Genomic DNA, 134,767 nt, shown 5'->3' with positions numbered 1-134,767 from the left:
GGGCGCACCAGGTCGGGTCTGTATGCCCCCGAGGCACGGCCCCGGCCCTGTCTGTCACCGCGGGGGCGGTGCCGCCCCGCCGGCAGGGGGCGGTGCCGCGCGGGGGCGGGCTGAGCCCCCCTGAGGGGGCGGGCGGGGGCTGCGCCGGGACCGCCGCGCTGCGCCGGGAAGGGGCCGGGACGGAGCCTCGGGGGCTTCGGGACCCTCGGTGGTGCGCCCGCGGTGCCCCACAAACGGGCTTGTTCGGTACCCAGACACCCCCGACTGGGAGCGGGCGGAAAGGATCCAGGCTGGACCTGGACAGAAGGGTCCAGGGATCCAGGCTGGACCTGGGCAGAAAGGTTCGGGGGTCCAGGCTGGAGCTGGGTCCTCCCACCCCAGGAGTCCAGTGGTGCCTGACAGCTTTGGTGGGGAAAGCTGCCCCATTTCAGGCGCTGAACCCAAATTCTGCCAGGCAGGAGTGTGGGAAACACCAGGGCCTCTCCAGCAGCCGCCCGCCTGCCCTGTGCTCCTCGGGATGCTCAGCTCCCGTGCTGGCCCTTCTGCAGCTGGATCCACATGTCACACCTGGATTTGGCAGCCTCTTGCCGACCTGTTCCCTCCACACTCAGGAGCCACCCCAGCCCCACCGACTCTCGTTCTTGTCCTGAGCAGGAATAACAGATTGATGCTGTGTTTGGAATTGGCCAAACCCCTTCCAAAGCCAGCAATAGCTAGGTAGAGTCAGCTTTTAGTTTTCCTTATTTCCCTTTTTCGGATGTGGTTCCTGCCAAACCAGGTGCCGTATATAAATATATATGTATAAAAAATCTGTTGCCTTTGAGAGAACCGTATGGAAGCTGTACTTACAACATCAACTTGTGTCAGGAGCTTACAATATGCAGATCTGGGAAGCGGAAACCCTACACATGAGTCAATTGGCAGGCAGATGGGATTTTTCTTACACTTTCTGATTGGAGATGTGCTTTAAAAGTAATAATAAATGGTTTTACAAACAGTTGTGCAGGTGTAAAGAAGGTATGTGCTGCTGCTGGTGCCGGAGGTGCAGCCTCTCTGGGCAGGACTGGGGGACACAGTCAGACCAAAGGACAGAAGGACATGATGAAATCTCCCCAGGAGCAGCAGGATCGGTGCCATCGGTGCCTCCGCCCTAGGCAGCAGGGGGACTGCATCCCTGGCTTATCAGCGTTATTTGTCCTGATGGCAGCAGGGGTGACAGGAACTGGGAATGGCAGCACCAGTGTTTCAGCTCACAGGGCTGTGAGGGTGCAGCAGAATGTGATTTTTTTTGGTAATGAACTGCCCAAGTGGCAGGCAGTGGAAGCCGCACAGGGCTGCACATCACCTGCAGCCACAGCAGCCTGCCTGGATTTATCCCCTTTTCCCAAGCTACAAATCATCACTCCTCGATATCATGCACAGTCATTAGCCCTCACTTGTATATAAAGAGGCAAATTTCATCAAAATGCTGAATTCAATAAAATAAACACCCAGGACTCTCTGAGCACCCTCCCGAATCTTTCGTGGTGTTTTTTTTTAAAGCAGATGTTGTCTGTGTCTGTTCCAGCCTAGGGATTGCAATGCTGCGCTTGTAGTTGGGAAGCTGGAAGCAAAACTGCCTGGAAACTAGTAACAAACCAATGCGAGACTTCCTCCTGCTGTCATTGTTCTCTGGGAGAGAAGGGAGGAACAAACAGGATGAGAGAGGACACTGGTTTGCTCTAATGTGCTTTCCATCTGAGAACACACAGGATTATTTGTGAAAAACATCAGGATTAATACATACATATATAAATATACATATCTATATATATTTCTAGTCCTGCAGACTGACAGATTGCCCCGATCCTCAGCATGAAAGCAAAGTCCCAAGCTAAGCTGTTATTTTATTATGATCTATCCACTGCCTATCAAAATGGGGAAATGTAGAGGACCCTCCTGTTACCACTGACACAAGAATTGCATAAAGCGATAGAGGGAAGTGACAGGAAAATCCCAGAGAGGGCTGCTGTTTCCAGGCTGCCTGGGGAAAGGAGCAGCCTTGGTGGGGAGATGTGTGCCTGCTGACCTCTGGAGATACCAGGACTGCTGCACAGTCTGTACTGGTGGCCAGCCAGGCTGCAGGAAAACCTAGAACTGGACAGTTCTTTTTTGCAGGAATCCTTTTCCATAAAAAGTTAAGTTTCCAATATGTTACTCTTTTATTTATTTGCTTACTGGTATATCTGTGTCTCTCTGTACACTGTTTTTCTGCCAGGAGCATCTAAACAAAACCTTTCAGTTGCAGTCACTGTGACTCAAAACAGAGTAGTCAGTTGAACTGGCTCAAAATATTTTGCTGTGAGTCAGTTCAGCAGGAAATTGTGTTTCCACCTGACAGGTCCCCCTGGTCGTGGTGGCGGGACCCCACTGTGTCACACCGTGGCCCCTCTTCCCACACGGTGCCCTGTGTTCCAGTCGGTGCTGGCACAGCTATAGGTGGGGTGCAGGATGGGCAGGTCACCGACAAGCCAAACAAAGGCATTGAGTTGCTACATCCCCTCCTTCATTAAGCAAGAGCCATGAAGAAGAGCACCGTCCTTCCCAGCTCATCCCCCCCCACCATGTCCCTCATCAGCTCCATACCCGGCATTTCTACTGCCACAGAAACTGGGGGTTTTGTTCGGTGACAAATCATTTTTTCCCCGTTTCGTCTCCATTTGGGAAGTGGGGAAATGTGAAAATAGCATATTTCCTACAGGCCTCGGTCAGCCCAGTGAGCAATGAGCACCTTAATGACCCAAAGCTCTGCTGTCAGCAGTGGAGGGCCAATGTCAGTGACCCTGAGATCACCATTTTTGATTTACTCATTGGAGGGCATCAGCTCATATACAAACTACCTGGGTCACTTGACCTCTGCATGAAACTAAATTTAATTAACTAACAGTTAATTATATCATGAGGGGATGTGTGTAGAATGAGTAAATCTAAGTGACACATAAGCCCTTGTCCGATTAGCAACAGCTTCAGGTGCTTTGGGCTTTGGATCATTATCTAAAATATGATCAAGAAAAGGAAAGAAGCAAACAAGGAAACACATTTGGGCCCTGACACATGATTTATTCCACCAGCACATGTGGATGACTTGCTCATGATAATTCTGTGACCACTTGCCCCAGTTTTTCTGGTTCCCTAAGTCCAGGCAGGTTTACCCCAGTGTTAGGCCACGTAAGACAATACTTGAAGAACTCTGCACAAACTGAGCTGAGGATTCTAAAGAATTAATACTCTATAAAATGCATAATAATTGGGGTTTAGGCTAACATGATAACATGCAGTTGTGTTAAAAGGCACTCAGAAATGACTGGCTACATGTGCCCTAACCTGTATCTATTGATCTTCTCAAATGCACTTTAACTGATTCATTATCACTTACTGATTGCTCGTCCTCCTGCTGATATGGGTTCCTCTCCAGGGAGAGAAATGTTTTTCTATTGCATCCTTGGAGCTGAGCAGGACTACATGAGGGAACCCTGCTCCAAGGATTCTTCCTGTAGCTCTCTAAAAGAAAAAAAAATCCCCCATAAACAGTTCATGGCTCCCTCACTTAAGCATTGTTCGAGTACAAACCCCTGTAATCACTGTGATGGGAGAGTACATGGAAAATCAGCAAGGGCTCTTTGGAAAACCCTTCCTCCACAGATTTATACCCAGGGAACACCAGCGTGCACTTAAATAGCAAAGTCCTGGGGCACCACAGAGAAAGAGATGGTGGATGGTTCACTTCCAGTAGCTTCACTTGTGCACAGCATCCCTCCAAGCTGCTGTTCTTCCCCAAAATATTTGACACCAAAGACCAGCAAAAGGTTTCCTTTATGCCTCTTCCACTGCTCTTGCATTTGCCTTCTCTTGAGTGCTGTCACCGAGGGCCAAGGCCACCAAGGAGACACCAGCCTAGAAGCAACACCCAGCAAGGTGCTGTGCCTTTGCCTGGTTTATGTAGCTCAGATTCACCCCTTGACTTGCCTAAGCTAAAAGAGGCTTCTCTGGGGTAGCAAGGGCCTGCACCCTTTGAAGCACCACTGTATTATTTACCAGAATGTTAAAATTTAAATGTAAAGTTGCAATTTTTAGGTAAAGCAGAGCTGTAACTAATAATGCATGTGCCTCCCCAGCAGATGTGGCAGGCACTGATGTTGATGTCCCATCAGCCTGGCTATAGCATTGAAGGTCTAACATGTCCTTTTAGCAATACGTTTCCGTGTCGCTTTTTGGGAACGCGCCACACTAGTGATGCAGGGCTTGGTTTTGTCAATTAACCTCTTTCCTTTGTGCCGCCTATGCAAAGAAAAAAAAACCATTAAAGGGCAACCCTGCTCTTCAGGAGGGTGTCAAGTCTGTTATAGTCATTTAAAATGTGCCAATCGTGACTGGTTAAAAACCAATCAAAATCCCATTTTTGCACTGCTTGCAGAAAACCTAACGCGGCCTTGCCCCCAGCAAACCACGTCCCCAAAGTCCTGCTGAGGAATACTAATTTTTCCTTTCTTTCCTGATATCTGAAGGATAATATCAGTATGTGTAAGGTCCAGAACGTGTGAGCTGCCAGAATAGGGACATTGCCCAGGACCCAATCCGACGCAGCAGGAAAGTCCTCTGGGAGCCCCTGCCCATAAATACTGGATTTACAGCCCTGTCCATGGGGTAGAGCAGCTGCTCTGTTTGTCAAATGCCTTTTATCAAAATTATTTATCATCCCAATATGTTTTTTATGCGGATCAGTCTGGAGTTGAGCTACCCTAAGCCAACCAGTATTTGTATTCCCTCTTTCTCTTTTCTTTCCTGGCTTGCCTTGCATCCCAAAGGCAGCCCCAGGCCTGGGAAACACCTGACCTGAAGCCACCCCCATCTGACGTGAAGCACAGATCAGCAGAACAAGAGAAACTGGCTCTATCTTTTGTCAAATGCAAATTGCTGAGAGTTAATTAAGACACATTTCAGGAACAGTGAGGTGGGTTTCTTTTAAATTATAATCTATCCTGAGGTGTGGGCAGGGTTTGACATCTCTCCTCGGGAAAGGGGTTACAGAACTGGAACTGAGCACTGCAGTTGGCAAAGGTCCTGACAACAAAGGTCCCACAGAGCTGCAGTGGCAGCCAAGCACACAAGGTGCTCAGAGACGAGTGAGGTTGGAGGCTATCCAGGTCCAAAACCTCCTTGGCATATATTTTTTTTCCAGATTTTCATTTATTTTTGATGATCAATGTTGTCACCATGGCTTGTGAGTTGTGTTGTTCTGCAAAGAAGGCGGGGCCACAAAGGCACGATGCTTCTGCCTTGTTGGAAGCATGTTGAAGACTTGTCATTTCCCCCTGCAAAAGGCAAAAGTCTTTTATACACACACACAAAACAAAAAGAATAAAAGAAAGGTTAAACCACAGAGCAGACTTTACAAGTCTGATATTTCAGGCTTCCCACTCATCATCAATGCCCAAAGCAGAAGTGAATCAGAAAACAACTGGAGGTACTTAAAGCAACTTAAAGTAATCGTCTGAGTAGTGCTTAAAGTGTGAGTGTTTGAGTAGGAAGATGGGGTTTGAGCCAACTGCTGTTGCCTTTCTGGGGAGGCTTCGCTCAGAGGTGTTTACTTCCTCATGCCTTCATGGAGATGTGGCAGTCTATGAAAGCACTCCTCCTGGAATTAGATGAAGGGGGTGTTCTAGGTCCTGTCATAACAAGGAAAAGCTTAAAAAAAGCTCACCCAAATGTTCGCCCAAGGTAAGATACGCTGCTTGCTTAGGAAACGTATGGAGAATATCAAGGCATGGGCATTCTGACTTGCTGAAAGAGAAAATCATCACCAGAGCACCCAAAAATATCACTTCACCATCTCAAAAAGGAGCCAGAGCCACTTGAGTCTGGATTTATGTATGGAAAGTCTTCTGCAGCAGTGATGTGGATGGAAGCTGGCTTCAGGCCCAGGAGGTCCTGGAGAGTTTACATACTCAGATTTATACATCCTTACCCATGGGAGGCAAACCCATGATGAAGAGACAAGGGTTCTCCTAGCTGTGCAGCATCCCATTAGTCAGCAGAGCCCTGGGAATGAAGAGACATCCAGGATGGGAAAAGCATGGTCAACATTTGGTTCAGCACGAGGATATAGAGACCGAAAGAAAATGGGTATATTAAAACAAGCTGATGATCTTAGTGTTAACATGTGATTTCTGAGAAACTACCAAAACACCCGACAGGAAACTGGGTGGTTTTGAAAATATCTGTTGAAGGCGTTCTGCATGTTCAGTGGAGTGACTCCATCTTCAGTTGAGAGAGCAGAAAAGAGTGGGCTGATCCTTGGAGCAGGGGGAAACCCTGCCCACATCTGAGCCTGCAGTTTGGGCTCTCACAAGTAGGTTACTACAAGGGAGCCATCAGCTGGGAACTAAATAGGGCACTCAGGAGAACCTTGGGAAGAAACTTAACATCAACCCCAAACAACAAAGACATGACCGAGACCCAGTTCCCCTGTGCACCAGTGCTGAGTGGGAGGGATGAACTGGAAAATTTCCTTTGAAATTCTGTCCCCTACAGGCTCAAAGCAGGCAGAGTATTAGAGAGACTTTAAAAAGTGTCGTTATATATTTAATTAATTCAGAAATTTGTGGTCTGAGTTTGTGGCTGCTGGCACAGGCAGTACTGCAGCCTGCACTGAGTTTGCTGAGAGCTTTGACCTCCCCAAGGGTTACAACATCAGACCCTTGAAAGCACGTGATGATGAGTGGAAAGAGACACACCACAGACGACAGCAATTGGAGAGTCACTTTTTGGCCATCACTCCTGACACTGTCAAAGCAGTGCTCCAGCCATGCCCAGTGCAGGGCTCTGGAGAGCTGAGACATCAGCTCTACAAATATCAAACACTGTGTCTGTCCATGCACCACACTGTTCATGGTCCTTATCTAACCCAACCTCTGCCATGGAGCCAACTGGAAGGCCTGGGGCAGTGGCAAAGGCAAGGGATGCCAAGGGGGCTGTAAAAATAAGCCAGTGGCTCGGTCCACCTCCAAGTCCTACTTGAGCAAAGCAAACTGCACTGTTGTCCTCTTCACCATGTTCTTGGGAAGAGGGGATAAAGCCACTCCATACCACAGTCATCTCATCAAAGTGCACAGAGGGAAGGTGCCAACAGCCCCATGAGAAAACTCTCCGCAAAATTTCTCTGAGTTATTTAGTCGTTAAAGGATTTCAGTGCTTTACACATCTCAAGAAGCAAGTTAGCCATAGCCTAACAGAAAATCCACCATCCTCCATACAAGCAGGTGGTGGGTTTAGCCCTTTGTGAGCTCTCAGAAGCACCAAATGACAAGTACAGCAAAGTCTGAGTTTTGCATTTGCAGTAGCTGACACAGGCTGTTCACTGAAAGAGAATTAGCCTTTTTCTCTGCAAAACTGAGCATTAAGAGCTAGTCCACCTGCTAGTAAATGGCAATTAGGCTGCTAAAAGCCCAGGTTGCTTTTGAAAAATAGGAGTTGATCTCCTTAAATATGCAGGCCCTCTTTCAGTCTGTTATTATTTTTTTTCCTCTCTTTTCTGTCTCTAACATGAGCTACTCTAAGAGCTGAGGTGCAGCTTGCCTGAGATTACCCATTAAAATAATGAAAAAACCTGTAAGACAACTGTGAGACAACAATTTCTTCCAGGCACGCAAAACAGCCATGTTTGCCCTTACCAGAACTGCCTGTGTTTTGTTTCAGGTCCTGGCTTTGCAGATTAAGCAATTGGGGAACATAACAAGCACATCAGTCTAATACCGGGTTCAGATTAAGCACAGCAAAACCACCAAGGCAGCAGCCGTTTAGTCAGAAAGAAAGAAGCATACAGGGTCAAAGTGACATCACCTCACATGGCATTGGGAAATGTCCCTTCAGCTTTATCACAAGATGCTGGGCACCTGCTGAACACACCCAGGTGGGGAGATGTGCCGCACCAGAAAAAAAACACAAAAAAGTCTGTGTATCAGTAAATCCCCTGCTAAATTCTCTTTGCAGAGGTTAGTATGAACATAAGTTATGCTGAACAAAAGGAGGGTGCGCAAGCCTGCTCTGAAAGGATGGGTCTTCCAAATGGCATGTGTGGGTGTTTCTGTGGAGACATGTTGCTTGATTTTTGTCCCAGCTCTCACAATATTCGGCGCTTTTGAAGATCCTGGAACCACACGTCCACATGTGACTTTTAGTCCTTAATTTAAAAATAAATAAACAAACAACTGAAAGTTGTAGCCTCAGGAAAGTAATAGAATATGATCCTTGAGAGGGTTAAAGAAACTACGGGTAAGTTCAGGTGACCTGAGGATGAAGGCGATGCGATTGGTGAGGTCCCAGGTCGAAGGGATCATCCATCCTGTGTGAGGAGGGCTCTCCAGCACCTCAGCTCCATTCCAGCCTTGCTGTAGCCTTGCCAGAAGTAAAATATTGGAAATGTGGGTGACAGCTTAGATTACACATCGTTAGAAACAGCCAGGATAATCTGCCTCCAGCTCCCTAAAAGGAAATCTTTAGCTAACAAATATGCTCCAGCCTTTTGAGCTGGCAGATAACGATGGAACAGTGGATAAAACATAGCTGGATACCAGGGAAGGGGTGGACGTGGTGCCGTGGGGGGGGTGTGATTCACCAGGCCAGGGTGAGCAGTGCAGGCCAGAAGAGCTGCTCCTGGAGTGGCTTGGCCAGGAAGAGGAAGAGGAAGGTGGGGGTTAGGTTTTGTTGGGTGTTGCAATGTGCCACGCTGCAGCCCCGGCACCGTGGTCGTGCCAGCTCCCTGCTCTCAGGGACTGTCAGCACAGATGGATGGGCTTCATGCTCCTCACCAGGGGGTTCATCATGTCCATGTGTCATCTCCATGTTCCTCCCATGACACTACAGCACATGGGTTTACTAGACAGATCCAAGAGTGGGTCAAAGAAAAACGTCAGTTTACTTGTTTATAGAAAAACCCTGCCCATCTCAAGGGCGAGCAGCATCTCCATGTTTCCAGTTGGCTCTGTCCTATACATAAAGCTGTGAGATTTCCAGGGCAGGAAAATGCTGGAGTGTCAGGTCCCTTGGCATCACAGGATGCTGGGAAGGTGCCCCATGGTGCTGCAAAGGAAATGCATCACGGTGCTGCTGCCACTGCCATCACCACCAGTAACACAGGATACTGGTCTGGGTCTGCTGTGAAGACAGGAACACTGTGGACATGGACAACTTGATTTTGTTCCTGCTGAGAAAGTCTCTGTTTGGAACAGTGTGTCTCAGTTCATGGAGGCTTATCCTGCTGAGACACTGAATAAATTCTGCATTAAATCTTTCTAGTATGGTAAAAATAATAATAATAATGAAATGGCAAGACACAGAAAGCCTACACACAGTGGGAACCAAATTTGGAATGATTTAGGTGGTTCAGGCTTTTTTTTAGGGCAATAAGCAGCTAGTGCAGCTCACCACATGCTCACACAACCCAAGAGCTTGAAGTCAGCGTGGAGGTTTGAATGAATGATTCATTATTCCACACACGCTCCGGCTCCTCTGCCACTCCAGCCTGTACCCAGCTGGATCTCAGGAGAAATTCCTAGAGTGTGTAATTGTGTATAATGTGATCATCCTGCAGCAGGAAATAGGTTTGTAAGCATTCTTAGCCAGTACAATCGATGTCGTACAGATATGGTCTGCAAGGAAACAAAGTGGAGATACATATTGCAGCGAGTCATTGGAGAGCCAATGCAGCCTTCTGGGAAGGACATTTTAGGCAGGGAAATGTGTTTAAGCTCAAACAGTCACGGTACACACAGTATTTCATTTTAAAATGTGTCAGTGTGACCGTGCTCAGAGGGAAGGAGGAGACACTGACCTGCCATGCCCCAGCAGCGAGGCCAGATGTGAGGGGCACCCCTTTGAGAGAGGAAGGACCACCCTCTCACAGGACCCCACAATTGAGGAGGGTGCCCAGGGGTTACATGCTGTGACTGCAGCTTCCCGCAGCACAGCTGTGGCTGTAGGGTCCTGCAGGCACAGCGGGACCCAGCACAGTGGGGTCAGGGCTCGCAGGCACCCAGCAAAGTGGGCACCCCCTTTCTGGGGGTGCGCAGGCTGAGCCCGCAGCACCCTCTAGAGGAACGCGGCCACCCAGCCCTCGATTTCAGGGAGGATTTGGATCCACGGGAAAGCATCTTTCCAGCAATGCTCTCTCACGTGGATTTAACCTATTGCTGTGCACCAGCTTATCTTGGAGATGCACCACTCGTGAACCCTGTGAGTCTCTGATGAGTGGCATCAGGCCTCCAGCTTGTCCCTCCAGCTGGAGGGCGTGGAGATGGGCACTGCTGCAGGCAAGGGCTGTGATGGAGAGGGTGAGGTGGATCAGAGGCTCCCCACCAAACCAGGAAGAAGCACCCAGGGAAAAGTCCTCTGAGCTCCTGCCTTGCAGGGCTCCAGGTCCCCACTGTGTCCCCAGCTGCAGCCGACATCGTCAGGATGCCAGGTTTAACACAAACTGGAAGTGGAGCTCTAGCAGGTGTGGAGATGGACATTTCACTCATAACATCTGGCCCCCAGAAGGCTGTAGGCTGCAGCTCAGTTTAGCTTAGGATCCCTCAGCCATGGGCACTGCATCCCTACACCCACCTTGCCAGAGCAGTTGTGTCAAGTCAAGAAGAGTTTGGTGGATTGTTACCTAAGAGTGATCTATCAGTGAAATCCCACTGTAGTGTGATCCCTACAGGGATCCTACAAGGAAAAACAACTTAAATTCCCATGCGTGATTAAATGCCCTGGTTACATCTGCATTACTCTTTCCAGTCAGGATGTGGTGGCCAACACACAGTCCTAAAAGATATGTGGGGTTCATCTGGTACTCACTGTGTAGGAGACGTGAGACACCCAAGGACAAACATCCTTCGACTGCTCTGCTTGTGGCTACAGCTGTATTTATTTCTGGAGTTTCCTAGTTCCACGTCTCATGCTGGCCAAATGGGGCTTTTCTGTATGAAGAAAACCATTAACTCTGCCTCAAATTAATTCTGTATACAGTACCTAGTTCATATTTCTGCAGTTACAGTGCTTTGTATTTTATTTCATAAACCATGTATCAATTTCTAGGAGAAGCATGTCTGAAATGTGAAATCCTAAAAGGTAAAAAAACCCCAAAACCAAAAGTCTCAAACCCATGTTTCAAGTCAAAATTAAAAAATGCTGGGCAAGCAGTCTGAGTCCTCTCCTGAAGGATCCATTTTCCTTGGATGTACAACATGCAGGTTCCAGCCTGCGAGTCTGCTGGGCTTGGCTGGGGTCCCTTAATGTGCATTTGGCTGGTAAAGAATGAAATAAGGAAGGCAACCCAGGGAAGAGAGTAGAAATACTTTTCTGCCTGTTTTGTGAGATAAACTGGAGGAATCAGACAAATGCCTAAGCCAGGACACCAGGAGCAGGATGGAGCTACAAGATGGGATAGAGGGATGGAGCACCTCACCCATGAGAAAGAGCTGAGAGAACTGGAATTGTTCAGCCTGGAGAGAGGGCGGCTTTGGGGTGACCTAATTGCGGCCTTCCAGTACCTGAAAGGAGCCTGAGGAAAGATGGAGAGAGACTATTTATAAGAGTATGTAGCGACAGGACAAGGAGGGATGGCTTCACACTGACAGAGAGCAGGTTTAGATTAGATATCAGGAAAAAATCCTTTACTCTGAGGGTGGTGAGGTCCAGGAATAGGGTGCCCAGAGAAGCTGTGGCTGCCCCATACCTGGAAGTGCTCAAGACCACGTTGGATGGGGCTTAGAGCAACCTGGGCTAGTGAAAGGTTCCATAGCAGGGGATGGAATGAGACCTTTAAGGTCCCTTCCAACCCAACCAATCTGTGATTCTCAGATTGGTGTCTCGCTGGGTGACAGCCCAGCCTGACTGTCCCCTCTCTCCCAGGTGGTCCCAGCTCTCCCACCCCAGGAAGGACCTGAAGTGAGAGAGCAGCTGTCTGTCTGGAGACACTGGAGCATCCATGTGACACACTTGGTTTTAAGCTGTGCCTTTATCAGGAATGTAAGGGAGTGCACACTGACCTGACCAAAATAAGAGAGGCTGCAGACCACGGTGGTGGGATTGCACCTGCCTGGACAGTGTGATGCTCCCAGGTGTGCAACCACCACACAGCTTGGCCCTGGTGGATCCTCCAGCTGGAGAGGTGGGTCCAGCTCTTACCTGAACTTCCCTTGTGCCCACAGCACCTTCAGCATCCCTCAGCTTCCCGATGGGTGACCTCCAGCTCACTTGCCCTGGCAGGACTCCAGTGAAACACCCAACCCTTGGCCCAGGGCAGGTTTCCTAGTCAGGATATTCCATAAGGACAGGCCATCCACAGGGCACTGCAGAGCTCCTGAGCAGCACGCAGGGAGCACCCAGCTGCCACTGGGCACCAGAATCTCCAGGTAATAGTCACCTGTGGAGCCACTTCAACACTATCTCCCTGTTCCCCTTCCCTTTGTCCTCAAGTGGGAACTCATGGGATGTTTAATTACCAAGATCAGGCTGAATATGGAGAGATTCCTCATCTCTGAATCTGGGGATAAACAGTGTCCTTTGCAGAATAATTTCTTTTTTAACAACTCCCCCTCCCCCTTTCTCCAAATTAATTTCCATCCCAGCCACGAGCCTCCGTAGAAAATCTTGCCATAATCATTTTGAGCTAAATATTCTGACTAATCAATCAAAGCAGTGGAACCAATTTTGAAGCTGTCACTTTTAATTTTTCCAATAAAAGAAAAATCGAGCATTTCACTCACAGTGCTGTTGTGATTCAGGCTCTTCAAAACTTCGCTCTACCGCATCAGCGCTTTGGAGAAGTACTTGAAAATGTGAAGAACCGGCACAATTGCAGAGAAACTAAAATAAATTGATTTTTAGCAGTGAGAAGAAACCTGTTTCTTCGTGTACCTTTAGACCTGGCTCACAAAACCTTTTCTTTCTTTCTTTCTTCCATGCTTTCCTCCTCTACACAAAAATAACTACAGGCTATTAGTGATTTCATACACACAAAGGGCTGGCACTCATTAAAAAGTCGACGTGTTATTGAGAGCTTGGTGCATAAATGCTAATGAAGGGCCAGAAAGTAGATGTGCTGGGTGCTGGGGTGGAGGAGAGGATTCCTCCTGCCACCAGCACTGGATGCCTGTGGATACATCAGCGATGCAGGAGCTGACCTGTGGGATGAGGCAGGAATGGCCTAGGTGCAAAAGTGGCTGGAGAAATCCATCCTGGAAAGCACAGGTTGTTAAATGCACTGGCAAGGGCACTTTGTGCTTGGGGTATGCGTGGGCTGCGTTCCTGCTCAGCGAGGAGCCATCAAATTAGAGGCTTTGCAAGTTGTTCAGCAAGTGAGCTCTCTGGCTGTGGGAAAGTCAAGGGGAGTTTTGCCATCGCGTTCCTGCCTCCCTGCAGTTGGTGCCAGCCACAGCCACAAGCTGGTGTTCACTTCTGCCTTTATGGATGGATGGGGATGAAGTCCTGCCCTGTGAAAGCACTGTGTCCCTGTGTGTAGGAGAGGGAAGACAGCAAAAACAGCAACAGTGCCCTCAAGTTGAGCCCCTACTTGAATCCAAAACAGAGCACTGCACCAGCTACTAAAAATGAACTCTATCCCAGCCCAAACCAGGACAATTACATAGAAGAGGGAAAGGAGCCTTCCTACAAAGTGATACCTGAACTCTCTAGATTCAGGACCACTTCCAGTTTCACATTAATTTTACACCAAGATAAGCTCACACTGTGATCCCACAGCTCTCCTGCACTGCTCACACAGAAACCAAGTTGGAAGACAGAGTCAGCAACACCACCAGCCTCTGTTGTGGCCGCCCTGTGTGAGCCCATTGCCCACCCTGGTGCCAGCACCCCTGCACCCAGCAGTGCCTGTCAGGTCCCACATCGCTCCCACTCGTCACTATCTCCACTTCAAGAGATGTGAGCAGGATGCAGGAGGCACAAAATCAGCGGGGAGATGCCAGAGTGGCAGCCCAAGCCGACGGTGTCACTCAGCCTGATGCCTCCTACCGACCCCCTGCCTGACCCTCTGGCTCTGTTGTCTTGGTTTATTGTGTTTATTGAGGGCACAGATTGGGTTTGGAAGTTCTGAAGATGCGGAGAGCCCTCTGGCATCTGAGGAAGGAGATGAAACCTAAGAAACGGAGAAGTTAATATGTTTTCAGTTCACAAGAGAGCTTGGAAATGCCACTGATGCTTTATTAATCTCTTCTGCCCCTGGAGGACAACAGGCAGCTGCTTCTTCCTCTGTCTCTGTTGAATTTCCTTCACTGGCAGTTAAAAGAGACAGTGGCAAGTTAATTCTATTTTGGAGACAGAGCATTTTTGTCTGTGCCTTTCATAATGCTCTTGGATTATTAAAACTCCTTTAAAACAGGATTTTTTAATCTATTTAAGAAGTTCAATTTTCTTTCTATGCTGCTTCACCCCAGCAATTTCTCTCTCCCAGGAAAACCCAAAATACTCAAGTCTAGCCATTTTTATTGCAATTCTAGGCCTTTTCCCATCACATCTCAGCTGCTGGGGCAGCACTGCCGATGCACAGCAAGGGGAGAACTCAGCCCAAAGCAGGATGAGGCCACAGCCCTCAAAACAGGCAGAAACAACACCAAAGCCAAACGTTCCAACATGATGTTCAGTTGTATTTTCAGTCCATTAATACACATTCATTTACCAGATACAAATGGAGTGGAAAGGAAAGCGATCATTAGCAGGAACAAGGATACAAAACTCAATTCCAGCAGCCTTCACAGAAGGGATATTCAGTGTCACAGCGGCACTGTCGGAAGGGAGGGACGCACGGAGACCTGCGCTCACACCCCAAGTGGAAGCTCTCCTTGTGTGGATTAATGTAGCTAGAGACATGATTTAAAAAAACCCCAAACAACAACATTCCAAAACTGACTTTGACACTTTTTGTCATTTCCCTAGTGTCAGGACTAGGGAAAGATGGAATTATTTACACGGAGGAGATTTTATGGAAAGACACTGGAAGGTTAAAAATAGAATAATCACAAATACTGGAAAATACAACAAGAAAGCAGGCAGGGAAAGGAAAATAGGAAAAAAAAGTGACACCCCAAGAGGATCATTGCATTCAGCGGTCGATGTGCAGTTGGTGGGGCTGTTCCACTTTGTTACACTTAGATTTACAGGCTGGCCTTGATTCACTGCCATGACGTTATGCTCCTGGTTTAAACTGGGATTCTGCAAAGCTCCTAGTTTCAGCAGGATCTTAGCAATGCAGAGGAGACTGCTTGTTTGAAACCATCTGCAGTACAAGTGCCACAAACTGTGACAGTGTGTTCACATCTCGTGGGGCACCCAAGAGATGCCAACCTCTGCCCATATCCTGGTCTGGAGACCACTGGCTTTCTTCCCCTTGGCCACCACAGCATCCTACCATGAAAGGCTCTGCTGCTGGTGGACAGGTGTCAGCTTAGACCAGCATGGATTTGGGTCTCTACATTCTGCAGGAGAGGGAAATGGCATTATCCTACAGGACTATTCAGACTTACATATCAGTGTCTCCACAAATGCAGCTCTGTGCCCAGACAAACCCCCTGACTGTCCTTGCTACAAGTGCACAAGGCTCTTTACGCTGAAATAACAACAGCAAACCACATCTGGGTTTGATTGTACAGGGATGTTCCCTTGGAAGGAATACATATACTGTAAATTGTTCATGGCAGGGTCCCAGGTAGGCAACACCTGCACTGAGGTCCTCCCAGGGAGAGCACCAGGACTGCAAAATCATGTCATGAAACCTGATCAAAAGAAAGGAAAAGGGGAGCATTGGGGGTTTAATCCAGCAAAGTTCACACCAAGTCAGGGGACAAACTGAGACCAATAAACCAAAAACTGAGCCCAGCACCTTGCAACTGCCATGGAGCACTGGAGTGGTTCTCCTACAAATTATTTTTTAGTACAGTTCTTCCATATGATGACATTTTATCCCTCATTTTTTAAACCATGCATTAACTTCACAGTGAAACATTTATCCAGTCCAACATCTATACAACAAAACATGTATTTTAAAATATCAGACCATTAAAAAAATAAGGAAAGGAGTGTGAGTTCTCAAAGTGGCACATGTTAAAGAATAAATTAAAGGGAAAAGAAGTGTTCTACTTGGGCTGAACTACAAAATAAAGTCTGAGCCTGGGAGAAGTTCTCATTTCCTATAGTTCTAACAAATAAATGCCACAAGAAACAGCTGATGTTTCTGGGGTTGCCAGTGCTGGAATCCACAGCACTTGTTACAGCACTGGGTATCTGTGGGTGACCCTCTCTGGTTTGAAGGTGTTGAGCCCACGCTGGTATGACGGACTAAAGTAGTGATTGTTCAGGTGCAGAAATCAACTCTCTCAAGGTGTTCAACCTCACAGGCTTCTTAATGTAAGAAACAAACCTGTAGCTGACAGGACCCACGGAGCCAGCTCCGGACAGCACAGCCCGTGGTGTGAATGAGTGGGGCCTCCACCGGGAATTGCTCCAGCCCCATCGTCTGTTTGGGGTGAGCAATCCATGGGGGATTTGGTGGCCCCATGAGCCCCTAGGGATGTTGTGCTCTCTGCTCCATGCTGAGGCTGCTGTGCACACCCTGCTTGCATTTGAATGTTACTAAATTCCCAGTATCAGGAATTTAGCACCAACACAGGGAAGGAATGCTCAGCATGGCGCCTCTGTTCCTAAAAAGCGAAGCCTCCTCCCAGACAGAGAGCCAATGTCAGGCTGTCTGCTACCTCAGTAATGAAAGACCTTCTTAATTAGCACCTTTCCATACAGAATCAGTCAATTAAATCTCCCTCCATGGCTCTGCTGTGTCACTGGGGACCAGCAGCCATCACATGGTGGGCTGAGTGTTGCAGAACCTGGGTGGTTTTTCCCATCAGCAGCCTGGAAGAGGGGGGAACTTAACACCCCTGGAGTTAGGAAGCCCCAGTAATTAGCTACCTACCACTTTAAAAGACAATGTAAGGATAATTTAACAATTACAAAAGCCTTTGCTAATATGAGGACGGGTACAATAAGAGCACTTGGAAGATGACAGGAGTCTTACACTTCAAGGTTCAGTGTACGGGTGGCAGGGTTGAACGCTTCCTTCTCTACTCTGAACACAGATCTGTATGACTGACAGGGACTCTCTGACAGGCTGTAATTGTTTGAAGTCAGCAGCTTTGTTCAAACTAAAACACCTAAAAACATCAGGAGAGAAAAGCTCCGAACCTGATGTGAAATAAGAAGACACCTTTGATCTTTCTTGATCGCAAATGGTCAGGGCACATATTGCTCTGGCTCTCCAGGGGGTGAACCCAGGTCAGTATTTTTAAGAGAAAAAAAATCAAGGGAACATACTTCTGTGCTTACAGCATGCCAGGTAAAAGCATCAACCCCCCCGGACTCCAGTTCATCACATAAAATGCTGCACATGCACTTCTAACAGGTGAACCAGACCACAGATGCACCAGCGAAAAAGGAGTATAACAGGCAACTGCATCTACAAAACACAAGCATAAAACAGTGGAAACTGAAGGAAGGGGCTGCCCTGGAAGAACATCTGGGGTTGTTCCTTACTCGGGTGTTGCAGCAGGTAGAGAATTAGCTGGTGCTTCTTTCCAGGTCTGAATACAGGAGGGAATCAGCTAAAATGTGATGCCAGCTATGTTTTGGGGATAGGTAGGTGACTGTTGGGATTCTTTTCCAGTTAAAAGTAGGTGAAACTGTTGGAAGAGCCAGAAAAGGAAAAAATAAACTTGCCTGTGAACTAAAACATGGCTTCACCTGGCCTTCTGTCTAAGGAGTGTTGGGCACAGGTATAATCCAGCTAGGGAAGGGATCCCTGGATGCAGGGGCAGCAGAGGAGCTCAGCCTCACAATCCTCCAGATCCAAGTCTCCTCAGGCGTTTCTCATGTTCTCTCAGCATTTGACACAGCACTGCTGACTGCCAGGAACACCTCTAGTTGGAGCTGGACATGAAATCGGGAGACACGGCTCATTGTAGGATGGGGGACAGAGATAAGGGCCAGGATGGTGCCCACCACACGAGGTCCAAACCCAGGAACAGTAGTGTTTTTCCCAGGGATGCTGTATTGAACAGCTGTTGTGCTGCACACGGAGGTGCAAAAGAGCTTTGGAAACCATTTTATAGAAATGGAAAACAGGACTGGGCATGAGGAGTTTTACCTCTGCTCGGGAAGACGCGTCCTGCGTGACTGAGTTCAAGATTGTGGCTGGTCTAATAACAAAGCAGAGCAGAGACAAGGCTTTGCCAACTGCTCCCCTTCCCCCCTGCATTCACCCCATCTACAAAACCACGTCGGCTCAGTTTGAGCATGGTGTCAGCTTAATGGCCTTTCTTTTCTTTTAAACAGAGAGGAAAGGGATGGAAATGAAAATCTACCATAAACTGCCAGAAAAATACATGAACGGAGGGCCCCAAGTGCAGAGCTTTGTTTGTCCCACACCAGCTTTCGAGTTTCTGTCCCATTACACACAGTGCCTTGCTTTCCTGTGGCGCCAGAGACCTCAGGATTGAGCTGGAACCTTGATCCTCTCCTCGGGAAAACTACCACGCACAGTGGGACCAAACTGACGTGCTGTGTGTCTGCAAAGGCCAGCAAATTCCACTGATTTCCAGCCCCTCTGGCTCCGTCGAGACTGCCCTTTGCCAAGCCTGAGGGCTGCTGATTGCTCCAGCTGCGATAGGAAAAGGGGTTTTTTCTCCCAAAGGGAAGAAGAGACCGAAATGCTGATTCTGATACAAGATTGTTAGTCCGTTTCCACTTAAGAAGGGAAACACCTACACTTGGAAAGCTGTAGGACAGCCCAAGGCAGCAGCAAGTGGCACTTCCCAACAGCACCAGGGCTGCACAACATGTTCCGACAGTGTGTGAAAGGGGTGAGATGGGGGGACTCCAGTGAGCCACGGTGCAGACACCCAAAAGCCTTAAAAGCACACACAGCCCACGACTCCTGCGCATCCACAGCACGATCACAGTACGTTTGCAACCACAGGATACAGCTGGCAGTGGTAACAACATCGATTGGGATTGAGTTCCTGTCCTAGGAAGTGGCCTGTGTCCTTTAGATGCTCAGAACGTGCCTGAAGAAGTAACTCCTTCAGAGGTTAAACTTCTCATTTGCCATCGTCTCCAAGTCCTTCTGCTCCTCTCCTTTGCTAGTGTCGATTTGCTTCGTGTTCCTCCACCAAAATCCCTAAGAAAGGCACGTTAACTTGGTGGAGATGTTTTTCGCAATAAAAAGCTTCCCGAAATCCCATATTGTTCATCAGCTCTCCTGAGAACAAGACTTTAAAAGGAAAAGCAGTCTGCATCTTCTTAAGTCCAAACCTCCATGGGTACCATGGACTCCTTTGTTCCGACGGAGGGAAGCAAGTACTCTTCCTCCAGAAAACGAAAGGGGAATTGTACTAAAAACCCACGAATCTTTTTTAATTCTTCTGCTGCTTTTGCAGGATCATCATTTGCTAATTTGGGCTTGCTGATGAAATCACGCAGTTGGGTTAAATTATTCACCTGGTCACTGGGAAGGCATCGAAACACCTGATCAAAACAGAAAGGAAGAATGGCCTGTTAGTGCGGGGGAAATGCCGCAGTGCAGTGTTCCTGAGAAACACCAAAACATCCAGTACAAATTCCCCAGAATGGGAGTGACTTAACAGCCCAAAGAACGGGGAGGGAAGAGGTGTGTGCCTATCCATGATACCACTAGAGCAAGCAGAGGAGAAGTTCCAAGACTTTTTGTGATCATTGCAAAAGCTCATTAAAAGACAGAAGTAAAATTTGCTCCTGCCCCGGTTACATTGTGGCTGACTACTCAGTAATAAGTATTGATACAAACAGAAGGAGAAATCAGATCTCCTGCCTTCATGGGTGCCATCACAGGTGCCATCACATTCTGAGGATGCACAAACTCCAGTTTCTTGTTCACAGCTCTTGAATCCAACTTTACACATTCCCTCAAAGCGTCTCTGAAGGTCCAACCCCAGGAGCTGGACCTGCTTGCCCTTGCCCTCCCTGTGCTGCTTTTCCCATTGGCATCTGCTGCCTCCATGTGGGATGGAGAGAGGGGAGAGGCACTGTGTTCCTCACCTTATCAAAGATGGTGGCATTGCGAGCTGCTGTGGAAATCCACACCTCCTTGAAGAATTTGTCACATACGGGATCCTGGTGTTCCGGATTGAGATCGGAGCCGCCAAGGACAACCCTGAGAAGACAAGGGGATGGATGCTCAGGGAGGCTGAAACTCTGGGCACTCCCCCTCTTGAGAAATGCCAGGAGATTAGAAGTTTCCTTGGGACCTGCCAAACCCTCCCAGCACCCTCCCACTCCCATCCCCTGTGACAATCTGCCAACTGAAACGCTGCTCCATTTTCTCCCTTTTTTTCTGTGCAGTAACTGTCCAGATGGGAAATAGGGTGGGGGGGAAAAAAAGGAAAAAGAAAAAGGTCTTAGAGAAAAAATGGCAGTGTTGTGGGCCAGATGGCTGCTCCCAGTGAAAAAACTTCCATTAGAAAGTGACATTGCCACCCAAGATTGAGAGAGTGTGAAAACGGGATGTGGAGGGGAAATACCACTTGTTTATGAGCTCTGCTAGAGAAATCCTGGAGAAAAAACGATCTGTGATGCCAAGCTGCCGAGCTGAGGACAGGAGGCCAGTGAAAGAGCACCAAAACTGGGCTAAATCCAGGCCAGGCAGTGCTAAAATTGTGGGTTTGAAAGGCTGGGGACACATGTAACCCTGAGCAAGCCCTGCCTGCACCCCCACTCCCTGCAGCGCTGGGCCAGCCCCACGCATCCCACCTGAAGCAGCGCAGCCGCAGGGACTGGGCAAACTTCCCAGCGCTGTATTCCTCCCCGTCCATCACGGAGGGGACGGTCTCCGTGTCCTGCACGATGATGGCCATCTCGCTGTCCCGCTTCCCCAGCATGCTGCGGTCGTTGATGTTGGCAGAGCCTGGGCAGGGGGAAGAGGGAGCACAGGCAATGCCCCACTGCTGCACGAGAGCTCCCACACACCCTCCATCACCACCCGCCACCCCCGGGGCCCTCCACATCCCTCAGCTCCATGGGGACCATCCATCACTAGGGAAAACCCCAACCCCAACTTCCTTCTGGATACACAAACCCTGAGTGACGGGATTTGGTGGAGAGGGGAAAAAAACCAAACCACTAATTTTTGCAGGATTCAACAGCTCCAGGCTGGGAAGAAGGTTAAATCACAGTCATGCCCAGGCCAACATTTTCAAAAGTTTACTCTCTCTGTAACTTCCCAGATGCTTCTGCTGAAGGAGCCACAGCTTTAAATGTCTTAACTGCATTTGGTTTGGATGCCAAGTTACCTGAGACAGGATGGGGTCTGTGGGTAAATCACAGAATCCCAGAATGGTTTGGGATGGAAGGTACCTTAAAGACCATCTCATTCCAACCCCGTTTCCATGGGCAGGAACACCTTCCACTACACTAGGTTGCTGTGGAAGGCTGTGCCTTCCAGGGGGATTCTGCTCAAAACCAGCTAAGTCTTTGTCCCCCAAAGAGGTTTCTCTGTCCCACACAGCCAGCAGAAGGCAGGGGGTGGGGAAAAGATCTCCAGACAGAGCTGTAAGAGACCCTCATGGCAGCAGTTAGCCATCAAGCCTTCCCAGGGACTGGATTAACTCCAAGGGAGCTAACACCTCCAGAGGAAAAACAAGCTAAGCCCCTCTCCTTCTTTTCACCTCCTGCACAGTAGCCCCAAGAGCATCTAATTTCTGTGCACTCTCTTATGTGAAAAAGGGATGACACTGGCTCCCTATCCCCTCACCACCCAGATGGATGCAAATGCTGTGTAAAAATCCATCCTCAGGCTTATAGGTACAGAAAATAGAAATTCAGAGCTGTCCCAGGCCCCCAGACCTCCCCAGTTGGAACAACACTGCTCCTGTTTTAATATCAAACCGCCTCTGAGCTGTTGTGCACACTGGAGATGGGATCCGGCCCCTAAGAGGGTGCCAGAGCAGCAAACCTCACCACGGGTCATCTGAGACCACAGGCTGGATCACTGCTTTGAAGTGGGGGAGTATTTTGAGTCTTGCAAAATCTGGTATTAAATTATTTGTTGGCAAAGTTTTTGTTGCTGATATAACAGCTCAAAAAGGGCTTCTTTAAAGAAACAGGCTGAAATTCTGCTTTTCTGCTGCAGTGTGGAACTCTGAGCCTGAACACTCTCGTCTTTGCTTCATGTTCTCATAATAAATATGGTAAGGGAAACGGATGAAATAATATCTATTACTCCTTATAGCATATTGCCCCATTCTTAGGAAATAGAGCTGATACATGACACATGTTGTCCAAACCTTCCAAATTTTACGGCACATTCTGTTCTTTCAGGAACAGATGACAAGTCTCACAAATCTTCCTGCTCGAGCAGAGTTTGATACAAGACAGATGGACAATATTCCCTGCACTGGGATTCTCTTCACGGTTACACACAGATTTTAAACCATTTTAGAAAAACAAATTAAATGACAGCCCTCCGAATCCCTTCCTCCCTCGTGATGAATTTATGAGGTTGGTTTTTGCGTTTGGTTTTTTTTTTTTAAACAGAAAAATATTTCTCAGCAAAGAAACGACAACATAGAAAAGCCCATGGAACCACAGCCTGCACTGCGCATGGGGATGGGAAGGGATTGATCCAGGTACAACCCAGCGGTCCAAATCCCTCCTGCAAGCTCCTGCTCACCGATTATAACCGTGTTGTCATCAGCAATGAGCAGTTTGCTGTGCACATAGATGAGCTCCGTGACTAGTTTTCCTTCCAGCTCTGCATATGTTCGAAGTCCACAGAATGATATGTAGTTTATCCACTTATCTCCAACTGAAAATTAAAAGACAACAAAACCGATGGGATGAGGGAGGTGGAAGAGAGAAGGAAAAGACCCTCTTTACATGAAGACCCACATAAGTAACAGTTCACTTTTGACTTAAATAATAAACAAACAGATAATGGAAATAAGTTCCTTTAAAAATAGACTTCAAAAGCTGCCTGTGGGCTCTCAGTGCTGCTCTGATCTGCTGCCTGCTCAGAGACTTCCACTTCAGCGAGAATGACCCCAATCTCCCTGGCAGAGCACACAAGGGTCTGAACATCTTAAAATAACTGGACTCTGCCACTGTTTTTCTGCAGATCCGCAGAAAGGAGGCCAGAAGCAGGTGTTTTGTCCATGTACAGTATGAAAAATGTGTCCTACTTGTGTGCAGTTCAGATTTTACACCAAGACCTAGAACGAATGAGGCATTATGCACGCTCCTAGAGTTTGTGATACGTGGGTTTTCATGGTACTCTGATTCCCAACAGAGCAAATTCCAGCAGGCATCCTCGTGGCAAGGAAGAAACTCAGCGTCCTGCTTAGGCAGGTTTTTCCTCTAAGTGTTTCACAACTGCCAGAAGCAAACCCTGGGTGGGATTCACGGGGGATGCTGAGGGCTCATCGCTCCCAGAAGCGTGACCCCTCTCAGGACATTTCCAAACAACACAATCCCGAGCAGCTGCAACTGTGCCGTGCTCCTCCCTGGGGTGCTCCCCTCCTCCGGATCAGGGCTGCATCCAGGCGTGAAGTCTGACAAGTGGCCATGGCTCACATGACCCACCAGACCCCGCCATGGGATGAGGTTCAGAAGGAGGTGGCTCACAGCCCCACGAGTCCAGAGCACGTGTTGTATTACGTGTTACAGCAGTAACAAGACTAAACAACACAGAGGAGAGGAATAAAGCTCTTACCACCCTCTGCCTTCAGCTGAGCCAGGATTGAGTTTTCTCCTCGGCACATGGTCCTGGAAAGAAGGTAGGCAGCCATCAGCACCACTGCGACTCGAGGCAGCAGCACATGCTGGAGCAGAGCCCAGCAAGGTAAATCACAAACACAGATGCCTCTCAAATACCCCGTGCAAGCAGGAGAAACAGGGTGCTTCCAGAGCACATATTTTTCCCAAATAACTGTTAATATATCCAGGACTGCTCATTTCCTAACAGAGCTCGTACCAACCCAGCATAGAAGCTGGGGAGCATTTTTGCAACGATGGTAAACGTGTGACAAACAGAGCTGCTACCCTGTGTGCCACTGGATGTGTCTCTGTGTTCAGAATGTGAAATCATGTTAAGAAAGAATATCAACACGTGCAGAATGCTGGGTCAGGGAGTTTGTGGGATTACAGATGGGCTGGAAAAGCCACAGCTGGCATCTCACTGAGAAACAACCAACCCATGGGCAATTTCTCAAGACTCAATGGTTGTCCTTGCAGAAAAAAGCTTAAGCAGAAGGGTCTGGTTAGGGGGACATTTCCCCCTTCTGGTTAGGGGGACATGCTGCTTCCTCCCTGCCCCACTCATCCTTCTGGAGGTGCTGCAGGACACCTGCAGATCAGGGAGATTTCACTCTGGGGGGAGCAGCAGTCTCCACAGGCTGACTGTGCCCTGGCCATACCATAACACAGCAGCTTTCCAGTAAAAACATTTTGCTTTGGGCCATTTTGCCTTCCTCTACAGCCTGTTCCCAGCACAAGGGCTACCTGGCACTGCTATTTTTCAGTCCTTGCCATAAAATCAGCTGGGTTGCAAGTGCCCCCCCCAAACACCCATCCCAGAGCAGGGGAATCACACTGGGAAAGATGCCACTTGCTTCATGGGGCAGAGCCAGGCCAAGTATTGGCCAAAAAGACAGATTTGGAGACAAATCCTGGTCAGCAAGTCCTGGCTGGATCAGCTAAATGGAAAATAATCATAGAATCATAGAATGATTTGGGTTGGAAGGGACCTTAAAGGTCATCTCGTTCCAACTCCCCTGCCATAGGTTGCCCAAAGACCCATCCAACTTGGCCACGCTGATGGCAGGTGGGTCTTGAGGACCCCCCACAGCAGGGGGAGGTGTCCAGGGAGGTCTCCAAAGCCCTGCAGTACCTGTAGTTGAAGTGCATGATGGCCTGCAGTGCGTTCCCCCCGCCAGTCGAAATGTCTCCTTCAAACCCGGGCAGCAGCGGGATCACCACGTACACTCGGAAACGCTTGTTTTCCCTGAAACGATAGTTTGGGGGAGTAACAGCCTGAAAATGTTGCAATAGCCTGGAAATGTTACAGCTTCATACAAGGTGAAATCCCCTTGGTTTCACTTCCCCTGTGCTGACCGACTTGGTTTCCACCCAAGGCTACCGCACAAATTTTAAGGGAGCAAAGTGTCAAGTGGATTTCCAGTTTCAGGTCTTCATCACCCACCATCAGTACTTCCATGAGTGCTCCTTCAGGAGGAGAAGGAATACTTTACTCTCAGCAGACAACAAAAGAAGCTAAAGGAAAAGAACCGCATTTTCATGGATGTTCAAGGGAAGGCTAAGTATTTTACAGATTGTGTCTGCCACTACAGAAGTTTGTTTGAGAACCCCAATAGCCCAGTCCTAATGATACTGGTGCAGACTGGAGCACACAACTGCCTGGCAGGGCACAGTGAAGGTCACAGAGCTATCACAGGCAGAAATCTAACCTGACATTCCACTGCCTCCTGGTTTTCAGAAACATAACACACAAAAGGTGGAAAAAACTCAAGGCACAAGCAAAACATTGATCATTCGTGGAAGGCAAGTATGTCACTGATAATCAAATGCCACAAAAACTCAGTTCCAGAGTTCCCCAAACTAATCCATACCCTAATCGTGATCCCATTTGGAATAAAAGCTACAACCACGGCACTGCTTGGGGCTTTTCTCAAAGTTTACCCCTGGGTTTTCTCCACTGACTAAAGCCAGATGCATCTGCTCTGCCAGCACTTCCCAGGCGCCCCTGGATGCTGTCAATCCCCTGTCCTGCACCCAGAAGGAGGAGGAGGAGGAGGATGCTCCATGGAAAGGTGCTGCCACTAGATGGCAAACACAGTTTAGGCAGCACAAAATCACTTCGGGAGCAGCAGTCTGAGGATAAGCTAGTCTGAAGTGTTTGTTAGAGGTATTCCTTCCCAGAGCAAGCCGTGCCTGTGAATTTAAGGGTGTGGCAAATGCGGGGTCCCATCTGAGCTGTGAGGGAGAGAGTGAGGATCTGTGTGTCTTTAATTTCAACCAACCCTTCCTCCTATCTGTGCTGTGCACTGCAGACTGGCTTTAGTTTGCCAGCAGAGCTCAGAAACAGTTAGTGAGGACTTACCCATACACAAGAGACTGTGAAACCAAGTCTGTTTATATCATGAAAGAGATCTACCAACAAAAGCATTCCCCAAAAAGCAACTGTTTTATCTAAGGCCAGTGTTTATGAAACTGGTTAGAGAGCCACCCATGAAAAAAAGAGGAAACCAAGAAAAGAACATTATTAATTAATAACATCAGTAAAAAATATTTAGTCTAGAAGAGTGAGAAGTTTACAGGCTTCACTAGAGACTTTAATTTACAATTAAACATCTGTGTGTCACCTACACTGTTTTCCTGGGGTAGTTTGGAACATGAGCATTATGATCCAAACCATTTAGGTCTGAATTTACTTTTAATCTTAGGCAATGCCAAGCACTCTGGAGTGTGAAGAAGTTGAACCTTATATTCAGTGAGGAATCACCAACATTAAGCTGGCATAAAATTGGAGTACTGGCATAAAATTGGAGTAATACAGAAGTGAGCATCACATCTGGAAATGGGTCACCAAAGAATCTGTGTTAGACTTTTTAGTATCCGGACAGAATGACACCCGTTACATAAACTTTATATAACAGGAAAATCTTAACAGATTACTCGGAGAATTATGCTGCTACCTCAGCAGCATTTCTAATAGCAGGCAACTGATGCAAGGGACCTGTGGTAATCAGTCCCCTAAGGCAGGAAAGGCAATCCAGAGTGGCTTCCCAGGGGAATGCTGATCAGCACAGAGATCATTGAATCCTAGAATGGTTTGGGTGGAAGGGACCTTAAAGCTCATCTAGTCTCAACTCCCCTGCCATGGCCAGGGACACATTCTCTGGGCAACCTCACCACTCTCACAGTATAGAATTTCTTCCCAATAACCAATCTAACCCTGCCCTTTTTCACTTAAAGCCGTTCCCCCTTGTCCTACCACACACATCCTTGTCCAAAGTCCCTCTCCAGCTCTCCTGTAGCCCCTTTAGGCACTGGAAGGTGCTCTAAGATGCCATGTCCAGCTGCTTGAGAGCCTTGAGGTTGCAATGCAAACACCAGCAACACCATTTTCAGCACCACTCCTCATTTACCCTGGGTGAGAAAATCCATCCCATCTTTTCATCCTTAGCTAATTTCAATTAATTTGAGCTATGAATTGCAGCTCACATAGATCACAGGAAACTCCACCCAGTTGTTAATGGCACAGCAGACAACACACAGGCCCTCCCAGTTTGAATAGTGCTCCTCTTTCCATAGTGCCTCCAAACAAAGCCTGGCTCGTAGGAGTTCCAGTGACCTTGCAGATACCTCCCACACCCCAGTGGCTGACTCTATCAGGTTGGGTGCCTTTACCCAAGTAAGAAATTTCCAAGCTCAAGTGCCAAAAAAAGCAAAATTTCTGTGACCCTGGAGAGAGCACATCTGGGAAAGCAGCCCCTTCAAAGCTCTGGACAACTACAATATGGAAAAAATAATTAGTCCAAGAAATATCTTCCTTTGTGCATGGTGAAAAAGCACATGAGAGATGAAGAAATTTATAAAGTTTTCTGTATATCAGCCCAGCAAGATCAGGATACAGTTTTAGACCACGAAATATATGTCTCTAAAAGAGAGACTCCAGGGGAGCAACCTTAAGCAGGGCTGCCTAGGATCAAAGTGAAGACAAGCTACTACTTGTGGCATTAATGTTATCACGGGTTTAGGTGTGCTGAAGCAAAAAGAGTGCCTAAAACGTGGCTGGATTTGATCCATCCAGGAACAAATGATGGTGCCCTTGCAATGTCTGGAGGTTGTGAACACCCTCCAGCATGTACCAGAAAGAGTTATTCAAACAATAGCTGAACCCTGCAGTCAAATCCTCAAAATGTCTTTGCTTCCCCCATTTGAAGCCAATCCTCTCTACAGATGATTTAAATAAACCACAAATCCCAGTTCACCCTTCCCACCCATTCACTTGCCTGACCACCCAGTTGAAGGCAGGTTGGCTACAGAGCAAAGGTGTCACTGAACCAGAGCTTAAAGGACTTGACTTAAAACAAGTTCCATAGTTAAAAATACATTTGCATCAGGCTAAGCCCAGAAAACCACTTTTTGGCTGCAAAGAAACCACTAAGGAGTCTCACTGCTGTGAACACAAGCAGATGTTCGACTGCATCAGTTCTGCATTGGCTCAGCTATTGTACAGCTGTGTCCATTAAGGTGTTATTTTGCACCACACCATGGAAATGCATCTGGAAGACTTCCACTGCCTTGTTAAGAACAGGTTACCTGTGAGCTTTAAGAATCCTCTGAGCAATTGCATCGCCGATCTTGTTCCAGACAACTTTGTCATCAGCACAGCTAATAAAAAACTGGTTCTGCAGGAAAAGCAAGCAAAGCTACTGTCAGATGCTGCCAACAACCAACCAAAAATACTTGCATGCTTTGTTTCAGACCAAGAGCAACTAAAGATAGCTGGGTTTGTGTGCTATTGGAGTGGAGGCTTTTTTTAATTATGATTAAATGATATGTGTGTCTGTGCTTGTTTAAGGAATGAATTGGTCCTTATTAATCACACTCCTTAGAAAGTTCATGTAAAGAGCAACCTAAAAAGAGGCTAAAAAAAAAAATAAATAAAAGAAGAGAATAAGCATCTCCATTCAGCCAGCACTGAGTGTCACTCTGACACAAGAGATTCCTGCAGCTGAAGGCTGAATGGATGAAGAGCAGCCCTGTGAGTGGGAAGTTTGAGCATGCACAGGGGACACTGCAAAGCCTCAGAGGGGACAGGAAGACTATTGCACAGGCCATGAAAGTTGCTGGCAATTTTGCAAATAGCCTTATAAAGGAGAGGTCTATTTTTTCCAGACATATGGTCAGAAGGCTGTCAGGGTGAAACCCATCAGTTTGGCCTGAAGACCACTGAAGTTGATGGAGCTCTCTGAATTCATAAAAAATTAAGACCAAACCTCAAGAAGTAGAATGACCCTCCTGATGGAGGCAAGCCATGCCCAGAGGATCAGGACCCTCCTGCTTTCCCCCACTGCCACTCACTTCTATGTAGATGTAGTGCTTGCTGTTCTCTATCACGCTGATGTAGGCTTTGTGGATGGACTCCTCGTGGTATTTGATGCCAGCTGACCAGTCAGCAGCAGAGCGGATCACCTGGAGAGCAAGAGAATAACACCTTCAGCTCAGCCCACCCAGAGCACCACCACAGCACAGCAGCTGAATTATTTGAGAGGCAACGCTCTTCCCTGGCAGTGTTCACCCGTCAGGATTTCACTAAATAAGGTAATACATGCAATATTCGTGCTGCATTTGTAATCAGGAGAAAGAACATTCAAAAATGGTATTAATGCTTAATGTTTTGATTAAAGACATCAGTGCCCTGTTCTGTTGCTGTGTTCCTGCCCTCTCCCACCTGAGCACGTCCAGATGCAACAGAAGTAGCACAATGGAATTTTGTTCTTGCTTAAGGGCTTCTGATAAACTGCTTTTAAAACAACCTGAATTTCCAAGCTTTAGGTGTGCACATCCCATCAGTGACCTCCTGCCCAGCACTCCAAAGCTGGCCTTCAGCTGGGTCAGTGTGTTTTTCCCACAAACAGCCTGTACACAATCGTACACTCAGTCTGATAACACAGGCCGTGTATCTTTGTCCTCAGCACTCCAGATCATTTGTTTCTTCTGCTAAATTCTTGCACAAGCCAACCCATTTGTGATTGTATGACTTTTAAAATTTACAGTTCAGCTGCCCACGTTCATTTATTAGTTTTTACTGGAAATCCACTTTTAAAGTAGATCCTGCAAGATGCCCTGGGCATGTTCTGCCCCTCCCTCCTGCAGTTTTTGTGCAAGAGAGCCAAACCAATATAAGAAACAACCTTTGTTCGTGCTCTATGCCAGGCTGAGCAAGCCCCTCAGTGACCAGCATCCTATTCCCCCCAGCCAGATATGCTGTGGCACCTCCTCCTCCTGAACTTTGAGTCAAGAGGAAGCCACACTATGCCCCAAGTGACTTCTTCCTAGATGGAAATGTAGATTTTAATTAAGTGTTGGCAGAGTACGTGCTTGGGGGAAACAATTACTCATGATTAGCCTCTGTCTTTAAACATTGTCAAGACAAAACCATCGAAACAATAGCCTTAAAAATATCTCAATACAGCCATTATGCCAACACTCGGGGCCAGTCCCAGACAGGACAAGATCCAAGTGCTGAGGATCTGTGAAATGTGTGTGTCAGAACATGCAAAATCCTGATCTCTTGGGATCAACCACATGTGGGGATCAACCACTTCTTTCCTTGGAAATCCCTCCCATGGATTTCTTCTAATTCTCCATGTCCAGCTTCTGCCTTGCTCCATGTTACTCCTCCTGTTCCCCCAACATCCCTGATACCCTGTCCCTGAGCTCTGCTGGCCCTGGCATGGCTGACGACTCTCAAGGGCTAATTAATTACCAATAAGAAGCAGCAGGTAAGGGTTTGACCCTTTGGTCCAGGTGCTGCTTTCCTGAACCAAATCAATCCTCTTGTCTCCGGAGCACCTCTGGAAGTGTCACTGATGGGCGCTGCTGTTAAGGAGCACACGACTCCTGAGCTAATTCCTTCACCTGGACAGAAGGAGTTTTCTCCCACAGGTCACTGAAAAACAGACCCTGCAACTCTCCTATTGGGCTGCTCTCTTGGCCAACAGGAGGGAGCACTCCTTTCCAGCACCATGGCTTCCCAGCGCATCATCCACCTACCCTTCCCTGCCTTCCTCTTCACTCCTCCACACCCCTGGCTGCCTGCTGTTACAGAGCCATCATCCCTCTGCCTCATCCCAAAACAATGTCATGGCTCATTCCAAAAAGCTGGCACAGCATCACTCAAAAAGCTTATGTCAGGTGCAACCTCAAATCCATGCGTGGAGGGAAGAAGAGGTGTCAGAAGGTGCTGGCTGGGACAGCAGAATGGCTGTAAAGTGTTCCAGCTTGGACCTCAAAGCTATTTTTAATAATTTTAAAAGGTCTGCAGACACAGGGGCAGGTGAGGAGGTGGCAGGACAAGGCCACCAATGGCAGCATTGCATGGGTGCAGCATGCATCCCAAGGAACCAAAGCTGTGGCACTCACAGACACATACACACACCTGGAAGTTTCTTAAACAGGTCTTCCCATATCACTGATGTTCCATCTCACACTTCTGGGCATCTCCCCTTCCCTGTCAAGGTATTTAAAGTGAGCTGGTTCAAACCCAACCTATCTCCTAGGGAGAAAAGGCCTCACACTACCCAGCAGAGCACCTCCCATTCAGAGCTGGCATCTTTATCCTCCTGCCTCTCCTCTCCCCTCCCTCAAGCCTCTCAATAGCTTGTCATCCCTTTAACTTCTCTAACCGATACAGGGATAATAAATGTGATGTTTGCTGAGGGCTAGTGCATAAACCCCAAACAATCTGAGCTCTCACACAGACTTCAAAGAGGTAAGGGCATTAGCTGCTGCCAGAGCATTAAATTTTCATTGCATTTCCATCAGGAATGGGATGTTGCCTCACCACGTCACATCTTTTGCAACGCTGGCTTTGGCAGATAACTGCAAACTCTGGAGTGGAAATAGAGAGATGGAAAAAAACCTGGCACTGCCTCTGGCAAATGGCTATTTGACTCCTGCAATAATCAATGTACTCTTGCAAAAAGCACGTTGCTGTTGCTAGCAAAGCCCAGAAGTTCAAATTAAAAAAGATGAGAGACCATTCCCAACTCCTTTTCTTCCTTCCCAGACTGTACCTCCACAGCCTTTCCCACGCACGCTGCATTCATCCTCCCTGCCCAGGGGAAAGTCCTTGTCAGTGCTGCTCCTGCTATCCCCACCCTCCAAATATCCTGCTCCTCTCCTCTGACAAAGGAGAGCAAAACCAGATGGTACAATGAGGTTGGAATCTGTTGCTGACAGGTCAGTGGTTCAGGCTTGCAGCAACGTTGCAATCCCCATGGATCTTTTGTGTTCTCCCTTCCTCTGATCTGCCCACAATTGAAGACAGATTTGCAAACAAGGCTCAGAAACAAGAAACCCAGCAGCCAGGCTTTCCTCAATCACCCCACAGCCAAGGACAGTCCTGGGACGATGGATTTTACCTTAGGGCAGTAACTTCTGCCTATAAAGTCCCTATAAAGCATCAAAATGAGGATAATATGAATCTGGTTGTTGGCCAGTCACAGGATTCAATATCAAGAATAGGAACAATATTGCTCTAGTTTTTCTGGATTAAAAAGCTGGTGAAAGATTTTAGGCTATCTGCTTCTTTCTGCACTGGACTGTACCAGTGAAAGGAGATGTGAGCACCTACAACCCTCAGCCATGAAACTAATAAAGGACAGGCAAGAGGTTGATATTCCCATGACTGGAGGAAAGAAGCCACACGAGGGTGCCCTGATGCACACCCTGGAAGCTCCAGAAGAAGGCAACCAGGAAGGGGAGTTCAGATCCAGGCTGCAGGTGTCCTGTCTCCCCACCTACTGCATCAGCCAAATCTGACACCTCCATCTGGAGGAGAGCCTGAGCCACTCATGGACCCACAGCGCAACTTCAGGGATGTTCAGGGCACTTGTGTCATCTGGGGACTGGTGGAAACCAGGCCAGTGTGGGCATTATGGAGCAGACAGTCAAAATTTCTGTATGTGCATGCAAATCCCTGCCTCTGAGCTCAAGGAGGTCACCCAGAAACCATAACCCAGCTGCAAGCAGCCTGGGGACCTGCAGCCAGGCAGGGCAGATAAACCCCCCTCACTGCTTCCACAGGGCTTGGTGTTCCAAGTGCTCTTCCCCACCAGTTTTCCCTCATACCAGGAAGGCTGGTACATAGCAGGACAACATGTTTTCACCCTAATATCATCTAGTTTTATTTATCTGGCTACATGCAGGGCTGGGCTACTCTGACAGATCTCTAAAAGCTGCAATTTGACATAAATTAGCAATGAGCAAGGTAGTTTCAAAGGAATAATTTACAAGACAAACCTGCTCCTTTTTTGCTGTTTATGGCATCGCTGAGAACAGCCCCTCATTTCCTGGATGTATCAGTTATTTGCAATGCCCCAGAAATGTGGTGGCCAGGCTAGTTTTCCAACAGCTCTCCCATCACTCAGCACCGGTGTCTGGGGCATTCCACAGTCACCATTTGAGCTCCATCCTCCTCTCCCATGGGCTGATGCCCTGAGCCAGCAGCTCTGCAGTATGGACTGAAGGGAAGTTGAATCTTTGTTGTTCTCAGTCTAATTTCTACTTTGGGAACTGCTTCCAGTTCTGTAATCAGTAGAGCTTAACTTTTTGCTACAGCAAATCCCATGATTTAAAAGTTGCAGCTCATCTTGTGGTTAGAATGTGCTCAGGGGACACAAGCCCCATCACTTCCATGAGAACAAGATTTCCCAAGAAGCTGGTGTCACAAACACAGCCAGGGAGGCATTTACAGCCACAAGGAAGCACACTGATTCCTGAAGGAGGCTATTTCCCAACAAGCTGCAAGCATTGCTTTGGATGTAAAACACCCCAGACCCATGAAACAAGATCCCTGCGCTGGCCATCCCTCACACCATGCAGGGAGGAGCAGACAATGCCCTGGCAACTCACAAACCCAGAAAAAAGCATCTTATTTCACTAAGCTTTCCCAAATGTTGCTGTTTTCTGGGCAGACCTCTCCTTACGAAGAGCAAAAGCATGCATTTTTCCTGGTTTTGGTCTAACTGCTCTTACTTCATACATCTTTTATCCACACAATGGTTTTGCTGCTTCAGCATAACTATTTTGACTTTGTACTCTTCAACAAGTTCATATTTCTGCTGGGTAGCAGGAGTATTTAATACATGCACTCAATAGAGATAACTGGGTTTTAAATAGAGGTATCTTGGCAATTCTGACTGTGAGGATGATTGTCACAAACGAGACTGTGGGCTGACTGTGTGGAACTGCACAGGACCCACAGGGCTGCCTGGCTGCCTAATAAAATGCAGATGAAGTTCAAGGCAGAAAACAACAGCCCCAAGACTCCACTTAATGTTGGGCTCTTGCTGACCACTGCCCATCTCAGTAAGACCTCAGGGTCTGGTATACTGCTCTAAGATCTGAGATAAATACTCAGTGACTCAGTAACCTCAACCCATCAGGCCTTCACAAATCATAAAAAACAAATGTTAGGTGCTAGACGAAGAGCAGCAGAAAACAAACCAGAAAACCACACAACTACACAAAGTCATGGTGTTCCCACAACCTGAGTACTGCGTCCAGCTTAGTCCTCTTACCTCAAAGGTGGAGGTATAAATTAATGCTTCTCTACTGAAGGAGTTGCATTATTTTATTGTAATTGAGGATCTGAGCACCTAATCTGTGAGTTAAATTAAATAAGAGTTTTGCATTTTATAATTCAAGTTTTGCAGAGGGTCTGTCAGGAATCAACACCTCCTTCCAGGATGATGCAGAACAAGCTCTCATAAGAGTGTATGAGCAGGAGACCATCAACACCCACCTGGACTGTGGCAGGAACAGCATCAGGCACCTGATACTTCAACTCATTAGCAGTTTGCTGAGATTTTGGCAACAGGAATGGGTAGGACAGGGATCGATATTTGGGCTTCATAATCTGCGCAGGGGAAAAAACAGATAAAAAAATCCTTGAAGAGATTGCAACTTATCACAATAACATGAAGAAATAAAATGCATGCCTACAGAGGCTATGTGGATGATGCAGGGCTGTGTTTATCTCCCTGCCCCCAGCAGTGATGCCCACATCCCACCTTGGTGAAGTTCCAGCGCTGGATGAAGTGCCGGGCGATGTCACGAGCAGCTTTGCCGTGCACCGCGGAGGAGATGTCGTGCCAGGGCATCCTTGGGGTGGTGTATCTGTCAATGAAGTCTACAGGAAAGGAAAGCACATTTCAACTTCCTCAGACAAAGGACAGGAATGTGGAAAATCACAGCATCCCCTTCCTCTAACTAAACTTTCTGGGACACAGCACCGAGAGCCAGGCAGGTGACTTATGCAGTCACCTGCATCCACGTGCATGGATCATAACTTCATCACTGGCCCTAGAACCTCTCAAAGTCAGTTTTGCTGCTTCTTCCTGGCAGCCAAACAAAACCAGCCTCATTACCTCTGGCTTAAAAGCACGAAAAATATGGTTTGAGACTGAAAAGATATGAAAGAGAGTTTGGGAGAATGCCAAGTAAAAAGACTTCCAGGGTGCAAAGGCACTTACCAGCAAAAGGCTTGTCGAGTTGAACCCAGTCTTTAAAGACAAAGTTGCAATAGTCTTTTCCATGCCAGAACCTGGTTTCCCCAAGCAGTTCACCAACACCTGTCTTCAGGCTGCGGATGGATCCTTTATCTGTCCCGGGCAAACAAAAAAACAAAGACATGCTCCAAAGTCACGGTCGGTGAGAGACTCACCACCACAGAACAGCACTGGTGGGACCTGCCAGTCCCAGGCAGCTGAAGCTGATTTCTCCCTAGTATTCCTGTTGCTTTCAATGGATGCATATTAATATTTTTTCTTCCCTACTTTAATATTTGTTGTACAACCAGCACAGGTTATATATATAAGAGTCTGTTACAGAAACAAAAAGCAGATGCTGAATTCTTTATACGCTGGACAAAAAAAATCACCCTATAATCATTTGTCTTTCTCCAGTCTTATGACACCTAGATATTCCCATCTGGTGGAATCCACATCATTCATATCATCTACTGAATATATTTTAAAATACTAATGAACTAATTCCACCTTCTCTGCTAGAGGGTTTATTACTTTGCCTCTCTAGCAGGGTGTATCTTCTCTAACAGAACTAGTCTTTATTAACTAGAATGAGATGTTCGTGTTCCCTCATTAAGTATTGTGGGTTTTCTCTGTTTTATTTTGCTTTTTCCAAATAAAAATGTCATTTTTTCATACAAGTTTACATGTTGAACAAATGGATCCCAGGTTCTAAAATTCACCATGATTAAAAATGGTCTAAAATATTGTAGATAGGGATACTCCCTCCTAACAGGATCCCTTTTATAAAGGACATATTTTTGTGAAGGGAACTCTTTTTCCTCACTCTTTTAAAACCCAAAAATGTTGGCCTAGACCATAAAAAGTTAACTGGTATTATCTCCTGACCCTGAGAGCAGCCTTCACCTACAGTACCAAATACCAAATGCCAGGAGCACGTTAACCTGACCACATCACCAGGCAACCATAAAACAAACAAACCATAGAACCCCTTAGCACAAAAAAACCCCCACCTTTCAACACTCAACAAAATGTACACTGGCAGCAGCACAAGACTGGGTTACACAAAGCAAGCCCTGCCAGCGCTGCTGTGACCCCACCGAGCCGAGCCGAGCCGAGCCATGCCAAAAATGCCATGCAGCAGGTATGCACCACAGCTGCCCTGGGGAGCTTGAGCTTCTAGTGAGAGTCCAGGTGGAGCTGGGGAATTGCTGACTCAACATGCTCGAGTGGGACTGGGTGGGACACACCAACACACACTCCATGTGCCGAGCTCCAATGACTGTACAGTGACTCATGAGTGAGCACGAGTGACCACAGGGGAGACTGCACATCACTGCCATGAAGCAATGGAAACCCCTGGTTACCTGCCACTACTCTGTAACCAATATTTCATAATTGGCAATAAATGCCAGAGAGCAAGGCATTTGAAAGAGGAAGATATTGAAGAACTGCTCCTCACTCTGTACCAGAACTCAGGCATCTGGGTGAGGTACCACATTGGAACAGGGCCTTCCAACACCCGTCCGGAGATGGGAACAGCTCAGTGCTCACAACCATCCAGCTCCCATCTCAGTTGAGTGTGCTTTCCTTGATTTTAGTTAGGGGCAAAAGAAGGAATCCAAGTCTTTGTCAGAACATAGGTCTGACAGCAGCCACTCTGCTGTTTCCTCTCTCTGTTTGCGTGTCTTCCTGCATCAGGCTTACTTTTAGAATATCCAATGCAGAAGTTCCCAGTTCCAGTAACAAGCCCTTTCCTTTGCAGAATGAGAGCTGCTGAAATCATCACATACCAGAGCTATTTCCTCAACTGTTCCCTGCTGCTATTACTGCAAATTTTTTGTTTGTTTATTTGTTTGGGGTTTTGTTTGGATTTGGGTTTGTTGTTGTTTTGGTTTGGGTTTTTTGATTATTACTTATTTATGCTGCAGTATTTGTAGTTTCTGGAGAAGGCTCTTCTGCCAGGGTGCCCGCAGAGGAGGGATAAGGATGCTGGGAGAACAACAAGCAGCAAAGGCTGATCCTGGCACCCAACCTAACTCTCACCATAGTTATAATGCAAAACCATCAGCAGCTAAAGCCTGGAGGGATCCGCACCTCTGCCCTCCTCCACTTACCCTCCCGAGGCTCAGCGAGCCCCTGTTTGGATTCACTGTGGTGATGGAACATTTTCAGGTGGGGCCTTAAACTCTGGATTATATTCGGTTGACTTCTAGTGGGGCTAGGGAAACCTGCAGAAAGTCAAGATGCTCTATTCACAGTAAAAACACACGTCCACCTCTGCTACCCTGGTGCCTGCTCCTGTCAGAGGACACCTGGCAAGGCAGGAGCTCAAACGAGACATCACTTGGCTGGAACTACAAGTGACCAACAAGCAAAAGACCAAATTCAAGACTCAGCTGGTTTTAAACCAAACAGATGTAATGAAGTACAAAGCCATGGCTGTGTCCTGAGCTGGTTGCAGCCAACGCTCCAGCAAGTCTTCCTCCAGCCAGAGGCAGGAGTAAGATCTGCAGGGAGGGATGGGAATTCCAGTAAATTCCCACTGTGAGCAACATACAGCTTCAGGAGCTGAGGACTTTTTCAGGAAGGACTCCATGCTGGAAAAAATGTCAAGCTGATCCTTGTAATTTTAGCATTGAAGCCATTTTTAATTGGAGAATTAAAAGCTGCATTTCAGTATTCAACTGTTGAATAGTCTCTCCTCTCTAGTAAGTAAGTAAATTGGGAATATTACCATTTAAATGAACTGATTTAAACCTAGGTTAACACTAGCCTATGAAAGGGGATAACCCCACTGAGAAACTGTTTAGCTTGCAACAATAAACGCAAGCTGAAAAATTAAAGATTCAATTTTCTCTTGCAGAAACAAACACTTTCCAACAATATAAACATTAAGAATCATGTATCATGTCATCTGATGGCTCATGACAATTGCTAAATAAAAAATCCACGTAAAACCTTTCCTGTGTATTTTGCAGTGACACAAATTTCTATACGTAGCCAATATTCTGATGGTTTAGAAACTCATCAACTTTCCTTCCTTAGGAAGAACACATTACCCTAGAAATCATGTGAATGTGCACATACACCCACCCACCCACCTCCACACACGCTTTATATACATTGTTTAGTGGAAGATCACATCATCACTTACTTGAGTCACTGTCGATGCTGCTGACGCTGTCAGCATGGTGCATGCCGTGTTTGTGGAGATGCTTGTAAATACTGAACCTTGAAAACTTTCTGGATTTTCCTACTCCTTTCATTTTTGACATGTCTGGGGCATCATCAGTGTTTCTCTCGAACAAGTGGCTTTCTGGGGACAGAGTTTGAGACTGCAGTGGGACACGTTCAGACAACTCCGCTGCAGACTTAAGAGACAGAAGACATGGCTGTAGGTGATGTTCAGACAGGTTGCCCTTTAACTACAGATTCCTGTGCTTATCAATGCTCAGAAACAACCACAAGACAAATTTTGCTCTGTGACAGACACACCTTGGTGGCAGGTTTTTTGGGGAGAGCCTGTACTGAGGAGGCACTCAACAGGAAAACCCGGTAATTCTAGCAGCATTTGATTCCATAAATTTACTCTGAATTATTACTCCCCTTCAAATTCTCTTCAACCTAAACCTCTCAGATTTTTAGAGACGTGGTTGCATACAGACCTTGCATACAGACCCAGGTTATCAGAAAGCTCAGCAAACAAAGCAGCTGCTGAGGGCGCGAGTATTGAGAATTTCATAGCACTCTGTGACTGCTTACTGTGCATTTCTAGCTAAGTTTTATTAAGAAAAGAAATGCTGCCCAGAGAGGTTGTAGATACCCCATATCCCTGGAAGTGTTCAAAGCCAGGGTGGATGGGGCTTCAAGCAACCTGGTTTAGTGGAAGGTGTCCCTGCCCATGGGAGGGGGTTGACTCTACATGATCTTTAAGGTCCCTTCCAACCAAAAACATTCTAAGATTCTAAGAACACAGACTTCAAATTGTGAATGCTGCTCCAAGCTGCAGCGGGGAATCCAGCTGTCTCTCTCGGTGCCCTAACAAGGGCTGGTCAGCATCCAGCCCTGGAGAGTCATTCAGTGCTCAGACACTCCCTCCTTCTCACCGCTGTTTGTCTCTGAACCTCCTGAACCCAACCCTGTGCTCAGGAGGGGACACAGCCTGTTCAGCCCCGCTGCACACCTACTGCACAGGTGTTGACCATGGTCACTTACTGCCAGGTTGGCCGTCGACACCGACTTCACGGCCGTCATTCGCTTCACGCTGCCCACGTCGGTCAGACGGTGCTCGTCGTCGTCCCACCGGCCATACGCCAGGTCAATGCCGCCCACGAACGCCACCGACTGGTCCACGATGACCAGCTTCTCGTGGTGGGCCCAGAGGTACACAGAGGAGGACACGTGGTCTGGGTGTCTCATCACCTGCGGAGAAAACCAGCACTTCAAGCTCAGCATCGCTGACGCATTTAAATCCCTCCTGGACAGAGCTGTCCAGCCTTTTTTTTTGGCTGCTCGGGGTGACAGGGGAACACTGGAGTTGTTAATGGGTGCATTCACACAGACTGCTTGATTACTGAAGCTACTCAATTCCCCACTAGCTGGGTCAGCCATACTGGCAGGCAGGTGCTTCCCCACAACACAGGTCTTCCCGAGCAGAAATGGTTACTGATGTTGGGATAGGTCACACCTATGACAACAGTTTCATAAGAGGACCATAGTCAAGGAAACTTTCAACAAACTATGCTTTCAGTAGAGCTGTAATAGCTAAGCTTTCAAACACAGAGCCTGCTCTAAAAGAAAACAACATATTGGTGATCTGAGTCACTTCTTTGGTTGTTGCCACCACACAAGTGAAATGAGAAGTTGGCTGGGTTTTTTTCCCCCATTTAAAATCGGCAAGTTGTTTGCCACTTTTTTATGAGATTCTTTTTGACATGTGTTTATGGCACAGAAATTCCTGTATCTGAGCATACAGCGTATAGTTTTATTTTTTTATGTTAGAGCCACTGGACCAACTTCCTGGAAAAAAAGCTATAGAATTTCCACCTGGCTGCTCCCAAAACCTGTAACACAGCTAGAGTGTATCTTCCAGTTAGACCTTCCGGTCTTGCTGCGAAGATGATGGTGAACAGATGCTTCCCCTCACTGTGACAACTGATCAAGTGACAATAAATGAATTATTCTAGCATAACATATATCTTATTGTTCTTTAAGATGTATATGTCTCTAATTTTAAGAGATTGGATCTAGCCTTATCCACTGGTTTGACTGCCACAGCTCATTTTCTGCTTGGTGCCAAAACAGCAGCGTAACAGCACAGGACAGTGCAATGCTGTTCATCTGTGATGGAAACATTAACATATCCAGTGTTGACTCTCATCATTCACGTTTGAAGAGAAATGCTGAAATGAGGCAACATTCTCAAAGTGTAATTTTCCATCTGATGTAACCCCATTAACTTGTCACATGAAATATGCTTCTTGTGAATTAGACAAATAGTTGCTTTGGCAAATATAAACTAAGCAATTTTATGTTCCACTAAAATCTATAGAAATGAAGTTGCAGTCACTACACGGGCATGTCTTCTCAGACTATTCCCACTGTAATGGTGGGAAACACTCTTCCAGCTCACATCCAAATACACTGGGGTCAGCACTAGCCATCAAGAACAGGTAAATGCAAATGTCCTCCTTACAGCAGTGTGCACTTACCTTGATGTTTGGATGGAGGCGCATGAGCGTCCGCTTGCTGTATTCACTGTTGATCCCTAGGGCAAGCTCCACCTCTTTGTACAGCATAACAAAAATTCTCACTCCTTGTTGCTGTCAGAAATAAAAAGGAACACATGCTACATAGGCACGTCAAATGGATACGAGGCGAGGAAAAGCTAAGAGGCAGCAAGGACGATGGAAATGCAGACTGATGTTACCTGCTCTTGACTATGCCCTTTCAGACCCACCATGGTGACCCCACAGCCTGGAAGGACCTGCACTGCTCGGGAAAGCTCTTCAGCTCCCCGAGGAGGGTTCGGTTTGTGTGTGAAGAGCTGAGCTGTGCCAAAGCCCACCAACAGGTCATTCCTACAGTAGCTACTTTTACACACCCTTTGAGGTGATTTTGCAAACATGATTCACTCCATGTATAATCATGCTGCACACCTGCACTGAAGTTCAGTGTTCTGCTGCCTCGTGTTGCCCTGAGGTTTGCCCACAGTTAACTGTCTCTGCAGGACTACAAGACTCATGTGGTCATATGGACATCCCTCACCTAAAGGGGATGCTGCCAACTCAAAACCAGCAAAGAAGTTCTTTCTGCTGGTAGAGGTAAACAAGCTCCTGGAATACAATGAGCAGTGCTAAAAAGATGGTGCTTTTTGTGACCAGCATGGTATCTGTGGGAGGGTTTCTAAACACACTTGTTAAAGTAACTTCAAATGTGCCAAGTACGCCCCAAACCTTGGAATATACTGGTTACACACTGGGACACCTTCACTTGCCATAAATCAGCATGGATTAAAAATTCGCACTGGAGTTTGACAGCATAAACTTGGGACCTAAACATTCCATAGCCTTTTAAGTTCCCAGTCCCATAAAGCAGCTACTGAGAGCTTAGGCAGTCCCTAAACTGTGGATGATATTCTGCTACCCACTGCACCCAGGGAAGTCCCAGTCAGCACTGAGCACACAGAAAGGACAGCCTTACCCCAACACCTTAACACCTGCATGCTGACTGCCCTGTGGAGTCAAGGAAATACCACAAGTGACAGAACAAGCATTTCCAGGAATTGACCTTAAAACACTCCTCACTCTCACAAGGTATTTATGTCCATAGGAAAATGCATGACAAAGGCAAATTCTTCCATTGATTGAACATATTCTGTGGCCAGGTTTCATTCGCCAGAAAATAAGACTACTTCCAAGTCAACAACAGTCAGACACAAAGAACTCTTACTTTTGTAGGTATGTGGAGGGGTGACGACTGTGATGACAGTTTGCAAAGGGAAGGAGTCAAAGACTATTTCAGCATGTCACAGAATTATAGAATGGTTTGGGTTGGAAGGGAACTTAAAGACCATCTTGTTCCCACTGCCTAGATCAAGTTGTTTAAGTCCCATTCAGCCTGGCCTTTAACACTTCCAGGGATGGGGCAGCCACAACTTCTCTGGACAATCTGTGCCAGGGTTTCATCACCCTCACAGTGAAGAATTTCTTAATAATACCTAATCTAAACCTGTCCTCTTTTAGTTTAAAGTCATTCAAAGTTAAAGTCCATGTCCATATGGACTCCTGCCCTTCTACTACAGCAAAAGTTCAAGAGATTTCCCGGCCATGCTTTACCTTCTGACTCACTGATCACATGGGAAAAACTCCTTTGAGCACCGGTGTTATTATCAGTTGAGTTACAGCCCACACTCATAAACACACCACAAAGTTCTCAGCCTTTCCCTTACTTCTAAATTACATATATCACATGGAGAGCACGAGACAGCAACAGGTCTTTGACCTCACCAGGAACTGGGCAGTCATAATGCAAGGCTGAAGTGACCCAAACTTGGGGCAATCATAGGATCAGAGAATCATAGAATGACCTGGGTTGGAAAGGACCTTAAAGATCGCTTAGTTCCAATCCCCTGCCACGTACAGGGACACCTTCCACTAAGACCAGGTTGCTCCAAGCCCTGTCCAACCTAGCCTTGAACACTTCCAAGGATGGGACATCCACAGTTTCTCTGGGCAACCTGTGCCCACACTCTTTCAGCCTGAAGCCACTGAAGTTTGAAGGATCTACCCTTCTGCCCCCAAGCTCTTCCAAAACCCAAATGGGAGGTGTAAATCAAAACACGTAGTTTTCCGAGGCCATCTGATATGAGGCTTGGCCAACTTTAACTCTCATCCCTACCAAACTAAACAGTGCAAACGCTGCAGTCCCAGTATGACCCTGTAACTGGGTGGGTGCACAGGGCTCTCTGCAGGGTGAGGGTTGCAGCTGGAGCTCACTTACTGCCTTCCTCTTGAGGATGCAGTCCAGCCGCCAGCGATTTCCTTCCACAACCGGTCGTTTCATGAAGATTTCTGGGCTCAGCCTAAGAAGATAAATGAGTGGAAAAAACATAGCATATGCAGCCTGCAAACAAAGCACTGGCCTAAATAATCAACTTGGGAAGCAAAGAAATCAAAGTTTAAATAAAGTGGATGTGAAGGCTCATGTCCCAGAGTGATGCATTCTCCAATATACTGCTCTTTGTTCTTTAATAACAGAGCATTACAGAAGGCAGGGGACGTGTCCAGCACATTCATCTTAGTATTTAACAACCCACGAGACCAAGTGTAACAGTGATGTGTAAATAGGGAAATTTGGACTCTATCTATGAAAGAAAGATGCAACAAAAGAAAACCCCAAGGTAGATTTGAAAGAAATGTGCAGACATAAAAAATAAATAAGAGTGGGATTTCAGTTCGCCTCATACTTGGGCTATCTGAGCAGCACAGATTTGTACTGAATTTTCCTTGCTGCCTAAAGACAAAGCAATCGGATCTCTCAACAGGACATTTTATTGATTGATAGCTTTAAGGATTACAAGAAATAATTAAGCAATCTCATCTAACTCCTGCAGAGCAAGGTGACAGAATTTCATTCCTTTACTTTTGTATCAAGCATGGGAACTTCTGCTTAAACAAAGCATATTGCTACATCCTAAAAACATGCTTCTGACAACAGCATTTTTATCGTATACTCTAAGTTTCAGATAAGTTTTGGAATTCCATGGTACATTAAAAATTGTCTGAATAAAACACTAAGAAAGAGACAACGGGTCTGAAATGGGATGGTTTTGAATTGCCACCTGATGTTGCATATGGGGATCCGGGAGCATTGGGCTTAATTGTGGTCATGGTAGGAAACAGATTTATCCCAGTAAATGCGAACATCATATGTAGCTTACTTATAATAATTTCCACCTAAGAACTAATTCTCCCAGTTCTTAGAGGCAGTGGATAAGTAGCAACAAGAAGTTTATTTTACAGATGGAGAAAGATAAGCACAGAGGTGCTTATGCCCAAGGTGAAGGGGACATCTGAGTCATGTCTTGGGATCCTCCCATCCCCATGGTCCAGGCTGGCTCAGGCAGATTAACCTCCAAAAAGACAAGACATGGGCAGTCACAACCAGTACCCAGCCAAGAAACTCTGCCAGAGGCTGTGAGAACACCCTGTCCTGCCTCAAACAGGAACCAGAGCACTGCCTAAACACATTGAATCACTGGTTAAGTAGTGGGCAGAGCCAGGTCCTTCGGCAGCCACACAGCTCAGAAAGGGCAACAAAACTCCCCTCACCCATTATCTTGATCATTTAAGAGCAGACCAAAATCACAGCCCCACAGGATGCTCTCATTGCTGGCATGAGGCTTCCCAACACAGCGAGGAGCTGAAAGGAGGATCCCATGGCAAGAGCACTGTTGGAGGTGTTTGAGCATCCCTGTTCCCTCGTACACCGAAAGCCACATGCGCCCCTCGGGTCTGCAGCGATTTACGCTCCCGACGAGCACCTCACAGGGCAACATTTGCAATTCAGGTGGTGCCTCCACGCAATTTCAGGCATTTCCATGGAAGGAGACAACCAAGCTGTTGATGTGAAGCATGCGCTTTTGCTGCCAGCCCTCCTGAAAAGGCCTTTGAATGCAACACAAGGAGAGGTTTGGGTGTGCTGCCAAACCATCTGGCCGCACGGCTCGCTGCCATACTGTAGGGCCCCCGAACAGTGCTGCATTGTCGGCAACGCCCCGAGACAGACAGCTGGTCAACACCCAAGTATGCAAGTACGAACCACCAATCTGTGATGAAAATCTCCTCCTTAGCAGCTTCCATGGCATTGGCGACGTCCTCAAAGTACCACTTCGCATTTACATACCTGCAAAAGCAAACGCAGCGTGAAGGTTTGCGTTTCCCCCCCCTTCATTAATCAAAGTACACGGCTGAAGAGAGATGGGGTTCTGTGTCAGTGCTGTTTACATTCTCTTCTCAAAAGCAAACACAAACCTAATATCAAGAATCAGGATGACACGCAGGGAGAATTCATTGCTGCTATTAGTAGCTTGGTGAAACAGCACAATAAGAGGTTATTAAGTGCCACTTGGCACTTCTGCCAACCACACTCAATATTCCTGGATTTTGCTCGAGGTTCAAGACAGGTTTGTCACTCAGGAAAGGATGGTGGAGTGGTGTTTTCTCTGATTTACAGACACTACTCGGTCAGCAATTGCTGCAAGGCAGAAACTGCAGCAAAAGCACCATACGAATTTGCTTCCAGCTAGAATCCAACTTTTGAGGTGCTTCTGGGCATGCCTTAGTGCAATCAGGTTGCACTGCAGACAGAAGGATTACTCACAGGACTGCTGTGTGCATAACGCCCAGTCACCCTCTGACTATACCCAAATTTGCATTTGTTGATTCTCTTTTATTCCCTTTATCCTTACAATGACAAATACCCAACGTGTTCAAATTCCAGCGAAACTTAACGTTACGAAATGCTATTAGCTGTGACGCGAACAGCAGCAAAGCGCTCCCGTCACCAGCCCTGCTATTTCCTTCCTGGTGGAGAAAACCTCGTTTTTTCACAACTTCTCTAATTATCATCAGTCCCCACAGCTACCAAAGGCCGCCGGCTCTGCCCGTCAGAGCTGGGGTGATGCCAGCAGGTGACAGCACCCACAGCACCGAGTGTCCCACGGCCTCGCCGCGCTCCTCACCACTTGGCCAGCGTGTTCTCCTGCACGGCCGCGTACGAGCCGAAGCGATGCTCCGTGAGGAAGTCCTTGCCGTGCTTCCGAATGAACTCATCTATGCCCTGCCTCCACCACTGGGCATGTCTGTAGCTGTTACACTTCAAAATCAGCGACCTGTAAAACAGAGGACGCGCAGGGCAGGATGCTGGAGCCACTTTTGCTTAATTGGGCTGCTCCTCGCCGTCTATCCGTGTTGGTAAATGCATATGCATCAGTCATGTTTTACTTAACCAAAAAGTATGGGCTTTGCTTTGCTGTTTTGCTTGCAAAAGAATACACAGCACTGAGCTGTTCCGAGTGACTAACAGTAATGCACTGCCAAGCATAAAATACCCAGATTTAAATTAATAGCATCAGCTTTGGAGCTGGAGCCAGCTAATGTTGTATTTTTTGAGACACGAATTTACACTGTGCGCTAACATAAAAATATTTAATATCTCTTTATCCCAACTGGCATGGCTTTTGGGTAATACTTCATTGAGATGCAGAAGGAAACATCCCTGCTTGCAGCATAAAAGGAACACAGCACCTAGAAAATTACCTAAGCAGTTGCTGCCAAACCAGGCTGTGCAACTCAACAGTGCACCGTGCCCTCAGGCCCCAGCAATAACCGCAGGGACGGACAAACAGCAGCTGAGGCTCCAAACGCCTCATTAAGATATCGGAAATGATCAGCATTACGGGCCAAATCCCCACAGGTCTGAGCACACCAGCAGCAGCAGCCCAGCCCCAGCCCTGCAGGAAGCGGAGCTGCACCATCAGCCCAGCCCCTTGTTAATCCCTCCTGCAGAGGAATATCGATTCCTCCTCAAGAAAGCAAAAGCAGACTAAGAGGGGCTAAACAAAGCCTGTTTTCTTACCTAGAGAGATTGTCAATCTGCAACCCATATTTAGTTTCTGTTTCTTTCTGGCCTATCTTGATGTTGAATTCCTTATCGACCAGCAGGACAAAGGAAATGGCCCCCGAGTCGGGCTTCATGTACAGCAGGAACGAGTCCTTCACCACCAGCCACCTGTACGGGCACAGCAACCACGTCACCTGGATTTCACACCCATGCCAGTTGTCAAAACATAAGTCATAAAGAAAGCTAATAATAAAAGGGGAAAGTGTTTCCATCAAAACAAGGCCAAATCATTTATCAAGGAAAGGAAAACACTCCCTAAATAAACATACCCCTAACTAAATGGTAAAATTTCTTCTCAGGGGCTAGACCAGGGATGATTTTCTTGAGCAGAAAAGTGTCTATTTTATGAACTTGTGTAATGAGTTTGAATTCAATGTAAGACTTTTAGAGTTATTTACACGACTCCTTTTTACAGAGTCTCTGAAAATACAGGTTTGCTTGTTTAACAAAACCCATGAGAAACTCCCTGTTTATAAACCTCCCAGCACCAGGCAAGGTGCAACAAGGATGTCCCCATCCCAGATTTTAATTCAGTTTGCATTCTGTACAGGAGTTATTTGACATTTCTAACAATAACTTTGATGCTAGGATCACTTTCACTCCTATCAAAATATATGAACGAGGCATTTTGGAAAGCTTTCATTGCCAAGCAACAGGCACCCCGTTAGAAACACAAGAGGAGAGATGACCGGCAGGTTTTACATAAATACTGTAGCCTGAAGGCAACTCTGGAAAAAACACATTTTTTACTGTGAATGGCATTTCTAATTTTTTCTCCCCCTGTGGCGTAGCTGGGGTAACCAGCCCCCTCTGTCCCACACAGGTCTCCATCACCAGCCCTTCGCCTCATTCTTCTGCACACTCAGAAATACACAAAGCAACACGAAACACTGCAAAAATCTGTTCATTCTTGTATCTTTAGTAACAGCCTCAAGCTCATCTACTTCCAGATCCCATAATTTTTTCTTTCTTTCAGGGCTCTGAGAGTTACCCGGCATCACCTCTCATTTGGTGGCAAAATACCTGCCCTCCCTATCTGGCCCATAGTTCTACTCTTAAGCACCCCACAGAGTACATTTCCAAGCACTCCCCTTTCTGTTTTTCCCAGGTAGCTCTACAAGCCCAAGAAGTCCTACCCGTGCCCTTTCACAGCATCACCCCACTGTCCACCTCCATGTCCTAAAATCCTTCATTTAAATAACCCTCTCTGGGGAATATTACTGTTATTTGCTTCGTTATTGATGCATAAGCTGTCAGTCCCCATGGGCCATGATGGGAATTTGGTGCCCCTCTTGTGATACTGTGTACACAATCCCACTCAAACACTTCTCCCACCCCATTTTTAGGCTCTAAAGGAAAATGAAGATCCATTGGAGCTGGATGTGCTACTGTCCCCCCTAAAGCCTGAGCTCTGCATAACACAGAGATGAGTTAACTAAGGAGTATCAAGAGGAAAAGGATTTTTTTCTCTATAAAAGAGAAAAAGAATTGGTGACAATTTAGTGATTTGACCTGAAGGAAAGTCACACCTTTATCTCCTTATGCACTCACTATCGACATCTGTAAAATTACATTAAGAAATGCTGGAAAGACTATGAAGAAATAGGACCATTTGTTCACAAGAATGCAGAGAGGTTTTGTTGGAAAAGAGAATTATTGAAGATAAAACTAATGACAGCCCATGGGTGATGCTAAAATCCAAAGGTAGGTAATGCTTGGGGAAGGTCTATTGACCAAGAAACTGTTGCTGTAAGGCAGGTATGGGCTATTTGGATTTTCAAAAGAGAAGACTTGCAGGGGAAGGCCATGCTCCAGGAAATGCTCCCTATATTTTTTGGGTAGTTGGTAACACACATATTCCCCCAAAGCACACATCTCCCCATGCTGTGGCCCCAGGCAATACCAAGACCTAACACAGAAGGTAAAGGGATGGGGACAATAAATTTTGTCTGTCTGCAGCAGGAAGGGACATGGGAACAGCATGGCTTGTGAAAACTCCCATGGAAACACTGGGATTTAACTACCTGCAGTAATAAGGAAGAGGGAACATATTTAATGCCAAGGTTAATTGCACCAAACAGCTCCTTACTACTGCAGGTCACGTCTGATTTAATGCTGCTCTGCACTGGTCCAGAGAGTGTTTCAATTAATTGATTTTCATTTTGTAAATTGAGGAAGGAAAGCTCAGAAAACAAAGCTGGAATATGCCCAGGGCAGTGGCACCAGCCACATCCCCTTCAGAAGGCATGGAGCCACCGGTGCTCCCACAGCAGGGAAAGCTGGGAACAGATTGGGGGGTTATTGCCATTTCTTCCAGCTTGAGGCTGTAAGAAATCCCACTTTTCCTCTGGAGTAACATGACCCTTCTGTGAACTCCAAAGCAGAAGAGTATGAGGGGGGAACACCCTGCAGACCCTTTCAGCCCGAAAATCTGTGGCTTTTATAAAAAAGCGAGAATCTCCCTCATGGATTTTGTTGCAGAAAAAGACAAATGAGCATTTCTGTGTGCCCGAGGAGCACGTGGCAGCCCCACCTTCCCCACCCCAGCAGTACCTTTTGGACCAGCGGTAGCACATCCTCCCCTGGCCGCAGCAGTTCAGGCCAGGGATGCGGTGGCCCCCGGAGCGTTTCATGATGAATCCTTCTCTGTGAGGACAGAAACAGGGTCAGGGTGGGTGACACGGCTCACCTGGAGGTGCAGGGGGGGCTTTTGGGTGGAGGGTGCTTGCTGAACTCCCCCCTGCCTCTGTGCCCAGGGATGGCTCCTGCCACCTCCAGCTGCACCCAAGCAGCCTCTGTGCCATGACCGGAAAGCTGGACAAAGGGCAAAAATAATACCCTCCAGAAGGAAATAAAGGAGATTTAAGAAATGCAGGGTGCTTGTTTATGGCACAGGAAGCAGAAAAACAAGGGGCTCAACAGGCTGCAGGGAGGGAAGGGGAGAAACCCTGTAAGCCAGCCCATGTCTCGCAAAGCAGCCTGCTCTCAAAACTATTTCCCCAAATTGTACCATTTCTGTCTGAACAGTAATAAATTTTTCTATCTGGATGACAAAATATTCTCCAGTCAGTTACTGGTGAGAAAGGAAAGCTACTAATGTGAACAGTGTTTATTTATAAAGCCATGCTCTTAGTGAATCATAACTCACAAAGACACAGCTCACAACTCACATGCCCTTTGGTCCCAGGTCGTGGATGAATGACAGCTGGCTTACTCCAACAAACTCCATCTGGGAAAGAGAAAGAGATTCCCCCATCCTTCAAACTGAAATCCACAAAATACTTTGCTTCGTTGAAGTGACTTGTCATAAAGACAGAACCTACAAGATCCTGAGCAGAAGTTACCCACCACTGCCTAAGCATCTTCAAGAAGACCAAGAAAAGTAGTGTGGTTGGGTTTTCAGTTTGTTTATTTTGGATGTGCTTTGGAGAACACACTTCAGGCAACCAGGACAATCAAGCTCAAATGTATTATAGGGACCTACTCGTATTCTCCCTTCTGGATCACTGGCTGAACTCAGGACTCAAGTCTGACACTGTTTTGGGGGTCTATGTGACATTGGCTGGCTGCCTGAATCCTCTCCTCCCTCCAGTGATCATCATAGAAAGACTGGAAAGAGAATGAGGACATGTCCCCAGGTCTGGGAGCACCCTATTCCCTTTGATTCTCCTGCCCTATGGACACACACCACACGGGGGTTCAGCCCCTCAGCCCATAAGCATCCTCCAAGACCACCCAGCCAGTTGCTCCCACTCAGTGCTGCACACACACCACTGCCCATCTGGCCCCAGGAGCCAAAAATCCACAGGAAAGCCACGTTGGGTCAGGAGGAGAGCAAGATCAAATCCCAAATACAAGCAACCTGCCTCCTCGTGGCTCCTCCTGCTTCAGCAGGAATGGCAGAGGAACATAACAATGAGCAAAGCCAGTGAGAAAGCACAGCATGATTACATTCACCTCTAAAAATAGGACACTGGGCCATTTCGACTGAGCAGGCTTTTCTTGGCACAGCAGGACATTCCTGGCAGTCTGCTGGTTATTAGCCCTGGGCCCCATTAGCAGGAACAAACACCTGCCCCGGGTGTCCTGTGCAGGACAGGGCTTGGGCAGGAGCAGCCTTGCGTGGCAGAAGCTTGTCTGCACCCAGGAACTTTTAATTTATTATCACATAAAGTTGTCCAAGTGCAGAGTGGTGCTCAGGGTAGGGTGAGGGCAGGTGCCACTGTCCCTTTAGCCAGGCAATAAAGCCAGAGGGAACCCTCTAACCACAGTAGGACAGAAGATCCTTCCACTTCCTCATGCTCTGCTGCTCCTGGGACCTTCCCAAATTTCTCATATCAATAAGGCCGTGGAGAAGAACAAAAGACACTATTACTTTCCTCTGAGTATCTCAAGGATACATAAAGAAACATCTATTCTGTAGAGGCAAATTTAATGCCCTGATTTTGGGGTCATTTCAGTCTGTTTTCAGAACGTGGTTAGAACAAGTTATTCCATGCTTTTACCAACCATCTTGCTATCTCTGCTCTACCTACATGTTCTGGAAAAGTACCAGGTCTGACCTATGAACGTTTCAGCTGTTTCTGCAGTGACGCTCAGAGCAAGGTGGAAAGCACCTGAAAACCAAGTGTACTCTACAAGGTCTTATCAGAGGTCCCAAGTGAAGTCTCAGGCCACTTCTTTGCCTGGATCCCATCTTAACTACTTCAGAAAATGGCTGGCATTCCCCACCAGACAAATCAGAAACCCAGACATCTCTCACAGTGGGCACACGCACAAAAAAAGCAAATGAATGTCAAAAACCCTTTGAAAACGCTGGCTGGGACCAGAAAACTGGCAGCAATTTGAGGAGCGCTGCATGCAGAGAAATAAAAGAAGCAAAAAGGAAAACCAGGAGGAAAAATTACTTGCAGAAACAGAACTACCACCACATAAAAAAGAAAGAAAGATCGTCTGGCAGCGCAGCAACCTCCTCTGCAGCCAAGGAGTCTTTGGAACAGCAATGACGGTTACAGGAGCCCATCCAACACATTGATCAAGCGTTGGTTTGTAAAATAAACCCTTAAATAAATTCCTCCAGTTAGAAGGAAAATTCCTCAGTGCAGTGCGAAATATCTGATGGAATGATTTATTGTTATTATTATTGCTGCATTAGCTATTTTTACTGTTACAGAGCCTTTCAGCCGAGGTGCTCGTCATTCACAGAGGGACTGAGAGAGGCAGGCAGAGCAGCCAGGCACTTTCATCTCCGTCACACTGGAATTCCTGTGCTGCCCAGCTGCCTCCCTGGGGAGCTGGAATCCCACTCTGGTTTCAGAGCGATCCGCAGCAGGATGTTTTAAGTATGAGATAAAGGCCCGGAGAACGCAGCTTCAATGACATTGTTGTAGCAATAAAAAGCAAAATAAGAAAAGCAGACAGGAGTGATCAGCTGCAGAAGGACAGGATATGGAAGGCGGAGAACCAGCTGCAAGGTGCACGAGCCATAGGTTCAAACCATCCCGTTCTGCCAGCAATGTTGAGCATCCACCATTTATGTGAGTAAAAATTTCATGGAGCATCTGCATTTCAGAAAGAATTCAGCAGCTCCACACTGCGTTTTCATTTCAACTCTTGTTCTTGATTTAGTGGGTTAAAAAAGTGGTTTGATTAGCACTGATGGCTAACAACAAAATGGAATTACATGCTCTTCAGAATAATATTGTTCAGCAAAATTTCTTACACAAAAAAAATTGCTCATACAAAACCCAAATTTAAAAAGAAAACTGGAATGTGCTGTATTTCAAGGGTTTTTTTACAAACCAGCGCTTGATCACTGTATTTCAAATGTGCTGTATTTCAATTATCGTATATAACTAAAAATAACTAAATATATAATAAATAACTAAAAACCTAAATAACTAATAATAACTATTTATTTAGAAGTAAATAACTAAAAATACTAGCAGGTTGGGTAGGGACCTTTGCAGAGGTCTGCAGATCCAAGTGCAGCATCAGAGGTAAACCAGCAGCCACTCACATATCTGAGCTGATCTTACATTGAACTGCTTTCACTTTAGATGAGGTTTTTACTCTCACTGACTAAAGTTCATGCAAAACATTACACACAAACACACACACTCCAGTTCAATCAAATCTTATTCTTCATTTTGCTTAGGCATCTTTTAATTAAGGGAGCTCACACAAAAAATAATGCAAAGGTCCAACTGATAAAATTTTTATGTGGAACTCAATTAAGCCCTAACATTTTGGGGCTATATTCCTCCAATTTCCAATTTCCAGAAAAAGAGTGTGGACAATTAACAGACTGAGATTCCCACAACATTCATTTTAATGGTGATTGTCTTGAAGCACTTCAGCCCAGAGGTACTATAAAAATGTTTTGGAAAGGACGAGAAGGCATGAGATTTAATCATAAATCATATAACAAAAAGAAAATAAAAATATAAAAAGCTGGGGGATGTACAAGCTCTACAATGCCATGTGGTCACTGTGGACCTGATCCCCAATCCACTGGAGAGTCCAGGTCTGCAAAACCGCTACAAGCTTCAACTTGCAGGCTTGACTGTCCCAGTGCATGGCACATCCTCCAGACAGTGTATAAAGCTATTTGCTCTCACTGGGAAATAACAAATTAACCACAAATGCAAAATAAAAGAAGTAAAAAAGTGAATTCATTAAATTGTGCAGCTCAGATGTGAAAAACATATCCTTGTAGACACAATTGAGCCAAGCAAGCCCTTCACATGGACTAAGGGCTACAATCCCTTAGGGCAGGACACAGTTTGCCTTTGCAACTCCATGTTTCACTTTACAAAGAGTTCAGGATTTAAAAAAAAAACACCTCAGTGCATAGATTTGCTGAAAGGAACACACAGGAGTCAAAATGTGCTCCAAGATTAAGACAGTTACAGCATTTGTCAGCGTCCAGGCAAAAGACTTCTCAACCACAGGAAGAGCAAAGCCCTCATCTTGTTCTCAGGAGGACAAATACAGTTCTGGGAAAAGCGCCAGAAATCTTCACTTTAGTCTCTATAGAGTAAGAGAGTGGTGGGGGTTGTTTTGGTGGTTAAAGGAAGCACTTTTCTCCCTGTGCTTTCTTCCAGCATCGCCTGCAGGACCCGCACTGCCACCCTGAGCAGCAGAGTCCTCACTGAATGCTTTGCTGCAGCCAAATCCAGTGGGAGCCAACAATAAACTGAGAATTTATGTGCAAAGTGACATCTGGGGCCGGGGGCCGGGGACAGAAGGGTGATTCAGCGCAGGAGGGGAGCACCCCACAGCTGCCTGGGCAAGGCAGGACCGCTCGTCTCCTCGCCCGGCCCCCACCGCGGCTGCACGGCTCAAACCACAGCCCGGCCAAAGGATCACCCACGTTCTCACAGGAGCAGAAATGCTCCCAAGTATTTGAAAAAAGCAACGCCTGCCTAAAAGTGACAAGATGGATCCACACTGTAAAATAACTCTCCCCCGCTCTGCATATGCTGCTGATCAAAATTGCCAAGTTATCCCAACCTTGCTTTAAGAACAAAAGATGACTCTTTTCCACATGCAAACTAATACAGCTCTTGGCTGCATTGGAATCAAGTTCCACTGCCTGTCTCCAGAAGAAGCATTCTAATGAATACAGTTGCCTCAGACTAGTCTGAAGGTTTCTGGCCAACCCCAATGAGCACTTTGGTCCATATAACAAGCAGTGCTTAACACACAGCTCTGCAACAGAGCACAAATAGTTTTTGGGCATGACATCCATCTATGAGCTGCCCAACATCTCTACACAACTGATATCCTGCAAAAGAGAAGAGTATCTACCAAACAACAACAACAAAAGTGGAAGAGAAGAACTGGCTGCTACAGAAACCCTAAGTTCAGTCTATATTTCTGGCTTGTTTGAAAACCAAGTGCTCCCAGTTATCACCCTTGGCTCAAAAATGTCACTAAGCTCGGCAGCTACTCAGAGCATGCATCAGGTTTTGCTGATAATACAAAAGATGGAATATCAGTCATTATGCAGCCAAAAAAGGGGAAATAAATTACCATCCCTGGGAGATGTTACAGCTGCAACTGACAGGTGAGGAACACTGAAGAAACATCTGAGGATGGACTTCAAAAGAAATATTTTTACTTAAAATAGGCCTGAAGCTGGATTTGACATCCCTCTTCATTTGAAAAAGAGGGTTGACTTGGGGAAATAAGCCAACTACCATCTCCCTTTGGAACTGCCAAAATACCTGGGGAGGTGAAGGGGTATCATAAAAACAAACTCAGCATCACTGATGTACAGTGAAAGGGCAGAGAATAGAAACCTGATACAAAACTGCACTCAGGACCACACACAAAGCCCAAACTGAAGGAGCAATTACAAATGTGGTTTGGATTCCAACTGTTTAAGTACTTAAAACTTGAACTTATCGTCTTAAACACTGCAGAATTAAACAGAAATCATTATACATGTACAACCAGCTGCCTGGACTGGACTTCCTTGAGGAGATTATCCCTGTGTTATACCAGCAACATCCAAGACTGAGTCATTCACTCTCCTCCTTTGGTTTTCATCATATGACATCATGTTGGAGAAATCAGCTAAGCCAAAATGCTCACAAAACAGCTGTAAAATGTTTCATCCATAAGCTGCATGTCTTCTTCCAATGAGTTCAGCATTTGTAAAGTGAATATTCTTTAGGTAAGCAAACTAATTTCTACTTACTGTTCCATGGTAGTTCTTGTACATCGGCATTTTCAGGATATTTGACAAGTAGTCCTCCAGTTGTTTCTACAATTAAAATATTGACACTAGATAAGATGTGGAGGGTTTTCTTGAAAATTCCTGCAATCCCACTGTCCAGCATTAGGAAGCAACCAAGAAATCAGACACACTTTTCATAAATACATTATTATGTTGTCATGGGATATTACAGCTCAGCACCATAAACAGTTTGGTCACAGGTTGTTTACTGTTCACATATCTGTGTTTATTCTTACCATCAGCAAACCTGTTCCTTGGCAGTGTCACTTTGAAGGTCAACTTTCTTGACTGAGCCCAAGTTTCAGAACAATTGTCAATGCAAAATCAGTCCCCACTGTTTCTGACCCATGTGAATTAGCTTTGTGAGAAAACACTGCCCGAGAGGCAACTGAGAGAGCCTGTTTAACCAAAACATCAGGTTCATGGGGTGAGGAGCATCATGATGATGCTGCCCTGTCCCAAAAGCCATGGAGAGGGTAGTGATTGGGCCTGTCCTCCCCAGCCAGGAGGGGAGAAGAGAAGAAACCATTATGGGAGAATTAATCTCTTCCTATCCTCATGGTAAATGGGCAAAGAAGAAATCAGACTGTCACAGCACAGGAAACTGGACAGAGTCCTACAGGACACAATACAAACCAAAAAGAAACAAATGTCATCAGGACCTTTATCCTTCTCAGCACTGACATCACAGCACTGAGCTCCCCAGCTGGGCAGCAAGGGGGTACATCCCCCTGGTGAGAGCAGGGGGATTCCCACAAGGAAACCAAGGTGAGTTCAGAAAAAAGGATCTAGAACACATTTTTATTCCTCTTTTAAACCAGCATCTCTCTCCTGAAACTTCCCGCGCACCAGTGGAGCCGTGCACAGCAGGGAGGGTTATCTGCACGTCACAGCCATGAGACACAATCTTTTGGGACGTGAAGCTCCAGTGGCAGAAAGCCCAGGGAAGGAGGGAGCAGCAGAAAGAGAACGATAAGCACAGGCTGAACAAACATGGGTTTTTACAGCCTTTTTTTTTTTCCCTTGCAAACAGCAAAGCTGCAGTGAGGAGGTAGGAAGACATCCACCCTCTCCACGGAAGGGCCCATCTGTTAACATCTGATGAAGTTACACAGAACACGTGTGCCTCGGCTAAAATTACCCACGACAGCACAGAGAGCCTGGCTGTCAGCTCCTCTTTCAGAGGGGGACAGGACTGAAATCTCTCAGATTTTGATGGCCTCGGGGTTGCCTCCATCACGCAACTTGACTCTGCGAACTGCCTCTTCTATCTTTAAATCAGAGCAAGTGGGAGGAGGGGAACCACCACTCCCAGCATCCTGGTTGTCCTCAACTGCACAGGAAAAAACTTTGCCCGTATGAACCCCGAGAGAAGCATCCTCATCACTGCGCAGGGGAGAACGTGGCGTTAAAGCCGGGCTTGTCAAAGTGTAAGTTTGCCAAACAAAATACTTTAATGGCAATAAACAAAGGGTTTGATAGCATGTGGCTTTGCAAGCAACCTGCCTGGCACCTCTGCACCTCAGAAGCCCTCCCAGGGAAGCACCCCCTTGGCCCCCAGGCTGAGCTGGGCACTCACCCTCCTGCTGGAGAAGTGCTCCTCCCGCACCGTGCTCTCCGCGGTGTGCGGCAGACTCGGCATCTGCCTCTGTTCTCCCCTTTTGATGGATTGTCTTCTCACTGTGTGGCTGGAAGGAAAAACAAACCCCAGCATCAAGTCTCAGTGCTGCAAGTGTGTGTGTGTGTGCGCCTCGATATGTAACCCCCCATCTGCAATGCTTTTATTTTTCCTATCCAAACTCTTAAAAACTGAGATGGGTGGGCAGGACGGCAAAAAACGAACAAAAAAAAAAGCCAGTGTGGATTCATTCAAGAAGCCAGGGTGCTCCAACTGGCTCACAAAAGCACAGCACAGAAATATCAGTTTCATTTTTTTGAGGGCCACCTCTTTTTTGCCCTCAAATAGAGAGCTTACACTTTATTTTTAGGGCATTAAGTTCCTCCAGCACTTAACCACTCATAATTTCACCTTTATTATCATATCCCAATGTTTCTCCACATCAGGAGGCTCTTGCTGACCTAGAGCACTTTTCTTCCTACTTATTTTCTCTTTTCCTTTGTTTCTAGCCACCCTGAGCACCAAGGCCAACCTGGGCAGGGCTGACCACCCATGCCAGGGACCTCCATATCTTCAACATCCAGCCCACACTGTCAGAAAGCCAGAGCTCACCAGCAATTGCCATTAGCTTTAGCATAACCAATCCCCAAGTTCAAGGCAAATTCAGCTCAAAAGCTGGTGATCCGGGAGACAACGTTTTCTGTGTCAGCAGAGACATGTTTGCATCACTTAGATTATAGCTACTAAACACACAGATTAAATATTTTCATTATAGCTACTAAATATTTATAGAGACTGAATTCTTCTGCCCTCTCCTCCTTACAGCAAAGGAAGTGGGACCAGTGAAATCAAACAGATACGTTACTAAAAGATCCCGTCCTCCCAGAGCCCACCTTGTCCTCAGGGATCCACACTCACCTCCTGGTAGGGATAGGGATGCGCACGAAGGCTTTGTATCTCAGCAGCTCCCTGTGAAACTCCTGGAAGTGCTTGAACTTCCTTTTCACCTGCCAGGTGAACTCTCCATGGGTCAGCTCGATGGTGTAAACATTGGGGCTTGGTACCTGAAGAGGAGAACATCACTACAAGGGATGAAGCTCTGAAACAAGTAATTTTCCTGCAGCTGCTCATCTGAAGAGCCTTTATGCAATTTTACTTAAGGATCATTCTGTCTCATGATTTCTTGTTCTGCTTTATTAGATTTTATACAGACAGGTAACCTCTCTTAAGTGTTTCCTGAGGCACAGGCATTCCTCCTTCCTCAGCCCATGAACAAGCACGCGCCAAAATCAACCCACGAGCAGCACTGTAACACAGTTCTAACGAAAGGAAACGAAATTTCTGGAGGTTCTGACCTTCTTAGTGGAAGTGAAGCGTTCAACTTCCAACACACGCACTCGGACAGGACATCCCGTGAGGTACGTCTGCGCGCCCGGCTCCTTGAACCCATGGGTGTGATAGATGGCAGAGAAGGGAATGCACGCTGCAAGGACCACAAACCCTGTTAGCTCAACAGCCTCGTAGTGATCCACGAGGGCATGAAAGCCAGCAGACAGCTGCAATGCTTTAACACAGGGGCATTTACACAGCAGCATTAATTCCACTAAAATATGCCAGGTTTTATTTAAGAGAGCTCGAAGGCAAGCTTTCGCAGAAGGGGCTTGACTTGAAAAGCTCAAGTTTTAAGAGCCTCCTGGTTCTAAACTGGGGTCAGTGGCTGGGCTTGGGAAAACCCCTGAGGCTGCACCCCATCTGTCAACAGATGATTAAACCCAGGCATGACACAGGGTGAGAAGGTGCGGGTGTCAACTCACCGGTGCCTTTCGGGTCATTTAGCACCTCTGAGTCGACCTCCTCCCCCTCCACGTGGAGCTCCCTGGTGTCCAGGCTCTCGATGATGTTGCTCATGTCTGCAGCGATCTTCTTCAGCGTCGATGTGGCTGCATGGCTTTGGGCTCTCAGTGACATCTCTGGGGCCCACGCTCTGGAGCCGCGGGGCGCTGGGGAGAGAAAGGGGCAGGGCTGTCATCACCCCCTCTGCAACGCAGAGCAGGGCTCAGGGAAACCACTGGCAGCACAGGGCCTTCTCATCCCTCCAGCCCCTTACCCACATTCATCCCAACTATCCTCATCCTGATGCAAACAGCCAGCGCTGCAGCCACAGCAAACCACTGCCCAGAGCAGTGAAAAAGGACAGGCAGCTTCAGGCTGCAAGAGAAAATTTTCCCCCCATGCCAGTGACCACAGGACTCATACACTCTAGTTGCATTTTTAAAAGCAAAATAAATAATATTTCACTTTTCAGCTAAAAACACCTGCAGGGGGTTGATTGTTGTTTAGGATTACCTTCATGGATTGATTACAAAAGGGAAGCAAGGAAGTTTCTGCATCAGCTCGCCTGATCATCTCAACAAGCTCTGCAATAATGACCATACACCAGAAAAAGCACAAACTATATCAATTCCTGGCCAAATCCCAGACTTAATTCACAGGGCACTGTGTTTCCCAGGTCAGGTTGCAAGGAAGAACAGCTCACTCAGAAAATCAGTAGGTGTTTTTGTTACACGTTCTTCCTTTGATTGAACTAGTGATACAAACTCCAGGCATTATTAAGATTTCCTCTATTTCTCTGCACCTTAACAATTGCCTGTGGTATCTGCGTGTCTTGTGCTCTCCCACGGCTCCCTCCTCTCAGCAGGCTCAGACGTTACAGCTGTAAATGTTCCTCCCCAGGGAGCAGACAAGGGCTGGGGGCATCCTGATGCCCACAGAAGGCCTGGGAGCAACAAGGTGGACACTCCAGCTCATCCTTGTGTCACCCCTCCAACAGCACAGGTGGCTGCAGGACCAGCCCACAGTCCCTTAGTGATGGGGACATGGGCAGGGGGAAGGCTGCTGCCTGCTCAGGGTGCTCAGGCAGTGGCACTTGGAGGTGTTTAGGCACTGATGACTACAGCACTTCCCACCTTTACTCCCACCCAGCCATGCCAGGAGCCTGAGTCAGGACAAAAATGGGGAAGGAAGAAGAAAAAAAAATAAGGAAACAAAAATAAATCGATATGTGACGCATGTCCACTTGGACTGGCACAAGCCTTTGGCACCTGTGTGTATTTGCAAACCCTCCTCTTCCTCCTCCTCCTCCAGGCTCTGCAACTCACTGTGGGGCTGAGGAACTGGCTGCTGGTCCTTGCACGCAGCCAAGCTCCAGCTCTTGGGCATCTCCATGATAAATAAGTCCCTTCAATCTTTGCCCTGCTCTGCAATAAATGTCACAGCTCCACAGCTTCACTAAAAAAATATGGACGGGACAAACTGGCAACATTTTACAGCAGTCAATACAAGGATGCCCATTTATACTGGTGGAAGCTCTTACATTGTGTGAAAGAATGATTTTTAAAAGAAGTGTGACATTTCTGATGTCAAATTCTGCAAAGAACACTGTGCCATTATTGTTGAGTGAGCTCCATAGCAAGAGCTGGGTATGCCGTAACTTGGAAATAATTTAACATTTTAATAAATCATGTGTTTAGCTGCTTTTGAAAGGACATTCTTTATTATTGTTTCCTCTTGAAACAAGTACATTATTTTATTACTACAGAAGGCTGATATCATGTAAGCCCAAAAACACGTTAAAAGCAGTTGCCTTCAGGAAAAAAAAAAAAATCCATTTGCACGCAGACTTGAATCAAGAAAAAATGGGTCAATCTCTTCTTTTATACCAAAGTAAATGCAGAACCAACAGCTTCATCTTGGCAGTGAGGGCTCTGAGGGCCTTGGTGGCTCTGTCACCTTCCACCAGTGGCAGGGAATGCCACCACAGCACAGAGGCTTTAGGACCAGACTGGGTGATTGTTGGGCCCCCAGGTCACTTCAAGAGATGCACCTGAATAACTCAAACATAAACCCACACACGTACACTCCTGGGTTCCTCCTTCCCCCCTGGTACACTGAACTGTGGGAAAATGTCCTGGGTTTGGCTGGGACAGAGTTAGTTTTCTTCTCATTAGCTGGTACAGTGCTGTGTTTTGGGTTTAGGGTGAGAAAAAGGTCGATAACACACTGATGTTTTAGTTGTTGCTGAGTCCTCCTTCCCCTAAGCCGTGACTTCCCAGTTTCCCAATCTGCCAGTGGTAAGGTGCACAAGAAGCTGGGGGTCAGAAAGGTCAGGACAGCTGACCTGAACAGTCCAAAGGGATATTCCACTCCACAGAACATCGTGCCCAGTATATAAACTGGGTTGGCTGGAAAGGGCTGATTGCTATTGGGGAACAGGCTGGGCATCTGTCAGCAGGTGGTGAGCAATTATTGGATTGTGCATCACTTGTTTCCCCTCGGGTGTTATTCCTTTCTCTCTCTCTCTCTCTCATTACAATTATTATTATTATTATTATTATTATTAATAGTAGTAGCATAATATTTTATTTTGTTTCAATTATCAAACTGTTCTCACCTCAACTGCTGTTATCCACTTCCCTACCCAGCCCACACAGCTTCCCCACAGCAGGAACCTGGCACTCACACTGCCCCACACCTCCCTCACTGTCACTCCATGGAAAGCCAGTTCTCCCTGTCGGAAGCTTTACACTTTTCCTATTCTAACAACACACTGCAGGGGAACTGAATTATTCAGAGAGCATAAGGTACATTTTCATTTTCCTCTAGCAGTGAAGTCATTCAACCTGATATAGACTGGCTTTGGATGCTTGATTTTCTCCCTGGAAAGCAGGCATACACAAATATCATTCCCAAGGGAGGCCACAGAGGTTATATTTCCCAAATAACCCTGGGGGTGGCAGAGGGGAGCCCAGAGCCCCACTCTGCACTGACAGATACAATAAAATCCTATTTCCCACTCAGCATTTCAGGCAAAGAGGTTTTTCTGACCATTTCTAGATGGAAATAAAGCAGCATCTTGCTTTGTATTTCTTCTGTCTGTATTCATGTTTAGAAACAAAACACAGTTTGTTTTTTTCTTAGTCTGAAGAAGCTTTTGCTTCATGGAAACTTAATGCCCTTTCCAAAAGAAGTTTTCCACAGTCCAAGAGAACACAAGCCCAAACACACTCTGTACGTGCCAAGCCAGCAATTACACTTGAAGGAAAGCAGCAGACAAATACCACATCAGGAGGGTTGGAGGAAGAGCACACGGAGAGGAGCCAACAGGGAGAGGATGCACATCCTCCCTCCTCCTCCTCCCCTCCCTGCCGTGCCAGGTACAGCTGGGCTCCTCGTCACATTAATTGACGCAGCCAGTTAATGGATAAACAATTAACCAGTGTATGCAGTGATTATTTGCCAGGGACCACAGCAGGGCTGCATAACTCAGGGGGTTTTTTTTGATTTTTTTTTTTTGAAGCTGAAGCTGTTTTCACAGCTGGCACAGGCAAGTCCTGGGATAATGCAGGGTCCAAACTCAGATGGGCCTGAGTCAGTCCCAGCAGCAAGATTCCCCCCACAGAGATTAGAGCAAGATTTTGGGGTTGAGAGGGAAAGCGTGACATGTCCAGCAGCCCCATGAACTTGGGCAGAGGCCAAGCTCCCCATCACAGTCAGCTGCTGCAGAGCCAGAGGGCACAGGACAAACCCAGCCCTGGGCAGGGAGGACAGCACTGGGGTCAGCTGGAAAGACAGGACACAACACATCCCTCTGAAAGCTTCTGCAAATTGCTTTATACGGCTCTGCTCTGTAAGAGCAATTTAACCTCTTGGCCAGAGTTTCCATGTGGACACTGCCTGCATTCCCACGGCCAAGCTGAGGAATGCTCCCGGCTTAATCTGCAACAGGCTGGGTGCAAACAGGCACCACACAAGGATATCCAGGATTTAACCACAAACCAGATAGGATACATCAAGAAGGCCCTGTCCTTCCAGTGCCACTCACTGCTCACACTAGTGATGGACCAGAGAACGGAATTATAAACCTGCTGATAACTGTCAGCTTTGGAGGCTGCAATTACGTGCAGGTCAGAGAGAACTCAAGCAGCAGGAGAGTGGAAATAATAAGATAAATTCATGAGAAACAAGTGCTGCATTTTAGTATTCATCTGTTGCCATTCAGGATAGAAAATAAGCAGCGTTTGTTTAAGGAAAAAAAACTAAACAACCAAAACCAAAGAAAAAGACTAGGGTTTGACTGACTCAAGAACCAGCAATCCGAACAAAAGCAAAACCTGTGCCAAGATGCACAAACAGGGATATTCCTTGCATGCCAAAAAGGAAGATACGGTGCAGAAGAGTCAGATCTAAAGCATTTGACCTGTGAGAACAGTGTCAGTACTGAGAGCAGGAAGAGAAACGTGACACAGTCTGCAAGCCTACAGAAGGCTGCTGTGAGCAAGGGTGGACAAGGGAGAAGTGCTCTGAATTAGAATCACAGAATCATTGGGTTTGGGTTGGAAAGGACCTTAAAGACCATCCAGTTCCATGGGCAGGGACACCTTCCACTAGACCAGGTTGCTCCAAGCCCTGTCCAACCTGGCCTTGAACACTTCCAGGGAACAGCTTCTCTGGGCAACCTGTGCCAGGGCCTCATCACTTTCACAGGGAAGAATTTCTTCCTAATATCTAATTTAAATCTACTCTCTTTCTGATTAATTTCTGGCTTAAAGCAGAGACCAGGGAGAAAACTCTGTCTACTGGCAAAGGCACGGGATTGCCTGAGGAGGGGTTTGCAAGACTCCCAGGGCTGGAGGAGGCAGGGGCAGGGGAGAGGGAACAGTTGCACCAGCTCCCTTTCGAGACCCTCAGATACCACAAATCCAAACCTGCTGGCCTGGGCAGCCAGGAGCTGGCACAGCAACCTTCATTTGAACAGAGGGAAGGTGCTGCTCCAGGTTTATCCAGCTTGAAATCTGCCTGGGCAAAAGCAGCAACAAGGAAAAACCAATCAATAAAGTCAGCAGTAAAGGAAAACTTCGGAAAGAATTAACAGACAAGGAAGAAGGGAGATGGTAAGACACTGAAAGAGGCAAAAAAACCCCACAAGCACTGCTGACACCGCCTTTGTTCAGCCTAGTTCTCAGATTAATTTTTTCTTCTTTCAAGCACCACTTCAGCTCTCTGCCTCCTGTCGCCAGGCTGTCCCCACAGCACAGGGGCCCCCCAAGCCTCTTGAACTAGTAAAATATATACACTGGAAATAGCGACTGCACCAACAATCAGCCAAGATTTCAACTACAGGGGCAGTGACTATTAAAGTAAAAATTAACTACATTAATCCCTGAGCCCTTGTGAATACATTGCAAACCTGTAGCTCAATCCTGCAACTTTGCAAGCTTGGTATCTACTTCTGCTATTTGCCATTTTGGTTATGCTTTAACCCCAAGTTATTACTTCAGGGATCATATGACAATCTCAGCTAAAGAAAATGCTTTTCTACTTGTTGCACAGGACAACAAAAGCACAGCTTTAAAGGCATGGAAAATATGTATTTTCTGCCTTTGAGTTAAGTAAATATTCATGAACAGTTCTGTGTTTTGAAGTTATTCACGTCCTGATGTGAAAATGTATGCAGCTGGTAATAGCACAGATTACCTAAAATTTGGTCAGCCTAAATTTAATCTGTATCGTGGCAGATCTGCAACAAGCTCAGATAAACCCTGTTCCTTAATGAGGTTCTGATGCTGATGAGCACCACGAAGAGCTATGAAACCCAGAAAGCCTTCATTTGAAAAACAGGGGAGGAGAGAAGAGAAAGTACATCCAGGAAAAACAGACATTTCCTGCTGATGCCTCACAGGGTTTGATGCTCAACATCAACTCCCATCCTTATGGTGAGAAACACTTTAATCCCTGAAAATTACCCTCATTCCAGTTCTCATGACATCTCTCTCAGTACAGTGACCTTTTGGCAAGGGCTGTGACAAGTGACCTCTGTTCCCATAGTTGGTTTTGTCCCGCAGGCAGCAGCGCCCGTGGTGGGACATACACAAACCTCCCGGGCTGCATGGACAGAATCAGACAGGCTCAGCCTAAAACTGGGCAATGAGATGATGCTATTAAAAAGAAAAAAGAAAAAAAAAAAAAAACAACAGTCAAAACAAAGCCCAAAGAATTTGAGCCATGAATTCTCTCTCTCCTGCTGCTGCTGCCAGGAGCCTGGGTGCCATACAGGCACTGACAGCCCAGATGAGATGCCAAGGAAATCCCATGCATGATGCCCTCAACAGCTATTTGCTCTGTCTAGTGGTGATGAATTTTTTCCATGTAAATATTTCCTAATTTATCCCCTTTGAAACCTAAAATTAGCTTTGGACCACTCCTACATGAAGAAATACCCTCAGTTGACAAGGTGAGGTGTTATTTGCATCCCCCAGGAGAAAATGGGGTTGTCAGCACCTCAGATTTATACCCTGGCACACCTTCCTTCCACAGCCCTGGGCAGGGGTCAGCCCTACCCAAACCCAGAGAAGACCCAGGCTCAGGTCCCAGCCAGCACCTTCAAAGGGGGTCCTGATTTTTCAGACCAGGAAAACCCAGTCCCCAGGACAAAGCAAGACAAACACGCACTGATTTTATTTTTCCCCCACTACTTAATCAAAATCTCAGGGCTCCTATGTTACATTTCCTAAGTATGAAATTAAAGACAGAGGGGTTGAAAAATGCTCAGCAATGCCTTAACCCTGTTCTTCAGTTCAGTACATGGAAACTATTCAGCCAGAGGAGCAAGCAGCCAGCACGGCACACGCAGACGCCTCCTGAAAATCTGCCCTTCTGGATGCTCACACTGCAGGGACAGTGCAAGAGGATTAGGGTTTGTTTTTTAAAACACACAAAACAACCCTTGAAAAAGAACCAAAGCATTGCTCCCGCCCTGGAGCTGGGGAACTGAAATACAAATCCAAATCAACAATAAACACTATGTTCAAACACCATCCTGACCTAATTTTCTTATCTTTAGCCCAATCCCGATAAAAACCCAAAGTATTTCAAAACACTGTCTCCAAAACAATCATTCCCACAAAGTGCCTACATTTAATAGTAATACCTCTAAAAGCAGAAACCAATTAGTGCTTCCTGCAGCACAGTTCCCTGGTTCTGCATTATTGATTTCCACAGTCCTTGCCACGTGAGGCTTACTGCCAAGCCACCAGCCTGCCCAGAGGAAAAGCAAAGTCATGGGAATCCACATGGCCTGTTTGCAACCAGGGTCGACATGCTTCAAGACTGGAATTTCCTGGAAATAACAGGTTAATCGTTGGAAGTCCCTGCTGCATTATTCATACTGAGCAGAGCTCCTTATCCCTCTGTATAGGGCTCTGCAGCATTCATCCCACAGTGCTCTTGCTAGAGAAAAGGGAACAGAAAAACCAGGCAGGTCAAGGGAAATGATGAGGAAAGGCACCGGTCAGCGCTGTCACCGTGTGGTGACTAAGTCATGGCTGCATCAGAAAACCCCCCTGTGCTGCCTTTTTCCCCACACCCAGGCCCAGCCTCAGCATCAGGGGCCTCCCAAGGACTCATTTTATTTGTTTTACCAAACAGCAAAGGCAAAACATAAACATCCTTGGGTGAGCAGTGGCTGCTGATCTCATGGTGATGCACTGGTTGCTCTGGCTCCTGCTCCCCCAGCACAGGGCTCCTGCTTCCCCTGCCCAGCAGCACCCCAGGAGTACAGTCCCTGCTCCCTGGGGTGCCACGGGAAGTGCAGCCTCCCCAGGAAGCTGATCATTAGCTATTTATTGGTAATTAATGCTGGCCCTTCACATACTAATTCGTCACCATGTTTTGGATTCCTCAGGCGAGGACAAGAGGTTTTAAGCACAGTGCTTGCAACTCGGGCTGTGCATCCTCCTCCAGGGATCACCATGAGCCCTGCACTGCCTGATGTGGTCATGGCACACACCCTGCACCCCTAAACTCAGGAGTACTGTGCATAACACCCTTGAAGCCAGACCAGGGGATGCCCAGAGCCTCTGGCACCCGGTTACCTACTCCAGAGACCCACTAGCACCGTAGTTACAGGCAGGCAAAGGGAACCAGGTGACAGCACCTTGGGTGTCAACTCCACCTCAGCATCCCCAAACCATGCAATGGAGATGTGACAGGAGTGGCCAAGGGAGTCCTGGGATGAGGCAAAAGAGGGGCTGGAAAAAGTATCTGCTGCAAAGAGCACAAACAGCAGCAAGGCCAAAGGATGCAGCACTTCAGGGTGCTGACAGACATGCAGAGCTTGGCAAGAGGCAGAGACTACAAAAGCTTTATATAAAATCCTAAAAGCGAGTAGCTTGCCAGAGTGACAGTGTAATGCACAGGACTGTTGGAGTGGCCATCTATCTTCACAATCATCAGGGATGACAAGGAGCACCGCAGCGCTCCCGGGATGGTGCACATTGCTGCCGCTCTTAAGAGCAGCACATCATATAAATATAGGACACATTTTCATGACCTAAACATATAGATGCCTACAGGGCTGATGTCCTGTACATCACTCAAAGCTATTCTGGTATCTCCCAGTGCCACGTCTGCTCCAGTAACCGGCACCTGCCAAGCCACATTTCCGCAAGGAATTCTGGCGGCTCAGAGACAAGAGGGCACGCTGGAAGGCAGCCCAGCACCTCCATCCCACAGCAGGGTTAGGTGGCAGCTGATAAATGCAAACATAGAGCTTCACATAACTCCTTCCAGCCAAGCTAATCCCAGGGACAGCACTGCAGCCTGTGCTCGGAAGGGATTCAGCGACTGGAACAGGATCTCAGCCATTGCTCCCCAGTCCTGCACGGGCACTCACTCCTGGCATCAGCTCTAGATGATGACAGAGTGCAGGTATGCATCAGGATGTCACCATCCCTGCCCCTGCTGCAACCTGCTGCTTATTGAACAGATCTCACTAAGTGGGAACATGACTTTTCTCTCTCCTCCTGCTTTTTCCATGTGAAAGCACATGGAAGTGCTTTTTGTTGACCCTTTCTGTCACTTGCTCAAAGAAGTAAGAAATTTCTGTGGGTATCACAGCAACAAGGAGCAGCAGATTGAGACCATGTATTTTTACTAATAGTTAATTGCTTTAATAAAAAGCCATTTCCGTTGTCATGACTTTTGGGGGTTTTTTTTGGTCTAAATGGAACTCTTCAAATAATTTCCACCGGGGACAAAAAACCAGTTGGCATGAACACAAGGCCATGATGGAGCAGGAAGGCAACCCTTCTAGTTAGTCCTACTAAGCAGCACACTACTGGTGTAGCTCCCACCACAGTGCAGGACTCAAGTGTTCCCATGCGAGCAGCAGCCAAGTCCAACTCCCTCCTGTGCCTGCAGGGTCCAAGGCACAGGCTCATCTCCCAGGGCACCATTCACTTCAAGGATGCAGGGTCACTACCACCACGGTCTTACTGATGCTTTTGTCCCTCTCAGAGGCAGCCCCAAGCACAGGGTGCAGGGCTGGGACCCACATGCAGCGCCGGTGGCTGCTGCACATTTGCAGCGCTGGGTCCACGCCGGTGTCTGTGTGGTGCCATCCCACACCGACACTTCCTGGCAGTGGGAATCGATCCTGCTCATGCTGAACATTAACCACTGCCAAGCTGTTTGCTCACTGTGCACACAGCATGCCAGGGGGGTACTTTGGTAAATGCAAACCACTGGATGAACTCAGGTTCACGGGTGTGAGAGGAGCTGCAGCGCCTCGGGGACACCGTGTAGCTCTGGCCGTCCCAGCAAGGGTATGTCCCACCTCCTCAGCCAGCACCCCACTGCCTCCCCATCCCAAATGGGACCCTGCACCACCCTGAGAGCACTCTCACACTGTCCCCATCCAGGGACAAGCTGGAACCACTGGTGCAAAGCCCTACAAGACAATGCAGCCACTCTCATCACCCCAAAACACACTCAGTACTCTTGCCTGCAAACCTGGAGTCAGCACCTTTCCAAACTGAAGTTCCCTATGGATTTTTATTTTTTTTTTTTTTAGCAATGCTTTTAAAGGCATTTGATGCGTTCTGGCTAATAAACTCCACAAGAATCTGATCTCTCCATCCTCCTTTGACTCCCATTCTCCAGTCTACCCCTAAAGCTGCAGCGCTCGGGGGCCGCAGCTCCCACCATCAAGCTGGGACACCTAGCACCATGTGCCTGTTGTACAGTCAGGCATCGTGCCCAAAGAGCCAGCAGCAACACGTGCCAGAGGTAACAGGCAGGTGCATGCCTGATCCTGATCCACATTTCCAACAGCAGCTGCTTTTCCTCACCCACAGCCAGCAGCAAGCACCGACATGGGCAAACATCAGCCCTCAGCCTCCCTTTCACACCCAGAAATCTCCTGCCAGTTCATGAACAACTTCATCTGTGGATCTAGGATAACATTAAGACCTCCCAGGAACTGCATTTTCCTTCTCCCTGGCCAGCTAAAACAAATATTTGAGAACTTCTACTTTACAAGAAGAAAACAGTTGGCTTGGGGAAGTCTCAGAGGTAATTGTAAGAGAAGCTGTGAGCAGAGCACAGAGGGCAAAGACAATGTTGTCCCTGAGACTTCAGAGGGCAAACCAACCTCTCCCAAGGAGACCCTCCATGGGCTCCCCATATGACCCTCCACGGGCTCCCCATATGACCCTCCACAGAATCACAACAGAACTCAGGCCACAGGGTACTGGAGTTACTGAAAAGTTAATTTTTCTATACCTTGAAGTGTTTGATCCATCATGAAAATTAAGTATTAGCAAACTATTACATAAGTTGGGTTATGATTTCTCATATAACTCTGGAATGATGGCTGAGGTTTCAGACCAGTACCTGTCAAACTGAGCTCAAATCCAGACAAATTCAATGAAAAATTGCTCATTATGAAGAAGAAACTTGCAGAAACAGACCAGATTCCTTCTGTTTCTTTCCTAAATACAATTCAGTACCTGCAAATTTATGCAAAATAGCTCATTTACACACATTGACAATACTGACAGCTTGTTTAGAACAAAACAGATGCCTCAGGAAAAAAAATTTTAACCCCTTTCCCAGAGGGGGAAAACAATGCCTCAACCAAGCCGGCACAGAAGGCCACTGAGGGTAGGCAGGGAAAGATGATGCTCATCTCTGAGCTCAAATCAAACCTCAGCTGCCTCCTCATCCCCCTCCCTTACCCTCATACCCAGAGCTCCAGCCCTTTACAAGCAATGCGGGTGCCTGGTCAAGGCAGAGACACCCTGCAGCTCTTTCTCCTTTTGTGAAAACTCCCCTACAGTACTTTTCCCACACATTCCTAGTGGAAATCAGAGCATCAAGATTAAGACTTACAAGCTTAACCCTCCAGACCTCAGCACACAACGAGCCAAAAATGAAAGACAATTTTTCCCTCAACTGCCATGACCTTCTGGAGCAGTGCTGCTCAGAAAGGTGCTGCAGAGGGTTTGTCACGTGTACAAAAAAAGCTGTTTGGCAGAAAGAAAATGCAATAGAGGGGGGAAAAAAAAAAACAAACAGGCTCAGACAGCAGCTCCCATCTCGCCAGTTCTTTCTCCCAGTAAACAAAATGGCTCAGTTGCCATAACTGCTGCCAAAACTCTGCAGGATCAGGTCTAATCACAGAAATTTCAAAGCCACTGTGAGTCATCTACTATTCTTTCTAAGTAAGACAGCGCTGGGTGGGACACTCAGAGAAAAAAAAGTCAATTTGCAGGAAACCTCACTCATGGAAAAATATACTTCAGAACATCTCATGGGGACTACATAAATAGCAAAGAGGGAAGGAGAAACTAAAGCACTTCTTTCTGAAAAGACTATGATGCACTGCCTTGCTCTCCAAATTGTTTCAGCAGCCCTTGAGCTGTGACAGAGAGAGGACAGTTGAGCTTCCTGGGAGACCTCAGCACCCACGAGTGCTTCTCACTGCACCCAAGAGAACCCCAAGCAAGGCAGATTTGTGTTCTTCATGTGAAGTCAACTGTATCATGTAATGGCATCTTACTTGAAATGAAAGGGAAAAATGCAAGCACAAAACCTCCAACTGTTTCACCTCTTGTGTGCCACATTCAAAGTTGGTTGGGAGTGAGAACACCTATTTTTTTAAATAAAAAAAAAACCAACAGAGAGGTTGTCTTTAGTCAGGTGGTGGGTTACAAGGTCCTGCCACGGCCACAAGACCCCAGGTTGCAACTAATTACTCTTGTAGGTTTGTTTTTCCCCTGGGGATTCCTGGAGGCTGAAAGCAGGACTCAGCCAGCGGATGGTGAGAGAAGCCTGTGCTGCGAGGTGCATCTGACCCGAGAGCAATGCAGCCAGCAGCCTGTGTTCATGAGAGGGTGTGTTCTGGGTGGGGCAAACACAGACGGGGGAGGAAGAAGAAGAAATTACTATTTCTGATTGAAAAAAATCTTTCCAGATCTCCAGATGGTAAAATGGGAGAAGTTTCTAGGAAGCGGCACAGAGGTGAGTCAGTGCCAGTGGCACAGAAGAGCCCCAGGACACACCTGATGGGAGAAGAGTCGAGAAGCAAGATCTTGCACAGCAAGACAACCAGAAACTGCAAGTGGCTGTGAATCAGCCACTTGCACAGGCTGGGACAGAGGCTGTCAGAGCGGTGCTCTGTGGGACATTGTCTGCCTGGCACTGCCTTTTGTCTCTGCGCACTGGAATGCTTGTCCCAGAGAAGAGTGGTCCCTCTGTGCTCAGACCACCTTCTCTGGCCCTGGGGACGGAGCTGTAAACAGCCCACAGAGCTACTGGGATCCTGCTGCTGGCCCTGGGAGAGCCAGGGAAGCATCAGGTGTTTATTGGCAGATTTATCTTATTTCACCCAGAGAAAGAGCCCTGCACATAGGAAAACTCACTGCACCAGCAGAAAGAAAAATCTGAGACAGGAATCAGGCCCACTCACAGTCTGACCTGAAAAATGCAATCGAGGAAACACAATTTAATTCTTCTTTCACCAACAGAGGTGTAAGCCAGGAAAATAAATCTCAATTACATGACTATTCTGAATATTTGCTGCTGTCAGTATAGCGTGCACAGGACTCCACACCCAGAGTGAAAGTCTCCTTCTGTTGAGTATATCTGCAATAGCAACGAGGTTTTTCATCTTCAGCCCTGCAACTCCTTTCTCAGAGGCTTTCCACAGGTGGGCAATGGAGGGCTGCTCTTTCTCTTCTGCAAAATATCCACCCCATCGCTTTTCACACTGCCTTTTATTACAGCCTTTCTTCCTGAAGAGTCAGTTCCTTAAGGCAAAAGATCATTTCTTATTTTATCTATGCCTCCTCTGCCAGAAAAAAGGGGATAGAGCAGGAAGGGGCAATGTCATTACACTGAGGTAACTAATGCAAACTGGCTACTTTGCTGTCAAATCCTACTGGAGGTGTAGCACCATTTTATTTGCTGGAGCTCAACATGCACCCCGTCCTCAGGGAGCAAAGGGGAAAGATTAAGGAAAACAGTTGCAGAAACACAACCAACCAAAGAGTACAAAGGTACGAACACCACACGCGGCCAGCGCCGGCTTCGGTGTGGACTTGGCACAGGTGGGCAGACACGTGCCAAGGCAACACTGCCGGGTTCATTCCCAGCCAGCCCCACTCTCACACACATTTTCTTGGCATCCAGCCGAGCACAGCAGCCTGATAAAACTATCTCAAGGCGATTACCCCAATATTAGAAACCTGCATCCCATTTTGGCAATGACCCCTCAGCACATGCTGTGCTGTCACCCTGCCTGCCAAGTTGACACACCACCACACCCACTGCCAGAGCGGTGGCAGGTCCTCTGGCAGTTGCTCCATTGCCCTCCCTGATCCCTTTTCAGCGAGACTTCCCTGACCTGTGTCTATTTAGGCTCGCACAAGCCACAACTGTTTTAAAATTGTAAGTTCCTATTCTCTGAGGCAAAACTCGTCTCCCTGCTGGGGTGAGTGGCTTCCTCTCTGCCGGGGGGATGCCTGGCACCATCCCAGCTCCTTTTGGGGCCCCAGCTCTCCAGCGTGGGAGCAGCAGCCACCAGACGGCTTCTCCCCCTCTCCCCACACCAGCAGATGGGTGCCGGGGGCCGGGCGCTGTCTGACAGACACGAGCCCCCGCTCCCACTTTGTTATGTAAACCCCCAGGTTTCGGTGTTTATCTGCTTCAAGGATCCAGAAAGCACTAAATGCCATCGCAGCGTGTGGGCACGAGGAGCGAGGGATGTGCGAAGCGCTCAGGGCAGCGGCGATGGCACGCGACGCCGACCCCAGCGACGCCTCCCACTGTTATTGCGTGGAAACAGAGAAGACTCTGAATTCCAAGGACAAAAATATATATATAAGATAAATTTAATGATCTGCAAATCCACATTTTACTCCTGCTTGTTCCCCCCCACTGGCACAGGAGCCAGGGTAATGGCACGTGTTCCCTGCACAAGGTCCATGACAGCCTCACACCACCCTGAACACCCTGTGCCAAGCAGGTGAGGGAGCAACATGGCAAATATTTTGTAAAGAAAACCAGGCAAACAGAGCTCTTTTTCACCAGTCCCTCCACCACCCACTACTTTCCAGGGTGTCTGCACATGCAGAGCTGGTATGTACATCCAGCAGGTGATCATGAGTCCACGAAACCCAGTGGCACAGGAGGGGCACCTGGCTAAATAACTGTTAAAAACTTATTTATATATGTAAACAAACAAACAAATAATATGTAGGTAACTCCATTCAGCCTCCTTGCTGGGAGGTTTCCAGGGTACAAGGCATGTGAGAGCAAGCTAAAAACACATCATCAATTAATTGTCAGCCAGACAATGGGAGGAAAAGGCAGGAAGGGTTCGCTCTCACCCTCCTCCTTCCTCACGCTCAGACAAGACCAAGTGCCTTATTTACATAAGACACTCCAGCAACTCAACACCAAGAAGAAAATCAAATTGCTTCCTTAGCTGTTATAGACCAATTTAGGGCCACTGGACAATGCTCATTCTCACTCAAGCTTTATTATTATTATTTTTAAAATCACTTGCTGCAAAATAGCTGTGAAATTAAGGAACCACCTGTTTGCAGCAAAGGCACCAGAAAGGAGCTGCTCCTCACAGAGTGCAATGGCTTCCTGCAGCACTCCAGCAATTTCAGAGACTGAGTTTCGCCTTTGGTGTGTTTATTGGGCAGAGAGATACAAGATAAAACTAGAAACCTGTATGAACATAAATAACTGATATCTTCCTTAGTGTATCATTTCAAGGGAATAACACTTGCAGTAACACCATCAGTTAAGTACACTCCCCTGACATTTCTTTCCCTGAAGGTTTGACAACTTGCTTTAAATCAATTTCCAGAGAAGGAATAACTGTAAAAACCCAAGTTCAACTGGCTGAACTTGTGGTCGGATGCATAGTTTATCTTGTAAGAGATTTCTCAAATCACTGCTGAAGATCAGACCCACTCCTGTAAAACATGGGATCTTTCCTTCACTGCAGACACACCTGAAGTCTAAAGAGCACTTCATAAATTACAGGAATAACAATGACACGAGCCTTTACACTTTGTTACTTCTAAGAGTAATAAAATTCCTAGGTGAGACACAAGCTTTCAGCCCGCTTTACGAAAGAATGATTTCACCAGCAAAGATCACCTACCTAGCCCTTATAATTTCATTTATACACATCTAAAACAGCATCTTCAGCAGATTAAAGCAGCAGCAATTCTGATATCAGCAAACTCTTCCTAAGCTGTGAGAGCTCAGGAGACACCTGCCAGCAAGAGCATTTTTTTGTGGCAGGAGTTCAAGCCTCTCAAAATAAAAGGAGCATCATGGCCTGCAGGAGAATTCAGGTTATTAAGTCTTTTCCAGTAAGACCAGAGCTTCAACATTAATTTTCAATAATCCTGGAAAGGATGATGTTATATATTGGGACAAAACTAAATGTGCAAATGAGTATTTAAGTGAGAACCTTCAATCTTATCTACTTAGGAAAGTTAAATCTTGACAAAAACAAATGGATATACCTCTCAATAAACTTTCATTTAATCAGTTGAAGCACAGCTTACAGGAATCTCTGTAAATTTTAACGGGTCTTTGCAGAGGGATCTGGGTTTTTCTCCTCAGACCTCGACCCTCTCCCTGAGGGAGCTCTGACCAAGACTGGGACTGAGGACACGGGCTTAGCCCCCACCCAGCCAGCTAAACCCTGCTCCAAGATGGGCAATGGAGACACCGTGGGAAGTCACCTGTGTGCTGCACTCTCAGCCCTGGGGGAGACCAGACACACTTTCCCACTGCAAAAAACCAGATTTGACAGATTTGGTGGTATCTCACAGCAGAAGGATGGAAGGAAAGGCCCCTTTCAGCCACAAGTGCAGGGCAGTTGCACAAGCGTGGCTGGTGGCTACCATCCCATCCCAGTGACCATCCCTGAGCAGGGATCAGGAATCCCAGCATCCCTGGGGAGTGCTCAGCATCACACAGTAGCACCAACCCTGAAGGAAGGGGCTTTCTGCATATTCACAGAAAATACAGCGCAGACTGATGACAAGCTGCAAAGGAAGGGTAGGCCACGGCCACGGGATTAAACTTGGAACTTCCCAACTTCTGGCAAAGCTGGGCAGAATTTGCCCACGAGACCCAAGCCACAGAGCTAACACTCTTAAGAAGAGGTGGTTGGAAATTAAGTTCCCTGGTTACCTGCAAGCCTTTGGTATGAGCTCACACTACCAAATGCCAGAGAAGGCACGGGAGGGAAAACACAAATTCTTGAGTAATTTTAAAGGCACTCAAGAGTTCCCACCCCTCGAGCTGCAAACACGGGCAGCTTGAAACACAATGCTGTAGGAAAACAGAGAGCTTTTGTCCCAGCAGCCATGGGCACACCAGCCTGACCATGACATCCACTACTTACAGTGTCAAACCAGCAGAGCTTCATCCACCCAGTTCAACTGTCACTGCCTGTCCCCAAACAGCCACGTAACGCTGCTGGCTGGAGAGGCATCGTGCAGATTTACTTAAAGGAGGGATGTGGGGATCACGCAGACCTGGGCACACAATGTGCATTGTCCCGCTGTGTGCGGGAGAAACACTTTCCAAAGCCAACGGAGCTGCCCCAGCTTGAACCACAGTCCAGGTCGGACACGAGGCACTTCGGGCTTGAAGATTTCCAGAGAGCATCATGCCAAATAAAGAGCAACAGCAACAGGCAGAAAAGGTTTTCACTGCGAGAAACCCAGCCGGCAGCTCGGCAGATCGGGTTGTGTCAGCGCGTTGGGAAACTCTCAAGGTTTTCCCCTGTCCAAAAACTGCGGGTGTACAAAGGACGTGGCAGGGACACGACTTCACCGGCACTGGGGACACACCAGCCTCTCTGCAGTTCACCCCAAAAGGGAAGCTGCTCTCGCTGAGTTCCCCAACCCAGACTCACACGCTGACCCCAGGGCAGGACTCACATCCCACCCAAACCCACCCATTCCGCGGCACGGAAAACGAGCAAAAACGAGTTACGTCCGACAGGCTGACAAACACCTCCCAGCGGCAAAGTTGGCCGCAGCAAAGAGCCCGGGCAGGGACTTAAGTTGAAAACAGGCGCCCCGAGCCGAAGCAGCCGCGCTCCTCCCGGGCCGGGCGCCCACCCCGCGAACCGCCCGCACCCACCTGCGGCCCCCGCGGCCGCGGGTGCCCCATGGTGCCCTCAGAGCCAGACGGGTCCCGTCCCTCTCCCGGGGCAGCGGCGGCCGGAGAAGCCGCTCGGAGGAGCCGGAGGAGCCTCCCCGCAGCCGGCACCGCCCGCTCGGTCCCGCCCCGCCGCCCGGCCCCGCCTTATGGGCACCGCGCCCCGCCCGCGGGGAGAGCCCGGGACGCGGCGGAGCGCAGGGAAGGGAGTTCTGCCCCTTCCCAGCCTGGGCGTGCTCGGCCGGGGCGAAATCATAACGATCGAGAGAGGGAAAACTCGGGTTTTTTATTCCAACTTCGCGCAAGGACTCAGAGGTTCCTCCACGCTCCAGGTGCCGCTTCCACAGGGAGCACAGTTCTGCCCTTCGTGCTGTCCTCGCAGTGACTCCAGCAGGGAGAGGACAGTTCCCCGTCGCCACCGAGGAAATACGTTTGGCCAGGGAGACCAAACGTATTTAATTAAAAAGTCTGTGCAAATTAACAATTTTTAATCGCACATGCAATGCTATTTTTAGCGTAAGACAACCCATTAATTACAGTCCCGTACTGTTTGCATCCGATCCGTCCTCCTCTGCACATGCTGCATTTTCCATGTTACTTCCCATACATCCTTTCTAATATGCAAAGAAGCAGATTTCTCAGCGAGAGAGAGAGAAAATTTTTGTGCTTACAGAAGCATTGAACTGACAAGGGGAGAAACAAAACCCCTGGTATGTTATGGCTATAACCCAGCCATGTGTGCTGGTGAAACGCCCAAAACCTGTCTGCAGCACTGCAGCTCCCGCCGCCACAGGAATATCTTGGTGATTTCTTCCAGGGAAAAAAACCTCAGCGTTCCCACTTCCATCTCTGCAGCAAGACATCAATATGTTGTTAGGTTATTTTTCTTCCTTAAAGGATTTTAAATTTTATTTTTTTAAATCATGAGGGATTAAACCACGGTCCTCAAATCTCCGTGAGATAAATAACCCAACTTTGGTTATTGCTGATGCAGAGACAGCCTCTAACCCCTGCTCTGGCAGTGCAATATTGAAGCATCTCCATGTTCTCCACCAGAACGGTACCTGCCTTGTTCATGGGCACACCTGCAGCACGTTGGCTCAGCTTGTATATACTGGGTTTACTATGACTTGTCTTACTAACAACTTAATAAAACCAGTGTGAATTATGTGCTTCACATTTAAAATCAAATTTGGAAATCTAAGGTAGGTTCCCGATAGCATTGCAACACAGCTTCCTTCAGCTCACGTTGTTGGGCTCAAACACTGTCACACTCAGCACTTGCAGAGAGCTGTGAGTCAAGGTGGCTCAGCAGTGCCAGCTGCATTGAGCAAGAAAAAAGACAGCACAGGCATTTGTAACACTCAGTGTCAGGAGAGAACAAAGCATCAAAGAAAACCAGGGTGGAACTCTGCAGCAAAGAATAGGGGTGATGGGAAGTACAGAAAGTCACCCTATATCACTGCCATTTCCACCCCAAAGAGCAGGCAGAGCCATGCTCAAGAAGGGCAGGTTACCCTACACTGCAGAGAGGTTTCATGCTAAACATATGGAATAGAAATCAGTGGAGAGATGGCACAGGGAGCAGTGTCCTTCAGGACACCCACCTGCCCAGGATGCCCCATCTCTGCCGTCCTCTCCAGACACGCCTCTGCTCACCCCACAGCTTCCTCGGGCAGGAGGCCAGCAGGCTGCAGGGGACCTCTGCCATCTCACATCTCTGAACACCTCTCTGCAAGTGTTGATGCACACAGGGACACCTCAGACACAGAGAAAAACAACTCTGCAGACAAACTCCTACCCTCCCATCCAGAGCTCATTTCAATGCTCATCACCTATGCGACTGGCTGATTTCTGGCAAAGCTTTCCAGATCCATAAACCTTAGCTCACTTAATGCGTATTTAATCTCTCTGCTGCTAGGTTCGTGTTGGCAGCCACTGTGAGCAGGGCTAGATCAGTAGCAGAGGAGAGCAGACACTCTGATGTTGATGAGCATTTTGGCCTCCACACAGCACAATCCCCCTCTCCCCTGCACCACAACAGATCAGGTTCTCCGCCCACAGTTATCATCTCTTCCAGTAGAAACACCACTGTGCCCATGTCCATTAGTGATTTTCTACATTTCCCATAACATTCCCTGTCCCTGAGGCATTCATAAAGTGGATACTTGGCACATACCTTCAAAAATATCTTGTACTCCGAAGAAGCAGAGAATTATCTCTTGTGGGTTTCTTTGGTTCCCTGTTCCCACCTGCTTTTCGATCTTCAGGAACTTCCACACATCCCCCAGAGGACACTTAGCGTTGTCACAGAGGGTGTGAAGTTTTCTTATTTAATGTGAGGTGCTGGTGCAAAGAGTGCACTGAGTGACAGTCACACAGGGGTCGAGGTCACTGCAATCTGTAAAACGAAGGGGCTAATATTAGGAATCTTTTTTTAATTACTATTTAGTTTTACTTAATTCATATTTTTTCTTTTGGAGTACTAAGAGCCCATGCTGCTGCACACCAAACCCAATTTGCCAACTGAAAGATAATACAGAAATAGAAAAAGGTGTTTTTTTTTTTTAAATAAGGACATTGTCCTCAATCTTGGTCACCACTTGGTGTCACAAACAGGGAGAAAGGGGAGGAGCAGAGGGACAGAGGCTGCTGGACACTAGAGAAATGCTCTCTCAGCAGACAGGAGAGAGCATGTGGGAGCAAAAAGAAGACATCAAGTCCTCCAAGCCTCTCAAAACTTTTTCTCACACCCAGAAAAGCATTCTCCCCTTCCCCTGTGGCAAAGGGCAGTTTTGCCCAAGGGTTGGAGCACAGGAGGGCCCTCAGCAAAGACACAGCATTGCTGGCACGTTGAACACAGGTGTCATCTAAAAACAGGGTTTTACCCGTAGAGGTTTTTCTCACCAATTTGCTTTTCCTTTGTTAAATGAGCCCAGCTCCTCCAGTACAAACCCCAGCCCTGTGTTATTCACAGTGTTACAAATAACAGGCTATTCCCCAGCCTGGTGCTGCTGAAGTGATGACACCATTCACAGCAACTGACACATCCCTGGTCAGGTGAAATATCAAAGATGTCAAAACCAAAAAAAAACAACCATCAAATGCTTGAGTGGAGCACTTTTCTGCCTGTCTTTCATATGTGCAGACATCAAAAGGACCTTTTTCCTCCTTGTATTTCCCCTTTAGCCACACAGATGGTCCCTGGCCCCAAGCGTGGGTTGTGTTGGTGCCTCTGCAAAGCCATGGGGTCCAGAGGGCAACTACAGGGATAACTGGGGAGTAGTTCTTCCCTCAGTTGGGTCCCATTTGGGAAGGAGCCTGCAGAGCCCCAGAGGAGGGAGGAATCAGCTTCATCACCCACAGAGAGATGAGGGCTGGCTTTGGCGCCGTGTAAAGCCTGACTCCAGCATGGGACACCACTGTGCCTCCTGCTCCTGCACCATGTCCTCAACCTCTGCTGACACCATCCTGACTGTAGAGCAAAGGGTTGTCTGCCCCACAGCACAGTGACTCTGCAGCTCTTTAGGACAGCAGGGCTGTTATACCGTGGATAGCAGAGCATCACCTCACTAGGGACTGGAAATGTGTTGCTGTAGCCATTTCAGAGCAGTGCAACGAGAAAGGGAGTTGAACATGCTCCAACGAGGGCCACCAGGGAGGGGGCAGAACAGTGCTCAGCTCTGACTGCCAATGCCACCACAGCACCCACAGCTGGCGATGGAACCACATGGATGTATACACCAGGCATCCCAGGAAAACCCCACAGGTCCACACTGGGGCAGCCACAGGTGACACTGGCAAGGATGGAGCAGCCCACGGGCCAGCTGGCATTAAGCCACATACGTGCACAAAAAAAAAAAAAGTGATTTTTATTGTTTTGTCCCATGAGACCTGCATTCCAAATGGAAATGAGGGGGGATGGTTTGCAGAAACCACGTTGTCAAGTACCTTTTTTATTCCTCCCGCCTTCAAGGACCACAATTGTCCTCCTAACTTTGAAGGAAGAGGCAGGGGAGGAAGTTTCGATGAAAGGCACTTCAACATGACGCCTGACTTGGCCATGGGGCCTCCTAGGAGTTGTAGTCAGACCTTTTCCCACCCAAATCGCTTTTTCTGGCACAGCTCCACAGCACTGTAATGACCCCCATGGCACAGCAGCAAGCCCCCCTCTGCATAGCCAGGGGACAAGCAGGACCCCTGGACTTTAGCTGCTACATGATAACCCAGGGGCTGCTCAGGATCCAGACCTTATCAGATCTGGCCAGAATATTTCAGTTTTCTTTCACACCCTTCCCCTCTCACAGAATTCCCATGGAAACAAAAACAAAGCTCTTGCTGTTTGGGTTTGGTTGGGCTTTTTTAACTTCTCTCGAGGGGGTGTGGATGAAATTGGTAAATGAAAAGCTAAAAAAAAATAACATCTAATGGGTGCGGAATAATACATGAGATACCACTTCTAGCTCGATTTTCCCTGCAGCGGTTCATCTCCCATCTATGTCACCCCTTCAGAGCCTCAGGGGACAGAAATGGACCTCAGAGCTAAAATAATACAGTATTTCTTGCATCACAAACTTGTTTTTGGGCAGGAAATGCCCAAATCCAAGCTGTCCCACCCTTTTCCTCATTGGTGCATCGTTCTGCAGATACCTGGATGCCACCGTGTGGCAGCTGCCCCGTGCAGCGGTGGAGGGACAAGGATAGGGACAGGGAAAGGCAAGGCTTTAAGGAGAAAAAAAGGGGGAAAAGATAAAATAAAAAGGTGGGGTTTTTTGCAGCAATTCACAAAATTTAAAGGAATGCCAAGCACGTCAGTGCATGAAGCACAGGATCTGGAGGAAGGAGAGAGTGCAAACCATCTCCTTATGGTGTTAAGCTAAGACACACACTGTCTTTCTATTTAAAGCCCTGCAGTAACATGAATGCCAGGTTTGAGAGAGCTCAACAAGTCCATCTGAAAACAATTTACGTGGTCCTCTCTACCACAGGGTCTGGGCAACTAAGAGCTTTTAATGCCTTGCTATTCCCACACGGCAGGACACAACCCACCTTTTCTTGTTGGAAAACTGCAGCCCAGATCTGGAAAGGTGTTTAGTTAACCAGTGGGCTAGAGACCAGTGGGACCTCCCTGGGGTCCAAAACAGCTTTGGGATGGGGACACTGGCTGTAGGGTGCTCGGTGCTGCTGCCCCCCCTCCCCTTTCCCTCCAGCTGGGAAATGATGCTGGGTGGAACCCTGATGATGAGGGTTGTCCTACCAACACTGGATACCCAGGCATGTCCTGCAAACCAAACCATCTGGGCAAGGCCAAACCATCCCTCCTCCTCTACCAGCACCCCCAAACTGTCTTGTGGCAGGAGGGCGCAAGAAGAAAGCAAGACACAACTCAGGGTCACAGTCTCGGGTGTGGCTCAGCTTTCCCTCATCTACCTCCAGGGTATGCTTCATTCTTCCATTGTCTACGTTTTGGAATGCCTTATTTCCCCATCAAGTACCTCTGGGGTATGCCTCAGTTTCCCCTCATCTACCTCAACAGCACTGTTTCTCATTTATTCCAAGGTGCAGCTCATTAAATGGTGAATTACACATTTTATCATTTGTCCATAACAGGTTGTCAAGTCGCTGCGTTATTATTAGCAATGGGAAAGGAACCAAGTAAATTATTCCCAAAGTATGTAATGAGCACTTGAGCAAGAGTTAAGTAACGAGCGCTTCTTTAGCGAGGAATCCAAACGAGACACACTCCACCCATTTTGTTAACAGACAAAAGCTTATATAAGCTGGATGTTACATAAAATCCTAAAATAGGGAGATGGAGCACTCCCCCATCTTTGGGTGATAGCATGACTGCAGCCCACGGATACCTGAGCTGACACTGAACCAGCTCCGAGGTAACAGGCCTGGAGCTGGCAGGAGGCAGCAGCACAGGCAGGGGTGTCCTGGGTGTGCTGAGACCAGCCCTGAGCAGAGCTCAGGCTGCGAGTCTGGATTTGCCCTCACGCTCCTCCGGAAACATCCTGTACAGTAACACACTCCAAGCAGCTTCATCGTGGCTGTGATGATCAAAGAACGTATTTCCATGTGGCAGGTCAGGCTGAACACCATCCAATCCCAGGGTGTCATCCCAAGGGAATTATAACCGGTGCTTAGGAAGGAGTAAGCAAGTGGGGCATGGTTATGGGGAGACTTCTCTGTGACTCTCCCAGTCTCCAGGGATTTGTGAGCAAAGGACTTTCCAAGCCAGAAGTTCTGTCTCTGTAGTTTCACATCTCCTGGCAGCTGATTCTTCCAATAAACTGACTGGTCAGTTTTCAAGTTCATGTGAACTTTCAACTTCCACAATATCACACAAAAAACCCCACCACAATTTACCATAATTTATCTGCAGAGGAAAGGGAATCCATGTCTTGCAACATCAACTATTAAAGCTAAAAAAAGCAGGCTGGTGGGGGTAGAACCTCTTATTCAGGTCTTTTGTGCCTGAAAGCCTGTCTGTCTGTAGATAAATTGTCTATCTCCATAAAGAAATACTTTTTCTCCCTAGACAACTTGCATTCCATCTTAAAATGCACAATTCCAACACTCAGACAGTAGATTCAGCTGACAGCAATGGTTGCTTCCTAGACACAAGGTTAAAAAAAACCCCACACACCTCAGAGAAGAGGATTTGCAATTCTCGTCACAACCAGGACACCAAATCCTCCTTCAAATGCAGGTATCAGATGTATGAGAAGTCAGGGATACTTCTCTGGCTGGGGGGGAGAAAAGGGGGAAGAAAGATCTTTAGACACAGGATTGCTGGTCAGGCAGAGCAAAACGTGTCAGGAGTTACTCTGTGGACTACAAGGGAGCTATTCATTGCTGTAATCAGTTTGCTCTGCGGTACTTGCAGAAACATGCCAAGGCTTTCTGTGATCCTGCCCAACTGACTTAGTGTTTGTGATTTTCCTAACCTTTGCTCTAAATTAATGGGAGCCGTGCAGAGAGAATTTTGATGCAAGTCCCCTGCTTCTACTGCATCCTCCCTGCCTGCATCCCACAGGCTTCCTGGGGCTTTGTTTTAAGGGAGAGACAGACAGAAGGCAGGCAGGAGGAGAAAATGAAGAAATGAAATGCAAGCTGTCTGGCCCACACAATTAAAAAGAAAAGAATCAGAATAGCCTGGCTTTGGTTTCTGTCATGTAATTTTTCTTACTTCAGAATTAAATCCAGATGACATAGATAAGACATGGGTGACCCCTAGTGCCCTTTCCAGCTGCAGCTTCCACTGTTATTCCCTGTATTGATATCAGAGCACAAGCAGAGGGAAGAAGCAGCACCTTTCAGATTTGTTCTTCATTCACAAAGCCTCACTCTCTCTCCCCTTTCAGAAACAGGATCTCATTTCCTTTCCCTACTCAAACTCTATCACTGCGAGGCATTCGCTGCAGCATCCCTTTGTCACTGTTGTCTGGGAACAAAATTAAACACATTTACTTGTATAAGAACTCATTATATTCCACTCTTTATCATAGTACATTTATATTTATTATGCTTACAGAAAAGAAAGAAGAGCCTATTTTGCCAACTCCAGGCTCATCAATAGCTAAGAACAGCCATTCAAACTCCTCAGAAGAGACCTTTGTCTTGTATAAAATGTATTTTGCAGCACCAAGGCGTTGAAAGGAGCAAGTCTTTCCTGTGACAGCCATCAGCATGCACCACTTTTTTTGTCTTCTAGCAATGTCAAAACTCTCTGTTCCTGTGACTCAGCCTGCACCAGACATACCCTGCTCGCTGTGCTGGGGAATGCTCGTCAGGGGCTTTTCCTGGTGCTCTTGTGGGGGAACAGCACCTCTTTCACAAAAATCTTGAGACACCTCCTCTCAGATTACTTTGGGATGCAGGATTTTCCTTGAGGAAATAAATGATCTCAGCACAAGCCTGAAAGATTTTTAGCTTCCTGTAATGGGGGGGCTTTGGGCATCTCCCCTTTTGCACAGGTTTCCTGCCCTGCTGGGGTCAGGTGCCCACCAGCACCCCTTGTGTGTGGTACCACCCCAGCACAGGGTTCTGGGGGACGGGGCTGTGCTTCTCATCAGTTGACATCTCAGAATTTCATATATTTAATAGGATCTTGCCAGGCAAAGAAGCCACCTGCTGACAGTCTCCACGGTGACATTTCTATTCTCAAGAGAGCAGCCAACACCCCTGTGCGGCCTCACACCCTGCCACAAACTTGTCTGATGCCTCTTCAGCTCTGTATTTCTTCTCTGCCTGTTGCAGGGAGGTCTTAGCACTGGCAGCCAGAACTCCTGCACCCCTCCTGCTGCATCACACAGGCTTCACCACAGCTCCTCTGCAGAGCCCTGGTCCCCAGAGCTGGCACCCTCACTGCTTGAGCCCTGAGAATAGTTTGGCACTTACAAAACCAAAAGTAACTCTCAGCTCAGCACTGGGGAGCCCCTCCTGGAGCTACGGTTAAACACCCAAGCTCTGCATAGGGCATGATGTGTGGCTTTCACCCCACACACAGCCCAAGCTCACTCCATCACCCTCACTCCCTGGCAGATACTCTCGGTGCCACCCCAGCTCGTGGCACTATCACCACCCAGCTGGCACCTCCTTCCCCTTTTGCCACCTGCCAGCTCATTTTTTCATCAGAAACAACTTCCAGGTCTTGACCGGCACCTTTTCACTTTCATACAGACTCCAAGCTCACTGGTCCCCAGAGTTCTCTGGGCAACCTGTGCCAGGGCCTCACCACCCTCACAGGGAAGAATTTCTTCCTCACATCCAATCTGAACCCACCCTCTGTCAATTTAAAGCCATTTTCCTCCTTGTCCTGTCACTCCAACCCCTTGTCCCAAGTCCCTCTCCAGCTCTCTTGGAGCCCCTTTAGGCACTGGAATGGGCTCTAAGGTCTCCCTGAAGCCTTCTCTTCTCCAGGCTGAACACCTCCAGCTCTCCCAGCCTGTCTCCAGCCCCTGATTATCAAGGACATAATACTGCTCTATTTATGTGTCTATTCTCTGAATCATTTTGCCCTGGTCTTACATCTCTAGGTTCACATGTTCACTTCTTTAAATGAAAAGCACCAGTTTCCGAATTGAAGTTCCTCCTAATGTTTTATTTTTAAAGTAGGTTTCAAGGAGGGTAGGAAGTGTGCCAGTTATTGCATAATTTTGGTTTTATCTGGTATAAATCTCACTTGCTTTTCTTGTACAGTGTTGGGATATCCTGTTCTTCCCAGCATGACACCAATTCTGCCTTGCTCTCGTGTCTCTGGATCCAGCGCCGCTCCAACCATCCCACTTTATTTCTTTTTCCCCTCTGTTTTAGTTAAGGATATGCAAAAACCTTATTGTCAGAGCCACTGTTTGCTTTGTTCACAATGTTCCATGTTCTTCCTCCTGAGTTTATTTACCTTGTTTGCTTCGGGAAACACAATTTTTTTCTCTATTGCTGTTCTGACTGTATATGACCCCATATAGAGGAGACACTGTAAAATCTCTCTCTATAGCACACATATCTTTCTATAGGTGCATTTTTCTCTCTATTGTTGTTTTTGCTTGTTGCAAGCTCTGTGTATTCCAGTTATATTCTGCATCTAAAAGAACTTTGTCATGGTTACATGTGCCTATAACTACTGGGAATATTAGTTTTTAATATTTTTATTTAAACTCTGGCTTCATTCACTCACTCTATTAAAATGCTCAAAATTAGCTCATCACTTTGATTTTTGATTATGACATGAATCAGCTTTTTTGCATGCTTTTGCAATATGCCACTTTTCAGGTTCCTCAGATCCTTGTCCATACTGTTGGAAAGTTACTCTGTGAAGTGAAAATGCTTTCTTGAATGTCAACGTCACCTGAATGTCAGAATCTGAACCAGGCAATGCTGGATTTGACACAAATCTAGCCACTGAATCAGTCCTTCATCAGGTGAAGTAGAATCATCATCATTAATAATACTTTCAATAAAGACTGGAGGTTTTTTCCTTCTAAAGGCTACACTTGTTCAAGGAAACTATAAATCCATGGTTTGCCTGACACTGCAGGTCAGGCCAGATGATCAGAATAGCCTGTTCTGATATTCATACTGAAAAACTTACAAATATCTAGACAAACTGCAACTGCAACTTGTGGAGAGATGGTCAGACAAGATAAAGAAGATGCGGCTTCTGATCTTAAATGCCCTGAATTCACTTCAGTCCTGCTGAGACACCCGCTTCTTCCCCAGAAATCAGTAATGCAGTTGCTTTTACTTGTTTTCCTTTTTATCTGAGCTATCTTATAACTTTTAAAACCTTCCTGTTCAAAATTTAGTTAGAAAACTGGCCTAATGCATCTTATACCACTTCGCTTGATCCTCCTGCTGATGGAGAGCCAGTGTTTTACCCTGATTATTGTTGCATTAGTGTCTCCCCAGCTCCTGACTCCTGTAAATCAGAAGATGACTCCTTTGGAGGAGTTTGGAGAGCTGGAGGCAGCTCTCAGACCTTGCTCCTTCACACGCTCAGCAGTGAGTGCTTCAGCTGAAGTCCCTGTGCTGGGGCCATGGAGTTGAGCAGCCAGGATGGCTCTGTCCCCTCCGGCCACCACCCTGACTCCCACAACACTGCACACACCATCTCGCTGGGAACCCAGGGGTAGGGAGGCTGGAGGAAAGAGGATCTTTGAGTTGTGGCCCACTGGTTGGATCTCAACAGGAAAAAATAGGGTTGTATGAGTAATGAACGTTTTGAGACACCATGAGCTGGAACCCCCCCCAGACACTCTGTGGCACTGCACAAAACAGGAAGCAGAACACAGGCTGGGGCAGATCCTACCCCTCCCAACACAAGGCACACGAGAAAGGTTTTATTTTTCCTTCAGAAAATCCACCAGGAAGCATAAAGTTAGTCTCAAAAATGGAATTTTACTCTTTAACCAGCACATATGCAAAAAGGCTCTGTGCTACCTTCCCAGAGTGTAGACCAAACTAAAAGCTGCCATCAGTCCCAGTTCCCCAGCTCGATCCCAGTTTGCTCAATCCCTCCACTAAAACCACTAGCATAATTCTCTATTCCTATTTTTTCCCCCCAACTTCCAGTCATTTTGCACAGTTCAGGTAAAACATGTGAAACCAGGCTTTGCCATAGGGTAAAAACTGAAAAAGGAAGGACAAGTGAAAAATAAAATCCACAAAACAATTAAAGAGAGACCAAACCTGAAGTACAAAACCCCAGCAGAGTCCAGTCAATTGTCTCTGTTTATACTCACCAGCACAGGAGCTGCACAGCCCTCAGAAGAGCACGGCTGGGGGTATATTCCCACCTTCTTTTAATTCTATCCATAAATCTGGGAAGAGCAGAGTATTACAAATCTCAGCATGCTCAGCAGATAAAAATATCCAAGTGTACAGCATGGGATGAGTCGCCTTCACCTGGAAGTTGTGAAGGCAGTAACTGGACACAAGTGTTTATCCGAGGCTGGGATCAGCAGGACGGTGTTTACCAGCGTGTGCACAATGCCCATTTGCCCATCTAAGACATCAGGTACTCCTGAAACAGAGGAAAATGTTAAAGGAAAAAAGCACTGAAAATTTTTGCATTTCATCCCGTTTTTACAATCCCTTAGCTGGCCTTTGGTGTTCCACTATTAGAGTTCTGAAAATGATTAACAAAAACATAAAGAACACTAACAGACAGAGCAGCCAGCAGCACGCAGCCTCAGAAGTGCCAGTCTTTATTAAACCTTCAAATGAGAGTGGCCCTGAAGTGCCAAATTCCTGTTTTACCCTCTGTCACACTTACTGAGGGAACGTAAACCTGACCCAGAACCGGTTCTTCAGCAATTTAATTGTAAGTATCACGTACAGCAGCTGGTAACACACACCCAGAGATGGGCCACTTAGGTTTTACTTTATTTTTTTCGCTGTCTTTAGTTTTTAACTTTCTGCCAGTCCATAATGGATACCTGGTTACCCAACTATCTCAGCAAAGTCAGAGGAAGGTCGTTGCTGGGAGTTTTCTGGCTCTCCCACATGTAGCTGGATGACATGAATGAGAAGAGTTTGGTTGGCATCTGCTCCACAGCTCTTGGTTTCCAGCTGAGGACATCGGAGGTTTCTGTGCTCGTAAAAGGGCTGGCATTTATTTGGGGTCCCAGCACCTTTCCTGGCATCTCTCCAGACAGGTCCTTATGCAAATGACCAGCATTTACTTGGAATTTGCATTAATGTGTAACTGAAAAGCTGCTTCAGAGGACACCTGTTTCCAAATCTTTGGGTTCTCCCCATAACCAAACATCTCCAGGATGGTTTTCGGGAGTGGAGGCTGTAGCTGGGTGTAATTCAGAGCTGCACCTCCGTGTTTAGTATTGACTTAATTAACCAAGGACTGCCTTGAGCAAACTGCCCATCCCAGATCCAAACACCCTTATCTCCTGGCAGCGAAGCTCCTCCTGCATTTAAAGTAAAACTATGCTTTGGAGTCAGGAGTGGAGTTAAGCTGATGAGGCAGAGGATGCCTTCACATCACTTTCTCCTGCTGTTTGTGAAATTCCCAAAATTAAACCTCAGGACAACAAGTACCCCACCAATCCAGCCCTGGCAAACTCCTGCTCCAACCAGCTGGCACTTACCTGGATCTGAAATGAAGTCCCCAGGAATGATGTGACAGGCTGTCCTTGGGACCCAGTCAGCGGCGTGAAATCCCAGCGCTGCGCCGTGGATGCAGCAGTTCTGGAGCCCTTCAGAGAGGACCTCTGAGGCAGCACCTGGGAGGCAGATACCCCAAAAGTGGGTGAAGAGATAAATGGGTGAAGTTACACCAGCAGCAGCGCAGGATCGCCCGGCACAGCTCCAGCTCTGAGTTGCTTCCTCCTTCCGTCACTTTAGAGTCACATGGAAGGACCCAATAGCCAGTTGTTCATGGCCTTTTTTTTTTCTTCTTTTTTAATAAGTAGTTCAATATTTAAGGTAGGAAGAAGTGACTTCTTAGAGCAGTGGGAAAAAAAATTCTTGCATCTAACCTTATTACATGGAAAGGAAAAATCTGCAGTTTTCAGAAAACCAGGCTAAACTAGGGCTCTGGCCAGCCACTCTTCATTGTTTTTAACTGATCTGTGTTACGAGGGTATCCACATTGCTTTAAAAGTGGGTGAATAGAGGCAGGGAAGTCAGAGGCTGCACAATGAAGGCAGAGGAGAAGGTGCTCCAGGATTGCAAGTGCTGGCTCAGAACACCATACAGCGTGCTCGTCCGGTATGAAACCACTGGGCTATTTCAAATTTGCTAAAATATCTTGACAGGGTGGTTCTGCTTTTCTTCTTCTGCCTCTGGTGCCTGTCTGGTCCCAGGGGAGCCATGTGCTCATGCACACAGCATCATGCTCCCATAGGGACACAGCTGGGCCCAGGAGGCTTTCTAAGAACTAAGTGGGGAGGGAGCACACTCCTTCCCCACAGTCACCAAGCACTATAGTTGTGGCATATTCAGGTGTCCAAATACTGGCATATTTAGGTGTCCAAATCCAAATTTTTGTGCACACAGGTGGCAAGTGGGGATATTTCTTATAAACTCTTCAGAAGTACTTCAATCAAGGTTTTTGCAAGGTCATCTCATTTTTACTCTGAATCACTTTTCTTTTCCATCTTCTAGTTCCTGACACTGCTGCTTTTGTCAGGCTGAACCCACAGAGCAAAGCTCTCCTGAAGCTCCATTAAGGATGAAAAGGGATGCGGAGAATTTCCTGGGAGAGACCCAAGTGAAAAAACCTCCAGAATAGTGCAGAAAAAAAAAACATGCAAGGGTCAGGTTTATCGTATTTAGGCTATTTATTTACATTAGTGATAGCAGTTGTTTGAAGGTCAGTATTTATTTCAACAAACTACTGTTATCAGTGAGCAGCTGAGTCATCCTGCCTTGTGCACAGGGGGAAGAGCGTGCTACTTGTGAAACACCAGCCTGACTTTTTCCCGTTTCCACCCCAAGTCCCACTGCATTTTCAAAGCACTGAACACATGATGCTGCTCATTACCCAACTCCTTTGGCTTGCTGGGAACCCAGCCTAACCTCTCTGCACTGCAAACACCAGCCTCACACCTTTAAGCTGCCGATGACATACTCTGCTGATTGCTGGGAGGCTCCTCGTGACTCCAGACAAAGTCATGAGTTTTCAGTGGTTTGAGAGGCCGACTTTAGAAGGATGTTGTAAAAGGAACACCTTTGCATTCTGATTGCAAAAAAACAAGGATCCCTTCAGGAGATTACGGCTCCTTCCCCCCCTCAAACAGATTTGCAGCACCACTATTAATGACCAAGTCACTTTACTGACTGAGACAGCCCTCGCACAGCGATAGTCTGGGCAAAAGCTGGTTTTAATTAGGAGCACCAAGACTCGTTAAGTGACCAAGTATGGTACTGAGTCACGTCACATGAAACAGCACGGAGATTGCTTAGGGCCATTGAGTTCAGTCCTGCCTTTAAAAATCTTTCCTAAGACTGTTCCCCTGGGAGGAGGAAGCCAGCGGGGCATTTGGCATCACCATTCAAGCAGGAGCCACAAACGTGTCTGATCAGAGGCTACAGAGGAGGATTTCGTGGACTCTTTAAGCAGACAGGCTGAAATATTGCTTCGGTGGAGACACACGGCTGGGAAGGGCATTTCTAACATTCTCACGCAGTCCCTAAAACACTTAATTTAACACCAGCCAGCCCTTTAAACACCCTTGAGATGCTGTAATTATGTGAAAGTTGAAGCAGTGCCTTCAGGCACTGACCTTAGATGCTCTCCCCCTGACTCTGCACAGAGCTGTGACCGGAGCTGTGCTCAGACAGATGCGGAGTGGCAGCAGCAGGACCTGCCTTGTCCCCAAAGTGCTCCCCTCCTGCCCAGACACCCGTGCTGGACAGTTTGCTCCAGGGAAGCTTGTCCCTTCCACACTTACAGCGGGAGGAAGCCTTTTGAAAGAGGCAACAGACCCAGCGAGCCTCCGTTCCTGGTTGGGGGGGGAGAGATAAGATGCCTTCTGGGAATTGTAGTCCCAGGAAACACGAATTTGCAGCCTTCCTCAAAAGGTGAGCCAGGAAAGCTGGCAGCCTGAGACTGTTTCCATAGCTCCAGTGCAAGGGAAAATGTGTTGAAATGAAGGGAAATATTTACAGGCAACTCTGCTTGGAAATCAGCAAGCTCCAGTAGGAAAACTTGAACGCGTTTAGGAGAGTTAGACACCAAGGAAGAAACTCTTTCTTTCTTTATGGGAATTGGAAAAGGGTGGTATTTCTTGGAGTCTGCAGTCCAAGGGAAACTATCCTTGGGGTTCCCTAGGAGGTTTGAAGGCTCCTTGAGGAGAGAGTGTTGGCTGGCCAGAGAGCCAGGCACAGCTAAGCCCTCGTGGCTTAACGGGGATGAAAATACTGTGCCAGAGCTGAAGAAATGGAGATGGAGGGTTTGCACCTCAATCTCCACCAGCCTGGCAGAGCAGAAGAGCTCCTCTGCCCGCTGCCTTTGCCTGGGGATGAGGTGTTGGGGCAAGACAAGCTGCAGAGCAGAAAACAGAAACTACAGATACGGCTGAAAGAACTTGTTGGTACGAATGAAGAATTACTGACAGAAAGTGTGCAGCGGTTGTTTGTGGTTTCCATAAGTCACCACAGTGTTTTTACACTGAAAGAGGCAGAGGAAGTGTTTCTAAGGACTGTGAAGAACTGAACCCAGCACAGGCATCAGGCTGGTAAGTCAGAGAGCGGATGCTGTATTTGCCCACAGCTTCAAATACTATTATTGGGAAAGTCATTTATATTCCTATTCTGGAAAAGACTATTATGTCCTTATTTGTGAGAAGAAATGCTATCCTCTGGCTATGCAAAATTCAGTACAGCAAGTTCTGTGGAAAGTCTGATTGCATTATCTGAAAGTCCTGGAGCCCACTGGGAGAGTCACCACCTTCCATCCCCCTGCTCAAACCCACCTGCACAGTCACCAGCCCTGCACAGCCTCACCCTTGGGGCCAGGCCTGGCCTTGGCTCTCTGTTACAGAGGTCCCAGCAGCCCAGGCCCTTGCTGGAAAATCATATTTATGTACAAGCAACTCAGCTGTCCAAGTCTTGGTTTCGTTGCTGACGTTGCCTCCCATGTGGCTGGTGCAGCACGTCCTCTGCAGCCTCTCAGTGCTGGGTTGAAGGGCTTGGAAGGGAAACTGCCAGTTCTTACCCTGCTCTGCTGGTTTGGGGAACAGCATCAATGGGAGCGCTGCACTCACCAACTGAACACTAAATAACTGGAAATAATAACCAGTGAAGACATTTATGAGCTGAGTGGGGCCCTAGGACAATAAGGGATGGTTGATGGCAGTTCATTCATTACCATCTGCACATACTGGCAGTAAAGCTGACACCAGCAGTCAGAACCACAGCCTTACAAAGACCTCTTAACATTATTTTCCACTTTTACAAATTTAATTAGCTCTTTTCCCCCTCAAGCAGCAAAATACAAAAGTATTTTTTTTCCAGGTAATATAGCAATTTTCTAGTTAAAGAAGTGGACAGAACATAAAGCAGAAAAAAGCTAAATTAAAACTGTTATTCCCATTTTCTACATGGACATTTTGGCAATAGCTTGTTCTCTGAAAAGAACAGTCTTTATGTTCAGTGCCATAAGTCATGGGCTTCCAAAGCAGAATGCTGAATGATGGATTCTCAAAAGATGGAATTTAATCTGATTTCCCACGTCTTTCTCTGGATCTACTAGGCTGGCGTAAGTTTAGATGGTAACAGTCATATTTTCTGTTTCTTGAATAAGCTGTGGTGATCTCTGGTTCTCCCTCCCCACAACTGGCAGTTTCACAGGGCTCTTGCTGTTTTGGGAAGGGGACATTTTGTGTTGCAGGGGAGCACTGAACAGAACTGTGGGGAAAGGATCAGAGTAAGATAACACCACCTCATAGCCCAGCAGCACCCCCAGATTGAACCATCCCTTTTCTTTCTCCAAAAATCGGAGCTGACCTGAGCACCCTGGTCCAGCTGCTGGTGAAATGATGACTTTGGGATGGTTGTAGCCAACCTCAGGGTGTTCCCAGATAACAAACCATGCTGAGGCACAGATATTAGTGTGCTGCTGGAGCTCCCTGTTCAAGGTCTAGATTGGGCCATCAGATCATGTTGGTGTGTGTTGATCCCTGCAGGAATATAATCTTTGTGCCGCTAATGCAGCCTCAGAGTCTGGTTTCCAGAACAACCTGGTAACGGAGCTATTCTTTTTGTTAATTATACTGTCCAAATAGAACCTTATGGACCTGAGTTTCTGCTGCTAGGAAGAGAAAGTTAATTATACCAGCATACAAATGACAAGATTGAGTAAAGATTCAGATATTGTACCAGCAGTTCACATGACACATTCCCACCACGTAGTTTTCTTGGGATCCTGCATTTCCCAACACTGTGATGTCTGACCCCATTTGTGGTGAATAAAGTGATATTAACTGACCAGTTATTCAGTATATCATCTTGGGGGTAGCATTAATACCTTTCCCATTCAGTGGTGTAATATTTTATGTGTAAAATGCACCTGAGGCCGTATTTCTGAGCCTTAGTAAATCCTTACTAGGATTTGAGAAAACCAGCATTTGAGGAGAAGGTGCCTCCTGCACCGAGCTGATGGTGGAAAGAGGCTGATGGTGAATCACCCTCTGATCCTTGAGCTTGAATTACCTCCTCTCCAAACGAGCTCTTCACTGCCATGTCCAGAAGGTGCTGAACAAGAGTTGTCACCCAAGAGAGATGCTCCTCAGGTGAGCTGGTGGCTCTGTGCAGCTCTGCTGCAGGGGGTCTAAGGTGCAAGAAGACAGACAGGGATGTTAAGGTTGCCCTTCGGAGTACATCACTTACTTCTTCATCCTACAGCTTGGACTGAGGCTTGTCTTTCACAGCAACACCTCATCTGGGTTTAAGGCCTCCAGGAGATAATGGTTCCATCATCTTTGTTCGGAAACCACTCTCCCTAATTACCCTTTCATAGAATGCTAGAATGTTTTGGGTTGGGAGGGACCTCAAAGATAATCTAGTTCCAACCTTTCACCCAGGATAGTAATCTTTCACAGACGAATATTTCTATTTCAGCTTTGCCTGTGGGAATATGTTATGACTTTCCCAGTAATACAGCAATGCATTTCTGCCATCAGATATCTTTTTCACATGTAGGGGCCTGGAAACCCTACTCATACCTGCTATCCCGGTCCAGTTGCAATTGGGAATGAGTAGTTCCTGTATGGCATGCACAGTTCATTGCATGGAATTCAAGGCGGGGGGGAATGTTTAAACTGAAAGCATGGCAATGTCCCATTGGATCCCTGGATGCAAGATAGGACAAGGGGGAACAGTTTTAAACTGAAAGAGAAGACATATAGATTAGATGTTAGGAAAAGATTCTTTACTGTGAGGGTGGTGAGGCCCTGGCACAGGTTGCCCAGAGAAGCTGTGGCTGCCCCATCCCTGGAAGTGTCCAAGGCCAGGTTAGACGGGGCTTGGAGCAACCTGGGCTAGTGGAAGGTGTCCCTGCCCATGGCAGGAGTGGTTGGAAATAGATGATCTTTAAGATCCCTTCCAACCCAAACCATTCCATGATAATCAGAGCAAGCAGGACCAAGCAGTGGGACACCCACCAGCAGCTCACCCCATGCTGCATCACCTCCATCCTGAGGAAGCCCCAGGTTTGCATTCCAGCAGCGCAGGGATGGAGAACACATGGGCACATTTGCCTTACACGATAAAAGAATAACCAAAAGGCTCCAGCTCTGTCTTTTTTTGATGCAAAGGCAGCCAGAGAACTGCCCTCTCCCACGAGCCTGGTGCTCAGCCTATGAGATAATACAGACTGGCCTTTTCTTTGCAGCTGTATTGTTTTAGTGCTTGGAAAATAGCAGCAGGCTGAGCAATGAGTCATCTGTCACTAGATGGGGTTAAAGTAATTTCCGTTTTCTGTTGCCATGGGGAAATCAACGTCCTAAGATTTGTCCTTTCTCCCACTCAAACACGTGGGAGTAAAAAGCCTGAAACCCAGCAGTACTAAACATTTTTTTTTTTTTTTTTTTTTTTGGTCCCCTTATAAACAAACTTCCCTCCGTGGCCTTGCAGCTGTCAGTCTGTTCCCGGAATCGTCCAGTTTAACAATGTCATTCCCCTTGGATTGCAAAAAATCCAGAAGCAGAGTTTAAGTAAATATTTGGCATTCATATAGGAGTTGCTTCATGTTATTACTTGTAAGAGTCTCTTTTGCTTGTAAAGTTTTACATGTACATTTGAGAGGGTTATAAACTCGCTATTATACAAATAAAACTGAAGCTTCAAAGGAAAAGTAAATTAAAGTAGCAGCTCCCCCAGCCATATAGTGTCAGGATATAGTGTCTAACAGAAACAGGAAAGAGGAAATTGCAGTAAATACCTTTTAAAAGCCTCACTAATGTATAGCTTATATGAGTAGCAGCACAGCAACATCTAGTGTTGATCAGGAATATAGCTGGAAGTTATCACATGCTTCGTTAACGGCGTTTTGATGGAATCAGGCATTTCCTGGACCACCACAACCACAGCCTCAGCTCCTTCTCCCCCGTGTTCCATAACGTGTCAGTCCTTCATGCTCCGTGTCACTGCTTGTGTTAGCATTGCAGAAGTGCAGTCATCTGGGAATGCTCCCAGCCTGCCTGGATCCTGTGGAGAATTACTGGAGTTCTATTTAAGCATCAGGTCAATAGATCTACAGATTTAAATGCAATTCAGTGGCCAAAACTTATAGCATCTGAACTGAAATTAAGGAAGTGATATTTTCCTGAGAGCTGATCCCATTACCAGCTGTATCATAAACCCCAGGACTGGTTAAACACTGCTGTCAAACTGGCTCAAAGTTATTCTTTTCCCTAGAAATCAGCGTGCAAGTGTAAGGTTGCCACGCTAAGTGGTATGTCAGAGTAGGCCCTGTTTTCAGGCTCCTGTATTTCCACAAAAATGCAGGGATTACTGTATTATGCACAGTAATATAGACCATCTTTGGAAAAATTGATTGGGTGCATATTTAATCTCTCACCATATCCCACGTAGACACTTCTTTTCATTTAAAAGACTTGAGGCTCACAGTTAAGTTCTTGCTGCTTAGCTCCTCTCTAGGTATGGATTAACATTATGGATTAAGATTCATTTAGTTTTGATTACTTAAATTTAACTAAACTAATCAAGTTTATCTTAACATTAGTTTAGTTCTTTTAGTCTAGGTTTAAGTATTTTTAATGGCTTTTTTAAACTTCTACAGTTTAGGTTTTTTTCATATAAGCAAATCCTTATATCAGGGCTCACTATGGACTATTTAGATAAAATAATTTGTCTCCTTAGATTACAGCTCCTATTGCATGGGGTTTGCTTCATCTTCAGTAAAATAATGTCCTTTGGGTTTTCTCAAACAAAACAAAATTAATGACTGGCTGCTTTCCAAGTCCAGCTGTCTTGCAATACCCCGTGAACAGATTTTTTGCCACATTTAAGTTTATTACATGATCTAATTAGCATGACTGTGTAGGTGCGTGGAATGCACTGGGGGAGAGGAAAAATACAAGTGTACAAAATGCTTTTATATAGTTTGCTATGGGAACGTGCTTATTGCAGAGACCTGGATCACTCTCTGGATTCTTTTCAGTAGGATTTTGAGAGCGAGCAGAGAGGCAAGGAAAAAGAAAGGACATTCAAGTCTATCGCAGAAAAAAAAGGGCCAAGAGTGGAAAAGTCTGACTACCATCTGATTTTTGTGGCTTAGAAATACAATCGCAAATTTAAAAGGTATTAATTCTATACTCTCATTTGCTGCTTTTGTCTCCAGACAAAACAATTCAGTAAAATTCAATGCCTGACTGGAAATGAGGACTGCAAGCTTGTCAGCTACGCTGCGAGGCTCATTCAACATCAGAATGAAATACAGCTTCTAATTAATAGCAAGAAAATACAGATTGTTAACCACTCTGGCCATGAGAAAGGCATCAGGGTGTCTATTGGAAGCACACAGCCAGACCAGGGATCAGAGCTCTGCCTCATGTTATTAAGACATTCACACTACCCTAACCAAGTTAAATGGAGGCTCAGTAACATGAAGCGACCAGGCTCTTTCTTCCTCCTGCATGCATGAAATGACATTTTAAAGTGACGTGTGATCTTTCAGAGCTGTAAAGGGGTCAGGCACCAGGCACATCTGGCACGTTGATCCTCTCATTCAGGAGCATGAAGTCATCCTCCAAGCTGCATTCCTGAGTGAAGAATGTGTAATTTTCCATGTGTCACTTTACTGACTTGCACTTTGAACGGAGATTGATATTAATTCCATTGAAGATCGGGCTTATTTAAGAAAATTGCAAGCCTTGCTAATTGTGTTTTAATTAAACTAGAAATAAAATAGTGTTTGGTAAAGAGAGCTGATGTTTTTTGAATAAACACTCTCCACGCAGCCCGCTGTGCTATGCCATAAATCAGCTCAGTGCTGGATCCCACCCGACAGGGTGAATTGGGTATTAGAGAGTCTTCAGAGGTGTTAGTTTAATGGTAAAATTACTGCTTGTTAAATTTGCCACTCTGCTTTCCCTGCCCTGTAGAGGTGATGTTGTCATCACGGCATCCCGAGGAGCCACCGCCCTTCAAGCTGACTTACCCTGAAGAACAACTGTCCCCTTTGAGTCTTCTTTAGGAGGATCAGGATGTGCCCTGGGGTGGTACCCAGTGCCACCCTGGCTGGTGGCAGCATCCAGCTGGGGGAGGATGGGTCTGAAATCAGTTTGATGATTATGAGCAGTGTAATCTGGGATTGCAGATGATAAAGTACACAATTGCTTGGCTCTTGCAATCAAAATATTTGCTGTGGCAGGTAGAAGAAACAGGGCTCCAGCGATGGGGGGTGCTCAGCCCTAATCTCTGTAAAATCAAAGGCCTGTCCCTCATCGTGCCCAGGAACAGACCCTCGGAGTGACTTCCCACCTCCCAGTGACTCCCAAAGCTCTCAGAGCCCTTATCTTTCATGTTTGGGGCAAGCAAACACATCAACAGCATGAAGTGTATGATTCACTTGATTTCAAACTGCTGGCTAGAGCCTATTCCCTCTAAATCCCTTGTTACACACCTGGTACACCAACAGTAACTGTCCCTGGGGAGAAGGTCCCGCACGGGACGACGTGTCCATGTCCTGCAGAGGCTGGATTCACACTGGCTGGGATGAGCAGGTCAGGGTTGGAAACAACCACCCCAGCTGCTGTCAGCAAGCCCTGGCTCTCTCTATGCCGGGAAGAGGCCTGTCCTCTTGGGAAGGAATAATTCAGAAATCACAGGATGGGCTTTCTGTAGCTGAAAGGGAAGGGCAGTGAGTTTGGAAAAAAAAATCATATTCCTAGGGGTGAAGAAGTCTTATTTACCACAGTGTAATACCTTCTGTTTCTGTAGGAACATCTGAAGACAAACAGAATAGTGGTTGTGGTGCCAGGTAAACAGCTCTCCATGCCATGGCTACAGTCTCTAAGGAGCTGCTGTTTATTATGAGCCATTTCTGCCTTGGCTTTAGTGACAAACCCTCCTTGCAAATCCAGCAGGGAGAGGCTCACAATGAAGGGAAGAGCTTGTATGGAGTTGCCAGAGGGATACTGATTACCTTTGGGATTATAAGATTTTTTTTTCCCCGGAATTTTTGCCTCCCTCCCCTGTTTTTTTCTTATAAGCCCTGGTCCTTTGGATGGAGTTTTTGTCTCACTGGTCCCATTTGGAATGGAGCTTTGTTAAGCAAAACAAAAGTGTTATCAAAGGAAAGATGTTAGTGATCCTACAGAGACATGAAAAAGTCAACTATATCTGAATTATTTATTTCCTAGTTCATGTGAACTATCTTTAAACAGATAAATGCTCAGAATAACATGAAACTAAAGCGAGAGGCTCCCTGGAGGTTCTTAATAATATTTAAATTTGCAGTAAACACTGGTGTATTGATTATTATCATGGCCTTCTGATTTTTAATTTCCCTTCACAGAGAAGCCTCAAACTTTCTCTTTCTGAGCCTAATTTGGATTGTTAAAGGAGTGTAAATTAAGTGTATAAATGTAAATTAGGGTCCCCAGGGTTGTGTTGGTGTAATTGTGATAATTTTTTAGCACTTTTCTTTGGTTCATTTCCTAAGTTTTTTGCATGTGCAAAGAGATGTTTTAAGTCATGCAATGAGGCAGGCACAACAAGCTTTACACAGTAAAAGCTCAGGTAGGCACATGGTGTGAAATCCTCATCCTCCTCATTGAGAGCACGATACATGCCTGGTGCCTCCTCATAGAAACTGACTGCCCAACATAAAAGCTCGTGAGGTTTTTTTTGGGATGAGGTCCCATAGCTGCAAGGTTTTGGAGGTGCTGGTGGCCCTGTGGCAGCAGGTGAAACACTGAGGAAGCAGAGTCAAAGCAGGGGTTGGAGGAAGGGTGCATTTCCTCCCCCCTCACCCTAATGGTTGGACAAAGGTATCTCCAGGGGAATCCTACCCTTGGTTTTCCAGTGGAAGTGGTATTTTTCTTGTGATTGAGATGCAATGACCTAGCCATGGGGTTTTATACCCATGTATTCCCACCACATAGCTGGCAAACCCTGACACAGTTGTTTTTTAACTTTTAATCCAAAAGGAGGAAGAAACAGTTTTTCACAGCACTGTCATTTCTGTTGTCCTTATAGCAAGGAGTTGACTGCAGCACTTTATGGCTTCCCTACCCTTCCATCAACCTTGGGATGTTTATTTTTCTTCAAACGTAGCTGTTTGCAGCACGCTAAGGAGAACTGAAGATCTTTTAACGCTGCTATTTGTTTACTGAAGACATCAAAGCCTTTTTCCATGAGCCCTCTTTGAGTCAGTACACTCTGTAAACAGCCGTGCAACACCAAGGTGTGTTTTGTGCCTCACAAAATAAAACCACAGAGCACTGAAGATACAGGTATTTTTCTTATCTAGGGGTTCTAAATTTAGCTGTGCTTCCTCCTTCATTCCTCAGCTTCTCAAACTGTTTGTTCCTAACCCAGAGCCCTGCAGTTCCAGCAGACCTTCCTGCTGCCTTCCAGTTGGGTGGAGGAGCACAACTGCCAACGTGGACAGTGGCTGGGAGAGCAGCTAATCTAAAACAAATATTTTGTAACATCACCTATGAGCAGATGCATTTCCCTGTTTCACTTTGATGACCATGATGCTAACAGGAAGCAGCACTCAATTTTTTGTGTTAGGTCCTTTCAGCTTTCAGTTCAGACCCAGACTGTGGGTGCTGGGAAACAGTGGAGGAAATGACAGATGTTGGCAGCAAATTAAATAAACGTATCTGCCGAAAATAATGTCCTAAGAAATACCAGGGCGTCCTTTTTATGGATTTCCTAGATATGTTGAGGCTATTTTAAGGCAAATTGAACTCCCACTCCTTGCAGTGTAAACAGGATTATCCCTTCTCTGGAACATATGGCAGCCTAAACGTCATTATTTGTGCATCACTGGTATTTCCAGTCATGCTTCAAGTATTGTCTTGCCCCAAACCTGCATTTCACCACTCAGAGCCCAGTGTCAGTCTTCAGGGAGTGTTGAGCATTGACAGCACATCACAGGAGGCATCTCCACAGAGGACAACCTAAAGCCTGTCCATGGAGAAGGACCTGCTGGAGTGGTGCCAACAGATCAGCTCCCTCAGGTCAGCTGTGGTGTGGACAACAGGGAAGAAGAGGGGCAATGAAGGAGGAGGATGGGACAAGAACTGACCCATGTGGGGTTTTATTGCACAGTGAAGCAACTCACCCCACGATGCGTTGGCTGAAGCTCACGGAGCAGGCAAACATCCAAGGCTTTCCAGGAATCGGGAACAGTGATGTGCAAGGTCAGTGCAGGTAAGGCAGATCTGCGTGGGCAAAGTACAGGCCATGAGAAATGCTGACTGCAGTGGTTGGGAAGGGCTGGTGTGCTGAGGGCATTTTCAGCAACATTCAATTTACTTTCATTCACAACATTCATACAACTTGCTGTAGTTCACCCTGTCACAGCAGGGGAAGAGAAGCTGCACGACCTGATGCTCATGGCAGCTTTGGGGACCTGGTGCAAGGAGGAGACCCACGAGGGAGGGGCTGGGTGGCAGAGGATGTGCTGTTCAGCAGCGTTTAACCCTGAAAACACCAAAAGGAGGTGCAAGAGGCAAGCAGTACAAACCTTTCTCCTTCCACCAGCTTTAAACCAGGTGAGCAGCGCTGGTACAACAGAGTGTAGCCAAAGAGGCTGAAAGTGTGTGTGGGACAACAGTTTTGGCCAATTCCCTTGGCTTTGGGTGCTGTGGAGCTCAGGTGTAGCATATGGCTTAGCAAGGCAGGGCTCAGCCTCCAAGAGATGGGGGGGAACAGGAGTAAATGTTCCCCAATCCCAGGGTCCCCAGGGAGCTGGGAACAGGGACAAGGCCCCCTCAGGGACATCAGCAGGCTGCCCCTCCAGTCTCAGCACTCAGGTGTCTCCTGCAGAGCTCTTCCAGAGTGTTGCCTTAAGAAATAAAAACAAAATGGCAGATCCTTAAAATAAAAACACAAAGAGTTTTAAGCATATCCAACTTTGGGATAGAGCATAAAATTTCTTGCCAGAAAATTTAAAACAAACTGGAAACTGATCATCTACTCATTTAAACGATGTGCCTGGAGCTAAACCAGCAAGGCTGAATAATCTCTGCACTGCTTTCATCCTCCTTCAACTTTTCCTTTGTTCCATCAGCCACATGTGTTAAGTGTAAATTGAAGGGCTCTTCCCTGGAAAAGCAGATTGTGAAAAGGGCTTGGCCATCACCTTATAATTTGGCTTCAGTGTTACAATTACTCTTACTAGCACTCTTGTTTTGTTGTATTATTTATCCTGGCTAGAACCCTCTAGGATCCCCTGAAGGCTTTTTTTTTTTTTTCTGGTGGATTTAGCCAACATCCACTCATGAATCCAGATGTTTCTGCTTTTATCCACAGGAATTTAATGGTATGGATATGCCAAGATCATAACTTGAGGCTCAGCCTCAGGACAAATATTTTTCAAATTCCCTAAATAAAAAATGGAAAGTGCCACAAAAAACCTGGGTCTTACTGCATTTTAGCATGCCAGAATGGAAATCAAACCACAGGACACTGTTGCTTAAGGCGGCGGAGCTGTGTTGATACAGTGTCCTACGTTGCACCAGAAATCACAGCCCAGATTGTGCTATTTTGTGTTCTCAGACACAGATTTTGCCTTTAGCACAAGTTCAGCTCTTCTTTCCATTCACCACCCTGAAGCCAGGAGCACAGATACATGTGGGTCCAAGATGCTTACACTGGGAAAAAAGATTCCAGCCTGCAAGGCAGAATTAGTGCTGGCATATTCAAATGAATGAACATGTGCCTCTGTGTGTCACAGATAACGCCCCCCCAGGCAAAACTGGTTCCTAAATAAGGGCAGAGATGAAACATACCCTGCCCTGATGGGGACCTGACTGAATAACACAAGGTCTGCTGTGCCTTTGGCAGCACTTGGGAAGGATAACCAACCCCAAACTCATTCCTTGTCCAGAGTGATAAAAGCAGCACGAAGCAGATGTTAAAACAACCTTAAAATTCTGCACTGCCTGGAGTTTTCTTCAGGCACTCCCATTTGTGGCATCCTGAATTTCTTCCCTGCTCCCCATTTGTCAGCATGAGAATCCCAGTGAAAGCTGGTGTGCTGTGGTGGTCAGTGCCAGTGTGGTGGTGTGCACGGTGTCCTGTTGGGGATGGCCACGTCTCTACAAGTGCCCTGAGGTACTCCAGTGTCAGGACACTCAGGAGCATGGAATAGGAAATGAAGGAGATGCACAGAACACTTTTCAGTGGCCTTTTGGCAACCAACACTAAACATCATCTGTGAGCATGCTGTGCACAGTAAGGATGTGATATCGTGCCTGACTCCACAAAAGGTGAATTTTAACCTTTCCTCCAGGACACTCCCAGCTGGCCTTGAGTGCATTCCAGCAGGACCATGGTCCTGACTTTACTCTGCACAATCCAATTCCTTTCGAAGCCCCTCTCTGTGTACTGGACAGGGGAGGAACACAGAACAATTATTCCAGCCTGGTAGAGAAGAGCCCGTTCTGCTCCCTGGGAGGCTCCAGCACAGCAGCCAGTTATTGCCTGCTCTAATAGCATTAGTTCTTTACCTGCAGAGATTTTGGATCAAAGGAAATTTAAATTACTCCTAAAAGCTCTTCTAAGGCTTCCCCCAGCATGGAAAAGCCTCTCAGCTGGCACAAAGGATGGAGCTGGCTCCATAGCAAAGCCCTCTGGGGCAGGGATGTGCCGGGACAAGGAGGAGGCACAAGAGCCAGGGCAGCTGAGCATCCAGCAAAGCTTTTCACCCACCTACCTCAGAGCTGAGCTCAACCAGGCCAAAATCCTGCTGAGGGCAGGGGTAGGTGGTGCCACCAGGCAGGGTGACAAGTCTAGGAGTCTGTGTGGTGTCACATGCAGGTGGCAGCAAGGGAGCAGCGGAGTTAACCTGGACAATGCAATCAAAGAGAAAAGCACTTCTCTTGTTAATATTGTGGGTCAAATGTGCTGTGCAGGGCTCACCAAGGGGGCACATTATATGTCCCACCAGTACAGTCATTCTGCCACTTCCTATCACATTCTCTGTGTTATAATGAGGAATTTTTTAAACATTCAACTATGCAGTTTAAATTTTAAAGGCCACCCATTGTACTTAAATACTATATGACAAACTGTATAAGTATACCCGTTCCAATTTATTCTTCTAGTATTCTCATTAAAATATGGTTTCAATGATTTTGTCTTCCTTGTTAAAAAAAAATAAAAATCTGCATTTCTCTTTAATAAGTTCATGACATTCAAGCTACTAATTTCCCTTACCATCACATCCTTTTTTGGACACAGAATAAAGGAGATTAAATATATAAAAAAAGAGGGGTTTATCCAAGTTGGAAATGAAGAAATACAAAAATATTGAGCCCTTTAGTTTTAAAGGTTGTTTTTTTTAAAAAAATAAATAATCACTCAGCAGGTCATAAAAGTGATAAAGTGCTTTTGTCTCCATTTCAGGGGGAGGCCAGTTTTGCCTTCGACATCACAGGCGCCTCAGTGCAATTTTCTGCTGCCGTTGCATCTTTGCTCCTTGGCCCATCCTGCTACTGCTTGCTGGCTGGGATCACTGGGACCAGCTACCTGGGTAGCAGTTCTGTTCCCCTTCCCCTGTGCTGACTTCCCAAACCTCTGCAAAGACCCACTGTGGTATGAGTGATACCCTCTCACCTTGAAAATACTGGACCTGTGCTTGAGTCTGGCAGATTTGGGTTTTGTGATGACTTTTGCGAAGCTGCTGCAATTTGGACATTTAAACATGAGCGTCAGTCACAGTTGTGAAGGTGGATTGCCAGGAGGGTGGCTGGGCAAGGACAGGCAGGTCCTGAATGCACTCCCATGGGGATCAGTAGTGCTGCTGAAGCCATGTGGTTTGTTACATTAGATCACTTTATGAACCAGTAATTTGGCCGGTGCTGTTTTACCTAATGGGACATACCTTTTCCATGTGTAGCCTGGGCCTCTGAATTTAAAGGCTGGGCAAAATTTTATGGAAATTATACAGTTTGCTTTTGACATTACAGAAAGCAGAACCTGAAGATTTGCTTTTCTGCTCTTCCTTATGGCTTGAGTGCTGCTCTGCCATTAACACACAGAGCTGTCAAAACCTGCACAGACCTAGATACGAGATAGACATGGAACTGATCCCAACATAGACCTCAACAGCAAGAGAAGTGTGAAAAATAACCACCATTCAGCATGTCTTATCTCTGCTCCAGGTAGAGCCCTAGGCAGGAGCACCTCGAGAGTGCAGCAGGATGAGAGGTGAAGGCAGGAGGAAAAACAGGCCTTTGGGTGACCCAGAGCAGAGCCAGAGCCCGTCACCACACTCCCAAGCAGCTCCTGCATGAGGCATAGCATCAGTTTCCAGCTCCAGCATTCCTCCAGCCCCCACACCTAGTTCAGACATTCACAAATTTTGCTGTGCTGAGGGAAATCTCACCTTCTGTGCATGCTGTCCCTTGGAGTTTTTCTTTCCTTTAACCTTTGTTTGGAGTCAGCCTTGAATCCCCCCCCAAAAAACGGTGTTTCCATGACAACAGCCCAGTAGTGGCTCCTCTGGGACACCTGAAGAATCAAAACACTGCCAGTGCTTCCTCCTGCTCCAGCATCACACCCCACGGTACCACAGCCACATCCTATCCCCTCTCCCTCCTGCTGCCAACTGCCTTGGGCAGAGCTCTGCCTGCAGTGGCAGCACTGGCATTTACTGACTGATAAGTTACACAGCACAGGGGGTGGACAGGCAGGTATTGGACCATGGAACCACTTTATCGAGGGAGAAAGGCCAGTCTAAAGGACTGGGCAGCTCTTGCATTTCATAATCCCCTAATCTTATTAATAAGATTCATAATTTTCATGCCCTCCTTGGTATTTTACAGGAGATATCAAGTGATCCTTTGTTACTCACAGTCCCTGTGCTCCCAACACACAACATTTCTCCTGCCCACGTTCAGCAAAGCTCTGCAACCACTGAACCCGACGGCGCTGTTCCAGCAGAGCATCCCTGGGACCTCACCAAGACCCAAATCATCCCCAGCTGCACCCTCTCCCTAAGCAGGGCAGGGTACCAGTCCTCTGCAGCATCAGGCCCTGCTTGTCCAAGTGTTTTCTCCCCCGGGTGGCACAGCCAATACCTTGCCCAGAGACCAATTCCAGCCAAGTGCCCCATTGATCCACCACTCCTGAAGCAGTCCCAAACCCCCATCCCTTCCCTGCAGCACTCTGTCTGCCCTCAAACCAAGATTTATGAGGGTTATCCCTGGATGTGGCTGCAAGAAGAGTCCAAAAGCTTTTGTTGCAATGCCACAAGCAGCGCAAAACCAGCAAAATGCTCTTGGCATACCTGATCCTCACTGAAGGGATACGAGCAGGACCCTCAAGCCCGGACAGCAAGCTCTGAAGCAGGACCCAAGGAGGCAGCGTGGATGTGTGCCAGCCTGACAATGGGGTTTTGTTTAACAAGCACAGATTTAAGTGTGGAAATCAAATATGAAACAGTCGTGGCCAGCATTGTCTGCATTCTTGGAGTGGCACTGAACTAGCAGAAAGAAAAGAACCGAGACACTGGCCCAGACATGCTCCAGCTGTCTGCAACTACCTCTTCCCTCCTCCACTGAATGTAACTATTCAGCTTGTTTTCATTTCATTATTAGATGTTATTTTTGCAACCTGGGAAAAGAATAGAAAAATGGTGGTGGTGGAGGGGGGAACATCCTTCAAATGCTTTTGGGTTTATTTTTAAGAACTAGACCATTTCTTTCCTATCAGCAATAAGTACAGACTTTTAAAAGTGCACAGGGCCCATGGTATTATTAGTTAAGAATTTGTTTCTCAAATAAGGTCCTTTATCTCAGAGGCAGCAGCACTTGCATTGCTGTGGTTATTCATATAAGTCTCACTCATTTAGTACTGAGCAACATGCAATTAAATAGCCATAGAAACACCCACAGGCTGAGCAACAGCTGCCTACAGGTAACCTTCAGCTTCATGCACTCACTTGCCAAATGTTTCAGCTCTAGCCCTGAAAACGTGCATGTGGGAGCTGGGCAGGCTCTTTCCTCCATCACCGTGGGCACAGCACGAATCAAGATTTTAATGAGTTGGTTTAAAGGCTGATGGTGCAGATCCCTGTAACAGGAGTGCTGCTCAACCCACCACAGGGCCAGCGCTTCCCTGCTTTCCCTTCCCTCCTCTGCCTTCCTCCCAAAAAGACAGCTTTTCCATTTTTAATATTAAAGAGAATTCACATCCAAGATCTGATAATAATTTATTTTCGTGCTCTTTGCACCAGTTTTGCTTGTGGGGTCACACCAACACACACTACCCATGCCCCAGCTGGGGACAGTCCACCCTACGAAACAGTCAATCACCAAGCAAAGGGCCAGGGTTATAAAGTTTCCCAGTGGCCCTAATGGGAATTCTCAGTTTGTGCTGGACTTCTCTGGAAAAATGTTTCCTCTCTTTGGATGCTGACACAATCCAGCACAGCAGTGGTGCATCAAGGGAGGAGTGGAATTCAGGGTGTTTCTTACCATTTATCTTCCTCTCTCAGGACATATACCAACCCAGGAGCTCTTTTCATCTCAGCTTTTCCACACTCCCACAGTATTCCTGGCAGGAGAAGGTCAGGCATGCTTTAGTGTGAGAGTTGTCTCTACAAAAATTGTTTTGTAACATCCAAAGCAGATCTGTAATTCCAAACCTGGATATTATAAGCTCCAACAAAGATTTTTGAAGTGCACCTCCAATAACTGCTGTACATGCACCTTGCTGCTTCCTGACAAATGGCATTGCTCTAAGGATTTGCATGGGGAAGTTTAAACCTTTTTTACCTTATTCCAGACAGTTCAGCAAGGGGACAGTTTTTCATTTTTTGTTTAATGAAAATTATTTCTCATGCTAGAATCTAATTTCTGCTCCTTAAGGGTAAAAATTATGATTTCAAGCAAGGAGTTTCTCCTAATCTATAAACTGTAAACATCTGCTCAACGCCAAGCCTAGGAGCAACTCCATTTACCTTAATATGTGTGCTTATCTCTAAGCAGGTGCTTAAGTGGTTTGTTGGCAAAAGCTGGAGTGCTTATGTCTTTCCAGGTGACCCTATTTAATAATTACCAGTGTTAAACGGCTCAATAACTATAAACACAAGGAAAAACCACCCAACATTGAGTCAGCTCTACACAGATCTTTTCCAAATATGATTTCTGCATTAATCAGGAGGGTCAAACTGTTCCATGCTCGAGGGCTGACCCCAAAGCCACGGGAATCAGTGGAAGGGTGTTGACCAGTTACACCGGTTTGGGGATGGGATCCCCTGTCAGCAGAAACACCTTTTTGTCTTGGCACTGTGACTAATAGGGACAACAAAGGCTCTGCACTGACATTAAGAAAATTTGTTTTATGTCCTGACATCCTGTTAACCTCCAGCTCACTTAGAGGAAGCTGTTAATTTAATGGGTGCGTCAGAAAGATACAGCATTGCTGAGCAACGAAGGAAACCTCCCAGACTAATGTCAGAATTAACACCTGCACAGGGCAGCACTGACTGCAGGGATCTCTGAACAGAGCATAAATTTGAAGAATCTGCTCTTGACAAGGAGAAAACTTTCAAATCAAAGTGGTCATGGCTGATACAGACTCTAGAGACAGGCTTTGGTATCTGTTTCCTGCATGTCTTTCACAGCAAAGCCTCTCTGGATCCTACAGGTTCTTCCAGTTGAATTTGATGCAAAGAGGGATGGATTGAGCCTCTCCCATCACTTGGAGGTAAGAGGCTGCTCACAGGGTCTTTATCTCACCTTGATATAAAGGGGTCTAATCACTCAAGTCCAGAGAAGTTTATTTTGCTATTGCCTTGATTTCACTGCAGTTAAATTTGACTATAGGTGGCATCCATTTTACTGACTATCAAACTTATATTGTACATATATGCAAGGGTAGAGGTGGAAGGCAACAGTAAGACACTCAGCTAAAATGAGATGTTCGACCTAAAAATAAAGATATAAAGGTCCTGACTCCATAAAACACTTCAGCACATACCTAGCAGCAGATACGCAGATGATGCTGTTGAGCTCAGCCTGACACAAGTGCTGTAACTAGTCTGATGATAATGAGGATTCATTACAAGTCAGATGGAACCTGGAATACAACTGTGCTGTAAAACCATGGTTTTAATCTGGGGATGCCAGTACATCACCTGAACAACAAAGCTGTAGTCTTTCCACTGCCAGCTGAGACACAGGCTTGCATTTATACAGCAGAAAACACCCTAATTCACAGCAGCAAGGTAGAAAGATTTGGGTTGTTGCATTACTCTTAGGAATAAAACCTTTATCTCTGTGTCAGGCCTATATCTGTGTGTCAGGCTTGCACTTGCACTCATTTAGAGTCCCAGCTCACTGACCCACATTTGATGCTTCTACAGATTTGAGCACTGACCTTCCGGGCATGAGATCATGGACTTGTATCCCTGACTCCTGCAGCCCACAGCATCGCTCCAAACATTATTCCTGACTGTTGGTCACTCCTGACTGACTCATTTTCATTCTGTCTCCCACACAACCATCTGTCCTTTCCCCAGCTCTGTCCCTCCACTCTTCAACATGCTGCTCAGGGTCAGCATCATCATGCAGTCCTTTATCCCACTGCTTACATTTTCCATCCACTGGCTCCTAACAAGAAATGGAAACGAAAGTTCCTTGCAGCTTCAGCCAACCTCACCTCCTAAGGTCTCTTTGCCCAAAGGGACAATAACTAAGGTTCAAGCCAAGATACTATCTCATCCAGACGGGGGAAGTCTGGAAGCCCTGATAGCTAATGACCTACGTAAGCCTGTGTTACAATTTCACTTTCCATAATTCAACTGCCGTTTCTAAACCGTGTGGAAATGCTATATGGTATTTATAGAAACATTAATGTTAGTTAGATTTTGGAAACAGTAACGCTGCTTTCAGTGGTCTTGGTTAACCACGGTCTTGAGCTATCGCATTCACTGAATAAATCTTAGAGATGCTGAGAGACATTTCTACCAAAATAGAAAGGTAGAATTTGTGAGGCATTTCAGAAAGGCAGAAATCACCCCTGAGCGTGGGTCCTCCTCTCTGGCCGCGGTTGGTGCAGGTGTCCATCTGCACACAGAGCAGACGGCAGAGTTAAAGCCTAAACCTATAATCATTAGTCAGGGAAAATTACAGCAGGTGATGGTGTGCACAGCTGAGCCCAGGGCTTTATGGCAGGTAATCAGCACACTCCTGCCCCGTAACCTCTGCAGTCTCTTGGGTTTCGAGTCAGCAGTTCTGCTCCTGTGGGCAGCAAGCATACAGAAACTGTTTTCTCTGCAAGTGTTATAACTTCTATTTCAGTTCAGCACTCTTCCTTATTGAACTGTCATTGCCCACAAATGAGTTTTCTGAATAATTAATACCAACGGGGCTCTAATGAAGATGCCATGCAAGACTGCTACAACAGCTCCAGGTGACATTACTAGTCTTTTCCAGCTCTCCTCAGAAGGACAAATCAGGATCTCAATAGTGCTACAGCACTGAGACACAGGTAATTTTTCTTTTTTAAAAAATAACTTCAGCACTAAATGTGTCATTGTAGACAATACAATACTGGTTATCACGTCAGGAGGAAATCAGCAGCTGCATCCCAGCTTTCCACAGGATTCCGTGGTGTCTCTGGGTGGTGTTTGCTTTAGACTGTTTTTGTGGACACCTCACTACTTCTGTCACCTGTGGAGCTCCACTGCTGGCAGCAACCAGGAAAGTAAAACTGAAGTGTTGGAAACTCTTGTTCTGGTCAGAGCACGAGAGATGGATCAGACTTCTGAAATATCCCAGCTGCTGTGTGGCTGTAAATGGCAGAGCAGGAAGGGTGATAAGTGTGAGGGTTTGGGAAGGGAAGGGCTGGATCCAATTGCCATGACATATGTCCACTGCCAAACACTGACCTGAGACTACTTGCTCCTTATGCAGATGGAGGGGTATAATTCTGACAACACATGATGTAAATAAGCAAAGCCAAATAATCCTTACACAGGAAAAGCACTAAGGAAGCTGTGGTCACCAAGCATGCAGCACTTGGATATTTTACTGAAGGCTTGGAAATGTGGGCTCAACAAACCAGCAGTTAAGGGACATATTTTCAAGCATGTGAGGTACAATTGTGTTTTCTTTGTGTACAGGGAGGTTATACGAGTTCACATTCCCCAGGCCAGGCTAGGAGCAGGTCTGGTGTGCGGGGGAAATGTGGGGTGTTCCACCACCACCCCACGCTGCCCGTCCGGCCACGGCACCGGCTGCCGAGCACACCCTGGTACTTCCATCCAGCTTCAAGCTTTTACACTTGACTCACCTCAGAAGACATCACATCAGACATTAATCCTACTGTGCAGGTACTAATAACAGAGAAAAAACACCACTGAGGCCTCAGTCAATGTTTTCTTCCTCAGGACACCTGATTTATTATTGACAAAGTGCTTCCTGCTTTGTGCTAACATCCGACTGCAAATGCCCGTCAGAACTAGGGAGCAGTTCATCTCCTCATCTCTTACCTTCAGGGCACTTTAGGTTAAAGTCAAACCACATGAAAGGAGACAGTGTCTGGCTGATTTTACAGCTCTACAAAAATTGCCTTTCTATCATATCGGATGGAAATTTTTATAACTGGCTCTGATAATTAATTGGAAACTAATCCAAGAACAAATAAGTGTGCATGGCACAAACTGTATATGGAAGAAAGACTACAGAAGGAATTCAAGAAAGAAATTTTGCTGGCAAAGATCAAAGAAAAGTAAAGGCATTAGTTAACGGCCATATTTTCTTACAACAAGAAGTCCTTCCTTTGAAGGCAACAGCTGATGAATAAGAATCTGATGAAGCCAATTCTTATAAAGTTCCTTTTAAACAAGGTACATGTACACTCTCAGAAAGAAAATAATTTCAAAACACTGGTATTATTATGCACATCTGAAAACTTAGTTACAGAAACTTCTCTATTGTGTGAATAGCCTTTGAGGAGAAAAACACACACCTACTCCACAAACGAGCCAATTGCAAAGCTGGTTTAACAATTTCTTTTTCCTGCAAGTTACCAGTTATGAGATGTAGCTCAATCCCACTGAAATCCTCTACTTTGCCTTCAGCTGAGCTAATGGTTGGCCCACTTGTGGAAACTCAGACCCAGCAGAAAACCAAGATGCCAATATAGCTGAATACTAGAGAGCCTGGCTGAAAGGTGTCCACCTCCCAGGGTGAATTCCCATCCACACCAGTACTTGCCAAGTTACTGGAGTCTCTAAACACAGCAGAAGTCATTTACTTCACAGAAGGCCCAAAGGCCCAGATGTTGAGTTTGGCAACAGGCAGAAGCAAGAACAAAAGGGGGAGAAAGCAGGTACAGAACAGAAAAGTTTCAAATCCTGGCTCTTTCCACAGCTTTAAGACCTGGACTGAGGCTTTAGGGTGGCACTGACGGAAAACAGAGCTCAGCACCACCCTGAGTGGGTGCTTACAGCTGCCCTTGGGGAGGGCCATGCAGATCTTGCTTCTTCTTTTAACTCCTAATTAGCAGGGGAGGGACGGATGATGCTGAGGTTTGCAGCAGGCTGGAGGCTAAAGCCAAGAAGCTGAGAAACAAGGATCATACCCTCAGTTTATTGAAGGGGTAGGGTGTCAGCAGCACTTGAATTATGTTTATTGAATAGGGAGAAAAGGCTGTTTTAGGACAGTGGTACCTCTGTCCTTATTGGAAACCTCCCCTCAGCCTCAGTAACTACTGTGTCCAGCACAAGAATGGTGCAAGGTGAGAAGTTTCCACTTTGAACTGTGGCACTGCTCTTATCACAAGATGCCTGGTGGCAAGCAGGAACACAAACTGGAAGCAAAATTAGCTCTTATGTGGGATGACTACCTCAAGGTCCAGATCAGAGGGCTTAAATAGATTCTTACAGGATTGCTTCCAAAAAGGAGACACGCAGGTTTTTCCACAATACCAACATCAGCTATAGCCTTGATGTTGGTCTCCCCTGTCTGGGTTGGGTTTTGCCCTGTGGAACTCAAACAATATATCTGTTCTCCTACACACAGCCCAGTGACTCACCAGGCTGAACAAACCCTCAGCAATCCCGTTTCTACCCAGAATTTGGATGTGCTGACCCCTGAAGGGATCCACCTCCCAGCTGACTGGGGACATGGGAGAATTGATCTTGTGAAGCTCGAGGAAAATTCCTCAGGCTGGAAAGTCTGCCCCGGTTGAACTGATAGATAACTTCAGCTGATGTGTCTTAGCTACCTTTTATAACAGGAACATAATTACACAGAATGGTTTCTTCAGTGCAAAATCACTTTAATGATTTCTGCCCCAGCCCACAGCTGTCTGGAAACACTTCAGTCTGATAAAATCCTCAGGAAAAAGATCCTCAAAACAAGGGTGGAAGAAGGTAGCACAGTTTTAACTTAGATTACCCCACTGATTGGTAAAAATCCCCAAACAGTTGTACGATGGACTAAGAAAATATCAAATATATCAAATACAGCCAAAGTATGCATAGAGATGGGCAGGACTTACGTGACAGGATAAACAGGTGCCACGCAGTGACTTCCCAACAAACCTGCTGGTTTTGAGACCAAACACTGTCTCTTGGTCTGAATCAGAAACTGCAATTTGATGTCTGAGCCTTTCCCCTCTCTTCTCACCCCAGTGCTGGTGTCTAAGGGTGTCATGAGGTGCCTGAGTCACATTAACAACTCAGTGTCACCCAAACAGGTAGTGTCAGTCACAGCCAAATATTCCTACCAATTTCCTTGCACCGACCCCTTGGCAAGATGATTCAGCTCACCAAACCATACAAACTACTGAGCCCTGTGCTTTTGGAGGGCTCCTGCCCTGCCCACGCTCCGAGCCACAGGGCAGTGGTGTGTGACGTGCACAGCCAGAGGACCGGCTCCAAAACAAACACAGCATGGCTAGGACATGACATATAAAAACCTAGACAAATAATACATACCTCAGGCACATTTTCCTACCTTTGTGGGATTAAAATCCCTCCCTGCATGTCTAGCCCTCTGTTCTGAAGCGTGTTCCTCTGTGTAGGCAGGAGATGCCTCTGAAAAAAGGAATACTCTGTTATGAGAGAATTCCTGTCTCTTCCTCACTCACCTACCTTCTCTTGAAAAGATCACCTCGCACACATTTTCCTGCCTTTCCTAAAAGTACTTGGGAGTATAAAAATACCTTTTTAATTTAAAAATCAGCCCCTCAACCCTTTTGCTAGTGAGGGTCAATGAGGAGCATCAGGCAGTGCCTGGCACCCTTACCTAGACCTCAGGCAGCCTCCAACACTTTGGTTACCCAACCCAGACAAATCCCCAAGGTTTAATGATGCTTTTTGTTATCTTATGCTAGGTGCAGATGTTTCTCTTCTCTTTACATTTCTAGGGAGGGCACAGATAGCAGAGAAAAACAAGCCCCATAACCCAAAAGAAGTTTGAACTTGACATGGCTGCACCCTTGTTACTGAGCTCTGCCAAGTGAGGCTTCCCAAATTATCACAGGAGGCTCATACCCGAAAACCTATCCCAAATTTGCTTTTATTAGGAATCATGATCCTTCTTCCCAGGTGGAAGTTTACATTTTCTGGGAATGTGCTAAGTCTCACACATATTGTTGTTATTGTGTGGCTTTCCCTTCCTCTCACAGCTGCTAAGCCTTACATTCAGGTAATAAATATTATGGACTGATCACAGTTAGCTACAGCAGAGTATTAGAAAAACCTCATCTAAACCTCCAGTGTCAAACATTTGTACTCACTGAAGACCATTGAGAAAGACAGGCTTGGAAAAAGTGAGTAGAAAAGATGAATATACTGGATTTTATTAGTCTACACATACCAAGAAAGCACCAAAACACTGATTTCATGAGTATTTAAAAGCAGACATGCAGAAATAGCTCTGTGCTGAAGGATTCCCACAGATAGACAGACAAATACCTTATAAAAATACCAGCAATAAAACACAAGTGAAATGTCTATGTTGAAACCACTTTTACTTAATGATGTGAGCTCAGTGTATGAGGTTAGTGGTAAAGTGATTCTCCTGTTTAAATCTAAACTGGAAGAGGTCTCTCCGACTTTAAAAAGCCTGAAAGACTCTTAGGGAGACTCAGATACTAACAACTCACTAGAAATGTCACCACTAATTCTTTGCTGTGCTTGAGGCTTTAACTGACAGTATTGATAAAGGATCAAAGATGACATTTATCCAAGTCACTTTTGTGGTTTAGTCATGGTTTTAGCAGTCAACATTCAGATTTCAAGTTATTTCTGATAAAGTTGAAGGGTTTTGGATTTGGATTTTGGGGTAATATTTATAATAGAGCTGGGAACAGCTAAAACATGAATTTTAACTTCAAAGTCCATTCCCCTTCTCCCTTTCCATGCCAGTGCTGTTGAGGTTACAGCTACACTGTGACTTCAGGGGAAACTCAGAAGAGAAAGTTCTTTCTCCATCTCTAGAAACATCAAAGAGCAGAGGTGACTTCGTGCTCCACAGTGTTTAACCACCAAACCTTCCCTGGGTGATTCAGAGCGATGACAAATGGGTGACAGGGCAGCTGGAACAGCACTGGGTGCACCAGGAGCATCATTTCAGTGTCTGAACCAGCAGCACAGCTCACCACATTAGAGGGGGAAGGACTCACTTGGGGTGCCCTCCTTGTGGGTCCACAAAACCACACTGGGCTGTGCCCCACACCTCAAACCAAGGGAACTGAGCTGCAGGCTCCCAGTTCAGTTCCTAGACATTCAGTTCCATACTATTCCCAAGTGTGCCAAAATTTAAGAAGTTAGTGGAACTAGAAGTGCTGAAAGAAATTCAGGATCCCAGCTGAATAATGACAGATACATAAATTCCTGTGACAGTCAAAAAGAGAATCTCAGCACAGAGAGAGCACCAGGAGCTTCCAGTAACACGTTCAGTTTCTCTCCATTCCCAATTTGCATAGATTGGAGCTGAGGGGCTGAGGGATGTAGCATCCTCCAGAATCCTGGAAATGGTTCACCAAAGATACATCCCATCTCATAGTAATCAATATTATAACAGTGGACTGTATGCAAAACTGCAGAGAGATGAGTTATTCAGAATTTTACATCCTCTACAGGGCTGTTGTCTCCCACCTGGTGGGTTTGCTACAGCCCTGCCACAGTGCTGCTCTCTGTAGAGTTTCCGAGGTGAAAACTCAGATTTGGCTGTTGTATAAACACTGGATGCAAATATTTGGAAACCCACCACGCTACCACAAGCTCTTCATTGCACACACCACTGATTAAATGGGATCCCTGCTCCCAGCTGGAGCAGAAAGGCTCTGGCTCTCATGCAGGGAGCTGAGGGGTCTGGCTGGTGGGCTCCTTGCACGGAGCAGTGAAGTCCCACAGCGGCACTTGCTTGCACAGTAGTCTCTGGACACAGCTAAAATGTGAGCTGTGTTTGGCTGGGGATTAGTGTGTTGTTACTGGTTCCCCTGATAGCATCAACTCCGAAGTGTAGATACGGCCAAGGGGAATGCTTAAAGAATCCAGATGCTGTCCTCAGCTTTAATGTGTTTTCCTTTCCTCAAAATACTACCATACATTTTTTGCAGTGACAGCCATGACTCAGATACCTCAGCAGAGAAAGGGAAGATGAGTTTTTTTGGTGTGTGCTTGTATTGTTCAGCTGAATCCCTAAAAGCATCAATAGAACACTTGGCCCTCAGCATATCTTTTAATAATATTAATATACTGCACAGTACACAGCAGCCTCTTGCCATCAAGAAGCCAACTTTTCTTAATAGTTATGCTACAAAGGAATATAAAGTGAAACAAAATACATCTTGCCCTGCTTAAAATCTTTACAGAGCACCATAATAAAGTGTTCTACAAGATGTGACTCTGGCCTAGTTCAGACCATCTCTTCCCCACTGCCTCTCTCCTTAAAGACCAGAAATGGGGTTCCACATGGACAAGGGGTGTCATAGGAAAAACAAACAGACTAGGAGGCATTTATATGAAAAGCACTTAAATAATCTAATCTCTGTAGCTAATTTAAGAACTCCTAGGGAAAGAGAAGATAGAGATAAGGAATCTTAATGAGGTCAGGCCAAAAAACAACACATGATTGGCAATCAAATGCTTGCTGACTGCTGCCTGTTCATTATATGTGATGAGTTTGACAGTTTCTCAAGAGGGGAGACCATTACAAAAATAGTAAAGACATTCCACTAAAAAACCCACTGAGCCACTATTAAAGACTTAGTCAACAGTAGAAGCCTGGTGTAGCATTGTTAGTCACTGCTAAAGTATTGCTAAGCAACCCTTTATCCTCCTTAGGACTGGATTAGCTTCATCACGGCAATAACCAACAGCCTCTGTCCCCGCTCACAGCACTCAGTTTGAAGTGCTGTGCAATTTTCTTTGAAACTCAAGTGAGAGTTGCCACTCCAGCTCCCAGCTCCTGTCGAAGTGTCAGGGGGCTGCACATCAGCAGGGAAGCCTGTCTGCAGCTCCTGTGGCTTCAGGACACCAAGTAAATCATCCTAACCTATGAGCAATATTTATTCACCCTCACACTCTAATGCTTTGCTGATTGCATCAGCAGCTGATATCCCTCTCAGTAGTGATTTAAGAAAGCCCAGTCCTTACCAGAAGCCAGACTAGATGCTGTCAAGATTTCCACTAGAGTTCTACTTAACTGCAGTAAAACACTGAAACCAGGGAGCTCCTGGGCACAGACCTCACTGGACTATTTCTCCCAGGTAACAGCTTAGTGCTAAGCATTGCCGCTATCTTCCATCTTTATTTTGTGCACCATTTGCTTCGGTACCATCTCAGCAGGACCTCCAAAAGGTTTCTTCCATGGATATTGGTAATAACTCACTTAGCAAAGCAAATTCCACTGGGTATTAGCTCACCTGGTTCAGCCTCCCAGCAGCCTCCAAGGAAATACAAGAGTAATAAGGGATATGACCTCCCTCAACCTGGTCTGAAACCCAACGTGATGAGGGGTCAGCTAGAGACAGCACCAGTAAATTGATGCTTCAGAAAAGCCAAGGAGCCAAAGAAAAACAAGTCAGGTGTGTCTTGTAGGTCTTGCCTAGTGCTGCCACCCCTGTAGCCTTAGGTGTTGGAAAAACAACCTCCAGCAACCCATCCACTTTCCCAGACTATATCCAGGAAGAGTGGAGAGTTCACAGACACCTTTCCAGCCTTTCTTTGTTTCTGTCTCCATTTCATTCTCAGATTTTCTTAGATACACTGACAATAGCCCTCCTCAGCCTACATGTGCTTGAACACAGGTACAGCCACTTCTTTACTGTGACACCTGGTTTGTCACCAACCAGACCCACAACAAAGGTTTAATGAGCAGCCAGGGTTCACTCATATAAATGTCTACTTCAGTTGGTAAAATGATGATTTTTTTTCCCATGAACTAGAATTATTTGTTCACTCCAGAAATTAAAGTCCATGTCTACAAGAAAGGTATTTGCTAACAGTAATTTTTATAATAGGAAAAAAAACCAGTTAGTTGGTGAGAAATGTTGCTTTTCAGTGAAAGCAGGGTGACAGCTACAGAAATGCATTCAAATATTGTGGCTGTGCCAGAATGACCCTCTCAGAGCAGAAGTGAGGTACTATATAGGCCAGAACTCATTATGTACAACTTTTGGTTGAAGAAGAGCTCAAAAAATTCACGTCCTTTACCAGAGGTACTTACAGCATCAGCCCAAAAAGCACAGGCAGCAGCACAGCTCAGAGAGAGGAAAGGGCCCTGGGCTGAGCCTAAATAGGGCCCAGGGCCCATGGTCAGGGTGGGGGTGAGGTCCCAGGTGAGGCTGCTCAGGGCCATTATGTTCACATGAGGCCCTGACAAATATACTTGATGATGATGTTAAGTTTAAGCACAATGCGTGACGCCAAATTTATTCCTGTGCAAGGGCAAAGGCAGACAACAGTCACATATCAGGACCTCTACCAAAATGATTCCATGATAAAATCCCATGGCTCTGCTGTACCACAGGGCTCTAATTACCTGAGATTATCAGCCCCCCGGACTGGCAGCAGCAGTGTCATCAAACTTCAGTGATTTTTTTTATGAGTTCCTAAATTTCTCAGGTTAATGTCATCTTAGGAAAAACACAACACTCCTCCTAAAAAGGAGCTGAGTGTCCTTCAGTCAGTTTGATTTTCTCACATACCAGCTCCCCTGGGGCAGAACTCAGAGGAACAGAAATGCCTGGTTTTAGGCAGTCAGATTTGAATAAGTGCACAATAAATTTATTTTTCCTAAAATCCAGCATGTATAGACATTGTAGCTCACCCTTCCTTCCACATCTTCCCTATCTGAGGCCGAGTCTTCTTCCTTATCTTCAGCCAGCAGCTCTGACATTCTCCAGATATGCTCTTGAGGTCAGGCAGAGACTTTTTGGCTAAGTACCCTCCTTATCCACAATGTTTGCACGTAAAGGAGGCTGGGGACATCTTCCCGTATTTGAACCAAAGGGAGAGTTTTATCTCTGCGGGAGCCCCAAAGACACAATACAAGTGTTTGCCCTGTGCTGCTCCGCTCCTTAACAAGGCCCTTATGTCTTTCAAGGGAACAGATTGCAGGGCTGTGCCAAAACTGGCAGCTTCCTGCAGAATTTGCAGGAGACAGCTTAAAACAGGTTGAAGGTGAAGAAGACACCCGGGAAACCACGAGCCGCAGTGAAATGGAATACTAAAACAGAGGACTGGGAAAAACTGTGTGCTAAAGAGATGGTTTTCAAACAGCACCGATTGCTAATTAAACCGCTCTTACTCTTTATCTTTTCTTTTTACAAACTTGCTTCTCTCTGGTATAGAGACAATAAAGAACAAAGCAAAACGCCGATGTGCCAAACTGTGATCTCAGTGAAACTGGTGGAAACGCACATAAAACACTCCCTTAGGGGACTGGGAATTGTGGGGTTCGGAAAAAAGCCCCGGTCGCACAAATGGAGTTTCATTATTTGGTATGTGAGTTCATTATAAGTGGGTTCAATTATATTTCATCAGTGAAGAGAAAATGGCCTTTTCATCCAATGTATCGAGTTGAGTTGAATGCTAAGCACATCTGACGCAGCTTTTGGAAAAAAACAAGACAAGAACAGTAGCCATGTGAAAAAAACAAACAAAATGACTAAGGCATCTCGGCGCCTCGGAGAGCTCTATTTCTCACGGAGCCATCGGATAAAGAAGTGAATGAAGTACAGTAGCTTAACATGCACCACATGAGTGTGTGCGGTGCCACATTTGCTGATTTACTAACTCGTTTTGTTTGAGGGGCACTTGAAAGGCTTTGACATTTACAGCTCTGTAGGCAAATGTGAAAGGAAAGAATAGATGCTGTATCTCCGAGCTCCCAGCTGCTGGTAAATGTCTACTCAAAGCGCCAGCAATCCACATGAAATCAGGAGCACTCTCAGTCCCCAAAGCTTCCCAGGTCTGCCTGCGAACGCTATTACAGCAAATACGTCAACTGTCAGTAGGGTTAAAAATGTAAATGGGCCTCTCAGTGAGATGTGAAGTCTCTCAATGGAAAGTTGTGATGCCTTTACCAAGTTTCCTATTCAAGCACTGAGCAGGCTGGATGGAGAGAACAGCCCAGAGCCTGCGGTCAGCAGCCATTCATGTTACTGAGTATACACCGGGTATCCTGAGATACTTAAGTCAAAGGGATTTAAGATGCTTTCCTGGGCTTTAATTGCAAGGACATTTTTGTTTCTATGTGAGTCACACACTAGACAAATGTTTATTCTACCCTGTGTCTCCTGCTTCACAAGGGCCTTGCAGTTTTCAAGGGTGTAACACACACAGAGCACCAGGAGCAGGACAAGCCTCAGGAAGTTTCAAACACTGTACTCAGCCGTGTCATTTCTCACAGATGTCACTTTACATTTTTATTTGTAAAGCCTGAAAGCTTTTTGCCTTTCTAAATCAGTCGGTGGGACTCACTTTTGATAGTGTGGGTGTTTTGAAGCTCTTCACTTCAGCCTTGGCAGCCTTGGGTTGGATTTGTTGGTACAGCATCGTTTTTCTACTCTGCCATGTGATGCAGGCCCTGTTTCCCTGCTGCTTGCTGACAGGAGCACTGTAAGGGTCTGAAGTTGTCTGTACATCCAGTTACCCTCTGCCAGTTCCTCCTGCGTGCATCCATTAGGATTTTTCACCCATGGGAGGAGTAGCATGGTAAAGACTGAGGGAAGCAAGGGAAGGAGCAGGGTGGAGCTGGAGGTGAAATGAGATGGGGAAGAGGAAGAAGCAGAGATAGCAATGGAGTAAGGAAGCAGTGAATGAAGGGGAATGCAATGATTAGGACCAGCAGGGAGTGACAGAGGGATGATGACAACTGTTTGCACGAGAGGGATGGGGTGATGCTGATTCTGGTAATGTGTAGACTGTGTGTGAAATACTCTTTACACATTTCTCGTGGGGTCTTGTTCAGTTGGAAACCTGCATGGAGAGTACTTGCCTGCATTTCCTTTCCATGGAGACCCAAACACAGGGAAAGCTGCATGCTCGGATGTAACCCACAATTAGAAAGCACTGCTGGTCCTGTAGTTTAGACATGGTCTGTCTTAAATCCACTCAGATGGACAAGGAATGGAAGGCAGCCCTACTCTCTGCCAAGCTAATTTGGAGAATTAACCTGAAAGATGTTTTAAAGATGCTTTCAGAGGTCACTAATAATGTCCATTCTTCCAGCTACACTTTGTCCTAGAGACAAGTGGAAGACAAACTCCTAATGAAAGCATAGGTTTACACCTCTTCCTCCAGGAAGAGCTCAGCTAAAACCACTAAACTACAAAACTCATCCAGCCTCCCCCGGACTAGATATTATTAAGATTCATTATTTTCTAAATTGACAGTCATGATCCCTACAAAATCAGTGTCAGAGGGATGCCACGGGACATACAGGCATGTGTCCACTGTCCTTTCCCTCATTCTGTGAAGAAGGGTTGCTGCATGCTGAAACAGCTGATCCCTGGGTTTCCTTTTTCAGCCTCATAATCTGGTCCCTGCCCTTCCTGTGTGCAGTGTGTCTGCAGAAGAAAATTCCCCTTAACTGCTAACTTTTGGTGAGAAGGCATCAAGGGGAAATTCATTCCCTTACTCAAGGCTGCTGAAACAGTCCCCCCTGTTTCCCACTCTACGCAAATGAAGACAGCAGAGGTCCTTGGGAAAGTCCATGGCTCTTGTAGTGCCAGGTGCAGCACTGGTCAGTTGTTACAGCGAGAAGTGTTACACAAAAGTGGGATATTTCATTTCTATTTCTACTCCTATTTTGATAGTATTGTTTAGCAAATAAGGACAAATTTCCCAGAACTGTTTGCTGAAACACAAATCACACTTATCTTGGATGATTCTTAGAATATTTGCTTTATTTCTTTCCTTAGAGGTTCGTATTTATCATCTCTCAGACTCAAAATATTTTTAAGTAAGGAACAATGCTGTCACTGTATTCTTTTGCAAACTGACACAAGGCAGTGGAAGGAAGGCTGCTTTCCTCATTTTCCCTTGCAGATAAATGGCTAATGCTGCTCTCATTCTGAGGATGCCTTTTGAAGCACACAGTTGACCACTGCCACCCACCATGCACAGATCAGTTCTGATTCCCTTCATGCACAGATCAGTCCTGAGGCTTTATGTTTCCTGGAAATCTGTATGGCATCTTTAGATTGGAGAGAAGGTCACCACCACATTCCTTGCCTCAGATAATGAGTTTCTAGGCTTGATTCATGTTGACTTCTGTCGAGAGGGAATATAAAATAGAATTGTAACTGGCCTGATAGAAAAAAATAAATTAAGTAAAACAAATCATTCTTTTCTCCTGCTCCGATGCTGGCAATAAACATCACTGTAGCTGTGAAATGCAAATGAGTCAGGGCTTTCACTCCCTGACAGCAGACATCACATCACCAGAGAGATGGCCTTGAGATCCCTGCCAGTTGCAGTCACAAGCCATCCCTATGGCAACTAAAGCAGAGTAACACTGGGAAAAGGCTTGTTTAATATGCTCTAGCAGCTGAAAATCAGAGAAAAGTCAGCACCACAGGAGCAGTCAGAATTCTGCAGATCACATCAAGGGCTTTGTACCCCCCAGGCAAGAAGAACTGCTACCAGGTGACAATTCATCTGAGCTGGGGGAACATACCACTGGATGTCCCACTGTCTTGGGCCTCGGTTATCCAGTCCTAGAATCTGATTACACCATACAGTGACCTTAATCTGGCCCAGACATAAAGATTTCCTTCCCATGAAAATTAAAATACAGAGGAAAGCCTGGAACTTGGGCACTGAGCAGACAACACACCCAGGCTGTGGAGCTGTCTGAATGCTGAGAAACCCATATTCCTCCTTCCAGGCATAAAACTGCTTACAACATGTCCTTTTACAGTCTACTTTCCACCCCATAGATACAGGAATTTGCAGAACAATGTTAAAAAGCTGAAATGCTTCAGAATCTCAGAATTTATTCCTGAGCTGGAAATGAGCGCACATGGGGACAAGCAGAGCAACCAAAATCTGTGCTGGGCTTCATGTTGATGCTAGAGGTTGGTGTCAGGACAACTGGAAGAGTGGTCCCACCGTGTGATGCCGTCACTCTTCAGAGAACAAAAGTTTGACTTCTTTCCTCGTGCTTTCAAGCTCTTACAGCCAGTAATTGCTCAGTGGATTGCTTTTTCCATACCTCCACTCCAATATTGAACAAGAGGAGCCACTGTTTTTTCAACATCCTCCTCTCATTTTTCTATTCTTCCTCAGCAATAATCATAGGAAACGTGAGCATCATTAATACAAACTAGGAGTAAGAGAGCAAAACTGATGTGGAAGAAGCAAAAATGATGGACAAGAATTAATTAAACTTCCATAGGAAAACTGGTATTTGCTCTGAATATTCTAAATAGAGGTTCCAATAAGGCAGGAGCTTAAATTTTCCACTGTGTTTCTGTGTTAATAGTTTTATAAATGACAGTTATATTAATATTAATTAATTATAATATATACAACCCTATAGTGAATATAGATGTAATACATTAATACATAACAATATACTAACTATTGACATGGAATTGGCTATATAGAAGACATTTAATTAGGAGAAAAAGCTCCTAAATAAGAAAAAAAGGAAGAAAAAAAGAAGAAGAAAAAAAAAGGTAGAAAAAAGGAAGAAAAAATTCCAGCCAGCTGAAGAATTTGTAGCAGTTCAAAATAAATCAGTGGGATGAGAAGTGATCACCACTGCTGCCCTGCAGCCTTCCCCCTGCTCCCAGTTCAGCCCTGCTCTCTGCAAGCAATAAGAAATCCCAGAGAAATTGTGACTGGCCAATAATGAGAGCAGCTGAGAAGAAAGAACTGAGTCAGGTAAGGAGTCCAGACGCATTCCAAAAGGAAGTGGAGAACCAGTGTAAGTAATCTGCAGTGAATCACCCACCGGAGCCACCATGGAAAAAGAGTTTATTATCTGATAGCTACAAGTGCTGGGGAGGGACTGGATCACCAGAGGACATCTGCACAGTGTTTTCATCGGCCTAATTGTGCCAACATTAACATCAGCCAACAGGAACTGAGCTCAGTGCACTAAATAAACTTGCCAGTATTAACCTGTTAAAACTCTCTGAGCACTCGATGGAGCCAAGTCCTTCCTCAACCCACCTGGAGCAGCATATGGCACCAGCGACCGGATTAATCCTTCTAATCCGCACATTGTGGCAACTGGTAATGAGACACAGAGTTTTCCACTGTTTCTCATTCACCCCTTGTCAGCAATGGTTTTCAGTCCCTGCTGCCTCGTGGAAGGCTTTGCTGAAGTTATTCCAGTCACAGTTATGACTTCATTTCCTCGCAGACTGGTGATTACCGTTGTGACGGGCAAACCTGCCTGCAGCGCCAGCGGAGTGTCTGAGGCTGAGCGTCCACAGGAGGGACACTGGATACCCAGAGGGAGGGCTCCACATCAGGACACCAACAGCAGGGCACCAGCAGGTGAAACTCCGGAGATTTTTCCCAGTGCTGGGTCTATGGAGGCTCTCATGGTGCATGGGAGAGCCATGCACCACGGTGGGCTTTGTCATGAGTATCTAAAGGTGCATCCTTTGCTGTGGTCTACCAATCCTCCTGTTACAGTGAGCAGTGAAGGAGTGCTCACAGGGAACAGAGGATGTAATTAGGTTTTTCTGGACCTGTGATTTTTTCCTTCTCTGATTGTTGATCTATAATAAAAATAAAAGAGGTTTTTCTTCCAATGGCACACCAGAGAGCTCTGCTGTAAGGTGAGGTCAAAGAAGAAAGTGGGGCTTTTCCAGAGTAATTAGTCTCCCATGCCTTGTATATTTGTTAAAATTCAGTTTGGTGGTGTCAAAGGTGCAGCCTGTGTGAGCCACACATCATTCATGGGAGACCTTTGGTCTGAGGACCAGCTGGGACCAAATTTGGTGCCTAGGACCAACTTCATTGTCTGGGACATTAGGTAGAGAAGGAAGTTGACAAGAAGGAGAAGCAAATATTGAATCCAACTTCACTGTCCTTCCCAGAGAAACAGCTTTCTCCTCTGTGGCCAGGACTGGCACAGGCAACTTCCTCCCTGAGTCTTGGTTTTCTTGGCAAAAGCTGTTTATTTTGTTGCGTAATTTTTCTCCCGACGGGTCCAATCCCTGACTTGTTCCAAAAGTATTTGGCAATCTCTTCCTCATCACCCTTTTGGTTGCCTCTGTGTTCTGGGGCTGCTCGTGGGGTGATGCATTGCTGCTGGGTGACATTTGCAGACACGCTACTGACAGGAATAGGGAGCCACAACGATTTCCTGAGGTGAAACTTCCCGCTAATCTCTGTGTGTCTGTGTTTGTGGATGTGTTGTTTCTTATTTTGCTTTGGCTTTCATGTGATGTCCCAGCTGTACCAAATTACATCACCATCACGCTGATATAAATTCCAGTTAGAGCCTCTCCAGACAGTCCTGGTGCTCACATCTCAGGGCTGGGGCTGAGGAGTTTCTAATGGTCTCTCCCCAGATTGGGGTACTTGATCCAAGCCCATCATCTCTTGAAATCCAGAGTTATTTCTAAAGATAATTTTGTCAAACAGTGAGAATACAGAGGCAGCAGCATCTGGGCTGTATCTGCAGGTGACAAGTTTCACAGTTTATTTAATCTCTTTAAGTGAGCCTTCAAGACACAATTTTTGCTTTCCTTGAAATAATGTTCCTGTAAAGGATATCTTCTATTTCTGACTTGACCAGGGCTCTGCTGAAACAAGGGTGGTGCTGTGGGAGGCTGAGATCACTTAACAATGGGCAAAAGCAAAGACTTTTTACATTGTCTGGTGTTCAGGGAAATGCAGAGAAGTTCAGATGTTCTCTGTGAGCAGTGCTGCTGAGCTGACGAGCAATCCTGGAGACTGGCTTCCACAGCAGCTAACCTATAAAAACACTTCAAATTGGAAGAAAGAATCATTTCCCAGCAGGAAAATGAGAGGTCTCTTTCAGAACTTGATGTGTCTATATTCAAACGATAAATCAAGATGACAGTATTTTATATTTATACATACCATGTATTCTATGTCTAATTTGTAAAAGAATCTAATATGGGCAAAATTGGTAAAAACAATGAAATTTTATTTTTTAATATTTGCAAATTGCAAAACTGATAAAGCCCAGTTTCCAATGCTCTACCACTTTGCCCCAGATCCCTTCCCATTCAACCCCATTAATCCCCATGAAACTCCCCATTAATCCCCATGAAACCCCTTTTCTCAGCCACAAACCTGAGGACCCCCTAAGACTCACTCCAAGACACAGATTAAATCACACAGAAATCAGAAGTCACCTCCTTGATGAACTCTCTCGCTGAGAGATTCAAGCAATTACAGCAAGATGCATTAGGAAAGACAGGAGAGGGGCAGTTTGGGAAAGCCAGAATGGAGATGCTTTAGGTTTATGTTGTTTGAGCACAGCATGGCTGCAATATTTTGAATGTCTATGAAACAGTTAAGTCTTAAAGCAAACACTGGGCTGGTGGCTGAAAGTGGTAGAGGAAAAATGGAAAAGAAGTAGAAATGGTACATTATCACAGAGCATAAAACCATTGCCAGAAAACGTATTGACTGAACTAAAGAGTACTGAACTATTGATGGACAGAAAGAGTAAGCTTGGATGTAAGGTACAACATGGTGTGTATGGGAATTATCTTCATAGTCTTATCATGACTAAGTGCACATGCACAGCCACTAACCCACCTTATCCACCTACAGTTATACTGTCTCATGCAAAGCTGTCTGGATGGAGTGTGTGTCATGAAGAAAACATAAAATAATAATAATAATAATAATAACAATCATCATAACAATAGTAATAATAATAACAATTCACTTTTTTTTCATATGCAGACAGTTTGGTCCAGAATTAGGAAAATTAGTTGATATGTTCTACATGATATTTAAGGTCCCTTCCAACACAAGCCATTCTGTGATTCTATGATTCCATGTTCAAGCCTGCCAGAGTGAGCTGGTGGTAGTGTGATGAGGACTAAAAACTGCTTTGGATAAAAATATAAGCTGCATTTTACTACATTGTTCCAGGAGCCAAGGCAGGCTGTGGGGGAAGCTGCAATGATCAAGTGCAAGCTAACAAGCTGTTGAATGAGAGCTGTTCCATGGCCATGCTCATCTGTAACTGTAGTGACATGGGGTTTATTGTCCTTAGAGGTACAATGATTTTTGTATGGGAAGAGCCCATCAGCCTGGAACCAAGAGTCCAGAGAACAGCAAACACTGCAGTGACAGCACTGACTGTTCTGAGTAAAAATTACATTTTTGCTCTGGCTGCAGATCAAATTGTGGGTAGAAGTTCAGGTTGTTTCTCTTTATGTCTGAATGAGTCTTCCATTTCTAGCCAGCTGTTGGCCTTGCCATTTCCATCGAAGAGTTGCTAAGACAGCAATGTCTTCTGTAGCATATTTTAGACCTGCTGTCATTGCTGCCTCTGCAGTGTGTCACTTGCAGTCCATTGCTTCCATTTTTTCCTTCCCCGTTCTGACTTTTCATAACAGAGATGAAGTGCTGGATTTCATGAGCCAAATCCATTTTCTTACAGACACCAGTGTCATCATTGTCATCTGGTTCTGCTGAGTTCACTGCTGCATCAGTCGGAAAAAAAGAAAAATACATGTTTTCTTAATTTGATCTCTGTGTGGGATATTGTCTTGTGAATTTAAGCCAATGAATTTTGTCCTTTTTTTGCAAGTAGAACTTGCAACATTTACCCTTTATGATTCTTCTAAATGGAAATATCATAAAGGTAATATTCAAAACAAAGAAGTTACAAAAAGGCATGAAGCAAGTATAGATTTTTGTTAATGCTCTTAATTAGAGCCATAAAATTTCACAGCAGAACATTTCCATTTGAATGACTCACGTTATTAAGTACAGGACCGTATGTTCCCATGGCTCAGAAACCTTAGTAAATATATCATTAGTGGTCCACAGAGAGAGAGAATGGATAGTTTGGTGCTGGTGTTCTTATTTTCAGCAACTTAATATGTTAGTGATATAACTGCCATTATTTTTCCATAAATGTTGCTGTTGTCCCTGCCAGACTATGTTGTGTGATCAGAGATGCAAGGGGAAGGGATACACATGATTGCCCATGATTCACATTAAGGTTGGCATTCCATAGCCTGTTAAAATCTAGGCCACATTATGGAAGGCTGAAAACAATTCATGTAACCCATATTCTGTAATGGTAGCAGGCAATTCAAACAGAATCCTTTGCATGAGTCTATCTAGTAAAATCAAGCAATATTTTCTTGCCTTTTTAAAGTAACATGAAACACATCAGTAGGCAGGTCAGTGAACTAGAGTTGGTGCCTTTCTATTTAATAATTGGCAATGAATTTCCTTTATCTGGATTTCTCAAGTCTTCCCTTGAACCCATGTAAACCTTTAGCATTCACAGTGTCCTGTAGCAAGGAGTTCAGTGGCATAATATCTGATGTGAAGAACATTTATTTGGTTTAAACCTGGTATCTGCCAACTCTGTATGACACCCATTGCTCCTTAAAGTGATATAATTTGAACAATCAGTTCTTATTTGCCTTCTATAAACCTCTACTGTACTCCCTAGTCATCTCTTTTGGGGCCAAAGAGTCACAGTTTACATAATTATTCCATATTTACATCAGAAATGGATGTAGGCACGAGCATATGTGCACATATTCTTCTGCTTATTAGTACTGAAATTAATTGGGACATGAGGGATGCCTAAGAACTTGCGCCTCCGTGGCTGTAGTGATTTGGTATCCACAAGCATATATTCATTGGTGTGGGTTTAAGCTCTTGCAAGCTCTGTTATGCAAATCAGACTGAGAAAAGTGCAACAGCATCACTTATTTACAGCTGCCTTGGCAGCCCTGAGAGCAGCGTTTGGGGAAGCACCAACTCCTTCCCAGTCAGTAGGTCTGCTCTGTTGTAGGGTGTCTGTTCCCTCCTGCTGTCACTATGTAAGACAAAACAATTCAGAGAAGGAACAACGCAAAGTTTTTAAACATTAATAATTGATGTGTAAAATGTAGAGTCATTATTTTTGTTAGTAATTGGTTTCTGGGCTCTACAAGGTCTTCTAAGTGAGGAACACGCTGGACGTGCAATTAAATCTAAAAAGGGCAAAAACAAATCAAGCTCAAGCACAGCTGCTCCATTGTGTTCCCATATACATATAAATATATACCAAGATCAGTTTTTGGCAAACGCAGCACAGACCAGATTTTCAAGGTGAGTACTGAACTGGTTGGAAAAAATATTGTATTGGGAACTGCTGTATGCATAGTTCTAAAGGATTAAGGACGACAATGCAATCTGTGCTGCCCAAACTGTTCCACATGAACACACACCTTGGGAAGAAGGTGATGGGATATAGGTCAGCATGAGCAGTGTGTTCCTGGTGGGGACAAACACCACTGCTCTTTTCCTGCTGGCATAGAACAAGGAGAAGCAGTGCAGAGCTCTGTCAGCCTGTGCAGCCCATGTGCCATAGTAAATATACACTGATACTCCCATTCCAATGGAAAGATAAAGCCTCCCTGACTTAGGAAAGAACTTATTGGCAGCTGTAAATTTGGTTTCATGACTGAGCTGTGTCACAGCAACTCAACAGATCTCGCAGCCTGAGGCTGCTGAAAGACCTCTTTTTCCCAGTTCCCTTATAACTGTGTAAGTTAAAATAACTGCTTCCTATTCCTGTCAGTGATGACCCACAGCTCCTGAAACAAGTGGGAGCTCTCACCTCGCTCCACTATTGACTGTGTCTGCTGTTGCCAAGCTCAGACTATTAGTCTGTCTTCTCTAATGAGACACTTCAGAGAAAGGAGAAGAACACACACTGGCTGCTAGCATGAAATAACTTTGCAATAACTGCTTCCTGACCCTGGTGAGCATAGATGGGTTTGAGGTATTTGGCAGAAAACCTTGAGGATCTGGAAGAACTATAGCTTCTGCATCATCTGTTCTACATCCATCTCTTAGTAAAACTAGAATTCTGTAAATATTGTGCCCCACTGCTGCCACTGGCAGTACATGGAGGTCAGAGCCATGGTACAGTGCTGCAGGTGAACTCTTGTTTCATGGTAGTTAAGAGTAGCTAATAATGAGGAAAACCCAATACTATAAACAAACCAGCATCCATGGCAACATAGCCATTCACTCTTGAACTTCTCAAAATAGGAATAATTAATTTAACCTTTGTCTTTGGTTTGGGGGTTCTTTTTTGCTTCGTTGTATATTTTAAAAGCTTATGCTGGCAGATATGGGTGTGCTCTGGCAATTAGTAATCAGCTGAGTCAGAGATATTCAAGGGAGCTTGTAATGAAGCGCCAAGATCTTCCTCTTTTATATTTAAGTTCTTGTATCCAGAATGTAATCTGAATTGCTCAGCACACAGCAGCTTTGGCTTTTGGGGGCTATATCAAATAGATCCATGAAATTGTTTCAAAGGAAATGCTTTTCCTATTGTCTTTGACAGTTAAAAATGAGCTAGTGGAGCGTTCACTTGCTGGGGTACTCAAGTGTGTAAGTTGTTCAAGTGTGACCTGTTGACATTTCCCCCAAAGGAAGGTGCTACCAGTTTGTTTATATGGTCCCTACAACTAGACCAGCTCACTACATTTGTCCTGTTTTAGGGTAACAAATGAGCACAAAGATCAACCAGTTCATGTTGGAAATAGGGAGTGAACACATACTGGTGCAATTCCTGAAACTACATCAACATTTCAAGTTCTTAGATGGGCTCCTTGGCTGTAAACCAGAGACAGACATGTCAGGGAAGATTTCCTTGCAAATCCTCCACTTCCATGGCATTATATCAGGAAAATAAGGGTACAAGGCTCTTCAAATGAGGGGCTTATTTCAAGAGACCTGTATTTGGGGTCCGTGATGTGGATTCATGCTTTCAACTGAACTAATATCACAATGGCTCAAAGTGCTACCAAAGCTAATGGCAACACTGCAAGTATCTAAGACCAGTTTGAAGTACCCACTTTATTGTTTTGGGGATAAAGGATCTGCATCCTTGGGTAACTGAGAATTATTGAAATACATGGATCAAATCTGGGCTCAGGACTTGAATGTGGCATTGCACTTCACTGACCTGAATAAGGTAAAAGACAGTATGAGCAAGGTCATCACTTGGCTTAAAGAGCTTACACAGTTCCTTACAGCCTTTATCATCCAGGCCTCCCTGTCTTGCTCCATCTGCTCCATTCCAGTGATATTTTTAGCATGCATTCACTGTACAGTTTTTCCAGTCTGGCTGCCTGACCCTTTCGTCTCCTAACAATGCAGCTGCAATGGAAGTGGTGCATGAGCAAAGACTGCCAGTGAAGTGGGATTTTTTTTTTCCAGCTCCCAGAATAACCCCCAAATTTGACCAATCCTGTCCCCTTGGAGCTGTTTTTAACGAGTCAAGCTGGGAGGTTTTTTCTATAAGGTTCTGTTAACCTAGAAATGGCTGCAACTCAGCTTTGAAGTTAACACTTCATTAAGATTAATTGGGGAAGTTCACACCTCTGCTGGGAGTTTGTCTAGCAGGCTGTGAGACAGGAGCGGGCTGATTTACACGCCGATGCCTGGCTTTGTAGCTGTAAAAGCGAGGGCAGTGACTGACTCAAAGAACAGTGCAAGAGCTGAAAAATGACCCTGCTTCCACAGCTGGGCTTCTCCTGCTCCTGAACTTACCTCAGGGAACGGATGCTGATCACAACTGTCTTGAACTTGCACTGCAGTTTCAAGTGCCAACCTCGGGGCACAAATGACTGGGGGATATATGAGTAAGCCTTACGTTACTGGTGGTGGATAAACAGAGGTAAATTTTTCCATTTAGCTACTGCTGCCTGGTATGAGCTGGAGATTATTCACCACAAGGAGGAGAAGGGAAATGGGGCCCGCTCCTGCTGACACATGGGCTGTGGCTGGTGCACTGTGTCATGGAGAGGTCCCCAGGAGGATGAGGGGGGAGGAGGCCTGCGTAAATCTGTCTCTTCCCCTTGTGTCAGGCCACATGATGGGAAGGAAGAACCCTGCAACGTGCCAGATCCATCAGAACCAGGAAAGCTGATGCCGTTTTAGCCTCTTGAACTTGGCTGTGTTAGGTTTAGAGGTGGAATCAATGATCTTAGAATAATTTATGTTGGAAAAGACCTTTATGAGGCTGTGGCAGTGCAGGCAGGTGAGCTGCCAGCTCTGCTGGGAAGGCAGCAGCCCTCAGCAGCAAGGTAGCACATGATCTTGTTGTTTCCTCAGCCCTGTCTTCTTTCTCCTTGCGATTATTCTCTTGGATCAGTAAATAATCAATGGTCGTTCGAGGTCACATGGTCATTTCTTGATGACTTCTAGGAGACAGCCAACTAGAGCTGGGTAAAATAACCTCAAACAAATGGATGCTTTGTCAATCCATTATCTCTTAAGAGGGAGTTTTATACCTTTGGGATACACCTGATCAACTGTGACAGTGTAAGAGTTTGTGCTAAGCAGGACAGAGAGCTGTGACCAGTAATGTCTTTAAATCACCAGTTTTTCCTTCAGATCCCTCCGGTGGAACAGCACAGTGTTAATGATGTTTATACAAGCACTTGGGAAAAGCTGTGTGACGGAGCCCTTTTCCCTTGCCAAAATGTGGAGGAACAGTATATCAAAGCTATGGTAGTGTTACTTATGGCAGAGTAAATAAGCCAGATCTTGCAGTACGTCAAGGTTCATATTCAGAACAATTTGCGCCCATAATCAATTTTCATTCTGAAGATCAGATGAGTTTTGGTGTCCTGTACAACGCTGCACCCACAGCTGAACTCTCCAATCTAGCAGCATTTACCTTCTGCAGTAACAACAACGTGGTGCTCTCCATCAGATCCCCTCAGCATTCTGAAAGGGTTCTGATTAGCTGTGATATGACAAAATAAACAATGGTGTGTAGCGTTTGCACAACGGCTTTCCTACGTACGGCTTTGTGCAAGATAATCCTGCGGCCCCGAAGCCTGGAGAAACAGCCCTTGTAGCACAGTCAGCTTCTTTGATACAGCTTTTATCTTACCCTTTACTATGTTTATTGCTGGCAGAAAACAAGAGTAAATGTATAGATAAACTTCAGGGTCTTATCATCTTGGCTAGAAGGGTAATCCTGGCTCCGTTCATGTAAACAGCTGAATTCCTTCTGATTTCATTTGGACCAGGGTTTCGTCTCTTTGAGTACTTTTTTCCCCTCTATTTGCAGTCCTTGAAGTAATCACAGACTGCTGTCTACCACCTGCATTCCACCGGGCACAGGGATTGCAGCTGAAGGCTCAGCAGTGAGCACAAGGAGAAATAATTTCTTTTGAAACTTTCAAACCCTTAGGCATTTCTGGGACAGGGAACACGGGGAGAATTCATGGATGGAGGGGCTAAAAACACATCAAGCACCGGAGGGAGCAGATGAGGGAAAGGGGCAAGGCTGGCTGCAAACTCACCCTCTGATGCAGATGCTAAAATAGGCACCATTCCCTGCATTACCAGTGGAGCATGAAGGCTAAAATCTAATATTAGAGAGACAGCAAAGAGCATTACATCTT

General features: G+C 46.3%; 2 protein-coding genes across 4 annotated transcripts; one reads left to right on the top strand and one right to left on the bottom strand.

Annotated features, from left to right (window-relative positions):
• Positions 1–14,659: 14,659 nt before the first annotated feature.
• On the bottom strand, positions 14,660–77,093 carry PLD1 (phospholipase D1). Of its 3 annotated transcripts, XM_027685469.1 has the most exons (27): positions 76,991–77,093; positions 59,281–59,466; positions 58,822–58,949; positions 58,385–58,530; positions 57,428–57,536; positions 55,810–55,875; positions 50,273–50,331; positions 49,656–49,748; positions 47,058–47,210; positions 46,162–46,311; positions 45,240–45,323; positions 43,419–43,500; positions 41,129–41,239; positions 39,633–39,839; positions 38,572–38,788; positions 37,532–37,645; positions 35,400–35,528; positions 34,938–35,056; positions 34,670–34,783; positions 29,221–29,331; positions 28,456–28,544; positions 25,001–25,114; positions 23,825–23,877; positions 22,787–22,921; positions 20,869–21,022; positions 20,158–20,272; positions 19,384–19,608 (listed from the first exon to the last, which is right to left on the bottom strand). In XM_027685469.1, exons 2-27 carry the CDS (start codon positions 59,432–59,434, stop codon positions 19,384–19,386), a joined length of 3,231 nt encoding a protein of 1,076 aa, XP_027541270.1. In that variant the 5' UTR covers positions 59,435–59,466; positions 76,991–77,093. The 3 variants fall into 3 exon arrangements, with proteins under 3 accessions (XP_027541271.1, XP_027541272.1, XP_027541270.1); XM_027685470.1 differs by lacking the exon at positions 76,991–77,093 and having other exon boundaries at positions 14,660–19,608; positions 59,281–59,434; XM_027685471.1 differs by lacking the exons at positions 37,532–37,645; positions 76,991–77,093 and having other exon boundaries at positions 14,660–19,608; positions 59,281–59,434.
• Positions 77,094–99,495: 22,402 nt separating this feature from the next.
• Positions 99,496–105,852, top strand: TMEM212 (transmembrane protein 212). Its single transcript, XM_027685903.1, is given in 4 exon segments — positions 99,496–99,780; positions 105,083–105,210; positions 105,212–105,386; positions 105,841–105,852. Coding segments are annotated over 4 exon segments (600 nt in total).
• The last annotated feature ends 28,915 nt before the right edge of the window (positions 105,853–134,767 follow it).

Source organism: Neopelma chrysocephalum, unplaced genomic scaffold (assembly GCF_003984885.1).
Source record: "Neopelma chrysocephalum unplaced genomic scaffold, ASM398488v2 Primary Assembly neopelma1_69, whole genome shotgun sequence".
NCBI lineage: Eukaryota > Metazoa > Chordata > Aves > Passeriformes > Pipridae > Neopelma > Neopelma chrysocephalum.
Note: the sequence above shows the minus strand (reverse complement) of the source record. Positions and strands in the feature narration are given on the sequence as shown.

Coding starts and splice junctions, on each gene's coding strand:
- PLD1 (XM_027685469.1), bottom strand. CDS start 59,434: ATGTCACTGAGAGCCCAAAGCCATGCAGCCACATCGACGCTGAAGAAG. Junction 58,531..58,821: donor GCTTCACTTCCACTAAGAAG/GTCAGAACCTCC, acceptor TCTCCTCTTCAG/GTACCAAGCCCCAATGTTTA. Junction 35,057..35,399: donor ACTCGACAAGCCTTTTGCTG/GTAAGTGCCTTT, acceptor CCTTTCCTGTAG/ACTTCATTGACAGATACACC.